Consider the following 110,760-nt stretch of genomic DNA (forward strand, 5'->3'; position numbering starts at 1 on the left):
TAAATAGCTTGTTCATCTACAACCCCAGAAATATTGAGTGTTGAAGCCGTGTTAAACAGCTTCTGCACAGAAGTCCTCACCTTGCAAGAGTAGAAATGGAGACCCTACAATGACTTTATATTAGTTTCCAGATTCTCCATTGGTATCTTCCGTAAAGTTAAGACTCATCTTCGGAAAGATTCCCTTAATGAAGACTTGCCAAATGAGAGTCAACAGTATATAGGGTCAACCTGTTAATGGTTTAATTAAAAAGGGATTTTCAACTGGAGTTAAGGAGAAACATTAAAATTTAACACGAACAGAAATAATTTTGTAAATGAGGGGAGGGTCCCTCCCTTATAATTCATTTGTTATGCCGAAGTATCACTTTTTGTGTCAATTTTTCCAGAATACTCTTCACTTAAATTCAACAGCTCATCTGTTTGAGCAGTCTTTATTAAAGGGTTCTGACAAAAAGTCAAACTCTAGCGTAAAGAGTGAGGGTTGAGGAAGGGGCAGTCCTCCCCCCTCGTATACAGAATAGGATCTTGAAACCTTTTTGATAAATTTCTCTTAAATGCTGAATTTGATGGCATGGCTTACATACACTAAAATGGCCTGTAGGGGATATTTCTCCCCTTTATCGAAAATCAGACAAATTTTCTCAAGCTCATAGCTTTTGATAGGTAACATTAAACTTAACGAATCTTAAATATTTGGAATCAGCATAAATATCCAATTCTTTTGGTGTATCGGTTGCTATCAAAATCCCGTTTTTAGTTTTTGGTTACTATTGGGCCTCGTTGCTCCTTACTTGTTGCTACCATGATCTGTTTGATGGAGCCTTTAAAGCTACAATCCTAATAAAACAATACCTTTAGATTCAGCTTTCCTACTGTTTTCGTTTGTCAAAAGATTTTAGTGCCCTCTATTCTTCTATGTAAAAGAATGAGATCTATAGGGGTAGCCGTGCAGGCTTTGTCCCACTGAACTACTGAAGTAGAGTTAAAATGGCCTGTTTTAGGTTAGAAAGCACCTGTTCAGGTGCGAGAAAAGTAATATAAGCTAATTAATCTTGTTTCTGGAATCTCCTATATCCACCGTAACCGGAACATCAAGTCTTACCATCTGCCCAAAAATGCCAGCCAAGCTCGGCATTAAGTATACCATCATCAGCCAACATCTCGCCAGCAACAAGATTATCCAATGCCTTTGCAGATCTCATCAACAAAAATTAGCTAGCACTCCTTCTGGTTGGTGGGTTCTATACTCATGAACTAGGTGAAGACGGTAGTCTCACTTATGGATAGCTCATGACTTAGGGAAATCATTATTGCAGCAGGATCTCTTCAAGTGAGCACCTCAAAACAATATCCTATCTGATAAGGACATGTATTAATTTCTTTATCCACACTTTTATCTGTGAAGAAATTAGTGTTCTTTGATGGAAGACATTTGAAACTTGAAGAGATCTAAACCGTCACAGAGGAAACTGCTGGAACAGCTGGAACCATTATTACACCAACAAAGAGGGGGCTTTGTGCTTACCAAACAGCAACCAATGGATAATAATTAACACTAATGATCTAAGAATTCAGGCTAGACTTCAGACTTGGTCATCGCCATTCAACTTGAACCCAGCAGGGGTCCACGAGTCAGGTATATTTTGACACGTATCCAGAAGTATTCATCAAAAGTATGTTGTTAAAAACAATTGAAATAAAAAAAGAGAGTACTAAAAGGAGACAAGAAGAAGACCAAAAAAAAAAAAAAAAAGAAAAAATCGGCTAGAAAAATTTACAAGAAATATTCATTTAGCCATCACTTTAAAATAGTTGATGGTTAACTTAAAGCTATTGGTAAATTTCCTAGCTTAGTTCCCTAGAGGGCAAAAAAAAAAGTTTAAAAGATATATAATTTTCGGATACATATACAAAATTAACTATAAAAACAATTAAGAAACTTTGAAGTCAAATGCATAGTGGTTGGAAAAAGCCAAAAGAAAAAACTGCAACAGAGGAAGAGAAATGACTAAAAAGAATAAATCGTTAGGTGGTTTTGGTGTTCTTTAATTTGGTGTTCTTTATTCGTTTTTTAGAGCAAGGGATATACTGTTCTTGTACATCATACGTTCATTAAATACCCTTTTAAACTGCATTAATTTTAAAATAAATATAATTTATTTATTATATTTATTTTGGAATATAAATCTACGTTTCACTACAAAGCAGTTATCTAAAAATTGTGTGTTGTATGATTCCCTCCACCCCTTGATTTTTTTCCTTCCTCTCTAGATCCTGAAAACATTTTTTTTTTTGGTACTCTCATTGAAAATACCCATTTTGGGATTTTCATCAGATAGGATTGAAAACTAAGCCCCTTCCCTGTCCCTGGTTGACTCCCAAGAGCCAGCACAGCTTTGGCCGATCACGAAGCCACTGGAGCTCTGATTCTTCACATTAATGTATACACGTTCATATTTTTTGACTGGGATGAAGCGTGAAAATGATATGGTAAATAGTTAGACATGATTGACTTTTCTCAGCCTCTTTTCCTCATTTGTGGCTGTTGTCAAGACTCCGTTCCGCATAGTTGCCACAAGTCGAGCAGTAAACAGCCATCATTTGCCATCATATAAAAAAAAAAAACACTGCACCATAGTACAACAAAGTTTAGAAAGTTGAATCTAGGCTGATATGAAAGCAAAGACGTTATAATAGCATAAACACCAAATAACACTATCTTAATCGACCTTCTTCTGGCATTTCTTGGTGTGTGGCGACGACCTTATGCATTTCATTTTTTTTTTTTGATATTATGAATGAGCTGAAACGACTATTGAAAAAGATCATTCGTAATGTGATACAGCCAATAAAATTATTACTGGTAATTTAATGCTGTTATCGTAGGAGTACCTAGATGTTCAGATGGACAATATATAACTATACTTTTTTTCTCGTATTAATTACATCCCTTCCACCTAAGACATAACTCATCTTGAACTTATAGTGTAGCTTTTACTGAAATTTGGGATTTAGCTTATGTAAGGTTTTTATTCGAAAGAAAAGTTTTTTAATCATCATCATCATCATAAAAAAAACAAAAAAAAAAACGCTGCGCGGCGGCAGTTTTTATCGGCTGCTACAAAAGAAACACAAAAATTAGGCATATATCTCAGTCCCTGTGCCCTAGGTTAAGGGTTTCAGTCCTCCCACCATGACGCAAAACCCCATGAATCTACAAAGAGCGCAAACTTTGGCAATCTCTAGAAAAATATGAAAAGTTTTCTCAAACCCTATGCATCCCCACCCCCCCCCCCCTAAAAAAATTGATGAGCCAAATTCTCCCCACCTAAAAAATGTCCATGGCCACCATTAAATCCACGAGAACTTATCTAAGGTTAGACCACTTTCACCCTCAAATGTAAAAAAAAAATACCACCCAAAAAGGCATTGCTCACTGTAACCATAAAATAGCCGGTAAGCATTCCAAAATCGAATCTTGGTTACATCATTCATGGCATTTCTGATGCTAATAGCTGCAATTTCAAACATTCAACACAAAACTCCTTCTTAAACCGAACTTTAGAATCACAGAAAAAAGATATATAACACAGATGTCCAACTAGCACATCCTGCAATGTTAAAAAAGAGAGAATAAGAATTAGGCGTGTCATGATGGTGCCTTCCATAAATTTTTTTCGACTCGTATAAAGTAAAATAATGCACATAAGCAAATTTTCTGTGATTTTTAGAGTTTTTTGTACCCCCCCCCCCCAAATCCCGAACAAAACCCTGAATGCGCCCCTCAGTTTGATAGAATAACATTAAACCAAAAGTTGAGATTTCAAAAGCAGAATTTATGTCTCAGAAAATATTTCGCCCGAACACAGTGACCAGAGCAACTTGAATCTGGAAATGCTGACATTAAACAGATGCCGAGACTGTCAAATTTAATTAAAAATATTTTCAAGTGTTGATTTTGATTCAAAATTAAGCAAAATGAATGAAACATATTATATACAAGTTTTTTTTACTTGATTTATCCCAGTTTATCTGCTAATACATCTAGTTTGATATTACATATACCAATTTAATTCCAAAGAGCGGCACTAGCGGGAAGATAATTTTTACAGAGTTTCAGATTCCGCTTAAGCATCTTAATGTGTGCATATTAAAAACAAGAAAGGAAAAATTCACAACAATGGGATATGATTCCGCGACTTTTCAGCAACCCCTGCATATGACTTCATAGCTATTCTACGAGTTTCTTTTTTTTTCGTGGGCTTTCAAGTTTTACTTCGCCTTTAGCATATGGGCATATAGTCGCGTTGAGACAACTGCCACACTTAGGTCCAATGGGTAGACAAATTTGTTGTCCAAATCCGACAAGCAGCCAATTAATTTCACGCCACAAATCACGTGGCATCCATTCCTCGAGAGCTTTTCTTGTCTCCTCTGGAACCTTGGTCACTTTTGGAGTCCAGCCAAGTCTATTGGCTATCCGATGGACATGAGTGTCCACACCTGAAATTCAATAAATATTATAGACTATTATTCGGTATATGGCTACATGCTAACTAAAAATAAAGAAAATGCACTCAAAAGTTATACTGGAGCCAAATTCCCGTCTCAACTTAGTAAATAAATTAAATAAAAAAAAAAGTTTTTTTTAACTGAAAGTAAGGAGCGACATGAAAACTTAAAACGAACAGAAATTACTTCGTATATGAAAGGCCTTCATCAGCGCCCCGCTCGTTACGCAAAAGTTTGACTCTTTCTCTCAATTCTTCTTTTTAAAACAGTAAAAAACTTTAGCGTAAAGAGCGGGGTGTTGATGAGGAAGCAGCCCCTTTCATATACGAAGTAATTTCTGTTCGTTTTAAGTTTTAATGTCGCTCCTTACTTTCAGTTAAAAAAAAAATTGTTTTTTTTTTTTATTTAATTTCTGAACGTTTTTGAATCAATGTATGTTTTGATTTTGGCTCTCCGCAGAGGAATAATTAAAACGAAATTTGCATATTTTTTTTTTTTTGGCTAAATGGCTTTCTCATAATTTTGGTCGAATGATTTTGAGAAAAAAAAAGCGAGGGAGGAAGCCTAGTTGCCCTCCGATTTTTTGGTTAATTAAAAAGGCAACTAGAACTTTTAATTTTTTACGAATCTTTTTATTAGTAAAAAATTTACGTAACTTATAAATTAGCTTACGTAAAGAACTTTTGTATTCTCATGTTTTTATAACATATATGAGGGGGTTCACTCCCTCGTCAGTATCTCGCTCTATACATTAAAGCTTAAATTTTGTCCCAATTCATTAAGAATGACCCGTGAATCACAAAAGCCGTAGAATAAATAGTTCAAATTACTAAAAATACTTTAGCGTAAAGAGCGAGGTATTAGGATGAGGTCAGCCCCTCATATGGGTAATAATTTCTGTTTGTTTTGAGTCTTAATGCTGCTCCTTACTTCCAGTTGAAAAAAACTTTTTTATATTTATTTTTTCATTGTTTTTTTTTTTAATAATGCTAGTAAATCCTGCACTCCCTTCATGGAAATTTTCTTCTCCCATGACAAATTCTCGATGGAAAGTTCCCCCAGCATATCCCCCTCTTCTCAACCCCTCCCCCAACCAAAGAAATTCTCCTGAAAACGCCTGTACACTTCCCAATAACCATTACTATATGTAAGCACTGGTCAAAGTTTGCAACTTGCTGCCCCTCCCATGGGGACTGTGGGGGAGTAAGTCGTCCCAAAAGACATAGTTATAAGGTGTTTCGACTACGCTGAATAAAATGGCTATATCAAAATTTTGATCCGTTGACTTTGGGAAAATAATTGGCGTGGGAGGGGGCCTAGGTGCCCTCCAATTTTTTGGTCACTTAAAAAGGGCACTAGAACGTTTCATTTCCGCTAGAATGAGCCCTTTCGCAACATTCTAGGGCAACAGGGTCGATACGATCACCCTTGGGAAAAAAACAACAAAAAAACAAATAAACACGCATCCGTGATCTGCCTTCTGGCAAAAAATACAAAATTCCACATTTTTGTAGATAGGAGCTTGAAACTTCTATAGTAGGGTTCTCTGATAGACTAAATCTGATGGTGTGATTTTCGTTAAGATTCTATGACTTTTAGGGGGTGTTTTCCCCTATTTTCTAAAAAAACGCAAATTTTCTCAGGCTCGTAACTTTTGATGGGTAAGACTAAACTTGATGAAACCTGTATATTTAAAATCAGCATTAAAATGCGACTCTATTGATGTAGTATTGGTATCAAAATTCCATTTTTTAGAGTTTTGGTTACTATTGAGCCGGGTCGCTCCTTACTACAGTTCGTTACCACGAACTGTTTGATAACAAACAACGTGTAGAAAAAACCACTGTTTTATAAAACAGAGAGTTTACTGAAAGGAGGAAAAGAAAGAGGCGATTTTAAAAAGAGGGGGTTCAATACATTTGAATTTGGCAATAAGAGTCGTGGGTACAAACAAGGCTTAGCCAAAGGAGTTTAACCTGATTTTTTTTCAGGAGGGATGGAGGATCTTTAGAGTCAAGTTCAAAGAGAAATTTTCTTGCTCTTCCTCAAAATTTGCATACAATCAGGATTTGATTAGCTTTCATAATAGTTTGGCCTTTTATTTCTTAGATTTGGAGCTAGACTTTATCTTACTTTCAAACCCAATATTAAAACATACTTTTAGGTTTTTCAAATTAATTCTTAAATCAAGATAACAGTGAATATAGCATAGCTAATTTTAGCCCCTACATAAAAATAATACAAGATCAAGCCACAGTACTACTGCTACTACTCTTACTACTCCCACTAATACTATTACTGCTACTACTACTATTATGACTACTACTACTGCTAAGACAAAAGCATTAGTATAAGACTTGTAGGAAATGTTGAGGGCATTGTTGAACTAAAAAAAAAAAAAAAAAAAAAAAAAAAAAAAAAAAAAAAAAAAAAAAAAAAAAAAAAAAAAAAAAAAAAAAAAAAAAAAAAAAAAAAAAAAAAATGCAGGTTGTCAAAAGGGCGCATTCGAAACTTCTCAGGAACGGCTTAGAGCATTAATTTGAAACTTTCAGGGCATGTAGAGGGGTTGTTAAATTAACCCAAAGACACCATGTGTATACTACTACCGCTAATGCAAAGGGTGCTAAAGTGAAGCTTTCAAGGATCTTTGAGAACGATGTTGAACTAATGAAAAAGCACTATGTGCATACTACCACTACTACTGCTATTGCTACTACTACTTCTACAACTATTATGAATGCTATTACTACTGGGGCTAAGAGTAGTTCGAAGCAAATTTCAGGGAATGTTGGGAGGATTTTAAATAAAATCAAATTACACTATGTGCATATAGGGTGTCAAAGGGTGTATGCAATATCTCAGGAACCACATAGAGTAATAAGTTGAAACTTTCTGTGCATGCTGGAGAGGATGTTGAACTAACCAAGAGGTACTATGTGCATACTACCACTGCTACTGCTATTACTAAAATTACTTCCACTACTATTACAAATATCATTACTACTAAGGCTAAGAGTATTACGGTGGAAATTTCAGGGAATGTTGAGGGTGATGTTGAATCAAATCAAAGCACATTATATGTATACAGGTTATCAAATGGGTGGATCAGATATATCTCAGCAATGCCTTAGAGCATTAATCTAAAACTTTTACGGCTACTAGCGCTGCTACTGCTATTGCTACTACTACTCCAGCTACTATTTAGGTAAATCAAATTAGTTTATATGCATCCTGGTTGTCAATATGACATAGATGCAGTATTTCAGCCACTTAACAGGATATTCAAGCTGAAAATTTTATGAAAAGTTGACGAGTATGTAAAACTAAATGAAAAGGCACTAAATATGTGCAGGTTGTTGAAAAGCGTATCACCAATCTCTCAGGAACGGTTGAAGGTACTAGGTTGAAACTTTTTAGGGCTACTACTACTACTACTACTGTGACTATTATTACTATGGAACCAAATCAAATGAGTTAAAGTACATCCAGGTTGTAAAAATGGCACAGAAGCAATATCTCTGGAACAGAATAGGGTATTAAGTAAAAACTTCCATGGAAAGTTCATTTTGATATAAAACTAAATCAAGAAAGACTATGCGCATTCAGGCTATCAAAAGGGAGCTTCAGCAATACCCCTGGCACGGCTGAGGGTACTCTCAGGGCTGCTACTATTACTGCTACTACCAAACTAAATAAAAAAAAAAAAAAAAATGAATCCAGGTTGTCAAACTAGAATAGATACGATATTTCAGGAACAAAATAGGGTTTAATCGCAGGAAAAAATTCAGATTTAATTTTCAGGGAAAGTGCAGGGGGTGTAAAACTAAGTCAAAAGGCACTATGTGTATCGAGATTGTCAAAAGGGTGTATGTGCAATATCCCAAGAGCATCTAAGGGTGTTACTTTGGAACTTTCAGAGCATATTGTTGGGGACGTTGAACTAAATCAAAAGAAACAATGTTCACCTCAGGTTGTCATATTAGCGGGGAACGTTGAGGAGAATAGTTGAACTAAAATACTACACAAATCATAGGGGTTAAAAAAGCATATCTTGAATATCTGAAACATCTCAGGGGATTAAGTTGAACTTTAAGGGCTTATACAGGAGGGTGTTCAACGAAGTAAAAACGTGCATACATGTTTCCAAAAGGACGAACCTGAAATATTTCGGGTAAGGCCAAGGGTACCAAGTTCAAACTTTTGTGGCATGTTGACCGAACCAAAAACATACTAACATGCTTTCAGGTTGTTAACAGAGCGGATCTGGAAGATCCCTGGAACGGCTAAAAATATTAAGTTAAGACTTTCACGGAATTTCGAAGAGATACTGAATTAAATAGTGAAAAAAAATGTATTTTTTAAGTTGAAAAATTATGGAAGAACAGTTAAATAAGTCAACGAGCCAAGATTGTAATATTGGTGGCTAAAGTAATGACAGTGGTCAAGTATGGCTCCGAACCATAGGTGCTTTGAAAGACCAAGAAAGATTTGCTGGATCTTTTCTCACGGATAGCTTGCGTACCCGTTTAATTAACCGTATGTAAAATAACAAGCTGCTTGAAAAATGCGGTTTCATGGGGCTATACTGAAATAAGGTTGAGATGACCAGGACATGTTTTGGGGATGAAGACTGAATTATTGCGAAAGACCGTCCTTTCCGGTATTAAATAAAAAAACTAGTTTTTTAAACTGAAAGTAAGGAGCGACATTAAAACTTAAAACGAAAAGTTTGACTCTTTGCCACAATTCTGCTTTTTAAAACAATTAAAAGCTTTAGCGTAAAGAGCGAGGGATTGCGGAGGGGACAACCCATTTCATATACGGAGTAATTTCTGTTCATTTTAAGTTTTAATGTCGCTCCTTACTTTCAGTTTAAAAAACTAGTTTTTTTATTTAATTTCTGAAGGTTTTTGAATTAATGCATTTTTGATTTTGGCTCTCCGCACATAAATTATTAAAATGAAATTTTCATATTAATTCTTTTTTGGCTACATGGCTTTCTCTTACTTTTGATCAGACGATTTTGAGAAATAAGGGGTGGGAAGGAGGCCTAGTTGCCCTCCAATTTTCCGGTTACTTATAAAGGCAACAAGAACTTTTAATTTTTAACGAACGTTTTTATTAGTAAAAAATATACGTAACTTAAGAATTAACTTACGTAACAAACTTTTATATTCTTATATTTTTTTATTATATATATGAGGGAGTATGTCACCTCGTTAATACCTCGCTCTTTACACTAAATCTTAAGTTTTGTCCCACTTCTTTAAGAATGACCCCTGAATCAGAAAGACGGTAGAATAAATAGTTAAAATTACTAAAAATACTTTAGCATAAAGAGCAAGTTACCTCCTAAATACCTCGCTCTTTATGCTAAAGTATTTTTAGAGCCCCTCATATGCGTAATAATCTCTGTTCGTTTTAAGTTTTAATGCTACTCCTTACTTTCAGTTGAAAAAACTTTTTCATGTTTATTTTTTCATTCTTTTTTTTTATTAATGCTAGAAAACCCCGCGCCCTTTTCATTGAATTTCTCTTCCCACATGACATATTCCTCCAAGGTAAGATCCTCCCACATAGCCCCTCTCCTCAACCCCACCCCCAAACCAAAAAATTCCCCCTGAAAACTTCTGTGCACTTCCCAATAACCATTACTGTATGTAAACACTGGACAAAGTTTGTAACTTGTAGCCCCTCCCCCAGGGACTGTGGGGGAGTGAGTCATTCCAAAGACATAGTTATTATGGTTTTCGACTATGCGGAACAAAATTGCTATCTCTAAATTTTGATCCGTTGACTTTGGGAAAAAATGAACGTGGGAGGGGGCCTACTAGGTCCCCTCCAATTTTTTTGGCCACTTAAAAAGGGCACTAGAACTTTTCATTTCCGTTGGAATGAGCCCTCTTGCGAGATTCTAGGACCACTTGGTCGATACGATGACCCCTGGGAAAAAAAGAAAACAAATAAACACGCACCAGTGATCTGTCTTCTGGCAAAAAATACGAAATTCCACATTTTTGTAGATAGGAGCTCGAAATTTTTCTATAAGGTTCTCTGATACGCTGAATGCGATTGATTTTTAGGGGGTCTTTTCCCCTATTTTCCAAAATAAGGCAAATTTTCTCAGGCTCATAACTTTTGATGAAAAAGATTAAATTTGATGAAACTTATATATTTAGAATCAGCATGAAAATCCGATTCTTTTGATGTAAAATTTCATTTTTTAGAGTTTCGTTTACTATTGAGCCGGGTCGCTCCTTACTACAGTTCGTTACCACGAACTGTTTGAACCATTTTGTCTCAAATGAAAGGCAGATCGCCGCCGAAAGGGGCAGGAAGAGGTTGTAACGAAGGGTTCTAAGGAAATCACAACTTTTTGGGAGGCAGTAAAGAGGGAAACTTTGAATAGATTGGGATGGAGGAAGAGGGTGCGAAGAATTGTGGACCTCTGGCGGCTTGGTGTTACAGCGCTGCTGCTGTTAATAGTAACAGTACTATATTGAATCAAAATACATCAAGTGCATCAAGGTTGTCAAAATAGCATATATACAATGGCCCAGGAAGAGTTAATGCTATCAAGCTACCAATTTCAAAGAAAATTGAAAGGGATGTTGAACTGAATTAAAAGACGCGATGTGCATCGAGTTGTGAAAAAGGCGAACCTGCTACATCTCAGGAGTGGCTTTCATTCTGCAATATCTCAGGAACAGCCTTAAGAATTTTAGTTGAAACTTTCAGGAAAAGTTGAGAGGGATTTTAAATTGAATCAAAAGATGCTCTGTGCATCTGGATTGCTGAAAGTCCGTGTCTGCAATATTTAAAGAAATGACTAAGGGGCTTATGTTTTGAAATAGATTAATTGTATGATTTGACGTCCTTGCCCCTGGTGCTGCGAAGAACATGTTGTCCCAGATACACATTGTCCAAGACTTCTGTCAATTCTGAGCAAACTTTCTATCCTTCGATCACAAATTCGATCACAGAGCCATATTTGGCATCCATTTGGATGCCAAATGGAGCCCCAAGGATTGCCCAGAAGCCCAAAGGGCATTGAAAGATTGGGTGGTGCCCTTCAATCCCTTTGGTCCCATAAAAGTTACTATATTTCATAATTTGATATCGAATGAGCCCCAACTTTCTAAATTACATATGATAAGCTCGAAAACATGTTACTCAAATCGCTCTTTACTTAGTTAATAATAGTCAATTACTTCTTCTAGTCAATTACTTAGTCAATGTACTCAGTCAATAGTTTTTGTTAGCTATAAAGGGAAGTTTTATTTTCAGCAAAAACATGAAGCCAATATCTTATGAATCTACTGGCTTTTCTATCCGAATCCTGCTTTTACATTTGATCTTTGCCTGCTAGAATTTATTTCCAACAATCATAGGCAGCGCAATATCGCTGCCTAAGTAAAGAACGATGTTGGCACAATGTACTATTTATTTATTTATTTTAATTTTTTTTGGACCAGGGCACTTTGTATCGAAGGAGTTGCCGTAGAAGCTTCAAAAAGCACTCATTCGATTGGTGAAGGGGGAGGGGGGCTCTCCCGTCGATTTCTTACGACTATTAAAAAGAGCGCTAGTCCTCTCAATTTCCAATCGAATGGGCTCTTTTTGAAGTTTCTACGACAATGCTTTTTATAAGAACCCTATATGCCCTCAGGGTATACCTCACAACCTTAGCCCTGAGGGGTCTGGGGAGGGATATGTCATCCTCAAAGATATAATTTCTGGACCTCCAGCTACGTCGAACAAAATCGCTATATCAAAATGTTTATTGGAAGTGTTTGGGGAAATAATGGGCTTGAGGAGGGGGCATTCGCCCTCAGATCTATTGACTATCAATAAGGGCACTATCCTTCTCAATTTCCAATGAAATGAACCCTTTTTGAAGTTTGTACAGCAACACTTTCTATAAAAAAAAACCTTATATGCCCCCGGGGCATAACTTACAACTTAAGACATAATTTCCGGGCTTTTCAATTACTTTGAACAAAATGGCTGTCTCGAAATTTTGATTGGATTTGTTTGGGGAAATGGTGGGCGTAGCAGGGGAGTTAGTTTCCCACCAATCACTTTCGACCATTAAAAAGGACACTACTTCTCTCAATTTCCAATTGAATTAGCCCTTTTTGAAGTTTCTGTGACAACGCTTTCTATAAAAAACCTTATATGCCTCCAGGGCACATTACAACCCTTGTCCTGAGGACTGTAAGGAGGTTGTCATCCTCAAATACACAATTTCCGGACTTTTCAATTATGTTCATCAAAATAGCTATCTCAAAATTTTGATTGGGTGGGTTTGGGGAAATGGTGGGCGTGGGAGGGGGGTTAGTTGCCCTCCAATCACTTTGAAAAAGGGCACTAGCCCTACAATTAACCATCATTTCCCCAAAGACTTCCGATCAACATATTGAAATAGTCATTTTATTTAACGTAGTCGAAAGGTCTGGAAATTATGTTTTTGAGGATGACGAACTCCCCCCTACAGTCCTCAAGACAAAGATTGTAAGTTACGCCCTTGGGACATATATGGGTTTTATATAAAGCGTTGTCGTAGGAACTTCAAAAAGGAATCATTCAAATGAAAATTGTCCTTTTTATTAATCAAAAGTGGTCAGAGGGCAAATGATCCCCCACCATGTCCATCATTTCCCCAAATATTTACAATTAAAAATTTAAGATAACCTTTTTGTTCAACGAATTTGAAAGGTTCGGAAATTATGTCTTTGAGGATAACAAATCCCCCCAGCCCTCAGGGCAAGGGTTGTAACTTGTAAGTTATGCCCTAGGGGCATATAAGGTTTTCATAGAGAATGTGGTCATATAGGCTGCAAAGGGGTTCAATGGATCGGTAATTAGAAGCTCTACTGCTCTTTTTAAGAGTCAAAGTGATTGGAAGGAAGCTATCCCCTCCCCCAAACACACACACGGCGTAGTGTCCCAAAATGCATTTAACAAAATTTTGAGATAGCCATTTTATTCATAATAGTCTAAATATCATATAACAAGGCTTTCGGGGCTGAAGCAAACCCCAGAGCCTAGGGACACGGGTTGTAAGTTATGCCCATGGGTTATTATGCTTCACCAAACGAATCTGATTAAAATTGTTAGATAGCAAGTGTGCTGAAAATAGTCCAAACAAATAAAACAGTGACTCTAGGGTTGACACAATCCCCAGTGCCCTAAGGACAGGGTTATAAGTCATGGGCTCGGGTTATATATTGTTTTTATGGAATGGGTGGTCGCTTAAACTTCAGATGAGGCTCATTTGATTTGAAATCGAAAGCTATAGCACCCTTTTTAAGAGTAAAAGTGACTCCAGAGCAACCAGCCCCTCTTCCCCCACGCTCATCATTCCCCCAAAGACATCTCATCAAAATTTAGAGATAGTAGTTTTTTTTCATGAAGATTCCAGAAATTGTGCCTTTGAGGAAGACATTCCCACCTCACATCTCTCATGGCAAGGGTTGAAAGTCATGCCCCAGGGGGTGGTTGTATATACGTCGGAGGGGACTCATTGAATTAGTAATTGAAATTTCTAGTGCCCTTTTTAAGAGCCAAACTGATCAGAAGGCAATTATCCTCCCCCCCCCTCAACACGTCATGTTTTGCCGAAATACATCGAATAAAAAATTTTGAGACAGTTATTTTATTCAAAACATTCCAAAGATCGTATACCAAGGCTTTTGGGGCTGAAACAAACCACCAGAGCCAAAGGACGAGGGTTGTAAGTTATGCCGTGGGGCATTTAAGGTTTTTATGGAAGGGATGATTGTTTTAGAAGAGGGTCGTTTGGTTGAAAATTGTAAGTTCTAGTTCTTTTTGAAGGGTCAACAGTGATGGAGGGCATTTAGAACCCCCTCCTCGACCACCCCTCTTTTCACCAAACGCATTTGATTGAAATTATGAGACAGCGATTTTGTTCAAAAAGTCCAAAGAACATATAATGATGCCTGTAGGGGTGACACAACCCCCCAGCGCCCTGGAGATATGGTTGTAAGTTATACCATGAATTTTACGAATTTTATTTTTCTTCACATACAAAACCAAAACACATCTTCTACAAAACGCTGCCGCGCTAAGAAAAACTTTACAATTTTGTAGACGCAGGGCAAAAACAAGTAATAATTTATATTCCATTAAAAAATCACAATATAACCATAATCAATTCAAACTTCAAATCAATCTCTCTCATCTAAACAATCAGCACAATATTCACCCCTTCCCGACAAAAAAATCTTTCAACTCCTCCCCCCCCCAAAAAAAAATCACCCTATACCACACTCCACATACCCCTTTCCTACCCCCCCCCCCCCCTATTAGGGCATATAAGGTTCTTATGGAGTGGACGGTCGTATAAACTTCATATGGGGCTTATTTGATTTGAAGTTTGAAGTTATAATGTCCTTTTTAAGAGTCAAAGCGATTTGAGAGCAATCAGCCGCTCTTCACCCTCATCGTTTCCATTGTCACTTCCAATCAAAATTTGGAGATAACTTTTATTCATCGTAGTTAAAGGTTTTGGAATTTATGTCTGTGAGAAGACACCCCCCCCCCTACAGCTCTCAGAGGAAAGGTTGCAAGATATTCCCTGGGGGCATATAAGGTCCTTATAAAAAGAGTGGTAGTAAATACTTTGGAGGGGACTCATTGGATTGGTAATTAAAAATTCTAGTGTTCTTTTCAAGAGTCAAAGTGGTCAGATTACAGCTACCCCCCCCCCCACAAAAACACAGACACAAACATTTCTTGTTTTACCAAGATGTATCCAATAGATATTTTGAGACAGCCCTTTTAGTCTAAATATCATATAACAAAGCTTTTGAAGAGCCTGAGGGCGAGGGTTGTAATTTATGTTCCTGGCGTATTTAAGGTTCTTATGGAAGGGATGGTTGTATAAACTTTAGAGGCGGCTCATTTGGTTGATATTGGAAATTCCAGTTCCCTTTTAAGAGTCAATAGTGATGGAGGTCAAGTAGACCCCCCCCCCGCCTTACCAAACTAACCTTTTTTTCACCAAATGTATCTGATTGAAATTGTGCGAATGTAATTTTGTTTAAAACAGTCCAAAGAGCGTATAACAATGCCTCCAGGGTTGGCAAAGCCCTTCGGAGCCCTGGGAAAAGGGCTTTAATTTTACATGCCCCTGGGGGCATATAAGGTTTATATGGAGTGGATGGTCATATCCGTTCAGACGGGTCCAATTTAATTTTGAGACAACCATTTTGTTCAGCATAGCTGAACGGTATAGTAACTATATCTCTAGGGTTACTGGGTTGGTCAACCCCCAACAATTATGTAATTTGCCCATTATGCTTAAAAACTAAATGTTGTAAACTAAAAACTAAAAGTGTAAGTGTATCCACGCTGTGAAAGAGCATACATATAATTTTTTGGGAACGGTATTAAGTTTTTTTATCAGGTCAACTAGAGGATGTATATGACTAAATTAAACTCTACTATTTGCGTCATGATTTTCAAAAGGGTTTTGTTGTTTTAAATTGCTGAAAAAGTTTTTCAGCATACAAATAGGAGGCCAAACAATAAATTCTGAAAAAAACAGAAAAATTGAAACTATTATTTTCTTTTTCTCTGAAAAAGACTATGTCAATATAAAACGAACAGAGTTTAATTAAAAAAACCTTTTCCACAAAATCAGCCTTTTTAAAAAAAATAAAGAGCTCCATTAAATCAAAAATAGAGCCAAATAATCTACCAAGCATACATCTACCACAAATCAGCACCAATAAATAAATGAAACCCAAAACGAACAGAAATCAAAATAAATAACCGTGTCAAACTCAGAACGAGCAGAAATTAACTTGAGTAGGGTTCAAAACCCCTATGCTTTCTAAAAGCCAGAATAAAATTTGCACTTTGCTGAAAAAAATTCAAATGAACGTGCATTGTCAGTTTAATACACACATGTTGATATTAATTCCTAAAAATCTTAATTAATTTTCTAAAATCTAATATTAAAATCTTAAAAGAACGTAAAAAACAAATGAGACTTACCGATACCGGTTAAGCTTCCCCAGGCTATGTCCATACAGAGATGTGCCATTTTAGGTCCAACCCCTGGAAGCATACACAATCCAGCCAAGTCTTGGGGAATATCCCCATCGTATTGATCGCGGAGTATTTCTGCTACTCTCTTCAAATACAGGACTTTTTTCTGAGAATGAAAAACACGATCTTACTGTTTCATCAAAATAAACGAATGAAAAGATCAAAATAAATAAAGAATGAATAAATAAATAAAGCTTAAACAATAAAAGTGACAAACTGTGTCTAAAATAACAAAGGAAGAAGAAGGAAGAGCACATTTCAACATAGTTTCCAAAAGTCATAGTTATTCGCGAAAAATTGCGTTTAGTCAATCTTGCTAACGATTGAATATATAAAAAAAGTAGTTTTTCCCAACTGATAGTAAGGAGCAACATTAAAACTTAAAACGAACAGAAAGTATTCCGTATATGAGGGGGTTACCCCCTCCTCAGTACCTTGCTCTTCATGATAAAGTTTTTAAGTACTTTTAAAAAAGCTTCTTATTCTAATTATACGGCCTGTATGTTTCAGGAGTCTTTCCCAAGGAATTGGGACAAAAAGTCGAATTTCAGCGTAAAGAGCGGGGTATTGAGGAAGGGACCCCCCCTTATATAGAGAATATTTTCTGTTCATTTTAAGTTTCAATATTGCTCCTTAGTTTGAGCTAAAAAAAAACTTGTTTAAAAAAATTTAATTTCTAATAGTTTTTCAAATAATGCCGGCTCCTCTTTCATAGAAAATTCCCTCCCACCACAAAAAAAAATCCTTCTATGGAAAGTTCTTCCCGCGTAAAATACCCCCACATTTCTTGCGGACGATTCTGCCGGACAAATTCTCCTGAACATACTTTCATTTGAAAATGACTATAATTTCTGATCAGTTATTCAAATCATTCTGGAAATAAAAGCCGACATAAACTCGATTAATTTTAATTGGAGCATAAAAACGCAGATTGCTACTTTAGACGAACTTGTAGGTGAAAAAACAAACAATGAAAAACTAAAAATACCGTTCTTGTTTAGTGAACCTCAATTGATAAAACTCAAATTATTAAACTCAAAGAAATTTGCTTAGGCTTATTCGTCCTTAGATCATTTGAGACTTTTAGACATGTTGGTTTTGTTGATTTGTCAGAAACCCACTGAAGTCAGTTAATTTCAACTTTAAACAAAAACTGCGGATTCAGGCTGCAGACGAACTTGTAGGAAAAAAATAATTGTAAGAAATGTGTAACTGCAAAAATAATTCCTTGAAAAGCTAGCAATGATTCATTAAGGGGATTTAAGCTTGACAACATGCATGCTGGTCATTTCTTGGAAATTAACATTGAAGAGCCTAAGTAAAGATTCATATGCCTTCCACGTGTTATTCGTTTCTTATTCACCCAGCCACTCTGGATAGAACGGATGGTCTGAAAAACTTGGGAGGAGGCTCATTCGACTGGAAAGTTCTTGTATCCTTTTCAAGATTCAAAAGTGACAAAAGGGAAACCAGCCCTCCTTCCATGAATTTTTTTGCTACCTTAGCCTCTGTAACCCTAAGACATCCAGTCAAACTTACGAGAAGGCCACTTTGTATAGAATGGTCGCAAGGTTCAGTAAATATGCTTCTGGAGATGAAGAGCCATAAATTGCATCCGACATTATTTATGGAAGAGGCGCTTTAAGGGCTATTTTAAGGGCTATTTTTAACAGCAAGCTTTTTATAATTGATCAGCTGGGAAATTATAGCCGTTAGTCATTTGAAGACTTTCCAGATCGACTTGAAACTTATTTCCGTAAGTTCTTTGGATAGGGGAACCCCACTGTAGAAGGAAGAATAGAAAAAAATATTGGCTCTCCATTAAGAGGTCGGGGCCTGATAAAGGGCCAAAGATATGTTTTTCCCTGACAAATTCAGGTGGACGGGATAGTTCTAGGAACTTCGGAGGGAGCTCATTAGCTTAGAAACAGGAAATTCAAGTGTCCTTTTCAAGATCTGAAAGTGATTGAAGGGCAACCAGCATCCCTCCTGTGCCTTTTCTGCTACTCAGTTACTTTCTACTACACCTGTGACCCATGAGGGGCTTGGGTAAATCAAAAGACACTATGTGCATCTAGGTAGAAATACCATATATGTAGGATCTAAGGAACGGCTTGGAGGATCCAGATAAACCTTTCAGGTAGTGTGGGGGAAGGGGCAAGAGGACACAACTTCTGTAATGGGGAGGGGAGAGCGACAAATATTATATCACCGATCCACCAAAACATTTTTGCACTATAAGTCCCTTTGGGAATTAAAATCTGTTCACGTCTAAGTCGCAATACGGTATCTTGGGAACCTGTTAATTCCAGAACCTTTTGTCCCATAATTTTGAAATTTCCTTGTGAGAATCATAATAGAAATAACAATTAAAAAAAAAATGCAACTGTGTGAGCTTAGGCCGAAAAGAGTATCAGCTGGAGATCATTGTATTTCTATGATACATCGAACAGACATTTTGACAGCTCAATCTCCTTCTATTGGTATTGGTTTATTAAATGCTGCGATCTAGGCACAAATAGTATGCCAATGAAACATAGTTGAGTTTACTTTGAGATGATATGTGCTGATTAGAATTTTCGGAATTTTTTTTTATTAGAAAACAATACCTTCGATAATGTTTATTTTTTTTTTCTCAGGTTTCTTCACAAGGATCAATAAAGCACACGTCGTAAGTACAAATTTCAAGTGCTCGGGGGAACCAACCCGCAAGATGTTCTTTGGGCAACAAAGAAAAATGATGTGGTTCGCAACAGTGCTTGTTCTAAATCAGGATTTGCCACAAATTTTCCCAGAGAAAAAAAAAACTGTTTCACTTTTTTTTTATCTAAGTGAAGTTGATTCTCTTTTTTTGAGCTTCCGGAAATTTTGTAAAGTAATACAGAACACAAAATAAATTTTCCAGGCAAATCTTCACACAAGTGACAGGATTTAGGGTCCCGAGTTTTCAGCCAGGAAGTCAACCTCAAGAGTCCTGAACGTTAAACCTACTGAAAAATATCCCAGTTTACCTTTAATATCAGAACCCCAGAATCCTCCTTATACTGGAAAACAATAACATCAGAGATCAAAATCACACAGCCTATATAGACACCAGTTGCGCGGAGTCGGGATTTCAACAAACGATTTCAAGGATGTCAACAAACATAGGCGTTAACCTCCAGCGCTCCCACAGCCAATCAGCGCGGAAAGATCTTGGCTCTATTAATCTCTAGCACTCCCACAGCCCATCAGTGTGGAAAGATCTTGGCTCTACCGTCAATGCCGCGGCGATAGCTATGTTTGGCTTTTGAAAAATGTTTGCGCAACTCGTGTCTATATAGGCTGTGCATCTATCTGTCATGCAGATAGACATTAGCTAATCCATAAGCAACCGACGGAAAAATATATATGCTATGAACGACAGGGAAATGTATCTATATAAACATAACCTTACCTTTATATTCAGGGAAAGCTTAAACTGAAATGAGAACGAGAAATACGTGTAGCTTATTTCATCAGTTTTTAAGGGGCGGGATCAGTCACATGACTCGTGGGTCGTTTATGTAAAAAAAGAAATTAAAGGAGCACCACTAGTCAAACCACGCAAACATGTGCCACGCCAACACCCAACAGTATATAAATATATTCAAAAGAGGATGCAAGATGTGATGATACAACGCTCAGAGGACATAAACTAACAAAAGGGTAGAGCATCTATGGTTTTAGAAGTTTCACAGAAGAATAGTATATTGATCTGACTCTGCTGCTCGATTTACTTTTACTTACTAAACAGCCGATGCGTGTTGTGTTTTAAGAAACAAATTTTCGGGCCGAGATTTAAGACCGAAGAGTTAAAATTATTATTATAGAAAATACACCTTCCAAAATCCAACTGGATAAATTAGTTTCCCAAGAACGCCATCGTCCAATTTCAAGAGATTTTCAACAGTAAGTCCTCCAGGTATGTCTGTTTTCAACTTCCTCATGGCAGCATCCGTCACTTGATCACGTGTCTGACTAGAGAGCATTAAAGAGACTAGGATGTGGAACCTTCGATCCTGTAAAAAATAAAAGCAAATTATACGATGAAAAAGAAATTGACCGTATCTGTATCAATAGAGCGGAAGAGTACTGAGATGTGCAAAAGTTCACCACAACTTGCAAAAAATAATTTGTTTGTGTCTTCTGAAAGGAGTCAATGTGTCGAACAAGAGTTAGGGCAACAACAGGTAATATCGAGAGTCACATAATTCGAGCATCTACACCGTCCACCACTCTTGGAACTCCAAAGTAAGCTAGGAGGCACCCATGAAACAAGTAAACCCGAATGATCCACAAGTCGTCAGCGCAAAAGAAGAAGAAAAAACAGGATTAAAACAACATGGACTAAAAGGAATTAAACAAATGAAAATAGTGAGACTTCTACAGTAGGGTTCTGTGATACGCTGAATCTGATGGTACGGTTTTCGTTAAGATTCTATGACTTTTAGGGGTTGTTCCCTCCTATTTTCTAAAATTTGACAAATTTTCTCAGGCTCGTAACTTTTGATGGGTAAGACTAAACTCGGTGGAACTTATATATTTAAAATCAAAATAAAAATAGGATTCTTTTGATGGAACTATTGGTATGAAAATTCCGTTTTTTAGAGTTTCGTTTACATTTGAGCCGGATCGCTCCTTACTACAGTTCATTACCACGAACTGTTTGAAAAGAGGGGAAACACATCTAAAATATCAAGTGATCTTAACAAAAGTCACAACATGAGATTCAGCATATCAGAGAACCCAATCCTACTGTAGAAATTACAAGCTCCTATATCCAAAAATAAAGAATTTTGATTTTTTTTTTCCAGAAACAATATCACGAATACGTGTTTATTTGTTGTTGTTTTTTCCTAGGGGTGATTGCATCCAACTAGTCATCCTAGAATATCGGAACAGGCATCATTTGAATGGAAATCTGAAGTTCTAGAGACCTTTATAAGTGACCAAAAATATTAGAGGGCAGCTAGCCCACCCCCACCCTCTTTTTTACTCAAAATTATCCTATCAAAATTTGAGATATCTATTTTCTTCAGCATAGTCGAAAAAATCTAATAACTGTGTCTTTGAGGATGACTTGAACCCCCACAGCCCACGAAGAAGGGCTGCAAGTTATGAACTTTGCCCATTGCTTACATATATTATTGGCTATTGGGAAGTATAAAGATTTTTCGATGGAGGATTTTCTGGCGGGGGTGCTTACGTAGGAGGATCTTTCCATGGAAGATTTTTTGGTGGGGGAAGGGAATTTTCCATGGAGGGGGAGCTAGATTTCCCGGCATTAATTAAAAAACTATCATAAATTAGATAAAAGAAACAAGTTTTTTCGACTGAAAGTAAGGAGCAAAATTAAAACTTAAAACGAAGAGACATTGTTACGCATATGAAGGGGGTTGCCCCCTCGTCAGTAACTCGCTCTATATGCTAAAGTATTTTTTGAATTATTAAAAAGCTTATTAGTCTAATTAAACGGTCCTTGTGTATCAGGAGTCATTCTGGTACTTGTGTCTTATAGCCACCCCACTCAAGTTCTGTATAAAAGTGAAGTTTGGTTGATGCTAATGAAATAAAACAAAATATGATGCAAATATAATACTTTATCAACAAAAATATGAAAACTACAACTAAGAATTATGGAAGGGCCTAGACCACACTATATAAACACGTAACCTAAACTAACTTAACCAAAATACCAACTAAATATTTATTAAAATATAACTCCAATGTAGTTTCCCACTGAACCGAAACTAATATTGTCTGGTATAAAGACCATGCAAACCGGTTATTGTCTTATGTTCACGATACAAGATCTTGAGTGTGGTGGCTATAAGACAAAAGTACCGTTATTTTTAAATAACTGGAACAAAAAGTCAAACTTTAGCGTAAAGAGCGATGTACTGAGGAGGGGAGAATCTCCTCCTCATTCTGTTAGTTTCAAGTTTTTATTAAGTCATTCTGTTCGTCTTAAGTCATCTCGGTTCGTTTTAAGCTTTAATGTTGCTCCTTACTTTCAGTTGAAAAAAACTTACTTTCAGTTTTCTCTTAATTGAATCAGACAAGACTTCCACAGCAATGCAATCTGAAAAAAATTGCTATATTTGAATAAATAGACTTGATTTCAACTTGATTTCGTTTAGCGGTATTCGTATTTTGCACAACAGCTTAAAGACATTAAGTTGACATTAGCAAGTCAAACAAAACAAATATGAAAGTATCCATGGATATTTTTGATTCAAAGGTAAATCCTACATTAAAATTAAGCGAGAAGCACCAATAAGAATAGAGAGTTGTCAAAAAATTGATTACGCAAATTCAGCATTAATCAACGTTAAAGTTTTGTAAGGTAAACCGTACCTTGCAAACCGTGTTGACGGAATCAACAGAACCGACACTTTTGCAATGGCAGATGATACCGTGGCACTATCTGACGACAAAAAAAGAACACAAAAACTTTCTTCAATGACAGAAATTAAAAAAGAAAAAAGCAATGGCACTTTGTCTCATGACCGAAAAACAAGAATGACTTTTCTTGCTCTGACACTTTTGCTATGGGAAACAAATGAATAACACAAAAAACACAGGTTGCAAAAATTTCAGAAAAGTAATGACAGAAAAAAAAACACATCAATGACACTTCGTCCGATGACAGAAAAAGCAATGATAGTGCAATGGCAAAAAAGCAAAAAAAAAAAAACAAAGAAAAAAAAACCCGATAGTACTTTATCTGATGACCAAAATCAGAGACATTATTTGACAATGATATTTGTGGCGACGAGAACACACACATAAATGGTTACATAAAACACATAAAATGGTCATGTTACAAAAATAATAATTATTTTTAATTTTATTTAATAATAAATAAAATTAAAATAATAAATACGATTTAATTAAAAAAACAATTAGAATTAAGTTTAATTTTTAAATTAATTTAATTAAAAAAATTAATTTAATAAATTTAAATAATAAATAAAATTAATAATTTTATAATATAGCTTGAGGCAAAAAATGTTTAAAACACATAAAAAATTGAGAAAATCTTATTAAATTTATTCTTATGAAGTAATATACTAGTTTTTGAAAATTCTACAGATATAGGGAAACATCTTTAATCAGATTATTCGAGCTCTAGCAAAGATATTTGTGCCTAAGGTTGCGAAGCAATAATTTTTGCGCGTCTTAAGTTTCAATTTCGCTCTTTACTTCCAACGGGAAGAACTCTTTTTTATTATTTACAAAAACATAATGTCCAGAATTTTCTCAGATTCACTCGTAACTATCCTACTAGATCAGAAACATCATAGACAGGCTGACGGTCTAGTTTCAAAACAATGTATGGATAAGGTATGATAGTTCTAAGAATATCTATACACTCCTTGCTCATCAGCTTTACTAATCCTGATCCTACACTTTCACCAAACCGATAAAATCGATATATTCAAATTTGTTTGTTTATTCTGGTTATTCTATCAATTAATGTCCTTTAAATATCTCGGATTTGTTATTCCACAAGTCAAACTAACGTTGAAGTTCGGATAAGATAAGTTTTGTCCGTATTAGGTTTCTATTGGTAAACACAATAGAAATGTAAACTCATATCTGAGGGGTGACTCCCTTGAAAATCATGTACATTAGCTGGTGCGGTACCAAGGGAGGCAACTGTGCTAAGCGCTTCGGGGAGTGTGTCAAGCATTTTGAGGACTATGCCAAGCGTGGCAGAGCTGAGTGGCACGCGAAGAATTCCGATATATACACTAGGAAGCAGGAAGTCAGTGCTCCTCGCCCATAGCAATTTCGTTGAGCTTTTAAGGCACATTAGCTTTTTTTTATTCCCACCTTCCCCAAAGTCAAGGTTCAAGGTCCACTTAGACCTCAATATCCTCTAAAAGTTTCAGCTCAATCCCCTAAGTAGTTCCCAACACACTGTAGATGCCCTGTTATAATAACTTAGCAATAAATTGTCTTTTGATTTACCTTGCTGCTAAACTGTGAAAATATTCTAAAATCCCCAGGGACTTAGCTCGTTCTTTCCATCTTTCATTCCAAGTTGATCGTGACCACATTGCTATGGGCTAGAGTTCGTTCTTTTCAAGGTTGTAAAAACTTTACTCCCTTTTTAGAGTTCCGTTTAGCTTATTAATAACGCGGGTCGCTCCTTACTTGTAGCCCATTGCTACGAAATGTTTAGTGAAACTTCCGGGGTAAGTAAGCCGGGGCACGTAGACCTGAATGAAGACAAGACATTTTAAAGCTCAGTTGTATCGATATTTGTAAAAAAAAATTATCTGTTGAAATTCAAGAAATTCAAGAGCCAGTCGCTCTTACATCTCGTTTGAAAATGAAAACAGATTGATTCTTCACATTCCGCGCCTTCGAAATTAAGAGTTTCTTATTTTAAGCTGTGATTGGGAACCTTCAAATGAAAACAATCATTGATTCCGTCTTTGCTATTTTTTACTTTCACATAGCCACGAATTTTGCCGAAATAATGTGGGCGAAAAGCACCAAAATACTTCCGTGTTTGAGGAAAGCACCAAAATTGGCTGAGGCGTACTTTCGTGTATGCTCTTTAGTATGGCTCGATTACACAAGCGAAATTTTCCTCGGAACGCTGCTAGGTGGCTTGAAATCCAAAGTGGCGGACGAAAATACCAGTCCATTTCCGTTTGCCATTTTGGATTTGAGTCACTTAGCGGCACAACGGTACAGCTTAGGCTGGCACGTACGCAGGGGAGAGGGGGCCTTAGGGCCCGCCCCCCCGAAATTTTGTTAAATGTTTAATTTCCCCATGGTTTCTTGGGATTTCTGGCAAAAGTTAAGACATTTATTAAGAATCTAGATACATATGTGAAGCCTTTTTGGGAGGATTTTACAGCATGCAATTATCCGGTCAAGTCACTGCCCAATTATTAACCCATTTTCTGTCTAACTTTTTACCCTCTTTGAAGTAATTAGCAATTGTACTGTTATTTTTTTGTAAAGAGATATTTTGCAAAGAGAGTACCAATATATATGCAAATTAGGAGATAGGGCGGGTGGGGGGTAAAATAACCTAACTTAACATAACCTTACCTCCACCCTTTAATGTGTAAAATATATAGCCTAAATTATACAAGTTCAATGCATTCTGTTACCTTTTATTTGTCTTTGTGGGTATGAAACTGGTTTTCATAGATCGTACATTACCCTTATTATCCTTTGCACGCTTTCATCCCCAGACCTATCCTCAGGGGCTGCGTGGGTCATGCTAAAACTAAAGGAATAGTTTTGAAACCTTTCAACTACGATAAACAAAGTGGCTATCTCAAAGTTTTGAAAAAAGAGATGTGGGAGGGGGGCTAGTAGCTTTAAGATCTTTTTGGTCAAATGAAAGGGACACTATAAATTTTTATTTATGTCCAAACGAGCCCTCTCCCGATGTTCTAGGACCGTTGGTTCGATACGATTGCCCCTGGAGAAAAAAAAATTAAAACGCATCCGTGATCTTTCTTCCTGCAAATATTACTAAATTTTAGACTTTTGACATAGGGACTTGAAACTTCTACAATAGGGTTCTCTGGTACGCTGAATCTAATGGTTTGATTTTAACTAAAATTCTTTGACCATTAATAGGTGTTTCCTCTCTCTTTCGAAAATTAGGCATACTTTCGCACTTTCTTGGCCTTTTATGGGTAAAACGAAGCTTAATGAATCGTAATACTTGGAATCAACATAATAGCCCGATGATATATCGATTGATATCAAAATTCCGTTTCTAGAGTTTCGGTTACTATTGAGCCATTCCGCTCTATTTTTACACTTTGTTACCACGAACTGTTTGATGTTTTAGCACATAAATCCAAAAACTTCAAGAATAGGACGTTATCTACCCTCATTAGGTGTTTCAATTACAAATAAGAGAATTATTGGAGTTTTGATTATATATTAGAAGTAAAGAACCAGTAGACAATTCACAAACTATACAGATACCCCCCCTTACTCCCACTCAACTTCAATTATCGAATTACACTCGATTTAATATATTAAATTATATTACAAATCCTATTATAAAAAGCACCAAGTCCTGTTTTCTTTTTTTCATTTAGAAATTTAGAGTTAATGTATACCTACCTTCTTATTTTTCTATGACTCCATTTCTGTTCTATTTGCAGACGTAAAGGGTGTATTCATGTCCACCATTTACTTCACTTCCAGAAGATTTTAACAGAAGAAAATCTAATTTAGAACTGATAGATTATAGATAAAAAAAAAAACCATAAATATGAAGACAAAAATTCGACCTCAGCAAATGTTGTGAAATAGGATGTATAGAGCATTTTTGCAATTAATTAGGTTTGCCTATTATCTTGATGACACTCCGGGGTCTATATCTGTTATGGACATATGGTAGGAAATCGGAAGTTTCAAAGATACTATATTTGCATAAATGCTAATCTGGAATATATTACAAACTGTAGTCAATCACCATTTTACGTTTTTTATTAATTTGCTTTTTGTATGATTTATTCGATTGAATCATGAACCTACACGCTATATCGTGAAAAATCACTAGACTTTAGAAAGAATCAGTAGTTTTAGAACAAAAATTACTATAGATCACTAGCGAGAAGAAAATCACTAGGCGACATAAAAAATCACTAGATATAGTGATAAATCCCTAGGGGTCACAACCCTGGCCATGGCTCACAGTTTGAGACGTCCTCAGAGCTTTGTTTCTTCTTGGACGGCTATTTCTTAAATGATTACTGTATACTGCTCATTTTTGTTTAATAAAGTTTAATTCAATCCAAATTCAATTTATTTGTGTGCGCCACTGGTCTATACGCCCTGTAAACTAATCTAAGAAATAAGATTTTTCTGTCCATTTTCAGGTTTCACACATCGATAGGCTATAACCAATCTTCAAAATATTTTGTCTTCATTAAGGTCTACCTTGCCCTGTATAGATACCATGTAAGTTACAAGCCACAGAGGAGAAACAAACTGAGGGCTCCAATTTTTCAGCGTCACGAATCGATACGGCCAAATTAGATTCAAATTGGTTTTCCCAAAACTCATGAACGTAGTTTCTAAGGCAATTGGAAAGACGAAATTTAAGACCCATTCGTGTCCGTCGCGAATCTTTTTGTCTTCTGATCAGGAATGATCGAAAATTTTTATGACAAGTAACTGGGCTGACCAAAAGTAATACATGTCCTAGCTGATCAGAATAATAGTTTTCGGATCATTGTCGGGGGAGACAGTCTTTTTCCAATTTTTTTCCCGCCACAAAGATCCCTTGATCTAAAAGCTTATTGATATTATTTTAAGACTTTGGACAAATTATCAGCCCTTTTTCTGAAAAACCAATATATAGAAGAAAGCGAAGCTTTTTGGCATCTGACAATGCAATTATCCCCCATCTAGATTTTGAAAATACATTTTCTGTATCTTCATAAAAAATTAAAACGAAATCCTAGCTCTCCCCTCTGCATTTTCGTGAATTGGCACCCCTACCCAGAATATGGCAGATACGCTGCTTTTATCTCCTGGCAACGGATAGTGTTTGTTGATTCATCTGGCTACTCATCAATAAATAGATTATAGGTCCCATAGGCGCTTATAGTTAAAAAAGAATTTAGGGGGATTAGAGAAATCTGTCTCCGTCTTCAGCATCCTCCATCAATTTAAAACTTATAACACTCCCTGAAAATTCAACTTAATTCCCCCAGCCATTCCTGATATATTAAGAATAAACTATTTTAATACTCCAGTGTCATGTAGTGCCTTTTCATCCCGACACAAAGTTTGAAGTCTACTTGCCCCTCCCCCATCATACTACTTGTAAGTTTCAAATACACCCCCATGCCACTCAATAGATGTGCTTTTTGGATAGCCTGGACATGCATAGTGTTATATTTATCTCAACCTCCTCCTTAAAGCTAAAATTTGAGATCTACTTGATACCCCGAGCACCCTTTTAATGTTTAAATTCGATTTCCCAAGTCGTACCTGAGATATTGTGAATACTCTATTTGGTGGATATTCTTGACTTTTATACATGTCCCAAGCGTGTCGAAAAGCAAAAGCTTTTCTTATTATTTTTTTGGGGGGTGCGTGCCTCTTACTTGAAATTTTGTGGGGGCACAACACCTCCCATGAGTCTGAGAACTTGCAGGTGTAAGTTTCAAGTCGTTCTAAGAGAAAAACTTTTTCATCTTTAGACAATTGAATTTTTTTTCCATTTCCTCATCGAGCATTAGGGTACCCTTGGCCCAGAAACTCTCAGATGTAAGAGTCAAGCTGTTTGAGCCGTCGGGATCCATTTTCAAAGGACCCAATATTTTTTTTTCTATATTTCCTTATACATTAATGTCCTCTTAGACCAATGACTTGGTGATACAAGATTAAAGCCGATCAAAAATGTTTCTGAAAAGATATTTTTGACTCTTTTTTGAGCCCCAGTTTTGGGGCCCAAGCCTCTAAATAATTTTTTTGTGGCACACTAGGTTTCTTTTGCCCCCCCCCCCGGACTTAAGGCTACTAATTTCAAACTGACCACGGAAACAAATTTCTCCCTCTTTCCTATAAAATGTGTTTTCCTCTTGAGCCAGGGAAGAATCCCTGAAGGTTCCAAGCCTTCGGGGACAGTGGGGGGGGGGTATCGACATCCCCAGAGGTATAAGTATTGCATCTTCAAAGCATTTTTGAATAAATCAGTTAATTGAAAAAAAGCACAGGTGGTAGTTGGCTGCCCTCCAAGCACTTTCAACTCTTATAAAAAGAGCACAAGTTTTCAATTTTAAACCTAATGAGCCACCTCCCAAGTTGCTAAGATCACCCCTTTTATACAAGATGGATGGGATAAAAAGATAAATAATGCATGGAAGGCACATTGCTGATTACCACGGCAACGCTATAGCATTCCCTCAGAAAAGCAAATCTTAATTGAAATCCAGCGAGAACTAGATATCAATGAGAACAATTATTAAAATACCGAAAAATACAATTAGGAAACATCCCCAACTCAATATTAACCAACGTTACGGTTTTGTAAGGTAGAGGCCACCTCTTTGAATTCTGGGAAATTTCAATCAACACCTAACCAGCAAATGCTGAACTCGTCTCATTCTGGATTTAGCTCTTATAAGGTAAAAATCAATCTATCTACCCATTAAAGCTTTAAACCTGAATAGCATTACCCCAAAAGAAATTTCCCTTAGTTGTTATACAAAATGTATAATGCTATCATAAATGACAAAAAAAAAAAAAAAAAAAATTTTTTTTTTTTTAGTATATATTACTAAGACCAATATTTGGTCTAATATATTTCTAATATATTAATTGCCGAGGACCGAGGTCTTCTTTAGAGATGGCCATGAGTAGGCCTAAACTTAATAATTCAAATATTGATGTAATAATGTATGCTAGGATTTTTTTCTAATTTTGTTTTTTCCCTTTTTCTAAATAAAAATATTGTTAGTTGCCTTTAAACTAAAACAAATGCTATTACCATTTTCCTACTCATTTTTAAGTTCATTAAATAGGGTTTGGGCATTTCACAACACAGGCTATTACCATTTTCTCCTCGTTGTTAAATTAATTAAAAAGGGTTTGGGCCATGGCTAAGCGAGCGGTAGCGAAGATTTGCTGCCGCAAAGACTGCAAGAGTTACTTTTTCTGTGGATATTATAAACAAGTAAACCGGGAAAATTTTTGGAACGGTGTATTATTAGGATACAAGGGTGCATCCAGGATTTTTGTTCGGGGGGGGGGGGGTACAATAATATCTTTCTTATACGCAGCAAGATTTTGTTTAGTTGCATTTTTGTTACTTTTCGGTAAAATTCTAGTTAATTGACTTCTTTCTATCTCGGAAAGGGTTTAGGTTAGGAAAATGAAACTTTCAGTGACGGGTCTACAGGCTAAAGTTTGTCCCGGGAAAGTATTTTAAAGTACCCACCTCCACTCCTTCTCCCTCTAGAGGGCCCTGAAATTTGCCTACATGACAGGTCATACCTATTGAAATTTTGACAAAACAACATTTTACTTTAATTTTCAGTTACTAGTTGCCTTTTCTCTGGCTTTAGTTCTCAAAAGACATCAATCTCATAATAGAAGCCAATATCTACATTTGAATTCTGCAACCAACAGGAACTTTTTTAGTCGGTATGGTATTCCACTACATCAGACAAGAATTTTCGACACTTGGAATTTAGTTTCGTCAATATAATATTAGCTGCTATTTTAACTTAATTTTACCAAGAAAATGCCAATGTGGCTAAATTTTAGAGAATATTAGATGTATCTTGATGCATCGATGCTGATCCCCAATATTTGCAATCAAATAACCAAGTAATGACAGTTTGAACATTCCATAGCTGAAAAATTGTCGGGAGCTCATTTTGTGTCAAAATCGGGAAACTGATTGAATTGAATCCTCTTTCTATCTGGGTGTATCGGATATATTGTCCACATTTAGCATTGTCAAAATATAACAACGCCTTTAAGAGATGGTGTTCCAAGTCCAAGACTAAGCAATTATCCTGTTTTGAAGGAAAATTTCGACAGTGGTACCAGAATTACACTGTCTAATCATCGGTGCCTTTACCCCAGTATTGCCTAAGACCCAGGTGCGCGTAATAACGTCTTGAGGGGTTAACAGCACCAATAACATACGCCCTATGGCTCATTTTAATTAGATTGACCCATCACGGCTAATGCCAAATGATAGTAACCGTTAAATTATTTGTTTGAAATTTGGTGCCCCTAAATTTCTGCACCCGGGGCAGGTGCCCCTTCTATCCCCCCTAAGACCACCTCTGCAGAAATCAAAATCAGTTATTAAAGCACCTATAAATTCAGGCTTGCAAATAAAATCCAGAATCTTGTCCTTTGTGAATTTTGCAATTAAAAATTTAGCTCAAACTCAACATGGAAGACACCCAAATCTTGGGTGAACTCGATAAAACCAGTTCAATCAAATCAAATTTCTTACTAAGTTAGCGGGTCAAAACAAGATACCCAACAATCGGCTAGTGGGTAAAACCTGACCTCAGTTAACTTCAGTCACAGAGTGCAAATGTGCAAAACCACGATGCATATCAAGCCAAAATATATTGACTCAAGATGGAAGACACTCAATTCTTGGGTGAACTCGATAAAACTAGTTAAACTTCTGCTAAAACTTGTTTAGCAGGTCAAAACAAGCTACTCGACAATCCGCTAGCGGGTAAAAACTGACCTCAATCAAACAGTTCGTGGTAACGAACTGTAGTAAGGAGCGACCCGGCTAAATAGTAACCAAAACTCTAAAAAATGGAATTTTGATACCAGCACCTACATCAAAAGAATTGCATTTTAATGTTGATTTTAAATATATAAGTTTCATCAAGTTTAGTCTTACCCATCAAAAGTTACGAGCCTGAGAAAATTTGCGTTGTTTTAGAAAATAGGGGGAAACGCCCCCTAGAAGTCATAGAATCTTAACGAAAATCCCACCATCAGATTCAGCGTATCAGAGAGCCCTACTGTAGAAGTTTCAAGCTCCTATCTACAAAAATGTGGAATTTTGTATTTTTTGCAAGAAGGCAGATCACGGTTGCGTGTTTATTTGTTTTTTTTCCCCAGGGGTGATCGTAACGACCCAGTTGTCCTAGAATGTTGCAAGAGGGCTCATTCTAACGGAAATGAAAAGTTCTAGTGCCCTTTTTAAGTGACCAAAAAAATTGGAGCGCACCTAGGCCCCCTCCCACGCTAATTATTTTACCAAAGTCAACGGATCAAAATTCTGAGATAGCCATTTTATTCAGAGTAGTCGAAAAACCTTACAACTATGTCTTTGGGGACGACTTACTCCCCCACAGTCCCCGTGGGAGGGGCAAAAAGTTACAAACTTTGACCAGTGCTTACACATAGTAATGGTTATTGAGAAGTGTACAGGCGTTTTCAGGAGGATTTTTTTTTGGTTGGGGGGAGGGGTTGAGAAGAGGGGGATATGCTGGGGGAACTTTCCATCGATAATTTGTCATGGGGGAAGAAAATCTCCATGAAGGGAGCGCAGGATTTACTAGCATTATTTAAAAAAAAAACAATAAAAAAAAATATGAAAAAGTTCTTTCAGCTGGAAGTAAGGAACAGCATTAAAACTTAAACAAACAAAAATTATTACCCATTTGAGGGGCTCACCCCCTCCTAATACCTCGCTCTTTACGCTAAAGTATTTTTAGTAATTTCAACTATTTATTCTACGGCTTTTTTGATTCTGGGGTCATTCTTAATGAATTGGGACAAAATTTAAGCTTTAGTGTAAAGAGCAAGGATCTGACAAGGGGGCGAACCCCTTCATATATGTAATAAAAATATGAGAATACAAAATTTCTTTACGTAAGCTAATTTATAAGTTACGTAAATCTTTTACTAATAAAAATGTTCGTAAAAAATTAAAAGTTCTAGTCGCCTTTTTAATTAACCAAAAAATCGCAGGGCAACTAGGCTTCCTCCCCGCTCTTTTTTTCTCAAAATTATTCGATCAAAATTATGAGAAAGCCATTTAGCAAAAAAAAAAAAATGCAAATTTCGTTTTAATTATTCCTCTGCGGAGAGCCAAAATCAAAACATGCATTGATTCAAAAACGTTCAGAAATTAAATAAAAAAACAAGTTTTTTTTAACTGAAAGTAAGGAGCGACATTAAAACTTAAAACGAACAGAAATTACTTCGTATATGAAAGAGGCTGCTTCCTCATCAACGCCCCGCTCTTTACGCTAAAGTTTTTTACTGTTTTAAAAAGAAGAATTGAGAGAAAGAGTCAAACTTTAGCGTAAAGAGCGGGGCGTTGATGAGGAAGCAGCCTCTTTCATATACGAAGTAATTTCTGTTCGTTTTAAGTTTTAATGTCGCTCCTTACTTTCAGTTAAAAAAACTTTTTTTTATTTAATTAAATAAAAAACAAACTAGCTTTTTTTAACTGAAAGTAAGGAGAGACATTAAAACTTAAAACGAACAGAAATTACTCCGTAAATGAAATGGGCTGTCCTCTCCGCAATCCCTCGCTCTTTGCGCTAAAGCTTTTAATTGTTTTAAAAAGTAGAATTGTGGCAAAGAGTAAAACTTTAGCGTAAAGAGCGAGGGATTGCGGAGGGGACAACCCATTTCATATACGGAGTAATTTCTGTTCGTTTTAAGTTTTAATGTCGCTCCTTACTTTCAGTTAAAAAAACTAGTTTTTTTTTATTTAATTTCTGAACGTTTTTGAATTAATGCATGTTTGATTTTGGCTCTTCGCACATAAATTATTAAAATGAAATTTGTATATTAATTCTTTTTTTGGCTAAATGGCTTTCTCTTAGTTTTGATTAGACGATTTTGAGAAATAAGGGGTGGGAAAGGAGGCCTAGTTGCCCTCCAATTTTTCGGTTACTTAAAAAGGCAACTAGAACTTTTCATTTTTAACGGACTCTTTTATTAGTAAAAAATATACGTAACTTAAGAATTAACTTACGTAACAAACTTTAATATTCTTATATTTTTATTATGTATACGAGGGGGTTTGTACCCTCGTTAATACATCGCTCTTTACACTAAATCGTAAGTTTTGTCCCAATTCTTTAAGAATGACTCCTGAATCAGAAAAGCCGTAGAATAAATAGTTGAAATTACTAAAAATACTTAAGCATAAAGAGCGAGGTATTTATCTCCTCCTAAATACCTCGCTCCTTATGGTAAAGTATTTTTAGAGCCCCTCATATGCGTAATAATCTCTGTTCGTTTTAAGTTTCAAGGCTACTCCTTACTTTCAATTGAAAAAACGTTTTCATGTTTATTTTTTCATTGTTTTTTTTTTTTAGTAATGCTAGAAAATCCTGCACCCTTTTCATTGAATTTTTCTTCCCCCATGACATATTCCTCCATGGAAAGATCCTCCCACTTAGCCCCCTCCCCTCAACCCCACCCCAAACCAAAAAATCCCCCTTAAACGTCTGTACACTTCCCAATAACCATTACTATATGTAAACACTGGTCAAAGTTTGTAACTTGCAGCCCCTCCCCCAGGGATTGTGGGGGAGTAAGTCATTCCCAAAGACATAGTTATTATGGTTTTCGACTACGCGGAACAAAATGGCTATCTCAAAATTTTGATCCGTTGACTTTGGGAAAAAATGAGCGTGGGAGGGGGCCTAGGTGCCCTCCAATTTTTTTGTCACTTAAAAAGGGCACTAGAACTTTTCATTTCCGTTAGAATGACCCCTCTTGCAACATTCTAGGACCACTTGGTCGATACAATGACCCCTGGAAAAAAAAACAAACAAACAAATAAACACGCACCCGTGATTTGTCTTCTGGCAAAAAATACGAAATTCCACATTTTTGTAGATAGGAGCTTGAAATTTTTGCTACAGGGTTCTCTGATACGCTAAATGCGATGGTGTGATTTTCGTTAAGATTCTATGATTTTTAAGGGGTGTTTTCCCCTATTTTCCGAAATAAGGCAAATTTTCTCAGGCTCGTAACTTTTGATGACAAAGACTAAATTTGATGAAACTTAAATTTAGAATCAGCATGAAAATTCGATTCTTTTGATGTATCTTTTAGCGTCAAAATTCCGTTTTTTCGAGTTTCGTTTACTATTGAGCCGGATCGCTCCTTACTACAGTTCGTTACCACGAACTGTTTGATTACTTCGTATATGAAAGGGGCTGCTTCCTCATCAACGCCCCGCTCTTTACGCTAAAGTTTGACTCTTTCTCTCAATTAATCTTTTTAAAACAGTAAAGACTTTAGCGTAAAGAGCGGGGCGTTGATGAGGAAGCAGCCCCTTTCATATACGAAGTAATTTCTGTTCGGTTTAAGTTTTAATGTCGCTCCTTACTTTCATTCAAAAAACCCTGTGTTTTTTATTTAATTTCTGAACGTTTTTGAATCAATCGGCTCTCCGCAGAGGAATAATTAAAACGAAATTTGCATTTTTTTTTTTTTTGGCTAAATGGCTTTCTCTTAATTTTGATCGAATGATTTTGAAGAAAAAAGAGCGGGGGAGGAAGCCTAGTTCCCCTCCGATTTCCGGTTAATTAAAAGGCAACTAGAACTTTTAATTTTTTACGAATCTTTTTATTAGTAACAGATATACGTAACTTATAAATTAGCTTACGTAAAGAAATTTTGTATTCTCATGTTTTTATTACATATATGATGGGGTTCGCCCCCTCGTCAGTACCTCGCTCTTTACACTAAAACTTAAATTTTGTCCCAATTCATTAAGAATGACCCCTGAATCACAAAAACCGCAGAATAAATAGTTGAAATTACTAAAAATACTTTAGCGTAAAGAGCGGGGTATTAGGAGGAGGTGAGCCCCTCATATGGGTAATAATTTCTGTTCGTTTTAAGTTTTAATGCTGCTTTTTACTTCCAGCTGAAAAAAAAACTTTTTCATATTTTTTTTTTTAAGTAATGCTAGTAAATCCTGCGCTCCCTTCATGGAAATTTTCTTCCCCCATGACAAATTCCTCGATGGAAAGTTCCCCCAGTATATCCCCCTCTTCTCAACCCCTGCCTCCAACCAAAAAATCCTCCTGAAAATGCCTGTACACTTCCCAATAACCATTACTATATGTAAGCACTAGTCAAAGTTTGTAACTTGTAGCCCCTCCCACGGGGACTGTGGGGGAGTAAGTCGTCCCCAAAGACATAGTTATAAGGTTTTTCGACTACGCTGAATAAAATGGCTATATCAGAATTTTGATCCGTTGACTTTTGGAAAATAATTAGCGTGGGAGGGGGCCTAGGTGCCCTCCAATTTTTTGGTCACTTAAAAAGAGCACTAGAACTTTTCATTTCCGTTAGAATGAGCCCTCGCGCAACATTCTAGGACAACTGGGTCGATACGATCACCTGGGTCGATTCTGGCAAAAAATACAAAATTCCACATTTTTGTAGATAGGAGCTTGAAACTTCTTCAGTAGGGTTCTCTGATACGCTGAATCTGATGGTGTGATTTTCGCTAAGATTCTATGACTTTTAGGGGGTGTTTCCCCCCTATTTTCTAAAATAACGCAAATTTTCTCAGGCTCATAACTTTTGATGGGTAAAACTAAACTTGATGAAACTTATATATTTAAAATCAGCATTAAAATGCGATTCTTTTGATGTAGCTATTGGTATCAAAGTTCCATTTTTTAGAGTTTTGGTTACTGTTGAGCCAGGTCGCTCCTTACTACAGTTCGTTACCACGAACTGTTTGATTAATCTTCAGTCACAGAGTGCAAATGTGCAAAACCGAGATGCATGTCAAGCCAAAATATATTACAAGATGGAAGACACTCAATTCTTGGGTGAACTCGATAAAACCATTTCAATCAAATTTCCTGCTAAGTTAGCGGGTCAAAACAAGATGCCCAACAAGGCAACATGCTTTCCTTGAATTTCAAAACTTCTAGCAAGTGGACATGTATAAGATTTTACAGTCTGAGCAGACTCGATGGCTTTCAGTCAAAGCTGCTGCGGACATAATTTTGAAACAATAGGATGCTCTTAGTGCCTAGTACAGGCTTCTACTAGTTGATGATCCAACAAAGCTCAATGAGCTTGTATACACAAGTTTGAACCCTGTGATGAAGTGCATGTTCGAATTTGTTGTCTTTGCATTGGGATTGCTTACTGAAACCAATGTAGGTTTTCAAGCTGACAAACCACTGTTTTATCGCCTGAATCTTTTTTCAAGGAACTGTCTTTGAGCTTTAAAAAGATGGACTATGAGAGGTCAACAAATGCATTCTAACTTAATGAGCATGACCCAATTGTTTACCCTCCCCTCGAAAGTATTTGGATCCGAATGGATGAACTCTCTCTTGGCGCTGAAATCAGGTCCTGGTGCGCCCCAAGACGCAGTTCCAAAGATCCTCAGAGCTGCACAATCTTTTCACATCGAAGATGTGTGCAGCAGATCCAAACTCTTTTTCATTTCGATGACGACATTTACAAATATGCAGAAATGGTTGACCCTGTATCAGCTCAATCACGACGGCCTGATTCTCTCTAACCCTATATTCGAAAGTATCATGGGATGGAAACAAAATTGAACAGGAGCGGAGGAAGCAAAGTCTCATCAATGTTGAAAATATTGGAAAGTATGGATGCGGCTACCTACTGGTGTTTTTTTTTTCGAAGAAAAACTCGTCCGGGACCGAGCTATACGCAAATCTAAAATTGGCAGTAATATTTGTACTTTCTCTTCCTTTCTCCAACGTTGTTGTCGAAGAGTTTTTTCGCGCAGTGAAAATCATAAGGACGGAGGAACGGAACAAGCTTAAAACATAAACGTTACGTGGGATTCTTAAACAAAACATAGTATGAAGCGGGGCCAAGAAAGTACTCCATGCGAGACGAGCCACTACTGCTGCAAATGAAAAGAGTCAAGGCTTCACCTACCATCGGAAAAAAGGAAGAAGGTATTGAATCTGATTCTGACTAAAAATATATTTTTCTTGATTTTTTGTTGTCAATATGACAGTATTCTGAGGCAACTAATAGATTTCTCACATTGGTGTGACAAGCAGTGTGGCCTTATAACCCAAATTACCAAAATACACATAGAAAATAAATATTATTTTCACCAACATGTTCACTGACCTGCTGACGTCACAAATTAAGCACTCTGATTGTTCATGCAGAACACAGAAAACAGACAGAAAACAGAAAACTGACAGAAAACAGAACTGAAATCTATTTCCCTTACTTAATCTATTTCGCCTTACTTCCCCTTACTACACGAATGTGAACAATGCCTAAGTATTTTTTATATTTTACCCTTTCTGTATTATCCTTAAATTTCATATTTTCATTCACCTTGTGACAGATAACTTTCTCTTTTTTTAAATTTTTTTTTTGTAACATAACCATAGCTCGATTTAAAACCAAGTCAAAACATATTTAAACAAAAATAGTGCTTGAAAAAGTGACTGGTTGGATACCATTCATGCCAATCCATCGTAGTAATTCAAATAAAAACGAAGGTGTTGCAAAAATAGTCATAGAGAATCGATAAATACAAAGCAGTGCTTTAAACGTCAAAAGAAAATATTTTGGTACAAGTAAAAGGTCTCGAGCTGCAAAATAAGTCGTCTTGAACAAATGATATTAAAAGTCAGCATAGCGATGCATTACTAGTGACTTGGAAAGAAGTCAGAAAATGGGGAAACATGTAGGGATTTTGGCATTAAAAATGGAGATTTCTGAGGATTCCCCACTAGCCTTTTAGGGTTTTCAAAAATTTTGAAGTAGAAACACTGCTGAACTCATCTCATTCTGGATTTAGATTTTATAAGGTAAAAACCATTTTTTTTTTTTATTCACAAAGTTTTAAACCTGAACAGTCTTTCCCCAAAAGAAGTTTTTCTTAGTTACTTTTACAAAAGGTATAACATACTGTTATATGTGAAAAATAAAAATAGTAATTACTAGGACTTAGCGCGGTATACCGTCTGATGGTTGCGCGTAAAATATGAAAAAAAAAACAACAAAAAACAAAAACATCCTAGACAGAACCATCAATGTATATAGAATGTGCTTTGGATCTGGGTACCCAAAGGGGCCAGGAAATTAAAACCAAATTCAATCGCTGTCAGTCAGTCCTATTCATATAGGTTCTATCTAGCTAGATAGATTAGGGAACTTTGCACAGGAGCTGGTATCGACTTTAGGCAGGGGAGGGAGTTCTTTTGGTTATATACAATTACGAGCATCAATTGGAAATTTACAAACATGTTAACTCCTGGATAGTTACAGCTTTAACCATCTCAAAAGGAGGGAGTTCTGCTTTGCAGGAAGGGAGCATGTCCGGAAATCAAAATGTTCTCGGTGGAGCAAAGGCTTCTGTAGATAGTTGACATTCAAAAATGAAATGGGCTTAAGTATTTGACAACACTGGAGGTCTATTTTTGTTATTCCCGCTTCAAGAATACTACGTCTTATTACTAATAAAACTGTATCAACTGCATCAAGATATCCATGTTGCTCACTCACAATTGCGAGTAATTCTCGACCTAAAAGGTATTTATGATACTTACTGGGAACAATAACCCCAATCTCCGGAACAATGGGCCTATATGGGGTGGTTGCTCTTATTTTACCAAAATTCCCAGTGCTTTTGCCTCTTAAGTCCACCTCATGACAGTACTCATGTTTCCAATAGAAATTACATAAAATTGAAGAAAAAAAATATTGTATGCTGAGGACCGAGGTATTCTTTGCAAGACGGCCATGAGTAAACTAAATAAGTCCAATATTGATTTAATTAACTATACTACAAGTTTGACCTGACTTTGTTTTTGGCCCTCTTCCTAAATAAAATATTATTAGTTGCCTCTAAACTAAAACACAGGCTATTGCCACTTTCTCCTCGTTGTTAAATTAATTAAAAAGGGTTTGGGCCAGGGTCAAGCGAATGGTAGCGAAGATTTGCTGCTGCAAAGACTGCAAGAGTAGCTTTTTTGTATATAAAAGACATTATAAATAAGTGAACCAAGACTTTTTTTTGGAACGGTGTATTATTAGGATGCAAAGGTTCGTCCAGGATTTTTTTACGAGGGGGAAGGGGTTGGATTAAAAAAAACTTTATAAGACGCATCAAAAATTTGTTTAGGCCTATATGCATTTTGTTATGTTTTTACGTTTCGGAAAAAAAATTTAGAAAGGGGGAGGGGTTCAAACCCCGTACCCCCTAGATACGGCCCAGTTAGGATGTATAAACGAAATTATGTCGCTATTTCTTAATTTTCCATGTGGCAACTTATAGAGAACTGTCATTTATTAAAGTCAGTTCCTTGAAAAGTTCCATTTAGTGTGAGGTTAGATAAACGCATATTAGTAGGAGATATAATTGAGAAAATAATTCTTTCAGTTCTTAGCTTCCCATGGGCTGACTTCTAAAGAATTCTCGTTTAGTTAGTTTCTTGAAAAGCACCGTTTAATATGAGGTTAGCTAACGGTAAGCTATTGGAATGTAGAAACTAGGAAAATAATGATACCCATCCTTAGTTTACCAGGGCTAGTGTTCATAATTCAAGATATTCAGATTAGTTTTCAAAGCACTTGTAAATAAAATCTGGAATCTTGTCTTTTGAAGGTACCTGTCGGTTATTGGAAACACATTCAAGAATTACGCTTAGGTTACATCTCAGAAAACCGGTTTCATAACTACAAAACCAGTGATGGATGATACAATGCATTGGACTTATATAATTTGGGCTATATATTTGCATATTAGGGGTTGGGCGGGGGTTAGGTTACGTTGGGTTAGGTTTCCCTAATTTTGTTTCTTAAGTATTATTTTATCATCCTATTTTGTCATTTTCCATTAGGATTAACCTAACTTCACTTCTTGGGTGTGTTTCCAATAACCGTTAAGTACCTTTACGAATTTCACAATTAAAAATTTAGTCCAGACTCAAGAATGAAGGCACGCAATTCTTGGGTGGAATCAATAAAATCAGTTCAATCAACCCGAACGGGTCAAAACAAGCTAGCTACCAAACAATTAGCTAGCAAGACACATCTGACGTAATCTCCAGACACACAACACACGTACGAAACCGGATACATAGGTCTAGTCAAAAAACATTGTTTTCCCATAGCCCTGAAATTAATTAAAAATAAAGTTTTTTTTTTCAACTGAAAATAAGGAGCAATTTTAAAACGAACAGTAATTATTCCGTATATGAGGGGATTTGCCCCCTCAAGGTTAGTTATGTAAATCCAGTTTTGAGTTAAGTTGGTAAATGAATATCAATTAATTGGATTTTTATGCTGGTTCCGACATGAACAATAACATTCTCAAGGTCAGCAATGAATTTAATGCTGGAAACAAATTATTTCTTTGAAATTGTTCTAGAAAATTATGTTTTGCAATGACCATCTTAGCGTCAACGATATGAGACAAATAACGATATCGAACGGTTCTGACGCAAAATGCTTGAGAGCCGTTCTCCAGGCCTAATTAATAGATATTGCTGTAAAGACTACAAGAGTAACTTCTTGCACACAAAAGATTTTAGAAATAAGTAAATCAAGAAAAAGTTTCTGAACGGTACATTATTAGGACATGTAAATTAAGAAAATTGTACAGCATATTCTTGTAGTTACTTACCAATTCAACTCTTAAAAATTAGATCTGAATCGACATTAACAATAATATTGTCAAGGTCAGCAATGTCTTCAATTTTGAAGGACAACCTACTTTTTGAAATTGCTCCAGAAAATTATGTCACACTAATTTTTCAGGCTTAAACTTGGCATAGCATATAGGCTAATAAAAGAAAAATCGCGCGAATGAAAACAAGTTTTAAGATTTGCCTATAGTGCCAAATCTTTGCACATGCAAGAGATTGCAAAATAAAAGATAAGCCTATTCTAATGAGCCGGTCGTGGGCCAAATTTTGATCACTTCCAAAGGTAGTCCAGCGCCAGAAGTCCCAGAGTGTAGGCCTTTTTGATCAAGTGTCAAAGAAATGGACTACAATGGGAGGTAGGAATTATCTAATATTATTCTGTAATGGTTGTAGCAGTAGCTAGAACATAGTAGACAGTGAACCACGGGCCAAGCCACACACAAAGAAGCTTTTGAGGGAGGGGATTTATGTATAAAAAGTTATTTCATCTTTGAATAAGAAGTGCCCAGAAATTTAAGAATAATTAGGATTTCGGAGGGGCAGACTCTGAGCCCCCCCCCCCTGCATAGGACCATAATAGCCGAAATAAAAAACGAGTTTGTACAACGAACTGTCAAATGAAAAATATTTCACATGTAACAACATCTAGGAAATTGTACTTTTCATTCAGGCAAAGCTGAAAAGTGATTCTTAAATATGAGAATTTTTTCAGAATTTCTAACATTTGCCTTGGACAACGTCCAGTTGAAATAAGAGTAGTATATGACTAAAACCACCCACCCCCTCCCTTGCATACAGCCTTGTCATCACCTGTAATGGTATGACTAAGAAGACCTTTTGCATTAGCGAAATTGCACAAATGGAGGTTTACAGTTCCCCAAAATGAAAAACAAGGGAAATGATACTTTGCATGGGAACTAACATATGAACTTTGTTTTACCGCTCCCCCCACAGTGGCTGTACCAAACCAGTAGTTATAGAATATCAGAAGAGGGCTCAATTCAACACAAATTAAAATTTCTAGTACCCATTTTAAGTAGCAAATGAGATCGTTACCGAATACCAAAGTGCTCTTTACTGTCATTATGCGGTAAAAACATCAGTTTTGGCTGAAATAATGCAAAAATCATTTATTTGAAGACACCGAAAAATTCAAGTGCCATTTTCAAGTAACAAAAGGGATCTTAAGACCAAAGTTCCCTTTTCTGCCATTTTGAACGTGAAACATAGATTTTGACTGAAATAGGGCCGAAATATTTGATTTCAACCTAAAGCAAAAAAATTCTAGCGTCCTATTTCAGTAACAAGACAACATGTAACATCAAAGTACCCTTTTTTTGTGTCACAAAATATCATTTTTGGCTGAAGTAGGGCCAAAATTCAAATTCCAAGATATCCGACTGAGCTAAATGGTCATGGTCTCAGACTTTTAACCGTTGGTTCACAGCCTCTCAAATTGAAAATCGAGGAAAATTGTACTCAGTATAGATAGTCTATATTTGCCTTTTCTTGATCAAGAAAGAGATAGCGCCACAATAAGTGTTGTATTCTGCCAGTATACAACAGTGAAAATTCTGAGATACGCAATCGACTGAAAACTATTAAAAATATTTATGTACTGTTTATTCCTCTTCTTACTCTCCCCAAGTAATCTCAATTTACAATACTTTTTTCTAAAAGCAAAGGTGTCAAAACACAAGTTGAACTGCTAATAAGCAAGTCTTGGGGGAATCCTTAAGACGGTAAAGGTGCATAAAGAAATAGCAAGTATATATACGAGTACCATCCTAAACTATTGAAAAAAGTTTGTCCGAAAAGCTATTATTAAACAGTTCGTGGTAACGAACTGTAGTAAGGAGCGACCCGGCTCAATAGTAAACGAAACTCTAAAAACGGGATTTCGATGCTAAAAGATATATCAAAAGAATCGGATTTTTATGCTGATTTTAAATATATAAGTTTCATTGAATTTAGTCTTTGTCATCAAAAGTTACGAGTCTGAGAAAATTTGCCTTATTTTGGAAAATAGGGGGTAACACCACCTAAAAGTCATAGGATCTTAACGAAAATCACACCATCAGATTCAGCGTATCAGAGCACCCTACTGAAGAAGTTTCAAGCTCCTATCTACAAAAATGTGGAATTTTGTATGTTTTGCCAGAAGGCAGATCATGGATGCGTGTTTATTTGTTTTTTTGTTGTTTTTTTTTCCTAGGGGTCATCGTATCGACCAAGTGGTCCTAGAGTGTTGCAAGAGGGCTCATTCTAACGGAAATGAAAAGTTCTAGTGCCCTTTTTAAGTAACCAAAAAATTTGGAGGGCACCTAGGCCCCCTCCCATGCTCATTTTTCCCCAAAGTCAATGGATCAAAATTTTGAGATAGCCATTTTGTTCCGCATAGTCGAAAACCATAATAATAATGTCTTTGGGGATGACTTACCCCCCACAGTCCCAGGGGGAGGGGCTGCAAGTTACAAACTTTGACCAATGTTTACATACAGTAATGGTTACTGGGAAGTGTACCGACGTTATCAGGGGGATTTTTTTGGTTTGGGTGTGGGGTTCAGGGGAGGGGGCTATATGGGAGGATCTTTCCTTGGAGGAATATTTCATGGGGGAAGTGAAATTCAATGAAAAGGGCGCAGGATTTTCTAGCATTACTATTAAAAAAAAAAAAAACAATGCAAATATAAACATGAAAAAGTTTTCAACTGAAAGTAAGGAGAAGCATTAAAATGAACAGAGATTATTACGCATATGAGGGGTTCTAAAAATACTTTAGCCTAAAGAGCGAGGTATTTAGGAGGAGATAAATACTTCGCTCTTTATGCTAATTTTTTTTTAAGTAATTTCAACTATTTATTCTACGGCCTTTCTGATTCAGGGGTCATTCTTAAGGAATTGGGACAAAACAAGATTAGTGTGAAGAGCGAGGTATTAACGAGGGGACCAACCCCCTCATATATATAATCAGAAATATAATAATATAAAAGTTTGTTACGTAAGTTAATTCTTAAGTTACGTATATTTTTTACTAATAAAAACGTTCGTTAAAAATTAAAAGATCTAGTTGCCTTTTTAAGTAACCGAAAAACTGGAGGGCAACTAGGCCTCCTTCCCCACCCTTTATTTCTCAAAATCGTCTGATCAAAACTAAGAGAAAGCCATTTAGCCAAAAAAGAATTAATATGCAAATTTCATTTTAATAATTTATGTACGGAGAGCCAAAATCAGACATGCATTAATTCAAAAACTTTCAGAAATTAAATAAAAAAACAAGTTTTTTGAAATGAAAGTAAGGAGCGACATTAAAACTTAAAACGAACAGAAATTACTCCGTATATGAAAGGGGCTTTTCCTCCTCGACACCCCGCTCTTTACGCTAATTTTTTTATTGTTTTAAAAAGTAGAGTTGCGAGAAAGAATCAAACTTTAGCGCAAGGAGCGGGGTGTCGAGGAGGAAAAGCCCCTTTCATATACGGAGTAATTTCTGTTCGTTTTAAGTTTTAATGTCGCTCCTTACTTTTATTTCAAAAAACTTGTTTTTTTATTTAATTTAAACAAGGGACACTACCAAGGTCGTATCCAATGGAGGGGGGCTAGGGGGTTTGACCCCCGCCCCAATTGTTCGTCTGACTCGTTAAAACGTAACATTAAAAACGTAACAAAAATGGATATCAACACATCTTTATGCGTTTCTTGATGGTTTTTTGTGTGTAATCCCCCCACCCCCTACCTAAACCATTAAGTGTATGGCTAAAGTAGTAAATATAGTGGGTTAAATAATATTCTAAGTATTGTACGATTCTTTAGCTCTTGTAGTTTAAAATATTAGTTAAAAATTCACAGAAAATAAAACCTTCGAACAATTGACACTATGGTATGTCATAGTTAAAGAATTTAAGTAAATTTAAGTTCTGTATACTGATTTTTTAAGCAAAATTTAAATCCAGCATATATGCGAATATATATATATATATATATATATATATATATATATATATATATATATATATATATATATATATATATATATATATATATATATATATATATATATATATATATATATATATATATATATATATAAAAATAAATATGAAAAGTTTTTTCTACTGAAAGTAAGGAGCAGCATTAAAACTTAAAACGAAAAAAAATTATTACGCATATGAGGGGCTTACCTCCTCGTTACACCTCACTCTTTACGCTAAAGTATTTTTAGTAATTTCAACTATTTATTCTACGGCCTTTGTGATTCACAGCTCATTCTTAAGGAATTGGGACAAAATTTAAGCTTTAGGGTAATGAGCGAGGTATCGACGAGGGTTGAACCCCCTCATACACGCAATAAAAACATACGAATATTGAAGTTCGTTACGTAAATTAATTCGTAAGTTATGTATATTTTTTACCAATGAAAACGTTTGTAAAAAATTAAAAGTTGTAGTTGCTTTTTTAAGTGATCAAAAAATTGTAGGGCAACTAGGCCTCCTCCCTCGCTCCTTTTTTCTCAAAATCTTCCGATTAATTGCAATTAATTAATATGCAAATTTCGTTTTAATTTTTTATGTGCGGAGAGCCAAGATCAAAACATGCATTAATTCAAAAACGTCCAGAAATTAAATAAATAAAAAAAATTAAATGAAAGTAAGGAGCAACATCAAAACTTAAAACGAACAAAAATTACTCCGTATATGAAAGGGGCTTTCCCTCCTCAACGCCCCGCTGTTTACGCTAAAGTTTCTTACTGTTTTAAAAATAGAGTTAAGAGAAAGAGTCAAACCTTAGCGTAAAGAGCGAGGCGTTGAGGAGGAAAAGCCCCTTTCATATACGGAGTAATTTCTGTTCGTTTTAAGTTTTGATGTTGCTCCTTAATTTCATTAAAATTTATTTTGTTTTATTTAATACATACAGAGTTGAAGGGTTCTAATGACTTGTAAATAACACTTGCGTAATTTAAGGCATATTTGTAGGTTTTTACTTGGTTTTATGCCAGAATCTGTTGGCATTGATGATTGTGATGGTGCTGTTCTTCTAACATTGTATTTTTTTTTTCGGTACTTGTGTACATAATGATACACACTCAAGAAGTGAAGATTTTCAATCCTAAGAAACCTACCAAAATATGATGAATATATAATACTTCAAAAACAAAGTTGGGCAATATATTTGCACATTTGGGGGGGGGGGGGGGTGAGGCTGTCCGATTTCTCTACCCCCTCCCCCCTAATGTGTAATTATATAGCCAAAATTATAAAGTCCAATGTATTCTGTCACCCGTCATTTGTAAGCTAATTATTTCTTAATGCAGACAGATAAAATCAGTTTGTTCTCGAGGGTGTACCATTATGTACACAAGTACCTTTTTTTCTTCTGCACTTTCATTTTTGACCCGTTCTAATTGTTGCTGTTCTCTAACAGAACAGTTCTTTGTTCTTCACTGTCATTTTTGACACTCTTGATACTTACTTTAGTGAGTCTACTACCCTTACAATTCTTTGTTGTTCACTTCATATTTGACAAGTTCTGATTTCTCCTCTTGCTTGTAATTCTTGCTCCTGATTACATTCTAACCGCATATTTCTTTGTTCTCGGGGTCGTATATCTTCTAACCACACATTTCTCTGTTCTTCATTTTTATTTTTATTTGTTCTGATCCTCATTGTCTTATGTCTTGTAACCACATATTTTGTTTGTTCTTCATTTTCATTTTTGGGTCGTTGTTATTATTGATGCATGTTTCTTTGATCTTTATTTTCGTTCATCATTGCTTCAGACATTTTTTCTTAGCCTTTTGCCTTAGTTGCTTGGACTGGTCTTGTCCCTTCTTATGTTGTAGGTTGTTCATTATCACCCGTTCATACATTTACATTTCTCAGGTCATTCTCTTGATCTTGTTTCATTTGATGGTACAGCTTGTTAACTTTAAGCTTACGGTTTTGTCCTCTTTTGTTCTTTTTTTCTACTCATTTTGTGCTAATGTTAATTTACTTTTATGTCCCTAGCTATTATGAAACTGTTGAAAATGTCTATTGAAATTTACATCACTTGAATATGGGCACACAAATCTGCATATTTCTAAATTTTGCTCTGCAAGTGTTTCTAAAACGGTTTTAAAATCTATTTTTCTTTTGTGATGTCACTTTTGATCAACATGATTGCTAAACTGTTTAGTCTATCCTGATTTATTGCTGATATCATATAGTTTTTTTATTGGTTTTACCCTTGAAAACATGGTATTTCTAGAGCTCTGGAATTGTTAAGAACATTTTACAATTTCAAAAATTAATTGTTCATTTTGATGGCAGCACAAGGCCCAATTGCCCTTTTTCCAGCCCTGAAAGTAAGCAACAACATTAAAACTTAGAACAGACAGAAGTGATACTGCATATGAGGGGGGCTGCCTAAAGAGTAATTTTAAGGGCTGATGACAGTAATGGGTTTGCTCAAATTTTGAGAGGCTCAACCCCCAGACCTAGTCCTTTGTTTGAAGATCAGGATCCCCTTGCCTCAGGGACCAAGAGATGCAAGACAGGTCCCTGGATCTTTTTCAAACCTTGTTTTTGGAGGGTTTTTGCACCCAACCTAAAAATTTGATCATATGTTGGGGTTTCTTTGGACATAGGACTTGCAGTTGCAAGTTTTAAACAACTTGAAAAAAGGAAACGTTTTTAGGTCCTCTTTCTGACAAAACATTCGTTTCAAGTTTTGTCAATTGGAATCCCCTTGACACAGAGACTTACTATTACAAGCTTCAAGTACTTCAAAAAGCATAGCATTTTTAGCATTTTATCAGGGTCCTGTCTTGGGTATTTTTTTCTTTAATGTTAGGGTCCCCTTAGCCCAGGACTTATGAATGCAATTTTCAAGACATTTGGATAAAAGGTTTCAGGCCCTTTTTTTTGGACTCAACTTCAGTGGAGTCAGGGCTTTTTTTCAATTTTATTTGTGTGATGGGCTCTTTTGGCTCAAGGACTTCGATATAAAAGTGTAAAACCCCCAATAAAATTTCTAGGTTCATTTTTATGGGCTGGTGCCCGAGCTCAAATAAGTTTATTTGTTAGGGTCCCCATGGTGAAGGCATTAGGGAAACAAGTCTCAAGCAATTTGGCAAAAATCCATTTTGTTGTCCAATTTTCAGGTCTCATCTTTGGGTAAGCCAAGATTTTTTTTTCACTCTTGTTTGTGCTTTGTCCTAGCAACTTAAGAAAATATCTTCTAAGCCAGTCAGATAATAAGAAAGTTTCTTAGAAACCTTTTCAAGCCCCATTTTGGTTGCCTGTGCCCAAGCCCAAATACATTCATATATAAGGATCCCCTTGGCCAAGGGTCTTACAATAACAAGTTTTGAGCAATATCAAGAAAAAATGGTTTATGCCCATTTTGGGGCTATTTTTACCTCCAATCTCAATCTTTTTGTGTGTTATAGGGTCTCCTTGCCCCAGGAACTTTTATAAGTAACTTTCCTCTAGTTTGGCAAAAAAAAATATGAAAAAAAGGATTGTCAGAGCAATATAGTATTTCTTTTTGCTTTTTTTTTGTGCTGAGGGTCCATTTTCTTCTGAGCTTCATAAATTAGCTTTCAACCAATTGACAGGACATTCGAAGAGACAAAATAAATACTTGGTTGCATTCTACTCTGCAAAGACTGGCAATGCACAAGCAAATTTTGCATAGTGCTGGGGCTGTTAATACTGGAATTTTTATCTAACTTATCAGGACAGTCATTGTTCATGATGCATTTGATTCTTACCACTTGGAAAATTTGTAATTGCAGTACAACTTTTTTACTCAACTCCAAAAATGCCAAAGAATTATTAAAAATCATTTTGAAGGCAAAAATTTATATCTCTCTTGTTTCAACATGTGTATCAACTGTGACAAAAGAAAAACCAGAAAAACAAGAGTGATCCATGGTGGAATGTATGGAAAATATTTAATTTAGGATATATATCTGCATATTAAGGGTGGGGTATAGTGGATCTGCAGTCAAAATGTGTAAACTACAGTTATTCTGTATATTATGAAGTAAGAATTGTTTTTGTAACATGATTCCTCCTCAGTAGCCCCAATTCCAGACTTATACCAATAAATGAAATTATTACTTTATAATATGACAGGATTATCTATTAATCAGATTGTTATGCATCCCTCATTATTATTCACTTTATAAAAATTGTTCAAATGATATTTATATAAATTAACTATTCAATTGCTCTGAGATATATTTCATGCTGAGAAGATAAGAGGTTTGATACAGGTGATGTGCATACAGCATATGGATACATTGAAGTAATAGAAACGTACATTACTAGTCCTAGGCTATATAAGACAGTCAGGGGGGAGGTGCATTTGCAAGTGAATTGATTATTATATTTCAAAAGAGCATGAAAAAAGTAAGGACTAATGTGTTCACCTTGTCTCTATGTCAGCAATAGAATTTCATATATATTGATCAGAAGGTCTTTTCAAGTTTTATTACACTACACTTTTAAAGGAGATATTAGCCTACCAGTAAAATTATAGTAGTTCATATAACTGGCTTTCCTATAAAATGAATATACCACATGACGCCTTTTTTTTATGCTCTTTATGAACATAATAATCCCTTCTAACTTAAATTGAGATTTAAGCACTTTTTTAGCTCTTAAAAATAATGAATCTTCAAAAAATTATGACAGTTCATATAACTGACTTACCAATAAAGCAAACATACCACTTGATGCCTTTTTTATGTTCTTTACAAATATAATAATCGCTTCTATTTCAAATTCATATTTAAGCACTTTTCAAGCTCTTAAAAATGATGAATTTTCAATTAAAGTATGAGTTATCTGTCCTTTCTGACAAGATAATACTATATTTTCTCCATGCTGTTTTTGACAAAATAATACTAGCCTAGATTTTCTCAGTGCTAAAATTCTTTATAATAAGGTTAGTTTAGGTTAAGTTGAAAAGTGCTTAAATTTGAATATAAGTTAGAAGCCATTATTATATTCGTAAAGAGCATAAAAAAGGCATCAAGTGATATGTTCACTTTATTGGTAAGCCAGTTATATGAACTGCTATAATTTTACCAGCCTACCTTCTCTGTACCAATGAAATCTCCATGTTTTTCACATCCCATAACATCAACAGGCGCGTCTCTATTTTTTCTCATTTCTCTTATGTTTTGTAAAGTCTTTGGCCAATTCCCAGGCTTCCATGATGAAACCTGTACCTCCTCCTTGCTAGTTGATGCTCTAGCATTTTCATCTGCTGCTTGCACAACAATTTTCTTACGAATTTTTTTAGCAGGAGGTACATGTACTTCAGTTGCAACATTCTGAGTAATCTTTTTACTATTCAGCTCAGATTTCCCTAATAATTTCACATTCTCTAAAATATTTGAATTTGATCTCAAATTCATTTTGGCAGTGTTTGATCTGATAAGATAGTTAGAGGATAACTAAGCGAAATGGAAGTAAAGTTGTTCGTTTTAAGAATTTACTGGTATAAACAATTTGAAGTGTATCCTGTATCCTGCTTAAAAATTCAGAGGTTGTCCATATAATTCTTTCTGTCACTTGCTCAAAGAACTTAAAAAAATTATTCATTAGGCTTAGGCTATTGATACCCATTTTTACGATACGACTTTTTTGACTGCCCGAATTTCTGATTTTGATAATTTCTCATGCCCCAAGTCACTGAAAACGCATCCTTCTGTGCGGAGGAAACTTTTATGAAAGAAATAAAATATTTACTATCAGTTCTACAGCTGAAAATTTTCCTACTCAACTGGACCCTGAGTGTTTTCAAGGATACATTCTGATTCTTCTATGTTTCTGTATGATTTTTCTATTCAGTTTGTGCTGGTTTAGAAATGTGACCTTTAATTTAATTTGATAAGGCCTCTTTAATTGATTTGACCTGGTCAGGTTCATTTCTTTGAAATTTAGCTAAACATAAAAGAAGTGCTGCTTTTATAAAACTGTATGAATATTTATCATTCAGATTAAAATCCATAAATTAAAATGAGGATTAAATTTGTCTTGGATGTTTTATTGCTCTAATTTGCTGTACCTAGCCTAGCTGGTAAAATTGGTGCAAACAGTATTACTGGCTTTCATTTATAGTGAATATACCACTTGATGCATTTTTTAGTGCTGTTTACAAATATAATAATTGCCTCTATTGCAAATTCAGATTTAAGCGCTTTTTGACCTCTTAAAAATGACCTATAGGCCTATATGAGGCACTGGTGATTTCTCTTCTCATTAAAATTCATTGGGGGTCAGTGGGGTTACTCTGTAAGCTCACCCAGAGTTAACCCAGCTTTAAATGGTACCTGGAGAAATCTAGGGAAGGTAAACAGGAGGATGTGCAAAAGTACAGGATGGTTGACCCCCAACCCCCCATTGTACTTCCTGGCTGAAGGGCAAAGAAATAGAGATCATCACTGCTGGTAGGGACTGTAAAGTCTTACGCTGTATTCTTTACATTTTCTTTTTTTTTACATGTAACTTGTATATAAGGTCCTAGACTACTGACTTTGTTGGTTTGCTTTATTTTTATGCTTATTTTTTCTCAACAGTTTTCCTGGCCAAAAATGCAAATACAACCATCAAAAAAACAATCAGTAAACTTCTATATATTTCCTAGGGCTATATCTGTCCTCAAAAGGAAATAAATAGTGCAAGGAACTACTAAAACAGCAATGTCAGTTATATCCATGAGCAGCATTCATTTTGTAGGCTATTTGTGTTCTCCTGAGTATCTGTGAAGTAAAGTAGTTTTTTTTCAGACTGGCATTGGAACTTCAATTTAGCTGTTAGCAAAGTAGCTAGCACTTCTACAGTCATAACTAAAGCAGATTTTTAATCAAAACAACGCCTTTACTGCAAAGATTTTCTTGGGGTCCAGTTAGATTTTGAACTACAGGGACAGCAAAAGAAGTCTGATCATTGCTGTTATTTTTTAATTCACAAATTTTATTGAAGACAAAGAGAAAAGATGGGAGATGCCTTAATTGGTGCTATTGACCAGGGAACAAGTAGCAGCAGATTTTTGGTAAGTTTTAATTAACTGGGTTTTTGTGCTTGCTGAAAAGAAATGAATAAATGCTAAAAGATGATTTAGCTTACTTGATTCAAAATGTTTAGATATACCCAGGAACCCTGTACTTTCTAATATTACTGCATCAAAGTTGTTATAATAGTTCTTTATGTTTCAATTTCTGTTCATTTTAAGCACCAATAGCAGTATCTGTTATCTCTATGACTGATTATTCATTTTAATTCCTTTTTATTTTGATTTTACTTATTCATTCATAGCAATTTCTGTTTGTTTTGTGTTTGAATTTTTAAATGAATAAAAAATTTCTGCAGATGAAAGTAATGAGTGACATTGAAACAACAGCACCACAAACAGAATCTTTCAATGCATAAGGGGGGCTGCACCTTTCTCAACCTTCCCCCATTCACAAAGCTAAAGTTTTATAGTGTTGTGCTGAAAGCATTTATGCAATAAATGTGAAATTGATTGCCTTTCAAAATATTGAAGATAAAAAGTTTATTGTTTAAAGTATATCCACACCAATAAGCTCTTCTTTCCCTGAGATACATGAAAAATACTCTACTCCTTTCTAATCACCCAATGCTTTGACTTTCCAATCACCAAGAACTAATGCTATGACTCATCATACAGATATTTGAAGAAAGTAAAAACCCTTAGGAAAACCAACAACCTCTTAATGTCATAAATGCACCTATGTTCAATCCTTGGGTTGAAGGGGGGGGGGGGGGTAAAAGGAAGAAAGCACATTTCTTGGCAAGGCCCCTTGGGAGAGGGATCTTCAGGACAAATTTTAAGAGAATTGATTCTCTTTGCTTTCTCTCTTATGTGCATATATGCTCAATATTTCATAGCCATTGCAATACCATTGATGCTGTCTTGACTTATTAAAGAGGTGTGTGTCAACTATGCATTATTTTTTCCACCAGGGAATGTCATAAGAGAATGGGTAATAGTAGAAAGTTTGGAACTAGCTGGACCAGTCAAAAGTTCTGAGTTCTAGCATCCTTTTTAAGGGCTAAAACTGATGAGGACAACATCATAGCCCCTTGATATCCACCACAGCCCTAAATAGCACCATTTTAAAATTTCAGTATAGCTTTTTTCCCAGAAGAGTCAAAATATTGAAAAATTTGCCTTGTAAGTGGGGGGGGGGGTGATAACCATTGCCCCATTAGTAAGGGTCCCAAATTATGTGCTTAGTCCATGTGAGATTGAGGCTTCATTACTACATTTAAATAGAGATTTGGATATGTTGTTCATTATTATTATTAAAGCCATGTGCGTGCTCTCCCTCCAAGTCTTTACTTCCCTTTTTTCATCAAATATGGTATCTAAGTATTTCTGAGCTGGCAAGTCCCAAATATGGAGCTAATTGTGCTACATAGATATATTAAATCAAAGAAAGGCAAGCAAATATTTTAGGAGGTTTGTATCTTTCTGACACCCTTCCCTTCCAACTTCAAAATGCAGTTGTTTATAATTCTTCAAAATTCATAGCCTCTACATAACATTTCGTTAGTTCTTGCTTTACATTTTTCTGCCTTACGTTTATTTTCTTTATTGTTTAACTTCAAGCATTTTTGCTGATTCCAACTTTCTTCCTTAAAACATTTTCTGCTTCACTGCTGACTATTTTCCTAAAAGTGCCATATTCTGGTATAATGTCAACTGCAACTTTTATTGGAATTTGCCTCTCGTCTTATAGTCTACCAACATCATAATTACCTGGAATGTAGCTATATGTCCAAAATTTCAGCTACAAATTAAGTCTGGATGATTATACATGGTGATATTCAAATTTACATTTGTCTAGTATTGGTCAATCCAAAAGGCACGTAAAATAGCCTAAAAATAAGGGGAAAATGGATGCCTTGTTGGTATATTCTACTTATTGTGTCTATTGATTATTATTGTTTTATTCTCAGACGATAGGGTCTAATAATTTTCTAAAAACATTGTTTACTTTAAAACACAAAGGATGTCAAAATAATTTTATTTTCTCCTGGATCTATTTTAGGTCAATTTATTCCTAAAAACCATAAACTTTTAAGATTCATCTTTTGATTGTACTAGAATATTAAGTTTTTAGAGCAGTATCCCATTTTTGTCAGTGTTGCCATAGTCAACTATGAAAATAGTTAGGTAAAATTTATTAGTTAATTTTAACAATGCTTTTTGTCTGTGAAAATTCATATATCTACCATCAGTTGACTCCTAAGACGACTATAACTTCAAAATAGGCTATACCTACTTAAGCTGCCTATCCCTAAATGTTTTTGACTTATTTTGAGTTTGATTATGATTTTTTTTTTTTTGGTGTTCACTTTTACCAAAAACTTTGTAACTGCAAATAGACGCCTTTCTCACAGAAAGTTGAATTCCCCAATTGCTCCCGATTTCGCTCTTAACTTTGTTGGTAACTAATTAATTGCTACTACCAAAACTGTGTAACTGCAGATGGACATTGTTTTTCCTTAGAAATAGAATTCCCAATTACTCTTAATCTTTCTTCTAAATCTGCCACTAACTAATTAATTGCTACTACCAAAATTGTTTAATTGCATATGGACATATGTTTTTCTAAAATTGTTTCTAAAATATGTTTTCTAAAATTCTCTTTCCCAATTGCTTCTAATTGCAATTAACTAGTTAATTACTCCTATTGAAAACTGTGTAAATGCAGATTTTTTTTTTCTAAAAATTGAATTCTCAATTGCTCCTAAATTTTCTATTAACTAATTAAGTTCTACTACGAAACCCTGTTACTGCAGATGGATATATTTTTTCCCTTTCTTTTCTGTAAAAATTGAATTCCCAACTGCTCCTAATTTTGCTCTTAAATTTGCTGTTAACTAATAAATTGCCACTAGCAAAACTATAACCGCAGATCAACGTTTTTTTTTTGCTGAAAATTGCTTTCCCAATTGCTTCGAATTTTTAAAAATGCACACAGTTGTGTGTTTCAATATAATCGATTCAATCAATCAAATTTCATTTTCTTTATCCTTGATGCTACGAATGAACGTTTTTTTATTGGCATAAAAGTAGCTACAAAATGATTAATTTCTAACTGCCAAAATTCTAGGTTTTTGCTGCAAAGAATGCTGAGCTCATAACTTTCCATCAGATTCCAATTCACAAAAAGACGCCCAAAGAAGATTGGGTAGAATTTGATCCCGAAGAACTGCTTCACACAGTTGTGGAGTGTATGGAGAAAACTATGTACCATCTTCAAGAAATGGGATATGACCCAGCTAATGTCAAATCAGTGGGAATTTCAAATCAGAGGGAAACTACAATTGTTTGGGATAAATATACCGGTAATGAGACTACTGTATTTGTAGAAAACAGCAAAAAAAACGCTAGACTTTAGTAATGACAGTGACAAATAATTTATTGCAGAATATCAAAATAAATAATCGCAATATATAAAATTATAAATTAAAATGAGTGGTGAAATATTGTCAGAATGATTTCCTGTATTGCTGTGTTGCTCCGGGGTTGTATGGCTGTAATCAGCACCTAAATGAAACTGTCTATTGCACTTATATTTGATACAACTGACTAAGAATTCTGATGATTTCAAAGTGGTCTATTATATTTTCTTCTTAAATGATCTATTCCCAGAAGTTTGGCAACTTTATTTGTAGAAAACCTTTAAAAAAACATACTTAAGTAATCAGAACGTTAATGATGCTGTCTACTGCACATATGTATGATTTACTTGCATTGACTGTGCATAATGAACTAAAAACTTGGCCTCTTTTTTTTTTACTACGAGCTTAAATAAGGGATGATCTTGTTGATATCCACTATTTTAGGATGAAGTCAATTACAAATAGTTAATGGTATCTTAGTTCTTGTATGTAGCCTTAGATTAAAATTTTCTTTTAGCCTCAGTTGATACTTTAGACATTTCCTTCTTAAGCCTGTTCAAAAAAAATCTTGTGTAAAAATCAGTATATGAGAGAAAATTGATCAGTTCAAAGTTCAGTACTAAGTTCAATAACATCTGCACTAAACAGAGCTCCCGCATGAAAAGCAAGTCGACCCTCAGTCTTGAGACAAAACAGAGCTAGCTTGCAAAACTACAATTTTGGAAATGTTTATTTATTCTGATAAATAGATCCTCACCTCCTCTTCAAGATCAAAGCATAAGTCCTCATGAAATGTAAGAGAGGTCAAAGTGGATTGGTGAAAATTGATCCCTCCAGTGTAAAGCTTAACAACAACCCCACCCCAAACAGAGGAACCACCACCACCCGTCCCAATAAATCCCCCCCTCCCAGTGCGAAATTTACCAAAAATATAACATCAGCGACGATCATTCAGAATAGATCCCAGCTCCCCTTCAGTCAAAATCTTTATCCATTGGAATATGTAAAATAGTCTGATATGAAACTTTGCTCCATAAATGCAACTTTTACGCAAAAAAAGTATATATTCTTAATATTTTGTTTTTACCGACGTAAAAGAAGTCTAAAGCAGAGCTAAAATCAGCGACATCTGAACTGTGAGTCAGATGTTCAACCTAATGAGCTTGTTTTACGTGTTTGGTGAATTTAAGGCTTATATTCCCAGTTTAGCATGCACTTTTGCGACAAGCTGATCTAAGATCTAACCTAAAGGACAAGATAGGTAGATAAATTCGTATACATATATAGATTCACTAGTCTCTGATCCGTCCATTGACCAATTCAGAGTTATTATATTGATAAGACTAATTTTTTTTTTAGATTGATTCAAACTTGCTTCAAATATAGGAAAACTGGCCTTTTTTTAAAACAATTTTCAAACTTCAATTTAAAAAAAAGCAATGCAAATTTTCAAAATATAATTTGGTAGATAGACAAAGCTTGGCCTGAGCTATTGAATGATATTAAAATTGTCGTTTTACTTTTGAAAAATTAAACCGTTAGACTGCAGAAAAGTAACTTACAAAAATTTGGGGAGGTAACATAGCTTTGGTCGGGTATCAAAGGGTCGTATCTCCATAATTGATAATTTTCAGAAGACAAAAAAACCACAACTTTTTATCCACTTGCGGTAAACGTAAAGTGAAAACGGATTGATTTATTTTGATTTTAAATAGTAATCCGTTTTCGTTTTGTGGTTATTGGAGAGGAAATAAAAAAGTTGAGGTCTTTTTTGCTCTTCTGAAAGTTTCCGATTACGGAGATGCGACCTTTTGATGCCCGACTGACGACTTTAAATATTATAAAACAGGCTTTCTTTAGAGTAACAAACATTTACCAACCAATGCTGTATTTAGTAACTTTTGTACTCAAAGTTTGCTTGTGCTTATTTTGTAATTAATGTATTCTATTCTTGTCAGGTAAACCTTTATACAACGCAATAGTTTGGTGTGATAACAGAACCGTCTCCACAGTAGATGCCTTACTAGCCAAAGTTCCTGGCAAAGATATAAATTGCTTAAAAGGATATTGTGGCTTACCTGTTGCTCCATATTTTAGGTGAGTCTTCTTAATTGCTTTTAAAAATACCCAAAAATATAGTAAAAATACCCCCTTCTGAAATGCTTTTTTTTTACTAAAACCCTTGTCGTCGAAGGTTACTTTAGCATCTTCCTCTAGAACAGTAAAAAATACTGGTTTACCTGTTGCTCGATATTGCTAAATCTTCTGATATACTTTTCATCAAAAACCTTGTCGTCGAAGGTTATTTCAGCGTCTTCCTCTAGAACAGTAAAAAATACACCATAAATACTGGTTTGCCGGTTGCTCGATTTTGCTAAATCTTCTGAAATACTTTTTTTTATCGAAAGCCTTGTCGTCAAAGGGGACTTCAGTGTTTTCTTCTGGAACAGTGCTGTTGCCTGTATTTTAGATTAATGTTCTTAACTATTTTTTTATCAAAGGGTTTGTTCATGAGGAGGACTTCAGCGTCCTCCTCTGAAACAACAAAAATACGCCAAAAATACTGGCTTACTTGTTGCTCGATAAAAACTGTTTTTATTTGTTGCTTTTTTTTCAAAAAATCACTTTGGGAAATAAATTTAATTGTGATAGACTTGCTTCTCTTATTGTTTTTGCTTTGAAAAATATTTAGACTATAGAAGAACCTTGGACCTTACCCTTACAACTGTAATGGGGGGGGGGGGGAATTAAAAAAAAAATTATGGTACGATTTTTTTCCGAAGCACTTCAATCCAATCTTGGGGTGAATTTTTCCTGTCTCTGCTGTCATTGTCTGTAAACAAAGAGAACCGTGGCGCACCAAGAGGCTTCTTTAGCGTAATTTATTTTTAATCAGTTGCTCTGTTCTTGTAAAGATGTTGATCAAATAGGGCCAAACAGATATTTTTCTGTAATAGATTACATGGAGTTAAAAAGAAAGATGGTGGTGGCAACTGATTTTTAATCAATTGCTCTGTTCTTGTAAAATACTGCTCTGTTCTTGTTCAGTTGCTCTGTTCTGTTTTTAATCAGTTGCTCTGTTCTTTTTTTAATCAGTTGCTCTGTTCTTGATCAAATAGGGCCAAACAGATATTTTTCTGTAATAGATTACATGGAGTTAAAAAGAAAGATGGTGGTGGCAACTGATTTTTAATCAGTTGCTCTGTTCTTGTAAAATACTGCTCTGTTCTTGTTCAGTTGCTCTGTTCTGTTTTTAATCAGTTGCTCTGTTCTTGATCAAATAGGGCCAAACAGATATATTTCTGTAATAGATTACATGGAGTTAAAAAGAAAGATGGTGGTGGCTCTGAGGTTAGGAATAAGCTACTGAAGATTATGAATATAATTTTTGAAAAAGGAGAAGCACCTAATGATTTTAGGAAAACTTTGATTAAACCACTGTATAAGAAAGGTGACAAGAGTGAGTGTCGTAATTGTCGTGGCATTAGTCTGGTCTCTGTAGGTAGCAAATTACTTAGTAAAATAATACTTTTTAGACAGAGAGATGCTGTAGACAAAGTTTTAAGGGAAGCACATTGCGGTTTTAGAAAAGGTAGAGGATGTGTTGACCAAGTTGTCACTCTTAGGTTAATAATTGAGAAGTCCCCTTCGTTGTCAAACACCTCTGGTCCTCAGTTTTATCGATTATAAGCAAGCTTTCGATTCTGTTGATAGAAGAGCGTTAGCAAAGGTCTTATCCTTATATGGTATACCAGAAAAATACATTAAGGTGATTTTTGCTATGTACGAGAATAATACTGCTGCGGTTAAGGTAGGAAATGAGGTTAGCCACTGGTTTTGTATTAAATCAGGAGTTAAGCAAGGTTGTGTTCTATCCCCTTTTATATGGATCATTTTGATGGACTTCGTCTTAAGGAGCACAGGAAAGGCAATTGGAGACCACGGAATCAAATGGGGAGGAAAAACGCTCATGGACTTAGATTATGCTGATGATTTAAGCATGTTAGATGAAAGTGTGAGCAAAATGAATGAATTTTTAGAGGTTTTGCGAGTTCAGGGTGCTACAATAGGCTCGAAAATTAATGTTAAGAAGACTAAGTCACTCTTCGTTACCCAACTAACGTTGGGTAACGAAAAGATTGATGAGGTTGGCAGCTTCACTTACCTTGGTAGTATTATTAGTAAAGACTGTGGGAGCTGTGAAGAAGTTAAAAGTAGAATAGATAAGGCTCAGGGTGTTTTTTTCACAGTTAAAATAAGTTTGGAAGAATAGAAAGATAAGTGCAAACCAAGATTAGAATGTTGGAAGCTACAGAGATGACTGTGGTCAAATATGGCTCTGAAGCATGGGCGCTCCGAAAAGCAGATGAAAATTTACTACATGTTTCCCAGAGAAATTGCCTACGGATTCTTGGGGTACCCGGCTGACCAACCGTATTTCAAACAGTAGGTTGTACGAAAAATGTGGTTCAATCCTGCTTTCTAGGGCTATAATGAAAGAAAGGTTGAGATGGCTAGGCCATGTTCTGCGAATGAAGGATGACAGATTCCTGAAGATTGTCCTTTTTGGCCAACTGCCTTGGGCTACACGGAAAGCAGGTCGTCCTCGTCTGGGTTAGAAGGATGTCATAAATAAGGATTTAAAGGAAATGGGAACTTCCTGGAAGGGTGTAAAGAGGGAGGCCTTGAATAGATTAGGCCGGAGGAGGAGCGTGTGTGGCTGTGTTGGCCCTATGCGGCTTGATGCTGCAGTGAGTTAGTAGTAGTAGTAGTAAAAAGAAAGAGACGGATGGTAGGATTTGAATCTATTGGAATCTTTTATTTCCTACGCAAGACATAATATGGCGCACAATTTTTGATCAGTAGATTTTCGATGCTTTTTCTATGAAGTGTTTTGCGATGTAGTCTGAAAATTTCTTTTTGGATTCACATTTATTTCTAAAGCAACTCAGTCCGATTAAAGCAGTCTGAAAATTTAATTTTTACCCTAATATTCTATGACGCAATAATCTTCATTTATTTGAATTTTTTAAATTGTTTTAAATTTCTTGGTCTACGCATTGATCCGGTCTTCTTACGCTAGAAATCCGGAAGCACGTCTTCCCTACCAGTGCCATAATTTTGTCAAAATCTAATGGGGGGGGGGGGGCAAAATTGGAGCCAATCTTCCCAAGCCAAGTGACAATGACAGTAAAAAAATAAAAAAAAGCCATATAGTACCATAAAAGCAAATGTATGCTAAAAAAAAAAAAAAACTAATCTCTTTCTGTGGATGCTTGAATTATCTATGTCTATCTGAATTTTGGCAAGATCTCTGAAAACGCTAGATTTAAGCTGCGGTGTAAACCGGGGTTTTTTGGGGGCAGTTGTCTCCCCCTGCCCCATTGCAAATTACGCCCCTGTTCCATGCAATATTATTGATATTAGATTCAACTATTTTTCCAAGTACAGCATAAGATCTTTCGCTAAATATAGTAGCCTATTTTACACCTAGTGCCTAGGTAGGAAGTAACAGTTTTACTCCTACCCTTTTCACTTTATAATAACTTGTACCTAACAAACGATTTATACCTTTTTTGTTTTTTAGTTGCTACTAAAAACAGTGAGCATCATACTTGCAGATATGTCAAATTCTCTGAGGGGGAAGGGGATAAAATACAAAAGATTGTATTTTAAACCACTTGATATTTTTATGGGCCTCGTTTAATGTTTGAACTTGTCATGCGGGAGGAGAAACCTCAACGCTTCGTTATGATTTACTTCGTTACAGTTTAAACCAAATTAAAGCAAATAATCTAAAGGTCCGGAAGAATGAATAACATATTTTGATATTGGATTCTACTACTACTACTAACAACTCACCGCAGCACCAAGCTTCCCTGTGCCAAAGAGCTATGCACGCTCCTCCTCCATTCCAGTCTATTCAAAATTCTTTATGACAAACTCCTACCCCAACAGTGGACGATCTGCTTTCGGCTTAGCCCTAGACGGTTGACCGAAAAGGAAAATCTTTGGCAGTGACGAAGTTTATTTTTACTTTCTTGAATTTTTGCCTAAAATGTTTCCTTTTTTATTTTATCTTAAATTAAACAGCAATGGGGTCTAAGAAATTGTTAGCTTCTCCACTATGTGCCAGTATTATTGAGTGGTATCCGTAGCGTTGTGAGTTTTGTAAAATGAAGAAGATTTTAATAATCACTGTTTGCTTACTAGTTTTAACTTTTAGTGCTGTTAAATTAAGTTGGCTGTTACAAAACGTTCCAGAAGTACGAAAAGCAGTTGACGAAGAAAGATGTTTATTTGGGACAGTAGATACCTGGTTATTATGGGTAAGTCTTTCCTATGGTATCTTTCTGTATTTTATTAATATTGCCGCTAAACGAGAACATAAATAGAAACAAATTGTCAGTAATTTTGCCACTTTTTTCCGTCCCATCCCATCATAAATTTTTGCATGCAACCTGTTTTTAACTTTGATTTTTAGAAATAATTATGAGTGTATTATAGTCACTATCTTATACCTGCAGGCCGTGAACCGGGCTTTTTACTAGAGAGCAACGTGCCCGCGAATAACTTACCCCGTGCAGATGTTAACTCAATGTTGATTCTTGACCATTCCCTTGCTTGTTCTAATATTGTTAGCTTCAATTGGGTGTTGACTTGTTTAAGGGACTGCTCTTTACTTTCTAATTTTCTTCTGTTGATTAGGAGATCTTTGATGAACAATATGGCATTTCTTGCATTTAAGGCCACAGGAGACGCTTCCTCTACATGGATTGTTAATTGTAAATATTTGATATGAGAAGCACTTTTCGAGGGATTTAGAATCCATCTCCGCCAAATCAATGGCCTGTAAGCCCTCCTCACGGTATCACTCTGTATCTTATTAATATTGCCGCTAAATGGGAACATAAATAAATAAAAAAAAATGTCAGTATTTTGCCATTTGACTGGCATTCGAATTGCTTGTTTTTGTATTTTATTAGAATTAACTTTATCAATTTTGCATTTTTCCTAAAATCAACTTTATCAGTTTCAATTTAAACAGAATCTTAGCGTCATCATATTGTTTTACTGAATGAAAGGAATCAATTAAAAACTAGACCTCCGTTGCCTGTGCAACGGGAAGTGTTGCAGCAACTGTGCCCTGTTCCTTAGGGCACAGTTGCGGAGCAACACGTGCAACTGTGCCCTACGGGACACAGTTGCGGAGCAACAGTCTCCATTATGTCCTTCAGAGGACATTTTTCTAATGCGGCTTCGATTGTTATCTTGAAGCATCTTTGATATGGTTTTATTTCGAGCTCCTACTAAACTGAGTTTGGTAAAATGTTTAGCTGGTCCAGAAATAAACGAGAATAACACAATAACACAGTTGACAATTCTGAATATTTATAGGATGGATAATTACCTCTAGAACGTCGAAACTTCGGAAATTATTTCTAAGAGAACGAAGCAACTTGGTATAAAGAACACTTCACTTCTTCTTGCATAACTTTCATAGCACTACTCGATAAAAATAAAATAGACATCAAAATCGAAAATTTAAGAAAATTTCAAAAAATCGGAACGAGATTGACTTTTCCGGAATTATTTCCGGGAAATCTGTAAGAGCTACGGAATTTCATGCTTGAGTTCTCGAAAACATCAATAAAAGTTCTATATGAGTTCATAATTATTTTATCTCTAAAACGTTTACTTCCGAAACTAGGGCCGTCTTAACTTGACGCCAATTCGAAGTATTATGTTTCGAGACGCACATTTCGGGAATTATTTCCGGGAAATCTGAAAGAGATACGGAAATAACGTCTTATAGTTTTCTGCTTAACTTTTGATGGTCTAAGCTAGGAAAATATAAAACAAACCAAATTCACCAAAAAATTTAAATTGCCCCGAGGGCATGACAAAACTTCCAAATAGAAAAACCCAAAGAAGGAATTTTATTTCGGAGAAACTATTGTAAGCTCCAGTTGTTAGGAGATCGAGACCTGTCGAACCGCGTTGGAAAAAAAATTCTAGCTGGTCCAGAACAGAAGTTACCTCTAGAACGTCGAAACTTCGGAAATTATTTCTTAGAGAACGAAGCAACTTGGTATATAGAACACTTCACTTCTTCTTGCATACTTTTCATAGCACTACTCGATAAAAATATAAGAAACATCAAAATCGAAAATTTGAGAAAATTCAAAAAAAAATCGGAACGAGATGGACTTTTCCGGAATTATTTCCGGGAAATCTGTAAGAGCTACGGAATTTTGTGCTCCGGTTCTTGAAGAGACAAATGAAAGTTCTACATGAGTTCAGCATAACTGTATTTCTAACAAGTTTATTTCCGAAGCTAGGGTCGTCTTAACTTGACGCCAAACATCGAACGCAGTTTCTAAGAAAAAAACGGTTTTATTTTTTTTATGGAAAACTGTTAGAAATTTTAGGAACTTCTCTGGAACTTTTTTACTCTGTTTCACGTTTCCCTTCCCTCTGAAAAATCTCAAATTTTTAACTCTTACCACTTCGGAGCTACATGTCGCTGATCACGGTGAAAAAAAAAAAAAAAAAAAACTACGAAAGCAGTAGTGTTGCTCCGCAACACAAAAACTACGAAAGCAATAGTGTTGCTCCGCAACACAATTATTAGTTCGAGCCAATGTTTAAATAGAAGGTATGTACTACTGCTTATTGAAGCACTAAGTCGCTTGAGAACATCACAGCTCCACATGCTTCTCTTCAATCCGCTCAATTTATTCAAAGCTTCACCAAATGGTATATGAAAGAATGTAGTCATTTTTAAATAAATTATTTTGAAGCGGGAGGGGTTAATTGCGAGAGCTCTGGATATAGTTTTTTTTTAATAAGTTTTAAACTATTTTAGCTAAAGGTGTATCAGTTTCCAAGGATTGACGGTCTCAAATCCTCAGTTGTATATGTAATGTATAAGCAGAATATTAGATTTAGCCTATAAGAATAAAATCAAGCATCTAACTGTGCAAACTAAAAAAAAAAAAAAAAAAAAAAAAAAAAAAAAAAAAAAAAAAAAAAAACGGCTAAATTAATCTAGCTACTAGCATAAAATTTGCAGCATAATCTTGCAACTATGTTACTATAGAAATCTCCAACGAAGAATTCACGAGAGAAAAAAAAAACAACTTGGAATTAAGCTGTTGGTTACGTCTTGCGAGGGATGAAGGCCTCAGCTACCGATCTTAATAAGTGGAGGAATGGGACAAAATAGCCCATGAAACAGGCTTTTTCCTTGCTAAAGAGTCTTTATTTGGTTGTGCTAGTATATTTGTATAAATTTGTGTGTGTGTTTTTTTTTAGTGTTTTGCATTTGCACTGAAAAAAACAAAACAAAACAAAACACAAATTGCTCAAGCTGGAAACATGATGGGAATCATGAAATTATTACTATAGCCTGGAATGCTGAAAGTTATACCGGAATGTTAGGATTTGTTTTATATTTTACAATAAGAAAATTATCCTAGGATGACAAAGGAGTGGCTATTTACTATAACCATCAGGTAGAACCTTTCGTGGAAAAAAATATCTCTGACAAATCGACTTGAATTCGTGTAGTTATAGGACTCTAGCCCTGAGTTGCCTGTCGAAGTGGAAGGAGTGTGGCGACTATAAGCCCATAAAGGGAGATTTTCATAAGCGGCAGTCGGTTCTTATACTATTATCATTATTCTATATATATATATATATATATATATATATATATATATATATATATATATATATATATATATATATATATATATATATATATATCTTAGGCAAAATTCTTTTGTCCATTTAATTATACAGAATTTAGGTATGTATTGATAAAAATAAGATAAGGACATTTATATTTAATTATGATACGTACAGTTATACCCCCCCACACCAAGTGTTTGGATTTATTTAAAATTTTACAGTAAGAAATTAATCCTAGGATGACAAAGTAAATTGGATGCGAATAAAAACCCCTCTCTGCCCTTCCGACTGTATATTTTCCAATTTATTTCAATATTTTCCTGGAAATTTTTTTATGTACAGCTTATAATATATTATAAGGTTTTGGAAAATTATTATTTACTTTTAATACGCTCAATAAACTCTTGCACTCGGATTTGTTTTAAAAAAGAAGAAAAACGTTCAGTCCTACGTATGTTGTCCTCCAAAGAGCATAATTATCGGAGTTTTTTTTTATTTACTTTTGTTACGTTTGTTTATTTTTTTTTACTTATTATGTACTTTTATTGCGTTCAATAATTCATCATGGTTGCTTTTTTTCTAAAACGAATTTTCTAATTAATCCTTTATAATTATTATCACTCCAAAAAGTGAGATTTGTGGTTCACTTCCTACCCTTGAGTTCTTTCAAACAGCACCTTTTTTGTTCTTTCTAAACATCTTTTTAGATCAAACCTCGTTCTATATAGACAGTATTTGATTTATTAAAAAGAGTCTGTAGGCTATTCTTTTATTAGAATTTTTCTGATACTTTTCCTTTCTAAAATTAATTCAGTGTCAAAAGTATTTAAGCTTGGACAGTCTTGGAAACCACCTTTTTTTACAATATGTTTAAGTTCTCGCTAATAGACTTAAATCTGTACCATTTCAGTCACATTGCTAATAGGTTTTCTATGAATTTCAGAACCTCACTGGGGGTCGCAACGGTGGCCTTCACTTGACTGATGTCACTAACGCATCGAGGACAGCATTAATGAACATTGAAACTTTGGAATGGGATCCCTACTTACTAAGGTTGAATTAAGTTCTTCTATTGTCCTTTTTCTTTTGATGTGTATTCTTATCTGTTCTCATACTCTATTATCACTCTTCTTCTATTCCTCCAATTGTCAAGGTGTGCTCAAGCTCTTCTATTTTTCTTCTTCCTTTTTATGTTTTCCATGCCTTTTCTATTTCTATCATTTTCTATTTTATGTTACTCTTGTATTTTATAGCTATGGAATCAGTACTCATCCGTGTTTTCGACCCAATATTTTGCTTTCGTCAATGAGACTTTGAACATTGCCACAAATTATTTGTTTTTCTTTTTAATTTCACTATGTTCCAAGCTTTGTATCAAATTTAATGCATATGAAGTTTTAATCTCGCTATTTATGTTATTCAATAGGCCTTTTCACGATTTTAAATTTTTAGCTTACATTGACGGTAATCAAAAAAAACAAACTGTCACATTCACGTTAAAAAAAAAAAAAATGCCAGCCAAAAAATAATTTGTAAAATATGCTATTAGTGTGAGCGCATCATTATTTATTGAAGCTGATAATGAACTTGTACTTGCAAACATTTGATTAGCCAGTGAAAAAATAAAAACCTGAAAACATAACATATGAAAAGAATGAAATGAAATAGTAATTTTCTAGTATTTTTAAACTTCATGCAGTTGGTGTCGTACTTCAAGACTAAAACCTATGAAAAGCAGTTTCTCCATTTCTCTATTTGTAAAATCAAGTTCTTCTTCGAATTTCTTCTTCGTGTTCTTCTTCGATAAATTGCCTGCTACTGAACTTTTAATCTATTACGATCAAAAATAGCGTAAATTCTTGATGTTTTTATTTGGCATTGTTCATCTTTGTGTTGTTTAAAAAGTTAACCCTAGTTCTCCAGAAAGTTGTCACCTCTCCAGTAAAATCACCAACTTTCTCATCATTTCTTATTTTCTCTTCGTTTCATTTTCATTCAACCTAAAATTGATTGTAAATATTGGTTTTTATGCTAGAATATTCATTCTATTCATTTTAATCTGTCAAGCTTTTATCGTCTCAATTTTTTAACTCAAATTTTTCTTTCAATTCTAATTGTATATCTTTTACTCTATTAAAACTTGCTCTAATAAACTAATCTTTTCAATATGAAAATGAGGTAAATTCTAATAATCCTGAGTTAGCCCTGTCCAGCTATTAAGACTTAAAGGATAACTATAGTCTTCTGGAAAATTGCCAGTTTTCCAAAAAAAAAAAATTTTCAATGTTCTCTTCTTACATCTTCATTTTTAGTTTGTATCATTTTTGTAATTCCTTTTCTCTTTTTTCATGGTCTATTATGCGTTTAAAATGGAATACATTTATGTACCAGATATGTTTACATTCTGTTTTTTTTTTTTTTACTTTCTCTGGTTTCCAATTGGAATAAGTTTTAATTTTTTAGATCAAAATTTTCTTGCAACTCTTTTTGCTCTAATAAAACCTCTAGTCTTTTTGAATATAAAATTACCTGAATTATCATAATCTTTAGCTTGCGCTGTTCATCTGTTTGAGATGTATAAAATAATCTTAATCTTCTGAAAAGTTGTCAGTTTTTTATGACATGTTATATTTTTCTAACTTTAACAACAATTTACATACAAAAATCTAAATGATTCACCCAAAACCAAACGGTTAAAGTTGGGTGAATCAGGTAAAAACGTGCATATAACACCGTTTAAATTAACTATAATAAGAAATACAGGAAAAAAGAAAACTAAAGCATATAAAATATTAATAATAGTGCGAAGGCAGCAACTACATACCTTGTCCTTAATGCGGGGTCACACTCACCAACCAGAAAATTTACCGCTGATTCTCCTATTTTTCTTATTTTATTAATTTTTCCTATTCCTTTTTTTCCTTTGTCCGAGGGGCATGGGTTTGATCCTTTATGTAGCCGTTTATTTGGCTTGGAACGGTGGTCAGTGGCGTGATTTTGTAAGCTCAGCCAGAGTTGACCCAGCTTTAAATGGGTACCTGGATAAAGCTGGGGAAGGTAAGCAGGGAGGGTTTACGAAAGTCTAGGATGGCTGCCCCCCCCCCCATCGCACTTTCAATATGAAGGACCATGAAACGCAGATCATCACCGCTGTTTTGGACCTTAAGGGTCCAGTGCCGTCATACTTACTTACTTGTACTTTTTTCCAAAGTTTTATAGACGTTCAATATGTAATTGAGCCTAATTATTAGCTTTTATGCCAGGAATAGGAACCAAGAATACTCAGGAAGGAATGGCAAATTGAAATAGAACTGTTTAGTGGTTCTCGAATTTAAGGTTTCTGAATCGATGAAAAATACCTCTTTTATCGTTGGCTACTATTTCCTTTACTAATTTCAGATAGAAATAATGCTGCATCTAGAGTTGTTAACTTGGAAAACGGGGGAGGACACCTTGTTTTACTCTGCATTTTGGGGTAAAGTTCATTCCTGGCCCTTGCAGAAAGCTAGGCATAAATTATCCAATTCTCTGAAAAATTTGTCCACTGTGAATTATTCTCTTAAATGGAATAAAAGATTATATTTATATATAAACTAATATTTTGAGAAGTACATTTTTTTGTTGTTGTTGTTTTTTAGGACTTATTATAAATGATTTATCCCATCTGTCATTATTGACCCTCAAGAAAACAAACATAGGGATAGGAAAAATTTACTTAAGGATTTCGCCCTATCAGTTTTGAATGATTTAAAAATCATTTTTAATTGATTTAAAAATCAAAATTAAAAAATTTTGTTACATACTGGTTGCACTCCAATGCCCAGTTTCCAATCAGCAGAGGCTTGGTCGTCACTTGCCCCCTTCTTGAAGAAAGAAGGGGGACTTTTTTTTTTTTTCTTTTTTTTTTTAGGACTTATTATGAATGATTTATCCCATCTGTCATTATTGACCCTCATTTTGAATGATTTAAAGCAGAGGCTTGGTCGTCACTTGCCCCCTTCTTGAAGAAAGTAGTAAAAATAAATGGATTATGAATAGAAAGAACGGAAATGTCGTCGAATATAGCCTAACCTGGCCGAGTTCAGTTTTTGTAGATAAACTGAAAACAGGGAAGTGAAAGCAAAATAGATTGTGTTTTGCATCCCCTGGTTTCAGGTGTCTAGAAAAGTTTTATTAGTGTCATCTAATGCATTGTGAATTCCGGATAATCTACCAGACCTATGATGTTTTGGGCAAGAAAACACACAAATTACAAATGATTCAGTTAAAAATTAAAAATGCAAATATTTTTTCTAATTGAAAACGTCAATGCAACTGTTTTTTCATGGTTTTGGCAATGGATTATCTGACAGTAACTTGACGAGATTAATACTTAATTGGTCAAATCGGCTGGGAATGCGTTAATAGATTTAATGGGCTATGCAATGAATAAACTGAAAATTTTCGCAGTGGGCTATGGTTATCTAGGTAATGGCATAACTGATTACTTATAGACTAAATGGTTTGATGGTTTAAAGGATTGACCGGTTTGTTTAACTGGGTTTGATTTGGTCCAGCTCCTTTCATGGACTGTCGGAAGGGCAGAATATTCACTCTCTTGTGGACTTTACAAGACTGCGGAATGAATATTTTGCATTTCAGGTTTCATCAACTTTCTCGTTATAATATAATAATATACAATTTATTATTATGCGTAAAATATATAAAAGGGCAATCTATGTGCTGTATTTTTTAGATTAGATAGTGAAATACTCCGTACGGGTTTAGTCACTAAAAAAAATCATTCATATATAAAAGGGGCAACAAAATTATCCTCTATATGGAAAAATTTCAGTATTAGAATGTGAATTTAAGCAATCCTTGGTAAAGTATATTTTCCTGCATCTCGGAAGCGCTTTCAGCTTGCCTAGCGTATTCTAGCTACTATTTAACCGGGTCCAACTGTCTCAAAGAAGTAGGCAGCTCAAAAGTACAGTTTTAGGTCGCTAAACATGTTCTTGCATTAATGTCTAAAGTATGTAATACTGGAATTGAGATATTCCTTGCAAAAGCCAAATTTTAATCCGACAAGTATTTGTAGCTGCTGGCCCTCCTTTATCGATTACTGTCGTCGGCAAAATTTGTAGATGTCTCTGTTCATCTATCCTTATTTGAAGTTTAATATTTGTTATCCATTCTCACGTACTAGGTTAAATTTTATTTCAGATGAATATACATGTTTAACGTGAAGTTCAGTTGAACAGAGTAAGTTCAAACCGTAATTGTTGTAAAGTTTAGGGGGGAATATGTTTTGTTTTTGGACGTTCAACGTGTCTTCAACTCTCTTTAGCTACATTAAATCTAAGATTGTCTAATTTCAGGTTTTTTGGCGTCCCAAAATCTATTCTTCCAGAAATCCGAAGCTCATCAGAAATCTATGGCTATATTACTCTTTCACATCGATTAAAAGGAGTCCCAATTTCTAGTGTAAGCTTGATTCTTCTTCCTTTTATTTTGTCTTGCTCTTACCCTATGTTTAGTTGTTTGCCAGATATCTTACATAGTATAATTGTTACCATTTTTGGTTATTTTGCAGTCGACATTGATGATCAGCCTACCCGAAAAATTGGTTGAGAGGGGAGGAAGGAAGGGCTACCCAAAACATTTATTTCTGAGGAGCGAGGCGTTTTCGCTTTTGTATATTTGTCATATCACCATACTAATTTCTGGAGCAAAAATAGACACGTCGATTACACAGATTTTAAATTAGCAAGTTTGCAATTTTCGGGCATTTCTTTCCTCAAAATGCAAAGTAGACATGTTTAAAGTTGTAGAATACTACTTTTTGCGTTTAGAGTCCCTTTTCTTAACGTGACAAGGCCTTTGGTGACGTCTGACTCAATTTTATGCTATACTAAGAAAAAATCTTTATTCTAAGAAAAATCTTGCTATTCATCGATGATGAATAAAAACAACAACCTGTTTTGCCTTTAATTGACAAGAGAAGACTTATGCTCGAGTCACACTATAGTCACACATAAAAAGTAAAAATTCATTTAGTATTCCTGGATTTTAGCGTCCCACTTGCGCTATAGAGGGAGAAAATTAAAACGCCAAGTAATTGGTTGGAAAAGCCTAAGTCAACCTCACTTTCTTCCTAAGTGCCGTATACTAATACTATGTCTATCTGTCTTTTGCCAGATTTATCATACTACTACTACTTATAACCCACTGCAGCACCAAGCCGCCTGAGGCCAGCACAGCTACGCACGCTCCCCCTCCATCCCGATCTATTCAAAGACTCCCTCTTTGTATCCTCCCAGGAAGCTCCTATTTCCTTTAAATGTTTATTTATGACATCCTCCCACTCCAGTCGAGGAAGACCTGCTTTCTGTTTAGGCCTAGACGGTTGGCCGAAAAGGACAATCTTTGGCAATCATACTTATAGGTAAACTACTGTTTTCTACAATCTTCCATTATTTCTAATTTTGAAACTATTTACCTTGAATCTACACTCTGATTGATCGATCATAAAGATTAAAATTGAAAGTTGAGTTCAAAAAAAGAAATTACAAAGGCGATGTATTATTTATACTGGAGTCTTGCGTAATTTTGATTTTATCCACAAGTGTGATTCTGACATTGGAACAAGCAGAAATGGCAATAAAAAGGTAAAAGTGGTAATAATGGTAATAAATAAAATAAAAGGTGTAAAAATAATAAAATAAAAATGGTAATAATAAAAGGTAATAATGGTAATAAAATGGTAAAAAATAAAAAGCAGGGTTGTCATTCATCAACCCCTCTTGACACAGTCCTCTTAAAATTGAGCAGTTGCTTTTTCTCGTCCGAATTTTTGAAATATCTTATTTGGTTTAATTGTCTTTCACTGAATAAATTTTCCTCCTTTTCGAAGATAAACAAATACATACATCTACCTCAAGTTTTTTAGTAAGGCATCCAAGTCAAAATGCTAGTGACTGGGTGGTTAAAAGCAAATAAATCAAAATACAAATCAATTAAATGGCATACATGCATACATAAATAAGATACATATAACAAAAAAACATACATAAAATAAATATAATGAGTAAAACACTTAATATATAACACAAAATGATGTAATAAGTAACACAAGCATAAATACATAATTAGAATAGGTGCTCCACGAAGCGTTTATTATTCACATGTCTGCTTTAATTGTTTACTGGGAAAAAAGGACGTATCCAGGGAAGGTGGGCTAGGGGATTTTTAATAATATGTTATATGTAATAAGGTAAGTAATAGTGTCATATGTAATAATGTTAATAAGTTATATGTAAATATAATTATATTATAATTATAATTAATATATTATATAATTATAATTAATTGTAATAATTATATTATAACATATTAATAATATGTTATATGTAATAATGTTATATGTAATAAGGGAAGTAATAATGTTAATAAGTATCCAGGGAAGGTGGGCTAGGGGATTTTTAGACCATATAATGCAAAGAAGGTAAAGCAGGAAAAACTAACGACAAAAATTAATAAACAGAGAAAATACTTTATACAAAAAACTCATTAGAAGGGTCTCATTAGCACTCATTAGTATGGTCTAAACATAAAAAATAGCCATTTGGACTTTTACCTCTTTTGCATGTTCTCGAAGTGTAAAAACACGTTCTGGTTTTACACAGGCATACACATACAAAAATATAAAAATATACATGACATACAAAAATATAAAGACCCCCCCCCCCCTAAAAAAAAGAAGAAGAAGACAAAACCAAATGAGTGATTTTCAATCAGTGCTGACCATTTTCTTAATTTTTTTTTTCCGTTCTTCGTTTTGTCGGTTCTTTAAGTATAGTTGCAGCGTCGACAAATGCTCATTTGGTAGGATCAGTACCCTTATAAATCCAGGAGAAATTAAAAAGATTTTAATGAAGAAAAATCAGTGTTAAAGATTAGAAAAATTGCATAAATGTATTTATGTTTGGTAGATGCTTGGTGATCAGCAAGCAGCGCTTCTTGGTCAGATGTGTGTCAAGCGAGGTCAGGCTAAGTGTACCTATGGGACAGGCTGCTTTCTTCTATGTAACAGTGGCAATAAGGTAGGTTAACATGAATTTGACTAGTTAAATTGTATAAGGAAAGTTTATTGTCCAGAGACAAGTTCGATTTTGAATGGTAATTGTAATCCGTTCTGCATAATTTGTTATCTTGTTTTGCTCAGCGTTCTTAGTTTGTTCTCTTACTAGGTCTTCTCTTGTTGAGTCTCTTACTAGTTGTATAAAGGGAACTGCAAATTTGAAAGCCCATGTGTAAGGTCTAACCATGGTTACCAGGTTCTTGGAATACTAACCCAAATGGCGAAAATCACTTGAGCTGTCGCACAGTTTATTTAAATTGAGTTAATTTTAAATAATGTTTTACTAGTTGTTATTAATATAAATATTGTTTTTAAATAGTTTAATTAAGCCGAATTCAAATTTTACTATCTTGATTTGTGGAAAGAGAAAAACGGGGTTAATGAAATCATTAAAAAAGACAAAATTAGCGAGTGAGTAACTATTTGAGCGGCCTATTCTTAGATATAGGACGAATATTTTTCTACTATTCTACCATTACAATTCTACTATTTCTGCTATTTATGTACTATTTTTCTGAACTTTTGTTTCTTCATAGGCTTTGCCAAGAATGGGTGAGGAGTTTAACGATTTAAACGTTTTAAACCGTTGAAAAAAAATAAATCCTAATTGGAAAAAAAGCCCAAAGACCGATAGTCTGGGTGAGAGGCTAAGCTGAATAAGCATTTTTCCGAATTGTATAAAAATGACGTTGAATGTTTAAAAATTGTATGAAAACTGTTAATTTTTGGTTATGTAGTAACTTTCATAGATTTTTCAGTGTTTGGGCCTCCTCACTTTGGTTATGACTCCTGAAATGGGTGAAACCCATCTCCCTCCCGAAATGTGCAAAACCCTTCCCTTTGAAATAAAATACCAAAAACAGGCGTGTCCTCCTCTTAGAAATTTCGCTTGAGACAGTCTTCTTCTTCGTGCAGGTGCATATTGGGTGGCAGCATAGTTTTGTAGACCCTGGTTAAATGTTGAAGATACTGGTAACTTGTCTGAAATGCCGGTAACTGTTTAGCTATTTCTGGTGGATGTACCAGTAAATGGTAACTTTTTATAGTTAAAATGCCAGTAACTTGTTACTATTTTTGGTTAAAAAGCCAGTAACTTGTAGATATTTCTAGTTAAAATGGCGGTAACTTGACTGAAAATAATCTGTAAAGTAATCTTCCCCTCGAAAGATGGCATATTTTTTTGTCATATTATTTGTTTTTCCATTGTCATGTAGAATGGTCTGCATTGCTGGTGTCGGGAAAGAAAACTTTGTTTGGGTAAATTGGATTGAATGAAGTATATTTATTTTTTAACGAATATGCTTTTCAGTGGCTCGGCTAATATATTTGAATTCAGTCTTAGAACTGCCATAACGAATGAACGTGCGTTTACGTACGAAAACGTAGTTATAAGAACCTGTTGCTAGTTATTAGTAGGAGTATTATGTTGTTGTATGTTACCTAACTTTTATTAATGTCATCTTCTTTTTTTATTTTTCATAGCCTATATTCTCTGACAAAGGACTCATCACGACAATAGGTTATCAACTGGGAAAAACTAAACGACCTGTTTATGCCATAGAAGGCTCTGTAGCCGTGGCTGGCTCTTCAATTCGATGGCTCGAAAAGAATATGGGAATTATCAAAAGTGAACATGAAATTGAATCCCTGGCAGCTAGTGTCGCAGATTCTGGTGGCGTTTATTTTGTGCCCGCATTCTCTGGACTCTATGCACCCCATTGGCGAACTGACGCAAGAGGGTTGGTTAATTTGTCTTTCATTTTTTATTTATTAATCCTTCTAATAATTAGTGTGATTTGTAATTTGATTTTGGTCCCGACTTCTGTGATGAACGCTTATAATAATTTTCGTCGAAACTTGTAATAAAAAAAACAATTACTTAGGGTAAGGTAACCTACTGGTTATTGACAACGAGTTAGCAACAAATCAAAACACTATTTTAGCTTCAAATAAAGGAAGTACATGCTACTGAAATTCATAAGTGTATGCCAAATCAAAGTTATGCTTGGAATTTTGAAAATATACACTTTCGTTATAAACAATTTTGCTATCTAAATTTTAATTGCCTCGAAGTGGATGTCATCAATGAACCACCTACCGCATAAATTCACAAAGATATAGAGTGGTCCAAGGATTTTTCTTCGTTTTTTGAATTTTATTTTTAATGAAAATACAAAAAAAGATCTAAAGCCTAGGGTATAAAAAAAAAAATTATACAGTACAATATGAAATTTACCGAAATTTTTTGATACTTTGAAAAGGAAATGCATAAGAAGAGAATAATAAACAAAATTATGTTGGAAATACGTTTCAAAAAAGGATAAAAAAAAAACTCAAATTTTATTTGATTGCCATAGCTAGCCTGGATTTCCACGGATGAGGGTTATAATTTCAACGAGAGTAAAATATCTTTGCCATGGACCAGCCATAAATTTTCAATTTATTGAAAATTGGATAATAAAAAAAAAACTCAAATTTTATTTGATTGCCATAGCTAGCCTGGATTTCCGCGGATGAGGGTTGTAATTTCAACGAGAGTAAAATATCTTTGCCATGGAGCAGCCATAAATTTTCAATTTATTGAAAATTGGATTATAAAAAAAACTGAAAAATAGTTAAAAAAAATAGGAAAATAAAAAAAAACTGAAAAGTAATTGAAAAATAAAATAATAAAAAAACTCAAATTTTATTTGATCGCCATAACTAGCCTGAATTTCCACGGATGAGGGTTATAATTTCAACGAGAGTATTGAAAATTTGTTGCTTATCGTAAACAACAAAGCCGTTAGACAACTGACATTTTTTTTATATTTAAAATCACTAAATAGCGGTTCTATCCTAGGAACATTGTAATGAAGGGGTCTAGTTACTCGCTTGTTTGTGGCCAACATTCGTGTTATAAATTGAATGGGCAACTACAAGAAAATAATACTAATAATAATAATAATAATCAAACAAAAAGCCGAAAACGGTTTAAAAATACGGACATCTTTTGCAACCAGTTAACTTGGAAGCATACCATTAGCATCCACGGTGACTTGTGTTAGGTGCAGGGTTACTATCCACTAAAAAAAATTACTAGATTCTTGAAAAAATTGCTAAAGCAGGGAATAAATCACTAGATTACTGACTAGAAATCTGTAGAACCACGAGAATTATAATGCTCTTTATCAATGTAAATGATAATTCTTTTATTTCTTTACCATGTTCTATACATGTGCACCTATAGGAAGAGATTGAAATAACCCACCCACCCCCCCTCTAGATGTGGAAAAATACTTTTAGATTGATGTTTTGTTTTTCCTCAAGTGAAAATTACCCTTGAAATTTTGAAAGATGTCTTCTCGCATCTTTGTGCAGAGAATAGGACAAAATCCTTGTCCTCCCTGATGTTCCCGAATTGGTACCTTTGGCTTATACCCCGATCACTGAAAATTGGTTATCGGGAATCCAATCAAATTATTTGCTTTTGATTTTTAGTTTCTTTCCTTGCCGATTTAAACCCCAGTTTTTTCCCAAAAAACTTACTCTTGTTGAGCGGGTATAATTCCTGGGACACCAGTGACAATTTTGAAAAGGGCCTTTTTATTTTTTCATGAGAAAAAATTGTCTCACTGTACATAGATTTAGATAAGGATCGGTCTTATTGCTTCTTTAATAAAAAAAAAAGAGATTTCTTGTTAATTATACGGAACACACCCAAGAAGTGAAGTTTAATCGTAACAAATCCTAATGAAATATACCAAAATATGATAAAAATATAATACTTTAGTTTATATAGTAACATATTCGGGCTATATATTTGCACATTAAGGGGATATGAGGATAGGGGGAGTGTAAAGTGGGTTGACGTAAAACGGAAGAAACAAAATAAAAATTTAGTTTGTTACATAAATAATTATAAATTAACAGTTTTGATTAGGAAGCTGAAAAGTTTGAAATACAGAACATAGAAGAAGAGCTACAATTTTAAGTCAATTTCAACTTTGCCGCTTTTTCTCACGACCTGCTAGACACCAAAATGTAAAAACACAAAAATAATCGTGGATGGATAAATTTAAAAAATCTAGAATTTTCAATCCGACCAATGGATTTTGAAGTTTTTTTTTTATTTATAGCACTTCTGATTTTTTCAAAATTTGTATTTTTTATGCTCCAGATCTTTTTCAAAAAAAAAGCTATCAGGTTTCACTTTAAACTTTTTCTTCTATTTCCTGGGAATTAAATCAGAAAGAAATAAACCGGCCAAATTTAGATCCTTTTTCAAAGATCCCTTGTGCAAAAATTAGTTTTGCTAAGATGTCAGGTCAGAGAGCAAGATCTCTTTTCATAACATTGGAAAATTAACACTGCAATGAATTTAGTGACTTTCACCTTAACATTACTTTTGTTTTTGTTGTAGTAATAGGCCTGTCTACTATTTCAAAACTGGGTCAAATTTTGCCCCTAAATTTTGATAAATGATGGAAGAATTGTTAATTTTGATAAACGAAATTTGATATCAAACATTCAATTTTCTTTGGAATCTTAGTCACAAGACGCTATATTTTAATTGGTTTTAGTAGCTTTTAATCCCTATCTTCCTGTGTTAAATTGCCGAAGATTCAACTTCTATAAGTTTCCAATTCTCTTTGGTAGAGACTACCCTAGGGAAACCAGTGGTTAGGCTAATTTTGGTGTCCATCAGCACCACTAACTGAGGGTATTTGAGTGGGCTGTCGTTCTTCTAAAAGTAATTGAAACACGAGATAAGTAGCGAACCCGGTCTTTTACACATTTAAGGCCAAGTTGATATTAAAGACAGTATTATCAACATTCCAGTGTGAGAGAAAGAGACAGAGTTCGTTTTGAGAGATGTTACTCAGGCCTTGGGCTCTGTTGGTTGTTTGGGTACTTTCAACCCCTCATGTAAAAGATTGATTGCTGAATGTGTTTTCCTTCATAATACTCTGTATTTACTCTCCACTTTTAATCGCCGAAGTATCAAATTATAAGTGTCCCATTTTCTTTGTGCTAAATTACTATTTGACATCTGGTCACATAGACTTTCTCTCACAGTTTTCCCCTTTTTATGGCACTTGGTATTAACCAAGTGACATACAGCGATCGCAAATTCTGTCGGTCTGTCCCGGTTTTGCTACTTTAGGCACTTCCAGGTAAGCTAGGACGATGAAATTTGGCAGGCGTATCAGGGATCGGACCAGATTAAATTAGAAATAGTTGTTTTCCCGATTTGACCATCTGGGGGGGGGGGGGGGTGTATGGGTTTGCCGGTTAATTCGGAAAAATAGAAAAAATGAAGTATTTTTAACTTACGAACGGGTGATGGGATCTTAATGAAATTTGATGTTTGGAAGGATATCTTGTCTCAGAGCTCTTATTTTAAATCCCGACCAGATCCGGTGACATTGGGGGGAGTTGGGGGGGGGGAACCTAAAATCTTGGAAAACGCTTAGAATGGAGGGATCGGGATGAAACTTGGTGGGAAAAATAAGCAGAAGTCCTAGATACGTGATTGACATAACCGAAATGGATCTGCTCTATTCGGGAAGTTGGGGGGAGGGGGTTAACTCTGAAAAATTAGAAAAAATGAGGTATTTTTAACTTACGAACGGGTGATCGGATCTCAATGAAAATTAATATTTAGAAATATATCGTGTCTCAAAGCGCTTCTTTAAAATTCTGACCGGATCTGGTGACATTGGGAGGAGCTTTTTTTTGGGGGGGAGCTAAAATCTTGGAAAACGCTTAAGAGTGGAGGGATCGGGATGAAACTTGGTGGGAAAAATAAGCAGAAGTCCTAGATACGTGATTGACATAATCGGAATGGATCCGATCTATTTGGGGGAGTTGGGGGGGGGCTAATTCTGAAAAATTAGAAAAAATGACGTATTTTTAACTTACGAAGGATTGATTGGATCTTCATGAAACTTCATATTTAGAAGGACCTCGTAACTCACATCTCATATTTTAAATCCTGATCGGATCCAGCGTCATTGGCGGGGGCAGCTGGAGGGGGAGGGGGCTGGAAATCTTGGAAAATTATTAAAGCGGAGAGATCAGGATGAAACTGGATGGGAAGAATAAAAAAAAAGTCCAAGATACGTTACTGACATAACCGGACCGGATCCGCTCTCTTTGGTGGAGTTGTGGGGGGGGGGGAATAATTCGGAAAAATTAGAAAAAAGTAGGTATTTGTAACTTACGAACAGGTGATCAAATCTTAATGAAATTTGATATTTAGAAGGATCTTGTGCTTTAGAGCTCTTACTTTAAATTTCGACCAGATCCTGTAATATTGGGGGGAGTTGGAGGGGGAAACCGGAACCCTTGGAAAACGTGAAAATTGGTGTATCTTTATCTTACTAATAGGTGATCGGATCTTTGATATATAGAAGGATCTTATGTCTCATGCTCGATTTTCGACTCGAATTGGATCCGGAGACATAGGGGGTTGGAGGGGGGAAACAAAAATCTTGGAAAACGCTTATAGCGGAGTGATCGGGATGAAACTGTATGGGAAGAATAAGCACAACTTCTAGATACGTGATTGACATAATTGGAACGGATCCGCTCTCTTTGGAGGAGCTGGGGGGTGTTAATTCGAAAAAATTAGAAAAATTGAGTTATTTTTAACTTAAGAACGGGTGACCGGATCTTAATGAAATTTGATATTTAGAAGGAACCCATGTCTCAGAGTTCTTATTTCAAATCCCGACCAGATCTGTTGACATTGGGGGGAATTGGAGGGGAAAATCGGAAATCATGGAAAACGCTTAGAGTAGAGGAATCGGAATGAAGCTTGGTGGGTAGAATAAGCAAATGTTGTAGATACGTGATTGACGTATCCGTACTGTATTCGCTCTCTTTGGGGGAGTTAGGGGGTGGAGTTTAGTGCTTTGGTGAGTTTGGTGCTTCTGGACGTGCTAGGACGATGAAAATTGGTAGGCGTGTCAGGGAGCTGCACAAATTGACTTGATAAAGTTGTTTTCCCTGATTCGACCATCTGGGGGGCTGAAGGGACAGGTAAAATGAGGTATTTATAACATACGAGTTGGTGATCGGATCATAATGAATTTTGATATTTAGCAGGACATCGGGACTCAGAGCTCTTGTTTTAAATCCCAACCGGCATTAAGCCTCTGATTTTCCTTTTAAGTCAATCTATTGATTCTTAGAATTTTGTTAGAGCTCATACCATATGATCTCTTGGCTCTTCTGGCCTCGTCACAAGTTCCATATGAGCTCTTAGCTCTTGTATGTATCTATGCTCTTGTTTAATTTTTATCTTTCTGCCTAACAGTTTTTCCCTTTTTGCTGCTATGCTCATGTTTAATTTTGCTCTTTCTGTCTCACAGTTTTGCCCTTTTTGTTGCTATGCTCTTAGTTTAATTTTGCTCTTTCTGCCTCGCAGTTTTTCCCTTTTTTGTTGCTATGCTCTTGTTTAATTTTGCTCTTTCTACCTCACAATTCTCTCCTTTTTTGTTGCTATACTCTTAGTTTAATTTTGCTCTTTCTGCCTTACAGTTTTCCCCTTTTTTGTTGCTATGCTCTTGTTTAATTTTGCTCTTCTGCCTCACAGTTTTCCCCTTTTTCGCTGCCATGCTCTTGTTTAATTTTGCTCTTTCTACCTCACAGTTTTCCCCTTTTTTGTTGCTATGCTCTTGTTTAATTTTGGTCTTTCTGCCTCACAGTTTTCCCCTTTTTGTTGCTATGCTCTTGTTTAGTTTTGCTCTTTCTGCCTCATAGTTTTCTCCTTTTTTGTTTCTACGCTCTTGCTTAATTTTATTCTTTCTGTCCTGAACACAGAACCATTTGTGGACTTACTCACTACTCAACATCTGCTCACATAGCTCGGGCTACTCTTGAAGCAGTTTGCTACCAAACAAGGGATGTACTCTTAGCCATAAATTCAGATTTTGGACAGGAGCCAACTAGTTTGCAAGTTGACGGCGGCATGGCGGCTAATAATCTCCTCCTTCAGATACAAGCTGATATCCTTGGAATACCTGTCGGTAAGTGTCCGCTATGTGATTATCCATTCAATATTATGCTATATTATAATTATCGTTCAATTTGTGGATAATAATATCCAAAAATTATTTTAAATATTGTTCAAATATTATTAATATTATTATTCAATTAATATTATTATATCATGTAATATTATTCACACTGTGAATAATCTGGCACGTCAGCGATATTTATGTCATGAAGCTGGGTTAAGTTTGTCAAAGTAGCCATTAGCCCGTGCCTCCCCCTCTCCCCCCGAAGAAAAGAAATGACATTTTTGCGATTTTTGCTGTATATTCGCATACTTTTTACGTTCAATTCCGCTTATTTCTAAGTTGTGTTACACACGATTTCGGATTATGGATATAAGCCAGCTTGTTTTGCAAGCTGACGGATGCATGGTGGCTATCTAATCACTTCAAATACGGGGCCGCATTCTTTAAACAAAAAGTCATGAAATGTGGGAGGGGACAGGGTCCAGAGTTCTCTTCTCTTATAACCTCCTTAGCTACATTTTATGGCATAATCTTTATTTGTTGGATATGTGAATAATTTCCTAACGCCGACATTAGTTTTTTTATCTGATTCTCAACAAACTAGCTGTATAAAGTTTTTCAAAATTAGTAGAATTTTATAAAAAAGTGTGAAAGCAATATTAAAAAAAAAAAAAAATCCAATAAAAAAATTCCGAAATCTTTCAAGTTGAGGAGTTCGATTTCGCTCTTAAGCTGGAGAGACTCGCTCTAGTTGCCAATTTTCTTGTTTTCTTTTTTTGTGACTTTTTCGGTTTTTTGTTTTTGGAGTAAACCATTTTATTTTTGACTTGAAATTTTTTTTTAAACTTAATTTTTGTCTAATTAAACTTAATCAGATTAATTATTAAGTAGGTTGAATAAATAATAATAAAACAACTATTTAAATTCAATAATTGATGTTGTTTTTTAATTAACATTATTTGTGTTTATTGGTTCAAATTGATATTTAAATAATGAGATTAATTTCATAAAATTTGATCAAAATTGAATAAACGATTGAAGATTAGTACATTTATACAATTTGCGGAATAATTACTCATTATGCAATACTGAAAATAATGATAAGATTATATCTAAGTTGCATGAGCAACATGAGGTGTTGTGGCAACGTTTGTTTAGTTTCGCCGAGCAAAGTGTTGTGAGAGCAACGCTTTGGTTTTGTTTCCTCGATTCGATTGAACGCTGAAGTTGTTAATCTGTAAGGATCTTAACATAAACAAGTCCCTTACATGTCTTACAACTGGAACCAAATTGGTCTTACTGTCAAATACACCGGAAACAAATAATAGGTACACGAACTAGCCAAAGTTGCGAACCCCTCATTGCCGAAGATGATTATGAGCTAACAGCCGACTGTTGTTTAAAACTCCCTATATGTTTCACAATTGGTATCGGCCTATTTTTGGTTTCAGTGTGTACCTTACTACTGAAGTTGTCAACCCCTTTAAACTTTCAAACTGGTATATCTCATGAAGGAATTTTTCTACCAAAAACTGGATTACATATACTTTGATCAGTTCGTCAAGAGCTATCGACTTTCGTCGAAAAAAAAATCTATCTGTGTTAGTTCAAAAGTTGACTTTTTGCCGTAGGCCAAGTTTCTAACGTCATCACTTAGAAAGGAGCAAAGGATAAACTGTAATTTCTTTAGCAATGAGAGAACTTTTAAAGTTTAAGAGGCGCATCTGATACCATTTCTCTACCGCATTCCCAAGTGTGGAAAACTGAATGATAAACTCAGCTGAAGTCACGAACAGAAATGGGTAGAAACAATGGATGGCAGCACTTTCGGCCCCACTTTTTGTTTCTGTAAATTTTTCTATTTATCATCACTCAAAGAATATATATTGGCTGTGGGGCTGGGTAACTGCCGCATATATTTAACACATATAGATTTTAGTCCGTCTTCAATTTGAAACTGGTGCCCGCCTGCTTGCCTGGTAGAACAGAGCTTTCCATTTGAAAGCAGAAACATGGTTCGATGAAACGAAAGCTTGACTGCATAACTTCCGATAGTTCTCTCTGACATAGGCTATAAAACTCCACTTCACTTCACACACTATAGGCTCTGGCTCAAGGACAAGCAAAAACCATCCTTTTTGGCCCCAGGCAAGAGTTCTACGAAGCTTTCCAAAATGTAAAGTCATATTCATCAGTTCGGCCTAAGGTCCACACTTCCCTTAAAACCCGCAGAGGTTAGACCCTTACCACTTCCTAGGACTAAGCTGAAAAGTCGGGGTGCTAGAAAAAAAAACTAGGACAAAACCCAAGTGTTGCTCTCGCAGCACAAAAACCTTGAACATTTTCAAAGTAGGGGAAAAATACTTGACAGCATTAGTTTAAAGAAATGTTCAACAAAGTAGCTTTCTTAAATTGTTGTTTTGTTCCTGTGGGATTTTTCTTTCTCTTTTTTTTATTCTAAAATTTTTTTATCTTTTTTTTTATTCTAACTTGTTCATTAATCGAGACCTGTGTTTTCAGTTCGCCCGGCGATGTGCGAGACATCCGCTCTGGGTGCCGCTATGGCAGCCGGTTTGGCAGAAGGCATTAATGTATGGCAACTCGATTTGGAAAATAGCGCCAGTTTAGTGACTGAGACATTCCAACCATCTATCCTAGAAGAAGGTGAGTTTTTATCAGCTGAAATAAGGACTTTTTTAATTTTTTCTCTGATTCAGGAACACGCCTGTAATGTTCATAGCCCGTCTTTGACAGAATATTTGTTTGTTTTTGACATAACAAATAATGTTAACCTTATTCATCAACCACAAATTATCCTTCTTAGCACATAGAAAGGTGAACAGGAATGAACTCTTCTAAAGATTTTTATTGCATAAAACTTGAAAGGGTAATGTCCAAAAGCGTCAATGCACGAAAATACAGGGGGAAGGGCAAAACGTATTTTCTAAATTTTTGAGTAGGAAATTTTTTTTCAGTGAAAAAATCTATTTTTTTATGAAAATACCCACCCTCCCCCCTATGGATGCTCCTAGTATCGCCAAACACTTTAATCCTATTATCATTTTGTAGCCTTTTATGTCGATTCAACTATTGAATCTATATAGTTATATTAACTTTCTTTGTTTATTTATGTTTAATAAACCTTCTTTTATTATAGATCGGGCCCGAAGATACAATAAATGGCACGAAGCAATAAAACGGAGTCTTGGCTGGGTGCCATCTATCGATACTCCTGTTTCAAAACCAGGTCAGTGAAGGAAATTCCTTCCTATCCTCTTGGTAGCCATCCCTTCTTGTAAGGGAGTCAAATATCCCAGTGATTCAAAACCGGTGCCTTGCTATTTTAAAAGATGTGTTTGGGAAATGCTAGTCAGATTTGGTATCCCATTTAGTTTCATTTAAATTTCTGAATCTCGCGCTTTAACGTAATTTTAATCGTTAAAGAGTTTGGGCAAAGTTAAATTAATTCGAATTATTTTTATTATAAAAAAGTATCTAGTACGTATCTTTTGTATCGATTTAGTATTGCATCATTATTAATTTGATCGATTTGATCTAATCGGATCGAATCGATAAATATTAATTTGATCGATTGTCAGATTGACATCTTATATCTTAGCATTAGTATATCTTCTTATTAGATCGATATAGTACGTACTGTGATGTATCATCAAAATTGTAGTGCCTTTTAAGAATTTTTTACTTTTTTGGAGTTTTATAGTAACAACGGTTTTCCAAATTGGAATGCGGTTTTTTTCTTGTTGTCATTCTCACGGTGCTTTCACTATCCTTGCATTTTTGAGATTCTCCCTAATCACCTCCCCCCTCCAAAAAAAAATCAAGAAAAAATTGGGTTTTCAAAATCTCCCAGAAAAGTAACGTTAACGAAATTGGCGATTTGTCTCCGCGTTTTTGTGTATTTACGAACGAGGTTTACGAACGACAGGGAGATTTTAAAGAGCCAAATTATCTTTTGGTAAAATTTAGGGAAGTATCGAAAAATAATGGGATCGTGGAAATAATGCATATATTATTAATTTTTAGCCGAAAATTTGCCCATATGAGAAAAGGAAATTTATTTTTGCTGATGTCCTTCTGTATCTTAACATCCTAAACAAACATGTGGCTATATATAAAGATGTCCCATCAAGCAGTATACAAAAAATTTAATATCTGATCACTATTATCGAAACAAAGTTAAAGCATTATTCATTTATGATGAGATTATCAAATTGTTCAATTGAATAATTGATCTTCGATTCAATTGTTTTATCTTTTATTTTATTTTCCCTATTAATTGGTCAGTTTTCTGTAATAAAGGCGGTCCCTCATAATATTCATTGCCAATAGGCTTAATATTGTTAAAATTAGCATAAATATTTCATATTTGGTATATTTTTATGTGACCCAAAAAGTATCGTCAAGTTTCCAGGGGGTTTAAGTCAAATTATTGTATTTTTTGGATAATACGATTGCTCACTTTGAAGTTAGTGCCACAGAAATTAAGTTCCACAGATATTTTCAAAATTGATTTTTGGAAAGGGTTGTGTATCCTAAATTTCAAGCTGTCAATGGAAAATTATTATCAATAGTAAAGCGATGAAATTTGTTGTCTATATGTATCACTGCAAAATCGTAGAGTGGGTGTTTAACTTAATGGATTCCTACCCTAACCCCCCCCCTCCAAAAAAAAATTTCAAGTACCAGTTTTTGACAGGTTCCCTAAATCAAAATCCTATTAAATATACGTGGTTGGAATATATTAATAGGAATAAGGGGAACAAGACATTTTCTTACCTATACCTGCTCTTAAAATACCTACTGCTCTTTATTTCTCCCGTTAACACCTAATTAGATGTATTTGGCTCCCATAATTGTTTCTTTTTACCGTAGTCAGTTCTATTGAAAGTTCAGTTACTGCTACAGAGTCTTCGTTTGAGGTGTTCACGGGGTCTAAATTGAGCTCAAAATTAAAAGATATATTATTGATGTTGTGGCCTTTGGTCGTAACTAACGTTTTCTCAAGTTTTTTTGTGTGTTGTTCTCCTTTCACCGGAATCAGGCGCGGAGGCATAAAAAAATACAAATTGATAGGTGAGTTTATATTCGTCGCCTCCTGGAAACGGTAAGAGTGGGGTTATAGAGGAGGAAAATTTTGAGCAAAAACATTAGTTGCGATGTTTTAACAAATAATTTAAATTAATTAATTAATAAATAAATTAAATAGTAAATTAGCAACTAAATAAATTAGTTGCGATGTAAAGTAACATGGTTGCATCAAAAATTCTTAATGGCAATGAAAATTCCTCCTCGGAAGATATGTTTTGATTTCAATAGTCATTTTACATTCAAAGCCATAATAGACTTTTGTTGGGGTGGGGGGGGGCACCAATTTTTTTTAGACTCAATATAAATTCTCGTGTTATGTTACAATCATTAATTTCAGTTTATGATTGACTTTATGGACGTATTGTTATGCCCCTTCCCCCTAAAATTAACAAAAAGAATCGTGTATCTGATTATCCCAGTGTAGTTAGAGGCTATTAGATTTGATTTTGCTTAGTTTTCTTTTTTCTTTTGTATTCTGGTAGAATTTGTAAAATTGATAGTTTCGCCTCATTGTTGTTGTGTTAGATATTTGTTGGGTTGTTTCTTAGTTGTCTTTCAATAAAATACAGAATTACAAGTATATCTCGTTGTTTTGACAGTAGTGGTGATGGTCTATTTTCTTTATTTTTTCGTATTTTTTTGCGTAGTGTCATTTATTTGCCATAAATGGGTTTAATCCTTGGACTTATTCCTTATTTGAAAAATAAATAACAATATATATAGAATGCATATATGTATTTATTTCATTAATTATATAATCACTACTGTTACTTATTACTATATAATTAATTATTTAACTGTGTTAAAGCTATATATTTTAAAAAATATATAATTATTTTTAATTTCATAATTTTAGACTGAAGATCATAAAACCATAGTGTCTAGAATGTAAAGAATCTTAATGGGATCAGATTGTCATCTGATTACTATTATAAAAATTTTAAAATAAGATCTTTGGAATATACTCTCAAGACATGAGACGGTAACTGACTCCCTCACTTTCGATTATCAGAGTGGCCAGAAGGGGTGCATTTGCGCAATTTTTGGCACTTTTTTGAGGTGGTTGCGCATTGAATTTTTCAAATCGGTGCATTTTTTGGGGGGAAAGTGTTCATTCGGCACATTTTCACTAGAAAAACGGAGCTTTCGGTGTATTTTTACTCTTCGACTATAATTTTGACAACACTGTCGACTATAATTCTCTAACTGTTGGTCCACACACATGTTCATACTGGAACAATATTTCTTTAAGCGACAATTTACTTGCTAACTGAATTAATTTTAGTTGCTTTGTTCTACATTTAGTGAGTTGAAAAAAAAAACTTCTTTTGGGTAACAAGGCACTTTTTCTATGCAACTTCAACAGAATTGTAAATTATTGTTTATTTTTTTCTGAATAGCAGTGACTATTATAGAAGATAATATCATAACTTTCCCTCAATTTCGGCTAAAATTCTCTGAGGCCAGTTATTAATTGTAAAGACAGACTTGCCGCAAGAACCTGATCAAAATGAAATTATAGCTGACCTTTGCTTTAAAAATTCATGCTTGAAAATGCGGCTCACAAAATGGTAATATTGACAGAAACCTGTTCCCGTCATATTCATTCTTGTTTCAATTCCAAAGGCTCCAAATACGATTGACAAACTGTCATTTCGTGAGGACCTCTGTCGTATGGTCTTCAGGCTTGTTTGAATCCAAAAGGTCCCTCGAAATACGCTTCACAAGTGATCATTTCGGTGTCGGTTCCTTCATATCGTCTTCAGGCTTGTTTGGACTCAAAAGGCTCCTCAAAGAGCGGTTCACAGGCCATCATTCCGACGGAACCTGTACCGTACCATCATCGGGCTTGTTTGAATTCTTAAGACTACTAAACATGGTTCAAAAGGAATAGTTTGGGTGGATCGTGTGTCACATCATCTTGAGGCTCATTTGAATCAAGATATTCCTCAAAACCCTGACCACTCATAGCTAAGGTGGGGCTCAAACACCATTTTAGCCTAAAACAATGTGTAATTGCCATGAGAATTAATATGACTTATGCTCCTAATATAATTTTCGATATATTTTTAGTGCTAGCTCAATATTCCAATATTTAATTCGTTTGAGGACATATAGAAATAGCATCTTAACAATATACAAACTGTTTTTGCAGTATTCTTTCAAAAAGCTTTGCCAGCTTAATTCTGTAAGGGCTACTCTAACGAAAACGAGAACGATTCTTATTCTGATGATATCTGGTCAACTGCACTTAATTTGGCCGCTTATAGTTTTTCTAAATAGCCTACAGGTTGGTTTGATACTGAATCTCACTTTGAAACTTAGTCGGTTTGATGCTTGTAAATTCGACCGAAAAATTTGTGACGAAAGACATACATAATTTAGGATCAGTACCCTGAAATTTGGGCTTGAATTACTTATTCGCAAATACGGAAATACACGCTTCAATAAAGGCAAGTGAAATGAGTTCACGATTGCTCTGAAAGAAAATATGACTGTTACAGATTATATAGGGGGTGGGGGGTTTAGTAATATACCGTGTTTCCTTCTTGTTTGATGTTGGGAGACACCAATGCATAATCTATCTGCTGTAGCTGGTATCGAACTCCGTAGTGTCAAGCAGAGATCAATACCTGTACCCCTTGCGAAATCACGCTTCTTTTAGAGTGCTTGTTGCACGTTTGACCCTCTCTGGTCAGAGAATGTAAAGAAGGGTGTAGGCGTTGGGAGGGGGGCCTCGGGCGTTCGTTTTCAATTCTTTAATGTATGTGATTTGGTATGTGGTAAGGGTTACAGTGACATCCTGGGTAATACGTGAAGATAAATTTCCATGGGTTGCCATTTGATGTGACAGAAGTTGATGGGGCTCAGTGTATTCCCTTTTAATAAAGAAATGGTACAACTGAACTCAATTGTTATTTTCCTAGCTGGCAGTGAGATGACTTTTGAACTTAGCTTACACCCCTTCTTCCCCTAGGTTTTGTGAAATGGTATCTCTGTATAGCAGGGACTTAATAATGTCTTAGCTGAATTATTTATCCGTTGTTTAATCTGCTCGCTCGAACATTCATCGAGATTAAGCATTTGTCAGACTGGAATACTTGTCGACATTTATTAGGTTATCGACGTTTATCGGATTACATATAAAACGAGGAAAATTAGTTACCAATAGTAACCCATTGGGATTGGAATATATGCCATTTAGGCTCCGGGCTATCGTAATCTTATTAAAAGTTGGACAATCTTTTTATGCAAAATAAAATTTTGGCACCCATATTGATGTTTTTTCTTTCTCATTTAATTATTGTGCATGATCTGGCTAACAAAAAGTTGCTGTTTGGAGTTGGCTTCTTTCAGCACTTTTTATCTGTTTTTTTTTTTTTTTTTTTTTTTTTTTTTTTTTTTTTTTTTTTTTTTTTTTTTTTTTTTTTTTTTTTTTTTTTTTTTTTTTTTTTTTTTTTTTTTATTATCGCAAAAACCCCTACAAAATATTTATAACCATTTTTCAAACATCCTTTTAAATGCAAAAATAGTTTCTAATTTCTTTTTCTAATATTCCATTAATGCAACAATTCCGTTGATATGCTTTACAAAGAGAATTAACTTCAGTTTTCGCCTTTTTCCCCAGATTCCGGACGTCAACTTCTATCTTCACTGCCAGGGTCGTGGTATATTGTAACCTCAGTAGCACTGTGGATGATATCGACGGTGGCTGCTTCCCAGTGAGACGGTTTCACGGTCGGTTCTCTAGTCCCTAATCCTCGTCCCGGTTATTTTAATGTTTCGTATGAATGATTTAAGTCTTTTTTAATTAAACATTTTTGTTAACACTGTGGTTTAGTATCTTGAACTTCCTCATTTCAACTTCCGGATGGTTTAATTCTTTTTTAATTAAACCTTTTTGTTTACACTATGGCTTAGTTTCTTGAACTTCGTCCTTTCAACTTCAGGATGATTTAAGTGTTCTTTAATTAAACCTTTTTGTTTACACTATGGCTTAGTATCTTGAACTGCCTCCTTTCAACTTCAGGAATATTTAAGTCTTTTAATTAAAGCTTTTTGTTAACACTGGCTTAGTATCTTGAACTTCCTCCTTTCAACTTCAGGAAGATTTAAGTCTTTTAATTAAATCTTTTTGTTAACACCATGGCTTAGTATCTTGAACTTCCTTCTTTCAACTTCGGGAAGATTTAAGTCTTTTTAATTAAATCTTTTTGTTTACACTGTGGCTTAGTATCTTGAACTTCCTCCCTTCAACTTCAGGATGAGTTCCAAGCGCTACATGAAGAATAGCTGAGATGTTAATTAAATGGTCAGCCACTTATTTATTGTTTCAAATGATTTTGCGCTTGAATTGATTAATTACAAATGTCTTTACCTCAACTACCAACATGGGATTTTAATTATCCAATTTGTGAAAATGGACATTTCATCTTAGAATCGTAAATATATTATTTAGTAAAATTACTAATTATTTGATTAGAAAAGAGGTAGTTTACCTATCTGTGCAAGTAAATGAAAATTATGAGAATATTTTAAACAAATGAAAAAGGACTTTCGACAATACAAATAAAGATTAAAACTAAAGAAATTCTTTTCTGTGTGCTATTTCCAAAAAGCTGTTGCAGACATTGGCTTCTAAAAAAACTGGATTAAAAGATTTTCTTAAACTAAAATAATGACGAAAAAGTTCTGAATAAATAATTGCTTGTCAAAATAAAATAAGATTAGTTTGGATATTAGTGTGGTCAAAACCGCAGGGCACATCTGACACCAGGTGCGGCGTTAACGTGGAGCTTTTGCGCATGCTTAAAAATTTTCAATTTTAGAAATATCCATTTTCCACACTTATTAATGTATTTGCAGTTTACTTAATGCTGTTGAAAAAACATAATCCACAAATAAAACGGAATAAAAAAAAATGGATAAGACAATGATGACAGGATAAACGCATATAAACTATACTTTAGGGTTGGCTTACTTTTTTTTTAAACGGGGCAGATTTTTTTCATTTTCGTATATTTTTGGCAGTCTTTGTATTCCAAAACCAATAAGCTACCCATAGCATGCCTGGTTGGACAGGTCAGACGTTGTTTATCATGTGGTGTTTTATTCATTAGTTGTAAGTAATAGATATTTAACGTGCGCTATACATTCCAACCTAATGCCAACTGTTCTAAAATCAATAAAAATAGTTTAAAAACGAAACCATTCGCCCAATTTCAGGCTGGATCTAAATTAAGCTGCACCGTCGCCGTCACTTGCACCTTTAATGGCGCCACTAGTTTTGATTCCTATTGATTCTTCCTGTTAAATCCCACAACCTTCTTTATCACTTGCTAATGCTCTTTTAGACATAATATTAAGACAATTTAAAATTTAAAACTCAAAGAATGGCTTTCAGTTCAAAACTACTAGTTTCAAATACCATTTGAGATAGCAAGTTAACGTGATATACTTTATTATTCAGAATATGGGCATAAAAAAATAAACATTTAATAATCAATTTATCGTAGATCTTACGTTAAAAATCGAAGTAAGAGAATTGATGATTACGACAATTTTATACAAAATATTTATTTTTCTCAATAATATTCTTCATGCTCAGATCACCAAATCATCATTTTTCTTGCTAGGAAAAATGCTCGAGCTGTTCAAAAATTGTTTTGAACAATTTTGAACAACTCGAGTCTTGCTCGAGTTATTCGAACATTTCGAAGTTATTCGAGTGATTCGAAAAAAGTGTCAAATCAAAATTTTTTCTTGCTAGGAGACGAGTTATTCAAAATTTTCGAATACCCACACATCCCCTGGGGCTGGGATAAGGAAATTGGGAAGCTTCTATTGTTTTCTAGGAAAGAAGTATTAATTATAATGTTGATTTTCATTTATGCAAACAATACCAAGCATTAATACGTTGGGTATTACTGAGCTACGACACATGCTCATTATCTATTCAAAGCATAAGCTGTTTCAAGTGTGTTTCCTCTGGTGTTTTAGAGAGTTTTAAAATACCAGTGCCGTGTAACCTTGTAGTGAAGATATACCAAGTAATTTTAAAATATATTATGAAACCATAAAGAAATTCAAGTATTAAAACCTGTTTTATTATGTTGAAATAATCTAACAAAACATGGAGTTCACAATAGAACTGCAGCTTATACAGCTGACTACATGATACACGCGTAACATGAGGACCTGTCATTATCATATCAATGAAAGAATTTGGAAAAATTAGCAAAAATGAGGTATTTGTAACTTACCAACGGGTGATCAGATCTTAATGAAATTTGATATTTAGAAGGATCTTGTGCTTCAGAGCTCTTACTTTAAATCCCGATCAGATCCGCATTTTACATTCGATTAATATCAATATCATCAATGTCAATATCAATATCATATCAATTGCTTCTTATATTCCACTCATCTAAAGCTTTTTTCTTTCTATCGTGTATAGTCTATTGTATATCATTTGGCTGCATCAATTATATCCTCTATTCTACTTTCTTCAGAGCTAAAAAAAAACCTTTTTAAAGCTTTGTTCCTAGAACACCCCTTGTTATGACACAAAAAAGTTTTTCTCAAACGTCGTTTTTTCTACTATGGTTTATCGTCCATCTAGTATCATGTATTGTGTATCACATGGCCATGCCAATTCCATCCTTTATCCCACTCTGTTTACAGATTTAATCTATTCTCCTCTTGTATAACTCTCATAGTTATGACAAAAAAAATTTAAACTTTTTCTCCTAAAACGCCCCTTTTTCTTCTATCGTATATCGTCTATCTTGTAACATGTGTCCATGTCAATTACATTTTCTGTCTCACTCTGCTTAGATATTCACTTTTTTCTTCTGTCTTGTAACGCTTATAGTTATGACGAAAAATGTTAAAACTTTTTACTCCTAGAATGCTCCTTTTTCTTCCATCTTGTATAATCTATCGTATATCATGAAGCCATATCGATCATTTCCTCTTGCCCTCTCTGTTCAGAGCTTAACTCGCTCCTCTTGTTTAACTCTCATAGTTATGAAAAAAAATGTTAAAGTTTTACTCCTAAAGTGCCCCTTTTTCTTCTACCCCTGTCTGGCCAATTAATCAATTACCATATTTTATCCATCTATCCCCTGACTAAACCGATGAAGTTCTGTATATGAATGCCCCTTCCCCACCCAAAAACTGTAATTTTTAAACAACAAATTTATCGTGAATTTTTGAGCCCTTTTTCATAATTTTGACCTTTGTTAAGATTTATGCACGGGTAGTTACAGCGTAAAATTAAGGATATTGAACCTAGTAGGATACATGCATTCATTTACTGAATAAATACCAGATGATATAAACAAAGTATTACTATGCGCGAGGAAATAAACAGCTACGATGCGTCTTGTCAAGAATGATGGTAATATAGTAGACCGGAATAACCGGTTTGGAAACTTGTTTCTGGGGGCATGGGAGAAAAGCGCAAGAAGCTCTCCAAAACATATTCTGCCTGTAGTCTATTATAAAATAATGTGCCTATGGTAGGATGAAGCAAATACTGACCCCTCCATTTATGTCACTACATAATTTCGTATTCAACTTAAAGTCCTATTTCTATACAACCCTAGTTAAATTCCCAATTCCAATTTTAACCAATCAGATTTACTGCGAAAACTTAACGGCAAGGCTGTTTCTAGGGGGGTAGGGGGTTTGAATCCCCCGCCTCCGGAAATGTTTGTCTGACTCGTGAAAACGTGACAAAAATGAATATAAACCAATTTTTGATGCGTTTTTGAAAGTTGTTTTTAGTCAAACCTCCTTCGAAAAAAATTCTTTTGATACCCCCTGAAAAAAAACCCTGGATACGTCCCTGCTTAACGGAGAAACCGATGTAATTTTTCCAAGTTGAGCTTCTATGTGTCTGAAGCCTAAATGCAATTTCGCAATAGTACAATTAAATCGAGTGTTAGTTTGTTTTTAAATACGAAAATGAATTGGGTTTAGGAGGCTGAGATAAGATAAGGAGATAAGGAAGCTGGGAGCCAGCAGTTGGAGGAATGGTCAGGCTGATTTCACCTTCTATATTCAATAAATATTCTTGTAGAATTTGACTTTGTAGATTTTGCTCTAGTGGTTTTCATTGAACGTTTGAAGCTTAGTTAGAAGTTTATCCTGAGCAAGGTATGGTTGGCTTTTTTCTTCTCTCTGCTTATTGTCTATTTAAATAGTAAAGTAATCAAGGGACGTATGCAAGGGGGAGGGGGGCTAGGGACCCCCACTCCCTCAAAATTTTCCTAGAATTTAAAGGCATTAGGGAAAATCATGTGGTTTTGTCTTAGTAATGCCAACCTTATTAATGAGCAAGGTATGGTTGGCTTTTTCTTCTCTCTGCTTTTTGTCTATTTAAATAGTAAAGTAATCAAGGGACGTATGGAAGGGGGAGGGGGGCTAGGGACCCCCACTTCCTCAAAATATTCCTAGAATTTAAAGGCATTAGGGAAAATCATGTGGTTTTGTCTTCTTAATGCCAACCCTCGAAAAAAATTCTTGCGTACTTGTCTGACGTGATTACAACTTATACGCATTTAAAAACGAAACTAAGTTTCTGTAGTTTTATTTTTTAATACAATTACTAATGGGGATATTTAAGGCCCATTCACAACTAGATTTGACTTATGCCGAGATTGAGCTAGCGTCAATTTCGGGAATCAGTTGAAAATTTCGAGAGGCAGCAGTTAAATTTTAGTATTAGTTCAATCTCATTGTGAATGGGCCTTAAACTAGCTAATCAGATATATTTTATTATTAATTGGTTTTGTGTTAGCTAAACCTCACTGCTATCTAAAAATCGGTGTTAAATGATTGTGAACATGCCTTAATAGTTTTTTTTTTTAATATTATCTTTGGTAGTGCTGCTGCTTTGATTGAACAAATATTTTATTGAGATCAATCGACCAAGATCCATAATTTTTAATATCAGTGTCAGAGACCTTAATTGGTGATAATGATTAACTAGAAAAAAGCAATTACCTGAATAAAAATTTTTTGCTTAAGCCATATAATAAAAAAATAGTATGTCTATTCATCTGCTTGTCTGTCCTTTATGTACTTCAATAAATAGTTACGAATGAAACCACAATTTTCTAAAAAAAAAAAAAAAAAAAAAAAAAAAAAAAAAAAAAAAAAAAAAAAAAAAAAAAAAAAACCGGAGCTTGTGTATTATACGCCACTCACAAGTGCTTTATTTCATCAGAACCTGTTTATATGACGCCCAATCCTAACGAAATACCACAAAATATGATGGAAACAATATTTTAGAAACAAATTTAGGCCATATATTTGCACATTAGGGGGGTAGGAATAAATTATAGCGGGTCTGCATGCAAAATGTGTTAGGTACAATTATTCTGCAAATTATGAAGTAAGAATTGTTTTCTAACTTCAAACTGTCCAAATGCTCTACCACACCCTTACCCCCAAATGTGCAAATATATAGCACAAATTATATACTTCCCATCCTGTCACTTGTCTTTGCTCACGCCAGGCTGAAAGATGCTAACAAAGAAACTGGTTTGTTCTCGAGTTTTAGGCAGCGTAAACTTGAGTAAATGGTGTATCATACACAAGTACCAAATTTTCTTTTAGTTATTTAAAAACTATAAAGCTTTTAGAGCAGCATCACATTCCAATCAAATTGTAAACACAGTTTAAGGATACACCAGTAGCGACTTCTTTTTCTAAACATGGATTTCATACCGCGTGTATAGACCCTGAGTATATACCTTAGAGGTTTTCCATAAGCTCATCGGGATTTGTACATCGGGAACAATTGTCATTGCGAGTGCGTGAAGGCGGAGTATGAATCTTGTCTACTTTTAGATTTGTGTCACATATTTTTGATAGAGAGTATATCCTTTGTCGCTACTGTATATTCTCTTTACTGTGATTGTAAAGATATATAAGCAAAAGTAAATTAGTTAAATTTTTCAGCGCTTTTCATTCGAAAAAAAAAATCAAACATTAACAATATGTTAAGTTCCCAAAGACAATTATACTTTCAAAGGAAAACTGCGCTTTCTTAAGCTATTTGGTGCCATGTTTTTAACTTTGTTCATTTTTTATCCACGTCTTTTTTTATGTTTCGTGCCTGCTTTGTGTTTGCCGGAGGTATTTTTCATTGCCAGTTTAGTTCTTAATGTCGACTGTATTCTTGTCTCTTGACCGTACCGATGAATCAACATTAAATCCGTATCCTGAACTACCCCACCTTTTACCTTATTTTCCAAAAATGTCTCCTAAAGTTTGCTTCAGAGAGGAAAAAAAAAACTAGCACCATCTGGCATTACCCAGCGAAATCGTACAGTTGATGATAAGAATCCCAACAATTATTTATCTTTTTTTTATTTTGGGTCAAAGATAAAAAGTATTAAATTTGGACAAAAGGCATGTTTTTTACATCTCTTTTTATTTTTTTTGAATTAGTCTGCTAAGCTGACTCTAGATATTGTATAATCAGTAAAAAACTAAATTTGACTAAAGGATATTGCTACGTCCAGGGAATTTTAACTTGGATTTTTTATTTCTCAATAAATGAAAAATTAATATTTTTTTGAGTTCTTTCAGTTACACTCTCAGTGGCGTTCGTAGTTTTTAATTCCCATTAAACCCACGCAGAAGTGCCGAAGATTCGTCTTTTATCATTTCCCCATACTCTGCCTCCTTCCTTCAAACCAAAATTTCATAGTAACTTAGAGACAGTCATTAAATCCGTGCAGAAGTACCGAAGATTCATCTTTTATCATTTCCCCATACTCTGCCCCCTTCCTTCAAACCAAACTTTCTTAGTAACTTATAAATAGTTCACTAAACCAGCGTAGAAGTACCAAACATCCATCATTTATCTTTTTCCCATTCTCTGCCTCCTTCCTTCAAACCAAACGTTCATAGTAACTTATGAACATTTCACTAAACCCGTGCAGAAGTACCGAAGATCAGTCTTTTATCATTTCCCCGTACTCTGCCTCCTTGCTTCAAACCAAACTTTAATAGTAACTTAGAGACAGTCCCATAAACCCGCACGTGAGTGCCGAAGATCTGTCTTTTATCATTTCCCATACTCTGCCTCCTTTCTTAAAACTTTTATAGTAACTCGTAGAAAGTCCAACGCAAACTGGGGCGTTTTGAAAGAATTTGAATTAATTAATTAAAAAAAAAATATATGATTGACTTCTATATTTTGTTTTCCTTTAAGGCAAGCCACATATTGGTTATCCTACATTGGCAGGAAAGAAGAAAGACCACACTGACATTTCGTATTTACCGTATAAGCCTCCAAATGAAGGTTTTCAAAAGAATTATAACCTCATCAATCATCTCTCGTAGGATTCGAGAGGAGATTGGTCTCATGATAAACGATTGTTATTGTTTTATGTTTGTTAATTTAATTATATGTATTTTTCTTAAATTGTTCGTTTTTGTAGTTATAGTTATTTTATGGCTATGTAGCGGAGTTTAATGCTATCCAGGAGTAGTTAATTCGGGTTGCTAAACGACCATTGAATTATAGTTAAATGAAAAAAGCGGAAAACAAAACCAATTTCATTCATTTATTCCAGGCTGAATTCAGGGCTGATTAGTGACAGATCTTTGAATAAAAACTGACTTTCAGATTCCCATCTCACATGACTCATATCTAGACTTTAAAAAATAAAAATCACTTATTCACTCATTCCAGACTTAGAAATGACTCCAATTGGTGTTGTCCGCTCTCACGAGTCCCAAAATATTCTTTTATATTTTGGGGCGCTGTGCCCCCCTGTAGTTAAAAACATATATATATATATATATATATATATATATATATATATATCTATCTATATTCACAGGTGGGACATAGGGACACAACTACAATGGCGCGTAACTAATATGGCGCGTAACGACTTACGCGCGCGGGGGGGCTTGGGGGGGGGGGCGCGAAGCGCCCCCACCAACTAGGTGTTGGGGTTGCGCGAAGCGCCACCCCAACAGCTAGTATATATATATGTTTTTAACTACGTAAAACTTGCGAATATACAACATTCTTTGCTGTCCCATTGTCTGTGCATATAAATAGAATGTCAGGTTTAACGACTCTTGAACATGCAACATATAATGGTCCATGGGAAAGCAATCCGTATTCAGATCTATACCTCATGATTCTAATGATTGCCCTTGAGCTTTGTTGATGGTGATTGCTAATCGACGATTCCCTGTGTCGCCATCGTCATTTATATATCCCCCTGAGCCCCCCGGAGTCCCTGTGTCCCGGTCGTCATGTCCCGGTGTCCCGGTCGTCATTTGTGTCCCGGTCTGTATATACATTCGTTTTTGAATTGGTCTTTTTTTAGGTTTTAGTTTTTTACCTTTAATTTGTGTCCAGGTGCTTTGTTGATGGTGATTGCTAATCGAACATTCCTTGTGTCCCGGTCGTCATTTATATTCCCTATGTGCCGGTGTCCCGGTCGTCATTTGTGTCCCGATGTCCCGGTCTGTAATTTCGTCAGTCGAAAACATGACGTCAGTCGACACAGAAACATGACGTCACCTAACAGATCCACAGACAGACAACTTATTTTTATATATATAGAAAATATATATATTTTCTTTTTAGTTTTTTTGTAGTTTTTACCTTTTTTAGTTTTTTTCTTCTTTTGTATTAATGCTAAAGCCAAGGTTCAAACCTAGAGCCTCTCGGACCTAGAACCTGAAACATAACGCTTTACCAACTCAGCTACTTCGGCTTGAATACATTCGTTTTGAGCAGCTTCCTCGGGTGTTGCCATTGTAGGTTCTTCAGTCATTTTACAATTAGAAATTTCTCTTTCAACGGTCTTCTTACAATTAAAAATTTGTCTTTGAACGATATTCTTAAATACCTGTGTCCTGGTCGTCATTTATATTCCCTGTGTCCCGGTCGTCATTTGTGTCCCGGTATCCCAGTCTGTAATTTCTCTTTGAGTGTCCCGGTCGTTATTTATATTCCCTCTGTCCCGGTCGTCATTTGTGTCCCGGTCTGTAATTTCTCTTTGAGTGTTTTTTCTTTTTAGTATTTTTTAGTTTTTTACATTTTTTCTTTTTTCAGTTTTCTTTTTCTTCTTTATTTTTCAGCTTCACTATGAAATACATATCGCCGAACCTTTGTTTTTTTTAACTAAAATCTGGTAGGCATTGATGACCTTATCCAAGTCAAAAATCCCAAACCCAATCATCATCGCTATCATTTTCAGTTTTGATATGTTTTGACTCGCTGTCCAGGTGGATCTTCATCTAACTGCGCGGTTTTGCGTTCTTTAGCCTCAAGCCTGTTTCCTTGCTGTTCTTTTGATTCCTCGGCATGCTTTCTTTTCTGACTTTCTCTATCAGCAGCAAGTTTTTTGGCATAGACTCTTTGAGCATCTTCATCGGCTTTTGCCATTGTAAGTTCATCAGTCATTTTAAACTTAAACATTAATAGATTTCTACGTGAACATATATGTCTTAAATATCTTTAATGACGTCACTGTCATAGCAAAAATGACGACAACTAACTTCATGACGTCAGTCGACACAGAAACATGACGTCACCTGATCCACAGACAGACACACAGACAGACAACTTATTTTTATATATATAGATATATATATATATATATATATATATATATATATATATATATATATATATATATATATATAGATATATAAAAAATAAGTTGTATGTGTTTTTGTGTTGAGGGTTAGCATATGACGTCTGAAAAATAAAGAAGAAAAAGAAAACTGAAAAAGGAAAAAAAGGTAAAAAATAAAAAAAAACTAACAAGAAAAAAACTAAAAAAAAAAGAAAAAAACTAAAAAATTAAAAAGAATAAAAAAAATAAAAAACCTAAAAAAAAAGGTAAAAAACTAAAAGAAAAAAAAGCTAAAAAAAAACTAAAAAACTAAAAAAAAGAAAAAACAAAAAACTAAAAATTAAAAAGGAAGAGAAAAACCAGTAAAACCAGGTCCGAACGCAAAACTGCGCAGTTAGATGAAAATCAACCTGGACAGCGAGAGTCAAAACGTATAAAAACTGATAATGATAGCGATGATGATTGGGTTTGGGATTTTGACTTGGATAAGGTCATCAATGCGTACCAGATTTTAGTTAAAAAAACAAAGGTTCGGCGATATGTATTTCATAGTGACGAAAGACAAGCCAAGGTAAAGCAAACGAAACAACTTGAAAGTGATACCGATGATAAAAAAAAACGATGTTGAAAGTACTATCGTTTCCCAATTGCAACATCTTTTCCACAAAAATAATAATTAAGTGCTTCTGTTCAAAACAGCAATCGAATTGATGCCTACTGATACGCAACTATCAACGAAGTGGCAATCGTTATGGTCGGTGATCACTTCTTACCTCGAGAAAATATCTATATATATATAAAAATAAGTTGTTTGTTTGTCTGTTGACTGACGTCATGTTTGTGTGTCGACTGACGTCATTATAAGGATTGAGCATTATGCCGTCATGAAGTTGTTTGTCGACTGACGTCATGTTTGTCGATTGACGAAATTACAGACCAGGACAACGGGACACAAATAACGACCGGGACACAGGGGATATAAATGACGACCGGGACATTCAAAGAGAAATTACAGACTGGGACACCGGGACACAAATAACGACCGGGACACAGGGAACATAAATGATGACCGGGACACAGGGACACAACTACAACGGGGGCGCCGGGGGCACAGGCGGGATATATAAATGACGACCGGGACACAGGGAAGGTTCGATTAGCAATCACCATCAACAAAGCTCAAGGGCAATCATTAGAATAATGAGGTATAGATCTAAATACGGATTATTTTTCCCATGGACAATTATATGTTGCATGTTCAAGAGTCGGTAAACCTGACAATCTATTTATATGCACAGACAATGGGACAGCGAAGAATGTTTGTCGACTGACGTCATGTTTGTCGACTGACAAAATTACAGACCAGGACACTGGGACATAAATGACGACCGGGACACAGGGAATATAAATGACGACCGGGACACTCAAAGAGAAATTACAGACTGGGACACTGGGACACAAATGACGACCGGGACACAGGGAATATAAATGACGACGGGGACACAGGGAATGTTCGATTAGCAATAACCATCAACAAAGCTCAAGGGCAATCATTAGAATAATGAGGTATAGATCTGAATACGGATTGTTTTTCCCATGGACAATTATATGTTGCATTTTCAAGAGTCGGTGAACCTGACAATCACAGATAATGGGACAGTAAAGAATGTTGTATATTCGCAAGTTTTACGTAGTTAAAAACATATATATATATATATATATCTATCTATAGTCAAAGGTGGGACACAACTACAATGGCGCGTAACTAATATGGCGCGTAACGACTTACGCGCGCGGGGGAATGGGGGGGGGCGCGAAGCGCCCCCACCAACTAGATTTTGGGGTGGCGGGAAGCGCCACCCCAACAGCTAGTTATGTATAATTAGTTACAAAATCGAGTAGATATAGTAATTTCCTTTGACACGAGCCCTTAGACAGCTCTCTTCGATGTTCCAGTGCCCCAGTAGCAGCAGAGAGAAAAAAAGAAGACTTTATTTTTGATCAAGGCAGGGGACTGTAAGTTTCATGTAAAAGGTTTTCAGTCATTGAAATTCCAATGGTGTACTTTGATCCTATTTGGTTTCATAATAATTAATTTTAGGCTACTATTGGCCGAGGACCCAAGGTTCATCCTTTACTAGATTACAGCTACCTCTACAACCACAATATTCAGAAGAGGTCTGTTAGACATCTATATTATAAAGTTTTGTCAGTGAATCAAACCAAGCTACTGTTTAAATAAAAGAACACAACTTTTATATTGCTGATACTTTATTTTTCCATGCCGTAACTATTGTGAACAGAACCATGAACACCGTCTAAACAGATGAAACCGTCACATATAACAAAAATTAAAATGCCAAATTGGCACACGAATACAAAGAAGACTTGCGGCAGGGCCATAAGTGACCAATGTGGCCGAAGCACTTCAAATACAAAATTATTAACAAGGTATTTTCCTACTACAAGCGCTAAATTAAAAGACTAATACAAACGTAATATTGAGACTAAAAGAGAGGGCACAAATTACCACCGAGAAACAGAGAGAAACTTGTAAAAATCTTGTGACTCAAAATTTTTCGTTTTTTCAACTAGCTTGCAATTCCACATAGATTTTGAACAAGAAAGGATTATTTGTGTCTCTAAAAATAAGGAATAATGTTATTGGCTTACAAAAATACGTCGCATATGTAAACCAATGAAAATAAAGAATACCTCTTTTTTTACCATAAAGGAGAGATATAAAATTTTTCTCTTTGATTTACCCATAAAGCGAAGGCAAGATATAAAAAACTAACCAGGATTTCAGAAAAGCATATTAAATAAATAAACCATTTTTGCTACATAAAATTTACCCGATATGATAAAACCAAATAAATATTTGAATAAAATTTCGTTTTTATTTATTTTTTTAAGCTAATTTATTAGGAAAATTATTTAATGCTGGGTTATCTTAATCCTTAGTTCTACAAATGAGAATTAAGTCAATTTCCAAGATTTTTCTTTTGGTGGTTTCAAATTACGAAGTATGGTACTAACCACACTTTCTCCAGTGTTTCCACGTCGAACTGTAAAAATAAATAACCAAAACTGTTAAGTTAAATTTGACAAAGTTTCTCATCCGTAAAAATTCGAAGATTAACGATACGTTGATTCACAAAGACAATTACAACTTCAACAGAAAGCTTTACCTTAAGCAGTTTGTTACCATTTATTCTTAGCTGATTTTTTAGCCAAATTACTGTTCTTTTTTAACAGTTAAACATCACGGCTCATTTTTGCCTCGAGCACAACATGTTTAACCAACCACATGGTTCATTGTCATTAAGGAACAAAATCAGATATTGACACACCATAAATAAATCTTGAGACCACATTAACTAGGCACGACAATAAAAGAAAAGGTAAAACAACGAAAAAACAAGAAAAACTCACAGCTAATAAAAACAACAGCACAAAAACATGCAAACATTTCAGCTGAGAACTGAACTACTGATGAACGATTGAGCCGTCCACAGTGCAAAAGGATAAAAATAGAGACCAGGGTTGACCAAACAAATTCATGCTTAGATCTTTTGTCTTTGAGATTTTTCTTTCATTTCATGGACTGGCGTCTGTGTTTTCTACTGTATGCATTGAAAACAACTCAGCGGAGTATAAAGCCGAGTTATTTAGCATTTTCCCCCTGTTTTCATAGGCTGTGAATTTTTTCACAGCCAACACAGTCTGTGTTTTCTACTGTTCGCACTGAAAACAGCTCAGCGGAGTACAAGGCAAAATTATTTAGCATTTTTTCCCTGTTTGCATAGGCTGTGAATTTTTTCATGTATTGACATATACAATCTTCATGTAAGATACTGAGTTATCGGTAAAACTGTAAAATATGGACTTATTCCACTTCAACACTGAAACTTTTATACGCAAAAGAAGTTAAGTTGAACATAATTAATATTTTGAAAAAATGCAAAATTCCACAAACACCTAACCAATATCGAGCATAATTTAGCAACAAATAAGAATACATAAATTCGTTGTTACAAAGTTGAACAAGACAAAGTGAAATACACTTATTCTCTTTCACAAAATAGCAATGACTAAATCCCAGCAACCTCCATAAATATTATAATTCTTAAGGAATAAATTGGTACAGATGACAAGAAAAGAATATAACTTCAAAACTCCTGATATACAGAAACCAAACTACAATACACAAACACAACGGAGATAAAAAAGAATTCCTCATTTAGAATTTATATCTTATGATTTCTTTAATAGACTAGTCAATATGTCAGAATTTCTAGAAATATAAAGTCCAAATTAGAGTAAAAAGAAAAATATGACCTCCTTTTCTTATATTCCTTGGAACAACAGGGACTCCCCGTGATTTAAGAATGTTGAAAAAAAGTAAAACGTTGAACAATAGTGTTCCTGTTAATAAGGGTAAAAATGGTTCAAATATAATGCCCAAATCAAATAATTGTTCTCCAAGATCTTTCCTAAAAGAAAAATTATGCTATAGTGTCTAATGTCTTAGAAATCGCTCTGGATATACTAACGAACGGAAGATTTCAGATAAATGCTGGCGTTAAGGCAATGCAAAGGATATGATGACAAAACACGAAAATTTTCAGGGATAGTTAAAGGACAATACGGGATGAAATTTTAGAAGCTTTAACTACCCCAAAATACCATTTGGGCCTTTGACAACAATCCTTATATATCTGTGCTTGCTTCTTTCCCATTATAAGCCGAGCAACACAACACCGAGCAAAGCACGGTTACTGAATTCCAATGATGCGCATTTGACTTGACTGCTGACATAACAATATTACATCAAAAGACATATATTCCCAATAATAACAATTGAAGCCTAAAATGGACGAATCCCAGTGAAGATACAATATATTGAAGATATGAGAAAATCCCTGCGGTACTTTTATTACTTCAGTTTAATGATCTGCTAGTGATAACCTGTAAAGGCTCAAATACTATGAACAAAAATCTTGAGTCTTAGTCTCCATGCAGAAGATTCGGGTCAGTACTGGAGGGCTCGTTGGCTCGACTCCTAACAACAGCAAATTTTTCTTGCACCATTTTACCTGAAGACAAGAATTTAATTCCTGGCCGAGTGAGAGATTTAAAAACAATATACATTTCCATAAATTGAAAATGGCAATTAAAGTAGACGATGATTTTCAAGAAGAAGCAGAAACCAGCGATGTTATTTTAAAGAGTTGAATAAAACAAATTTACAGTGATGTTAAAAAGAACGTTTCATTTAACACAGCTTCTACACAGGAAGTTATCCTACGTTGGACAAATAATACAATTAACGTTCGTTAAATGTTACAAGAATATTTGGCTCTATACCCTAAAATTATCTTCATCTCAAAAAAGCTGGCAAAAACAAGAATCAGTCGAATAGGCAACAGAGTGGTTAGTACAGAAATAAACTGCATCCAATAAAAATCCCTTTAAAATCCCAAAAAATGAGTCAAAAGCTAAAGCTATATAAAAATGAAAAAAAAATAACAGCAAAAAATTATATCCATTTTATTCCCTTTCCCGTATACCTTACTTAGATTTGCTGTTCAATATTCCTCGGTTTACTGCTCAACAACGGGTCATAAATATGACCCGTAATTACCCTTCACAAGGTCTTGTGATAAGCTCAGGTCGAATGGAAATATAGTCTACCAGCCTATAAACACAGTTTATTGGCCTGGGAAAACATTAATACTAACTTGTTTTGTTTTTGAAAAGAAAAAGTCTGGATGGACCGTTTTTCCGTTCTGTTTTTGCATTTTGCTTAAACCGAACCTTTTCACGAAACATTTTCGAGAAACGCGCATAGCTAACTTGTTTGAGGGAATCGTTGTTGTTTCATAAAATTGTAGGTAACGGAAACATCTAAAAACAGATTCAACTCATAAAGAAAAAATTATAGAGATGAATTGTGTAATCTCGTACACGGAGAATTTTACAGAAAATCATGATCCAACAACAATGGCCACGAGAAAAAAACTCTTGCCCAGACCTGGTACAATAGCAACAAATTTCTTATTTCATCCCTTAATTACTTATATTCCTTTTCAGAACTAAGCGCAATTTTAAACTTTCCGTAACTTTAGCTGTGAAACCAAAAAATTGCCATTTTTATTATAGAAAAAAAAAATATGCTAAAAGAAACATCGAAGAAAAATATAACCAGAATTCCCTTTTCAATGACGACCCCTGCACTCACCCAACAGACAAGATTTTTGAATGCGAAAATACCACAAAAAAATGGATTTTGGAACGTTTGGACGCTGCTCAGCGGTGAAAATTGTAGGCCAGAAACATTCTGAAAACAGATTCGACTCCTAAAGAAAAAAATATAGAGAAGAATCGTGTAATCTCATTTATATTAAAGGAGAATTTCACAGAAAATCATGATCCAAAACTCTGGCCATGAGAAAGAAAAATTTTGATGCTGCATGAAACATAAATCTTAAAATATTGAGCCATATAAAACAAAGCAATATTATGAAGGAAATTCAAAATTTATTTCTCAGGAACGGTCGATGGGAAAGATTCTTACGAAATTTCAGTTCTTTTTTTTATGGAAACATTCTGAAAAAATAAGGGAGGCTGGTGCAAACCATTCAAGGGTATTAGAATCGTTTTCCCAACATGAAATCTATCTACTAATGCGGATTGTTTTTTACTTATATACCACACATAAAAAGTGAACATGGCATTTTTTTCAGACTGAGAGACGGTTTTATCTGAGCGTACCATTAGAAATTACATATTCTTGGGTTTACAATCACATGTTTTGGCTAGGAGCAAAAAAAAAAAAAAAAAAAAAAAAAAAAAAAAAAAAAAAAAAAAAAAAAAAAAAAAAAAAAAAAAAAAAAAAAAAAAAAAAAAAAAAGAGTAAACTTGGCCTTACATGAAATAGCCGTGTTGTGGGAAAAAGAGGCGAAGTAATTGAAAAACAGGTTTTCGAGTGATGCAGTGCGTTAATTGCGCACTGACTGAGTGATGCAGTGCGTTAATTTGCTCACAATTAACTGAGTTAATTGTGAGTTTTCTTGGACGCAGTATGAATTTTAAGAGGGTCCAGTGATATATTCAAAGCTTGAAGTTATTCGTTTTATTTTATCATCAAGCTTTTATCATATATTTCAGTCAAACTATGGTCACAAATATAAAATTTATCATTCCGAATAACAACTCCGGAATATTTCAAGATCATCTGTATGATTGTTTAAATCCTTTTTTTTCCAAAAGATACATTTTTGAATAAATTTATTTGGTAGTAAAGACCAGTTAGTCTGAAATCTGTAGTCTACAGCGAAAAATTTCAGCCCTCTCCTCATTCAGTATATGCACAAATACAATTTATCCTCCTCAAGGGTTTATTAAAGCAATTTAATGTAAATAATTAGTGCTTCAATTAACATGATAAACCAGACGTAAACTACCCTTTAAATCGGTTCAAGCTGACACATTTAAAACACATTTGAAATAATTAATCAATCAGTGAATTGATTAGATGACAAGACCAAAATGAAAGAAAGCCCCTAAGAGCCCTAATGAGAGCAAAACCGAGGGAAAAGGGCTAACTGTTAAGTCAATAAAACAATTTCAACGGGAACGAGCAAAGATAAAAGAAGAGATTATCAATCGTGATCACTATGAAAGAGAATGAGAGTGAGGATCGAGGAAAAAAGAATTAATTGTGAAGTTACCCAAATAAGTTCAATAGAAATGAGCAAAGATAAGAGAAGAAACAAAAAGAACAGAACAAAAAGAAGAGAAGAGGGGATCAATTGTATCCACTATGAGTGAGGCTCAATGAGAGAAAACACACGAGAGCCCTAATGAGAGTGAGAAGTGAGTTCAACAAAATTCAACAAAAGCAAGCAAACAAAAAAGATGAGAATATCAATTAGGGTCTAACTGAACTAGAACAATTAATATAGGAAAAGTTTCAAGTGATGTGGAAATGGGTAAACGCCCCAAGTGTAAGCATGGCCTCAATATTACCTATATAGTTTTTACCTCACGTCAAAAATACTCTATCCTCAACGGATGTCTTTCTAAAAGTCGTAAATGCGTACAAGATGCTCCGAAAGGTAGACACGCGGAGGAAGTTAAAATGAGCATGGCTTTGGCAGGGTTTTTTGGAGCCCTGGTCCACCTGGAAATTTAGTTTGAGACGTTAGTAATTGTTTGTTTCTTCTATGTTTGTTCCGCCTGGTAATATACCTAACTGACAACAATTTTAGGACACATATTTATTGAGGGGCAAAATAAAGGCTTGCTAGGAAGCTTAGAGGAGCGCAAGGGTCCAAATTTTACCGACTGCAGGAGAGGGCCCTAATGACAGAAAGCACTAATTATGAAATAGGACTAATTATGGAGAAAATAAATTCAAACCACAAGCACCACCAAATGAAAAATTCACTCTGCAATATATAAGACGGCATGAGGCAGTCTGGTTTCCAACAAGTCGCTTCAAAGGCGACCCTCAGGAATTTTTAAGACACAGAGACGAAATATGCGAGGTGTGCGAATGGTGCTTATAAACAATTAACTTAAATACAATCCACGCATGTGCAACAACAAATACAAAATTTAATTTTGGTGGACAGCTGGTTAATTAATAACTACTAAAAAAAAAAAAACAATATACTTAAGCCACATTAAAGAGGTAAATAAATTAAATAGATAAATTAAATTGCACACTAAATAGAAAATAGCGTAAATATAGTATACAAACATCATATTATCAATTTTTCAATAGAAATCAAATGTTATAAATATTATAATAGGGCTGCATGCAGATATACGTTTAGAGGAAGGATGACTTCCTAAAACATTCAACAAATACAGAATTTTGTACATTTTCCAAGTAAAACGAAAAATTAAAAAGTTTGGAAAAAATAAGAAGTCTAGTAGAAGGAAATGGTAATTATACCCTTCATCTGCCGAGAAATAGAACTGAAAACCATAAGGTAGTTAATACTAGCGAGAGAAAATGCCGAATTCAAGAAAATCTTACAGTCCAGGCTAAAAAAATGTGTGAAAATAATTGAGATAAATCCCGAGTTCATCTAATACAAACCAAAACTATCAACCAAGCTAAAAAAAAAAAGAAACCTAAATTGATTATCTTTTTATATCTATTCTATTTTTGGTTTACACTGGGCCAACGATAAAAGAACTGCTTCTTTCAAAAAGTATACTGTAGACTTTTTTTGAACTAGCTATTACTATTACCCAATCAACATGGCCTTTTTCTAGACAAGGGAAAATGAGCAGAATGAGACAGTGGGTATGTAACGTACTCCCAAAAAAAAATCGTAATTGCAACCGAGTCATCGATAACGAGCAGAGGCTGACATAAGAACACCTTACCCGGCACAAGTTTTGCTAAAGTTTTGCTAATATCCTAAACCATTATTTACAATGATTGAACGTAACACTCAGAAGGGATTAATCCTCCTCGAAATCGAATAGATATCCAATTTTCTAAGGAAGGAAAAACAACAATAACTGGAAATAGTTGTATGCATGCAAGTAATTTTAAAAAAACATATTATTGACACTACATGAATATTAACCTTGGACACCACATAATTATTGTAAACATGACGACAAGCTTTTTATACAGTGCAATAAACAAAATTTGGGACAAACAACAGTCTAGGTATTAAGAAGCAGAATCTATACTTAATAAAAGGGAATATTTATTTTTAATTAAAACTAAATCAAATCTAGCTTATGGTAACGCGTAACCCCTACTGATCTAACCAAGGAATAAATGAGTAAATTTCATTTAACTGTGAACTACTAGGCAATTGTAATCTTCCTTTTCTTTCAATTCCATGACAAAAACCAAAATCCCAAAAAGAAGCCGGACATTAGAAAATCTAAACTAACCATGAGGGGAATTTAGAATTGTCTAAAACTTAATTTTGTCTACGACTTATCACAACTAAACATATAACGC

General features: G+C 34.9%; 2 protein-coding genes across 4 annotated transcripts; one reads left to right on the forward strand and one right to left on the reverse strand.

The window, feature by feature from the left end:
• Positions 1 to 4,047: 4,047 nt before the first annotated feature.
• On the reverse strand, positions 4,048 to 51,195 carry LOC136028724 (endonuclease III-like protein 1). Its single transcript, XM_065706595.1, has 4 exons — positions 50,847 to 51,195; positions 20,453 to 20,632; positions 16,539 to 16,698; positions 4,048 to 4,505 (listed from the first exon to the last, which is right to left on the reverse strand). Exons 1-4 carry the CDS (start codon positions 51,168 to 51,170, stop codon positions 4,234 to 4,236), a joined length of 936 nt encoding a protein of 311 aa, XP_065562667.1. The 5' UTR covers positions 51,171 to 51,195; the 3' UTR covers positions 4,048 to 4,233.
• Positions 41,964 to 98,575, forward strand: LOC136028721 (glycerol kinase-like). Of its 3 annotated transcripts, none has more exons than XM_065706590.1 (13): positions 41,964 to 42,117; positions 52,545 to 52,810; positions 55,902 to 56,136; positions 58,152 to 58,290; positions 62,420 to 62,522; positions 66,833 to 66,942; positions 71,250 to 71,355; positions 73,863 to 73,973; positions 75,494 to 75,750; positions 81,821 to 82,026; positions 84,541 to 84,684; positions 85,178 to 85,267; positions 98,363 to 98,575. In XM_065706590.1, the coding sequence occupies exons 2-13, from the start codon at positions 52,754 to 52,756 to the stop codon at positions 98,491 to 98,493; spliced, it is 1,689 nt and encodes a 562-aa protein (XP_065562662.1). In that variant the 5' UTR covers positions 41,964 to 42,117; positions 52,545 to 52,753; the 3' UTR covers positions 98,494 to 98,575. The 3 variants fall into 3 exon arrangements, with proteins under 3 accessions (XP_065562662.1, XP_065562661.1, XP_065562663.1); XM_065706589.1 differs by lacking the exon at positions 41,964 to 42,117 and adding an exon at positions 51,449 to 51,587; XM_065706591.1 differs by lacking the exons at positions 41,964 to 42,117; positions 98,363 to 98,575 and adding exons at positions 51,449 to 51,587; positions 90,758 to 90,957.
• The last annotated feature ends 12,185 nt before the right edge of the window (positions 98,576 to 110,760 follow it).

This window comes from Artemia franciscana, chromosome 7 (genome assembly GCF_032884065.1).
Source record: "Artemia franciscana chromosome 7, ASM3288406v1, whole genome shotgun sequence".
Lineage (NCBI taxonomy): Eukaryota > Metazoa > Arthropoda > Branchiopoda > Anostraca > Artemiidae > Artemia > Artemia franciscana.

Coding starts and splice junctions, on each gene's coding strand:
- LOC136028724 (XM_065706595.1), bottom strand. CDS start 51,170: ATGAATTTGAGATCAAATTCAAATATTTTAGAGAATGTGAAATTATTA. Junction 16,699..20,452: donor ATCCAGTTGGATTTTGGAAG/GTGTATTTTCTA, acceptor TTTCATTCTCAG/AAAAAAGTCCTGTATTTGAA. Junction 4,506..16,538: donor GGGAAGCTTAACCGGTATCG/GTAAGTCTCATT, acceptor ATTGAATTTCAG/GTGTGGACACTCATGTCCAT.
- LOC136028721 (XM_065706590.1), top strand. CDS start 52,754: ATGGGAGATGCCTTAATTGGTGCTATTGACCAGGGAACAAGTAGCAGC. Junction 56,137..58,151: donor TGTTTGGGATAAATATACCG/GTAATGAGACTA, acceptor TATTCTTGTCAG/GTAAACCTTTATACAACGCA. Junction 84,685..85,177: donor ACCATCTATCCTAGAAGAAG/GTGAGTTTTTAT, acceptor CTTTTATTATAG/ATCGGGCCCGAAGATACAAT.